The sequence below is a fragment of the Pseudopipra pipra genome, chromosome 24 (genome assembly GCF_036250125.1).
Source record: "Pseudopipra pipra isolate bDixPip1 chromosome 24, bDixPip1.hap1, whole genome shotgun sequence".
Classification (NCBI taxonomy): Eukaryota; Metazoa; Chordata; class Aves; order Passeriformes; family Pipridae; genus Pseudopipra; species Pseudopipra pipra.
Window position 1 is genome coordinate 401860 of NC_087572.1, and position 137441 is coordinate 539300.

Here is a 137441-nt window from a genome sequence, read left to right on the forward strand (position 1 = left end):
TGGGTATCTCCAGTCTGAAGTGCAGATGCAAAGTTCACATGTGGTGTGAGTACCCACCATGAGCCTCCTCAGCTCCTTCACCTGGACAGGGAAGATGTCATGGTCTCATTGTCCCCTTCCCTGATACCTGTAGGGAGCACTGGCATTGGGATTCCAGCTCCCCGTGCCGAAGGAATCTGACACATTTTTGTCCCAGCAGATCCAGGACATGGCTGTGAGCAGGTGGAAGTTGCTGTTGGTGCCAGCAGCCAGGGTAACAGAGTGCAGCAGTGCTGGGAACATCAGCCAAGACACTGATGGAAAACTGAGAGTGGAGGACACATCCACTGTGCTTTTGCTGAGCTCTGCTGCATCCCAGGCAGCTGAGAAAATACGTAATGGGAATAACCAAATGCCTTCCTGAGCAGAGAACATTTTTCCAGGCTAAAAGCTTGGAAATGAGGCTGTTTTGCTTTATCCCTTTCCTCAGAGTGAGCTGCTTATGGCATTCCTTGTCTCTCTGCAGTCACTAGTTTATCTATCCACCTCAGATGATGCTTCCTCAGCTTTACTGCACATCTTGGCCAATAGCAGTGGAGAAATGTGGCCACCACATGTTGGCAGCAATTGAATCCTGGGCACATTTTTTCTCTGTGCAGCCTTTAAGCTGTGGGAACCATTTCAAAGGAAACCATTCCCCCTATAACATGCTTGTGATCTGAAGATGTCTATTTAGATGGCAGCCCGGCATTAATTTAGCAATTCACTACAGAGTTTGGCGTGATGTTTAAAGCACTAAAATAAATTGTGGTGAAGTCGTTTCCCTCAAACCAGATTGTGTGGTTTACATTATTTGTCAACCTTAAGTACAACTGGCATGTTTGTATCACTCATGCAAAGCCCCATTGTGCCTCTCTAGAAGGGGGAAGAATCCGCACAGAAATGCATCCAAGTTCCTGCCCCGGCAGTCTCATGTCCCTGGGAGATCTGCCCCGGAGGCACGCAGCCCAACTGGCTGGAAGAGAGCCTGGGCTTTCCTCAGGATGATGGGTGTTAAGTGCAGGCTCATATAGGTTATATTACAAAGGGCCGGTTTAATCAGAGGCAGATTTGCGCTCTTTGACTGCAGTGCCTGAAATCCACCGAGCCGCGATGGCTCCGACACACACACGCGAGCGCACACACGCACAGCATCGTGAGAACGGGGCTGGGGGGGTCACCTGGGCGCTGCTCGCCCGCCGAGGAGGGTGCCCACGGCCAGCACCGGCGATAGCCTGCCCGGCTGCCGCACGCTCCGTGGCCTCTTGCTCTGCCCGATGTGCCAGGGGACGGGCAGTGGCCAGGAACTGCAGGGAGGGAAGGGACAGGTGAAGGGAGGCTGTCCCGAGCCTCTCAGGAGCCCGGCAGGGATCTGGGGCTGCCTTCTGGCAGCTCATCTCGCTCTGAGAGGGTGTTTTGGTGAGGTCCCAGCCCTGCAGACAGCCGAGGGGAGCCGGGATGGGGAGCGGGCTGCCGGCCTCACGAAGGGGACACCTGGAGAGGTGTTTGCCTCTGTCCTGGCTCAGATGCTGCCCCAGCCTGGCTGGAGCTCCAGGCACCGCTGCGGGGTCCCTGTGGCGCGGGCCATGCCGGGCTGTTCCTGCTGCCCTTGGCTGCCGGTGACCCGCGTTCCGTGGGGACGGGTGCGGGGTCAGGCGGGGACAGCACGGCGGCACTTTCTCCAGCGCCGGGAGCAGGTTGGCGGGGCGTGCTGTGGTGCTGCGCCTGCCTCCGGGCGAGCAGGCGGGATCTCGCCTGTGATCTCAGCGCCTTATCCCTTCCTTCCCTTCTTTCAGTCCCTGCAGACAGAGAAATCCCCGGATGGTTGTCACAGCTCTCCGAACACAATCTGGCTGGCAGCGCCGAGGGTGTTCCATTCCTCCACCTCCCAGCGACTCCCTAATGCCAGAAGAGCCGTCTTGCGGGAAGAGGCCGAGTTTCCGCACTGACACAATTGCACTCGCACATCTCCTCCAGCCCTCGGCAGCTGTCGCAGGCTCCCACGGAGGGTTCTCTCCACCCCGCTGAGCATCGCCCGGGGCGCCGGGACCACAGGGCAGGTCTGCTCTGCAGAGAAGCGGCGACCTCTCTGCCCTCCTCCTGGATGTTCTCATCACAAGCCCAGGGTCTGCTGTCTCCCTCTGCCCGGCCCTCCCACGTCACCTGCCCCCTCCTCTGCAGTTGTCTGGGCCCTGCTCAGAGCACGTTCCCCACCGTGCCCCCCGGAGCAGCTCCTCATGTCCTCCTCACAGCAGCTCCTCGGCTGCATTTCTTCTGAATTGTAAGAGACACCCAATTTTCTGGAAATTTAATTCAGACAACAGCTCCTGTGTGTGCTGTGGCCATGGACATGTGTGTGCTTTCATTGGGTGGTGGTAGAAACTTCTGTGCTCGAATGGGAATTCCAAGGGACGGGCAGAAGCGGAGCCAGGCTGTGCAGCCATCTGGCAGCGCCGGCTGCACCCGCGGGACAGACGCCAGTCCCCTCTTGTCCCAGGTACCCGGGCAGCGCCTGTCCACGAGACACTGCCCAGCACACACACAGCGCACCAAGGGCAGCACAAAAGCTCCCAGCCACGGCATTAAGTAATTGTCACATTTTTCTTCTGTAAGGATTAACGTTCCTGCTAACCTTGCAAACCTTCATTGAGCCATTGTCACCCCCCGAAACGCGGCACAATCGCCAAGGGATTAGGGTGTCTGCGGAGCAGCCTGTCCCCGCTATTGTGCGCTCCCGGCGGGGGGAGGAAATCCTGCGACATCAGCCGATGAGTCCCTGCGGCGGGGACGCCAAATTCACTGCCGGCCAGGCACACGGCAGCCCCGGGGGAGCCGGGGGCCTCTGCGGTTGCACCTCGGAGCTGCCCCTGCAGCAGATGGGTGGTCGGGAACACTGCTGGGCTGGTGGCACCCGCGCTCGGGGCTCCCAGCGTGGGCAGCCCCTGCCCTGGGCACCAGGGAGCCAGTCAGTCCCCAGCCCTGTCCCCTCAGGGCAGCAGGTCTTCCCTCTCAGCTTTGCCAGTGGCTGGGCTCTTGGGTCTCCTGAGCCAGGCAAGCATGTTCATAAATCTGAGTGTTGAGGAAATCCCATAAAAATTTAACAGGAAATAGCCATAAAGGGAAGCTCCTGGCATTTCTTGTTGGCTGTTGGCAATGCCCGCTGTGTGCACTGTACCCAGGCACCTGGCAGCCACAGTGGGACCGTGGCCAGGCCAAGCTGGATTAGTAGCATGTTTCCAAGGCCCTCCTTTTGGAGCACGAGTAGAGGAGCATGGCCACAGCACAGACTGGTGCTCTTGGGAGCAGGACTCCAGATTCTGCAGAGCTCAGGCTTGCAGACAGGCAGGACAGGCAGAAGCTGTGTTGTAAGGATGCAAAGTGAAAAGGAATGCTAAAGCAAACCCAAGATTTATGCATGTAGGTCCCAGAAGGGTCCTACAGAGCTTATAAATGACAATACATATTGTCGTCCCAACCCCCATGCTCAGTAGCAAAGGAAAAGGAGTGGGAAGTGTCTCCAGCACTGAGGCTGTTGCACAACAACAGAGAATGGAAAACAACCTCATCTGCTTCTCCCCAACATCTGGGCCCTGCATCAGCACCCCCCCTCCCACGGCACTTTCCCCAGAGACAGAACCATCCCCTCTAGAGAGCCGTGGGGAGGATGGGGAGAGGAGAGTCCAGAGTGAGGTGCACAGAGAGTGGAGCCCGGTGTCCTTCTGGTGTGCCCAGCCTGGACTGATCAACCAGCACACACACACCCAGCACCAGCTCCAGCCCTCTGCCCAAGGGATCTTCCAGCCAGGACAGAGTGAAGTCTCCATCATGGAGGGCTCTGAGTCCTGTGGATATTCATTTCTGGCAAAGGGCTGGAGCAGGCTCGTGGGGAGGCCGGGCTCAGGCTGGAGTCTTGCAGACCTGTATCAAGAGGATCTGCCATGGCAGAAGTGGCATCTGGATGCCTCAGCCCAGCAGGATCTGGACTTGCCAGCCCTTTGGCAGGGCACTCAGTGTTTGGAAGCCAGCACTAGCACATTGTTACTGCTGTGCAGTGGGATTTCATGGCAGTTTTTCATAAGCCTTGCACGTGTTTGATGGTACAAATAGGAACTGAACCTCCCCACAAGTGACAGCAGCCTGGCTGCCCAGGGCCCGCTGGGGCTTGAGAGCAAAGATATCCATTCTCATTCAGAAACTCTGTATTCCCTGGGCATGAGGGGACAATTTGCCTTCTTTTCTCTGGTGTCATGGCAGAGGAAGGGCTTCTCACTCTCACTTGCAGGTGATCATGCATGGGAAAAGAGCACTCCTAAAACCAGGCAGCAACCTGGAGCTCCACTGCTACATCCTGCAGCAGGAGCTTTCCCTGGACATCTCTGCCAGAGGCAATACATGGGTTTGCATTTTGATCTCTTTTGCTTCATCTGGAGAAACTTTGAGAAAAACGTCGTGCAGTCAGGCTGGCTCTTCTTGGTCTCATCTCCTGAATCTGAAATGAGCCTCCATGGATGGGAAAGGACTGTCTGGGGCACTCAGAGTCTCCCTGTGCCTCTGTGGAGTTTCTTCTCATTGAACCCTCGTCAGATCATCACTGTCTGTTCCATCACAGGGTCCACTTCCAAAAAGAAAGTGGTGGCTCTGGCGACCAGGATCCATCCTGAGACATCCGGAGGGAGGCTGATCTTCAGGAGACAGCAGCAGAAGGGCTCAGCACCTGCTGAAAATTAGGCTCTGTCTATATTGTCCTGAAATTCCTCATGGGTTTTGAAAACACAGGCAGCTGCAAAATCCTTAGTCTTCTAAGGGCAGGAGATGGTGATGTCCCCTCTTCACTGGCCTGGCTCATTCCGTGTGGGGCAGAGGGGGCCACGCATGTGCAATGGCTGCAGTGAAATTGGGAAAGTTTCACTGGATTCATTTTTCACCAGAAAAGGTCATGAGGTCTGGGAGGGGTGTCCCGCCCTGGAAGCAGAAGTCATCTGATGCCAGTGCAGCCACCATCACGGCGGTCTGAGCTGCTGCAGCCCCTGCCTCGCCGGCTCAGCGTGACCCATGGCTATTGGCTATTCCGGAGATGGTTTCCATGAGGACTTTTTATTTTGGTAAAAATGTTGAACAATTCTGGTTTCATCCCCATGTGGAGCGGGAAAAATTTTGAAATCTTGAACATTTTTGAGGGCTTAAAAACAATTTCCCACCCAGCTATAGCCACCAGTCTCATCAGGATGTGTTTGAAAACCCTCCAGCAGGAGCTGAGCAGAGCTGGTCTCAGCTGGATACCACTCTCCACGAGAAATGCCGTGGCGAGGGGTCATGTTTCTTCAGAAAAAAAGTATCTTCAATAGCTCAGGAAGTTATTAGTGTCTGCTAACAATAAGAGCTTTGGATTGATTCAATAGATGCTCATTTTAATTGTAAAATGCCAGTAATGAGAAATGTGCCATCCAATGACTCATTTTTCCCTTGTAAAAATTATTGGACATTTTTATTAGTTTTACAAATGACAGGACCTCGTATTTCTGAGAACACTTTATACAAGCCTTGCACAAGCCCACTCTCATAAAAGCGTGTCTGTGGTGACATCCAGAGCCACAAGAAGGGGAGCGGTAGAAAGGCCCAAAGTGGTGAGGACAGCCCACAAGTGGAACTGGCAGGACCGAACCCCAAGAGGGTGGGAAGGGGTGGATACAGCACCGGAGACATGAGCCCCGGCACTCCTTCCCAGCAGTGCCTTTCTGGAGAGGCGCGGGGCAGGCAGGGGGATGGGTGCCAGCCGGCGCCCGGAGGTCTGCCCGGCGCGGAGCCCCGGCGCGGGGCAGCGGCCGCGCCGCTGAGCCTGGGCGGGCGATGCGCTGGGCGCAGGGAGGGCAGGAGCCAGCCCCGGCCGAGCAGAGCTGAGCCAGGTAAGCGCCGTCCCACGGCACCGGGCAGGGCAGGACCACGGAACCTCTTCCTGCGCTCCCACGGAGGCGCAGCTTCGTGCCGCTAGCGCGGCACCCGCCGTGACCCATCCCGGCGTGATCCATCCCGGCGTGATCCATCCCGGCGTGATCCGTCCCGCCGTGATCCATCCCGGCGTGATCCATCCCGGCGTGATCCATCCCGCCGTGATCCATCCCGCCGTGATCCGTCCCGGCGTTATCGGTGCTGGAGACAGCCGGGCCCTGGCGCGCGGTGAGCGCAGAGCTCGCCTGCCCTGGCCGGGAGAAGCGCGATAAGAGGTCAAGCACGGCCGGGGAGCCGGGGGCAGGGCCGTCGGGACACCCCCGAGCAGCCCGGCTGCGGCAGCAGCGCTGCTGGACTGCGGCGGGCCGGGCTGGAGGGGAGCGCCGGCAGCGTGTTCCTCCTGCTCCAGAGAACAGCAGAGCTGCTCTGGCCAGACTGTGCTCTTTTAAAAAATTCAAACGATTTCCCATGGAGAATTAATTTGCACAAGGGTAGAAAAAATAGGTTTAGAGAATTTGTCACTTCAGCATTTTATTTCTCCTCTGCTGCTGACATTATTTGTATTTTTGTTTACATCTCCTCGTGACAAGTCATCTGTGACTCTGCGTGGTGTACCATGAGCTGGCATGATATGACATAATGCAAGAGCTGAGATAGCCCAACGCTTCTATTTTAGTTCAGAGGATATTTTAAACTTTATGTTATCCAGGAAATTTCTGACATATTTGTCTTCATTCCAAGCCAGAATGAAAACAATTTTGGAAATGTCGGAAGTTCCCATGAAATAAGTAGCGAGAGCTTCCAGCTCGCAGCCGCGCGACAGGGGAGGCCCCGGCCTCGTGCAGGAGGGTGGCAGTGGGCAGTGGGGAGCAGGGTTTGTGTGTACCAGAACATCCCAGGAGGGACCTGAGGTCACTTTACAAACCCTCTCTGGTTTGTGGGGCACCAGCCTAGGGAAGGAGAGGCTCAGTGGGGCTGCAGGCAGGAGCGGTCGGGTCCGAGCCACCAGCCCCAACACCGCATTCGCCAAGGCTGCGCTGCTGTGGGACAGACAGGGCTCTGAGGGGGCCACAGGAAGTCGGGGTCCACATGTCTGTGTGTCTGGGTGGAAAGTGCTATCAGATTCCCAAAGTCCTTGCCTTTGCCTCTGTGCTGAGACTCACAGTCCTCAGAGCTTTGTTTTGTGTACTCTGGGAACCGACAATTTGTAAAGACATGCTGCTGGGCTAATCCTCCATCAGCTCCTGGAGCAGAGACCAGCTGGGATCTGGCAGCTCCCTCCCTTCTCCCACTGCAGCCTGCTAAAGCAGTGAGTGTCTGTAACCAGTAGCTCACAGGTTTTGACTTACATGCAAAGCAGAGCAGCAGCTTTCCCAGCCGGCAGCCAGGACCGCACGGGCGCCTCGCCCTCCGCGCCAACGCTGGCCATGGCAGCGAGGTGTGTGCACCCCGTGGGTCCTGAGGGTGATGCCAGCCTCGGTGCTGAAACCATCCTGGCTCTCTGCTGGCCTCAGAGCCATTGTTATGCCCTAGAGATGCTCTCAGGGAAGGGAGCTCTTTCCACAGCAAGGTTTGCTGTTGCTCTGCTGCACAAGCTGCTGCATCAGGGAAGCAATAAAATTAGACTCAAAAAAAGACACCTTCCTCTTTGCACTCATGAAACCTCACAAAGGGGCAAAGAGTCAAGGGTCCCCTGCCCATCACCCCATTCACAGAGCTCCCCAGCAGTGCAGTGGGGTCCCCTGTGGGCGGGGGTGGCCTGGGGAACTGTGGATGTCCAGCAGGTTCATCCCTGGAAAATGAGATCACCCTGCAGCCCTCTCTGAGAAGGTACCAGTGCCATTGCTTGGCACTGAGTTTTCCCAGATTTCAGGAAAACTCATTTTGAAGCTGCTTGAGGTCTGTCAGAGCAAATCAGTTGCAGTTTCAGCAGCCACTTGTTCTTGCTTTAACCCTGGGAAAGCAACTGGGCTACAAATATTTACCTGATGAGGTAAACCATCAATATCCTTGAAACTTACATTAAAAAATACTGGACTAGAGCATCTTGTGGATTTCGGCTTTTTCCCCTGCTGATTTGTTTCACAATATGCCAGAAGCATGGCTTGAGTTAGGGCTTTGGCAGGGGCTTTCATCATGATGGATATAGTGGAGGATAGAAAAGAAATTTGGTTATCAGAGGATGCCAAAACTCTACTTCCTAGCACATACATTCAATAATGCAAAAGTTCTCCTTTAAAGATCTCCTTAGAACAAATCCCAGTCATCACAAAACCCATGGAGATAAATTAAATTACATTTTAATAGTGGAGAATTCATTCCTGGGCCGGGTGCAGCAGTGAAAGTATGTTCTCTCTTAGGCAAAAGTAGCGTCATCTCCCATCAAAATTCTGAATGTTACCATATGAAAAACTTAATTGGAACTGAAACCCCAAAGCTCCCAGGGCAGAGGCACCACAAGAGGATGTGGTAGTGCCCACTCCACCACCCCAACTCCAGCTCTGCTGCCCCACGGCTGCTCTGGCCATGGTCTCACTTGTCCTGCCCACTCTGGGTTTAGTGTGTTCTGCTCTGCCTCCTGAGAAGGCCAGGCTTGACCTGCCTCTTCCTCATGCCATTGTCCTGTAAATATTTAAAATAACACATAAATGCTTCCTGTGCAAGCAACGGTGTTTGAAGTGGCTGGTGTGCGCCCGAGTGCCGCGGTGCAGGGGGGTGCAGGGTGGTGTGCGGGGTGGTGTGCGGGGTGATGGGGGTGGTGATGAGGGGTGATGGGGGTGGTGATGAGGGGTGATGGGGGTGGTGATGGGGGTGATGGGGGTGGTGATGAGGGGTGATGGGGGTGGTGATGAGGGGTGCAGGCTGGACCAGCCTCACCCAAAGGTCGCGCATGACATACATGTCCAAAAACTGAAAGAAAGAGGAAAAAACAGAAGGAGAGAGGGAAGAGCTGCTGCAGCAGTACTGCCGGTCCCTCCCGCCGAGGGGAAGCACGGCAGCCATCCCGCCCTTCACTCCTCAGCCTCCCCATCTCAGCCTCCCCTGTCCCCTTGCCTCGGCCCCAGGAGCCCGAATGTTGCTCCCTGCCCAGCCTCCTTCATCCCGGCCTCCTCCTGCAGCAGCGGGCTGGGCCTCGCTCTTCTCCGTGTCTGTACAATGACCAAAACCCCCGGGCAGAATTAGCTGCTCGCCGAGCACTGCATCCAATTAATTATATAGTTTAACACACAATACGTAGACATTTCCCATCCACACCAGCAAAGCCCCCAGCTCTGCTGGAAACCTCTGCAGAGCCTCTGCAGGGCAGAAGGTGGCTGGGCACGGGCCGAGCCGTGCGCCCTTGGCACGGGCACGGGAGAGTCCTGGGCTCTAATTAGAGTAATTACAGGTGTCCTGCAAATGGCTCAGAACAAAGTGAGCACATCGCTACGGCTTTTGCTGCTCAAGGATCCCCTCCACGTGTTTTCACCTGATCTATTCAGCTGGTTTCAGCACCGTGATGCTCCTGGGCCGACCTGAGCAGGTCCCTGCCTGGGGGACACGTGTCTGCTGTTGGTGAGGACACACGGACAGGCACTGCTCACCCTTTGGTCTTGTGTCAGTACAACCCGGAGCACCAGCATCAGTTCTGTGGGCCAGCAAGAACCTCTAGCTCATGCCTGGGAGGCTCCCAAGCAACCCCAGGGTCCCCAAATCACCCCGGTGTCCCAAAACCACCCCAGGTCCCTCCTGCCGCAGCCTGTTCTCTGCAGGCACAGCTGGGCCAGGAAGGAGCCCTGTGTCGCTCTCAGCACCAACCTGCCGGCCAGGGCTCTGCTCCCACTGTGGCAGGTGACCCGTGGGGCACTCGGGAATCCCCAGGTCACCAGCCTGTCCCCACGCAGTGATGGGAGTCCACAACAATTACAGGCTTCCTGCGTGTCCCGCCTCTGGGGTTTTGTCACACATGATGTCCCACATCTGGGACTCACCAGTTGGGAATGGCAGTGCTATTTCCACGTCAAGCTGTAGCTTTTTTACCCCCAGCCGTTCCAGGGCTTACAGCTATTGTGTGGGGTTTTTAATGTTGCAAGAATTTATATTGGGAAAAAAGTGCCTTTTTTTTTTTCCCCTCAATGCCTTGGGAAATGTCATCCAGCAGGAATGTTCCCAAGAGCTGATCATGGCGGAGAGGAGGATGGGCTCGAGCAGGGACTGCATGCCCAGCTCCCATCCCTGTCCCCAGCCTCCCAGGACCAGCTCCTTAAGCTGTTGCTCCCATGGGTGCCCCATCCCTGCTGCCCAGACTCTGCCCCGTGCTCCTGGGGGACCTCTGTAGCAGCAACAGCAGAGGCAGGAGGGAGGAAGCAGATGCCTGGAGAGGGACAAGCTGCTCACAGAGCCACTCCTGCTGCAGAGGCTCTTAGTTTCATGTCCTCTTGGCTGTGCCAGTGGCCTCTTCCACTTCCAGCTCTGGATGGAGTTTACAAGAAACGCTGGAAGTCCCAGCCCTGTGGTGTGTCATCATTCAAACTTCTCTTTAATAGTGTCCCAAAGTAATTTATTTTTCCCAAACATCAAAGCCCCTCGAGCAATCTGGGAGAGGCAGGGCTTCCCCCCAAGCCCTGGCAGCTCCCACACACCCCTGCCCTGCTCGTGGGGGCTGGACACCCTCCTTGGCTGTCCTGGGGCGAGCGATGGTCTCAGGTGGGACTGTGGAGAAAGGGGGGGCAGAGCTGTGACACTGCACGCAGGATGAGAAGGCAGATCTTCCCCCTGAAAACACAAGGGAGATGTATATTGATTGCTCTGCTGTGAGGGTGCTGATGCCTTTTCTGGGCTCAGCATCACATCCCAGACCACTTCCACAAGACTCAGGAGAGGTACAAAGGGAAAAAGAATAATGAGGAGAAAGAAACAGCGAGGAGATGTGAGTCTGCGTCTCCTTCTCTTTTGCTGTGATCCTGGGCTGACCTCCACCCTCCAGCATGCCAGAAAATGCTGGGGATGCAGGCAGAGCATCTCCTCAGTGGGAACCTCATGCCCAGGGTGTCCCCCCCGTCCCCCCAGCACTGCTCTTCTCCCCCACTGCAGGAGTTTTGTAGAGGGAATTTGACAGAAACATTGCAGCAGCCTCTAAAAACACAGTGTGCTGCTGTCCCTGCCAGCACTCCATGCTGGTTTGCCTCAAGGAATCTGTGAGATCCGTCCTGCTGTGATCTGTAACAATATTGGGATTAAATTAGCTTCCCTGAGCTGCAGAGGGGTCAGTGTGTAAGGCCCCTGGTTAATCCAGCAGGCCAGAGAGAACAGAAGCCTCCCTGCATTGGGAAAGGAAAACAACAGGGTCTGTTTGCAATCCGTGGAGCTAATTCAAACAGCATTCCTCAAACAACAGGGGAAAAGGGCCTTCAGAGCAAATGGGAAAGGAGCGTTTCCCAACATGCGCATAACATCCCTCCTTGGGGAGAGGGGAAACGTCCAGACTGCACGGCTGAGGTGTCACAAAACCTGGCAGGCACGAGAAAGGGGTCTGAAGAGCTGGGCAGCTGGTGTGGCAGATGGGAACTACCCCCTGCTCTGGGCATGGTGAGCCCAGAGCAGGTCAGTCCTACTGGCCCTAACGAGGAGCACCTGGCTGCTGCCTGCACCACACCTAGGTGGGGTGGAGCACCTCATCCCACCCAGCTCTGTGAGTGATGGGATCTTGCTCTCCTGTCTCCCACAGAGAGTTTTGCACCGGTGTAATTACGGCTCTGCAGCTCGTGGTGCACAGCACCAAACGGGGATGACAGTCCCAGATGGAGACGCTTCCTGCCCTGGCCGCTGCCAGGCTGCCAGTGCCGCCACCTCCGAGCACAGCCAGCAAGCAGCTCTGGCTGGATGAGAGCCTGGGCTTGCTTGGGAAGCAGAGGCATGCCCGAGTGATCCTATCAGGAAGTCAGCTCCTCTGGCTCCCACTTCTCCTGCGGAAGGTGTGGTCCTGCGTGCCCCTGTGCCCACCTCAGCACGGGCTGTGCAGCCCCTGCAGGAACCCAGTCGTTGTCCTGTAGCCAGAGCGAGTGTCGGTGCAGTGAGTGGGCACTGGGAGAACAGTGTTCCTGGGACTGCAGGCTGCAGGTGTGCAGGTGTTTACAATTACAAATAATTGCCCAGGCTATCAGTCATCCTGCAGCAGAGAACCCTCGGAGCAGCAGATCACAGCAGAGCTCTCATCGAGCCTGGGAGCGTCTCAGACTCTTCAGGACGTACTTGCTTTCCTTCAGCTTTCTCTGTGAGCACTTTTTCTGCTTTTTGCTTATGCTGAGATATTATCAAAGGCTTATGAGGCACCAGGGATGAGTAATACACCCTCTGTGCCAGCGGGGAACTTGTAGGCACTGGTGGGGTTAACGTGGGTCTGACAGAAGCTGTGGTGCTCAGTGCTGGAGCTGCTGGGTGCAGACCTGGGTGCATCCCTGGGCCCACTGACCTCAGCTGCACCCCAGGCTGAAGGACACGGCTCCTGGATGTCCCTGTGGTCCATGGGCAGGGTGGGCCTTCCACGGAGAAAACCCCTGTCCCCTTGTTGAGAGAGGCAGAGGGGTACACAGGGCAGGAACTACAGAGGGATGAAACTGGACCAAAAAAATGGCAAGTTTTTAACATAAGGGAGAACAACGTGCTTAAAGGGTGGTCTGGGGGATGTGGGGGAGTTGGTGCTTCCTCTGCAGAAACTGGAAGCAAGGTTGTCCCCTCAGCTTTGTTCAGTGCCACTGTGCCCGAGTCCCAGCTGGAGGAGCCTGGGCTGCTGGGCACCTGCTGTGGGCGTGAAGGAACCCTCCAGTCAGAGCTCTGCTTTCAATCTGGAGCCACTTGGCATCTTAGCCTGCTAAAATGTGGAATTTCATGTCCTTTTGTACAAGAGAGAAACAACCTGTTTAGGATTAATTTAGGATCAGCCTGAACAGCCATTAGTTGAAGAAAACCAACTCAGTAAACAAGCTCCTGTCAGAGGGAGAAGAAATGTGGGACTTGATGCTGGATTTACTGTGGAGGGTGTTAAGGCAGGATTTAGTGTGATTTACCATCCCCTGCAATGACACCTCTAGCACCAGGGCACTGTGAGCACGTCCTTTTGCCCTCAGCCAGACCTGCTGCTCTGTTGGCTCATTCCTGCCATGATGGTAGCCCTGCTCCTGTCAGCATTGCAAGGACAGAGCTCTGTCTTCAGGGTTTATTGCTCACTTATAAACATTTGCTCCAGACTGAAACTTGATCTACAGCTGTCAACTGGGTCTACGGTGCTCCAAGATCAGAGAGGAGAAGGTTTGGCTGTTCAACAGCAGCATAAAAAAAGATCTTGGGTTCATCAGATTTTTCATTCTTACAGTCAACAGAGTGATGTTGTCCCAGAGCAACATTTGATCGTACTTGAGAATTCCCTAGAACAGAAAGTAAAAAAGGTCCAAATATAAATAGAAAAAGGTCTTCAATATGGAGACTTGTGGCAGCGACTGCTGAGCATCTGCCAACATTCAGAACACATTCACAACGCTCTTGTGAGATAACAAGGGTCTCAGTGATATCATTTACAAGTGGGAAACAAGGGACATTTAATGAGGTGTCAAGGAAAATTCAGGACGAATAAAACTTCCATGTACATGTGCATTGACACACACACAGTGCAAAGGAAAAAGCTGCAGAAAGGATGAGTTTTCCCTCCCACCTGTTTTGGGTTATTTTGCACTCTTGTGTTCCCACCTGCCCCCACACAAGTGCTGTGCAGAGCAGAGAAGATAGCAGGTGTGTGAGGAATTCAGGAGGCTCTCCAAACCCATGTGGCTGGGGGGCTGCTCGATGCAACATCTTGTACCCATATCCCTGCCCTCTTCTTCCTCTGGGCTGCCAGGTCTCTGCCAAGTCCCATGGAGCATTCCAGGGCTCATGCCAGGGGCTGTCAGGGATGCTTAGGGACCCATCTTCGTTGGGGGCTCGTGGGCAGCAGAATGTCAAAGGGGAACTGCCCTGGCCTCAGCAAGGGACCAGGAGGGATTCAGGAGCCACCGTAGGGCCTGTCACAACCTTCAAATGAGCCCATGCCCTATGGCTTCCAGCTTAGAGCTCTGCCAGCCTTGGGAGTCTCCCCCAGGAGACTGCCAGGGTCCATGGGCACGGCACACTGAGGGGCTGGCCATCGGCTTCTCACACAGCTGAGCCCTGGGACCACCTGCTGGGGCACCAGGGCCCTCAGCAGAGCTCCAGGGCCACGGCCACAGCCCTGCAAGAACCAGGGACGAGGGTCAGCCATGCCTGGCACCCACTGCCACTGGCCATGTGGCACCACTGGCCCTTGGGCGGCTGGTGGACACTGATTCTGCATGTGGCTTGTACAGGGCACCGGGTCCAGCACGGTTCCATGCCCACATGTCCTGGGGCACCAGTTCCCATCTGAGCTCCAGTGCAGGATCCTGCTCATCCCCCCTGGCACGGGGAGTCTCAGGGAAGGTGCCCAAGCCCTGACATCCCCTGTGCACCTGAGAGAAGCAGAGTCTGTCCCATAGCCCTCCTGGACACCCCAGTTCAGGCAGAGGAGGAAAGGGGAGCTGATGGCACTGGGAGCAGAACTGCCAGGCTGCTCAGGTGTGCTGGAGGGCAGGTGTCCAGGCAGCCCCACCACAGCCACACTGCTCTCCTGAGCAGGAGCATTTCCTTCTGCTGCACAGCCAGTGATGGAAAAACAAGCAGGCGGTGAGCTCTTTGACTTCGTGCCTTCCCCCCTCCAGAGGACAATAAGCTGCTTTTAATATCTGACATGTTTATTAACAGATGCAGTTGTGACAGCTGATGACTTCATATGCCACTTACCACTAAAATGTTAGTAATAACTCAGAATTAACTGTCATAAATAAAAAAGGCTACAAAGACAACTCGATGGTGTGTCACTCTGCAGTAGTTTACTGAGACCCCGTTGGCTCTGGATGTGAGGCTAGAAGGTCCTTTGTGGAGCTCCAGTCCGGGTTTTGCAACAGTCACAATATTTTGGCTGGATATTGTCTTAGGAGGTGGTACTAGTGGGGTGGAATTCCCTCATGCAGGAGTTTGCACTGGATGCCTTTACAAAGCTGGATACTCTGGTAATAATAATAATAAAAAGCCCCGACCCCGTGGATGGGGATGGAGTCTACGGATTGAGACCAGGATTTATTAATGTGCAAATTGCTCTGATATGATCACATACTTTCTGCTTTGCATACGCAGGGAGCAGCGTGGGCTGATGGAATAGGAACTAGCCTGAGCGATCTTTACGAGCTGAGATCCTGCACATCGCAGAAGGGTTTGTTTCTCCGCGCAAAAGCTGGGACCCTGTAGAAACCTGCTTTAAAAAACAAGTGACCAAAATACTCAAATGCACCAGACTTCTTCATGAACTCGCCATGAATATATTTTTCATTTTTTTTGGCAGAAACGTGCGTGTAACTTTCTCTGGAGGAACCGAGGATTTTTGTAGTTGGTCTTCTAGTATTTTAAATCTGAGAACCCAGTAGAGTCTTTTCTGCAGTGATGAGGGAGTGACAAGTTGGAGGTAAGGGCTTCAGCATGCATGTTTGTGTCGATGGAGCTTTTGCAATGTGGGCTGCTAATGAGGAACGTGAGCCGTGTCAGCATCCGACTGCGGGTTTGCCTTGTGCGACGTGGATAATGGGTTCAGACAATGAGAGCTGTGCGGAATCACAGCAGATCTGTGGGATCCACGTCCCCCCACCCGAGGGGCGCAGGGAATCTGGGCTGCTGCGTGTGTCCCCTGCCACCGTGCCGCCTCCCGGTCTGGGGAAGGGGACACGGAGAGCGGGGCTGGATGTTGATCCGCTTGCTGGAGCTCGTTGTTGATCCTGGACTGGCTGCGGGGTCTCGCGAGCCGTGGTGCGGCGGGTGGCCGTGCCCTGCTGCCTCCACTGATCCCAGAGACAGGGAAAACGGGGGGACGGGGCAGTTAAGCAGATGCTGTGTTCAGTACTGCTGTGGCTGTGCCTAACCCAGCCTCCTGCCAGGCACCCATGGGGGCACAGCAGGCACCCAGAGAGCGTGGGGTAAGTATGTGCTCCTTGGGGTTTCTGATGCGGGATCAGTGGAGAAATGGTTAACAGGGACCATGGCAATAATTAGACATGGTGTGAACACCCAGTGCTGATGTGCCTGGGAAGTGCTGCTGTGGGTCAGTGAGGGTTCCCATGGCCGGGCTGGGACGTGGGTCCCCAGTGAGGCTGCGGGTCAAGGTGACACCTCCACACTGACAGAGCTGGGGTGCTGTGAGACATGGGTGTGGGTGACCCCTGGGCTGCTGGAGTGTTTTATAGACTCGAGTGTGTATGCTCCCTTGAACAGCCCTGGGGACAGAGGAAGGGTGTTCAGGTGATTCAGTTAAGGTTTGAAAGGTGCCTTACAGTAAAAGGCATTAAAACAGGGTAATATTGGCAGAATAAAATGCTGCATGACAAGGCAGGCATGGAGCCTCCACTCTCCTGCACCAGGGTCAGCAGGTACCCACGCAAAAAATCCTGTCACCTGAGTGTCTGTGAACTTGTGGCAGTGCTATTTGGGGTGGCCAGGTCTGTGCTGAGATCCCACGGGGACCGGGACTTGCAGTGAAACATCTGCCTGCTGGAATCATTCTGTCTGAAGTCCATCCATGACCCTGGAGCAGGTGAGCTCCTGACTCCATCCTCTCATCCCCACTGTGGGGCCAGGGCAGCAGAGGCTGGGTGGGAGGATGGTGGCAGCACTGCAGGTCTGGGAATGCCAGTGCTGCGACATGCCTGGAAACCACCCTGGAAAAAGGTCTCGTTTCAGCTGGATCAGCTCCCTGGCCCTCGCAGCCGCTGCGAGAGCAGCAGCACCACCCTGAGGGATGCAGCAGGGAGGAGCTGGGGTGAGGAGCACCCGCTCTGGAGGTGCAGGGCAGTGACTCCCTGAGCACAGCCGAAATGAGCTGGCCCTGCCAGTGTGTGCAGGCAAAGCAGAGCTGAGCATGAGCCCCACGTTTCCATCACCTGAGCTAGATGTGAGCTGGCAAAGCTCTGCCTGCACTGCAGGGCCGGGACTGCAGTGAGCAATAGGGCTGGGGGCCAGGTCAGCCCCCCTGGCCTGTGGGGACAGCCCTGGAGTGGGCAAAGGGACCGTGCAGCTGAGAGAAGTGGCACTGGCAGCAGAGACCGTGCCCCAGGGCAGTGTGAGGGCAATCTGTTGTCTTGCCAAGAATGGAAGTGCTCGTCTGCCTAAGACCTGGCAAACACAGGCAGGTTTACAGTTGTATCCACCACCAACCTGCCTCCAGGAGGATCCTCTGGGATTGCAGCTTCCCCACATGCTCGTGGGCAGCAGGGTGAGAGGGGCTGGCTGCAGGATGCCCTTCACTGCAAACCACCCCGAGCACTGCCAGGCCTGCAGAGCTCAGAGCTCAGTCCCCCCATCCCAGCAGTGCAGGGTACTATCATCCAACAAAAAGGCAGAATTTGGATGTCCTCAGTCCAGGCTGGCAGCAGTGACTAGTCTGGAGGACACCCTGGCTGCCCAATTGCTCCCTCCCACCAGCCGAGTGCCCGTCCTGCCCCATGCCCAGGCCTGAGGCTGAGGGTTATTTTTCCCAGTTTGTTTTCCTCTGCTGCTGGAGTTCACACTGCCCCTGGCTCTGCAGGGCTCATGTTTCCCAGGCAGTGATGTCTCATTGGGAGAGCCAGAGCACCAGGAATCCCTGCAGGAAGGTCCACTTGGCAGATGGTTCCTGTGCACGTGGCCAAGCAGAAAGTCCCAGGTGGTGCTCAGGGCTTTGCCCTGGGCTTTGGAGAAGCAGATCAGCACAGGGCCTATGGCTCACCGGGCTCCTTCCAGCCTGCAAATTCGCATTTACAAAGCCAGCATTCAGGGTCCGTGGTGGAAGGAGCCCTAAGCACTTGACTGGACACGTTTACATTGAAATAAGAGGGGAATGGGGTATTGAGGTGAGCCTCAGCAACTGTGGCTGTGCTTCCAGGTTTGCATCAGACCCCCATGCTCCCCATCCCTGCGGGGTCTGCGAGCAGGGCTGTACCTGATGTGGTGTGTGTCCATCCTGCACATCCCAGGGCACCTGCTGAGCATGTTCCTGCTCAGCAATGGACCTTTGGGGTTCGTGGGGAGCCCTTTTGGGGGAAGAGCAAGGTTTTCAGTGCCCTGGTTTGTGCTGCCCCAAATTGTGTTGTTCTGAGCTTCCTGGTCTGAAATCTGCTTTGGTTCTGCTGTTCTAATGCCTTTTGTTGGCATTTGGGGAGTTATTGATCTGTAGGAGGCTCAAACTCACCTGAGCTGTACCTAATAGACCCAGGTTTGCTTTTCCCACGACTGTAGCCAGATGCCCAGGCAGTGTCCCAGTTGCATTACAGAGCTGTGTTTGCTGGGACAGCTCCAGTGCAATTCCAGATGCTGCTCTGGTTCTGTGGAGAAGCAGCAGTCGTGGACCCTGCAGCTTGCCTCAGGGCTCTGCCTCCTCCTCCTCCAGAGTGTGCCTCCTCAGCGCTGGCATGAAGGCCCTGGAAATCCCCCTGTAAAACATTTCCTGATGTTTTACAGCGCCATGGACAAGCACTCCTGGAGGGAGGCCTGTGGCACTATGGATCACAGGGTTACTTGGAGCAGCTACTGTGACAGGCACCGTGAAAGGCAAGCGAGGAGCCCGTGCCGAGCGGGGCCAGGGCTGGAGCTGGGGGCTGGAGAGGGGAATGGGGTGCTGCTGACCCCCGGGACAGCCCCCACTGCCAGGCCAGGGCAGAGGGGCAGCCGCGAGCAGCAGCCTCTCCTCGGTGTATTCCCCACCAGCGGGTCACAGCACGGCTCCCCAGAGCCAGGGAATGCAGTGCAGGAGCTGGTGGAAGGAGTCAGACCTCAACAATGCTGTGGAGACTCTGCTGCCAGATTGGGCTTTATTATTTTATTTTTTCAGTGAAGTTTATGGGTTGGGGATTTTGCAGAACTTGGCACTGGGATCTAATATCAAATGAAGACCTTCTGGTTCGGAAATTTGACTTAATGCAGCCGTCTTTTATTGTTTCAAGGATTAAGCAGAACAAAGTGGCTCTGCCTGTGCATGTGCAGAGACGTTTGCCAGAGGTGCGTGAGACACTCTGTGGCAGCTGTGACGAGCCAAGAGCGGTGGGACCTTCCTCCACGGAGGGTTCCAGGGTGCTGCTCCCGCAGCATCAGCCCTGCCGACAGGAAAACAGCCCTCGGGAACGCAGGGAGAGAGGGGGACTTGCACAAAGAGAACGAGGGCCCAAACCCTCTCTCTGCGGCCCTGGCTGCCTCCCTCCCGTGGCAGGGCTGGTGGAGCAGGCAGGGAGCTCTGCCACAGGGTCACCAGTGCAGGCACAGCAGGCACTGGCCTTGGGGAGCACCAGCACCGTGGGCACATCCCTGTGTGCCTGTAGAACAGGGACAGTGCTGCTGCCTCTGATACCTGGGTGCCATCATTGGTATTTGAGGGGTTTGGTATTTGAAAGTTCCACAAAGGCAGGCTGGGGAATGTGCTTGGTCATGTGAAGATGGACTCTGCCCTGGGGCTGGGCGGGCTCAGGCTGAACTGTCCTAGCTGCGGACCTGGGACCAAACCAACCCAAGTGAGATTTTGTGAAACTGTGATTCCTCCTGCAGGAAACCTATTCCTGCACATTCGCACCCCTCGCTGACTACTAAGGGGAAATTCAAATACCCTGTCCAGCCCTGGGACCTGAAAAGCCAAATTCTCCCCATCACAGCTGGTGCCCAGCTGGCCGTTGGCAGTGACCTGGCAGTTCCCAGGGGTTGGTTCCTGCTGCTGCTGTAATCAGGCTTGTCCTGCCTCCAGCATCTGGTCCTTCTCTCCCAGGCTCAGTAAACCTTTGGAGAGCCCGTTTACATTACAGATCCCTGGTACGTTCAGCAAGAGGCAATATATCAGCAATTTAGTTATTGTGGATTAGGTCTTGAATATCCTGGGGATATAATGTCGGTCTTTCTCACCTTGTGTGTAGGAGGACTAATGGCAAATTATCTGGATGGTTTATATTTTCTGGTTTGTACTGGAGCTCCCAAGGACCAATTTATCCTGATTGAATTGCAAACAAGGCTTAGTGCCATCTCAGGCTCAGGGGCCAGGCCTCTCCATAAATGAATTCAGACCAATTCAGGTCACCCCAAATTCTTCCTGTCAATGGGATAATGGCATAAATCCTGCTAATGTTTAGACTGGAAATTGTTTGCAGCAACCTGAGCTTGATTGATGGATGGAATAACAGAAAGAATCATAATTTGTGTCCTGAGGTGAGGGTGGGAAGAGCTGGCAGCCTGACCCTTCTGCTGCAGCCCCCTCCGGTGGGCTTGCCACAGACCCTGAGTGCTCAAGGAGGAGATCTGGAAACCTGTGGATCATGTGTGACCTGCTGTGGCACTGGCTCTGCAGCACCTGGATGCCAGTGGCCTTTCTGTGATAAGTGGGCAGTCGTGGTCAAACCCAGGCTCTCTTCAGGCTAGAAGGCAAGGAAATAAGGAGGAAAAAGTGTGTTGTGCTTGTCTGGTTTGTGCTGTGGCCTCAAGGTTTCCCATGGCACTTCCCTGCCCTGGCACTGCACGAGCCCTCAGGGATGGGGTACGTGGAGGTCGCACAAGCTTCACACTGGCTCTTGGCGCGCTGGGGCTGTGTTTGCTCTCTCCGGACATCCATCCCTGCTGCTGTCCTCGCGCTGGGGGACTGTGCCCAAACTGTGAGTGTTTTGTAAACACGGCGTGTGCTTCCTGCGAACGCCCTTCACCGGCAAAGCCGCCGTAATTAAAAGCCGAGGGCGGGCGGAGCAGGCGGCGGCCCCGCGCTCCCTCCGGAGCCGCTGGCGCTCGGTGCTCATTTGGGGAGTTTGGGTCGTGCTGTCCTGACGTGCCTGCTCACACCAGCTCGTGTCCCCGGGCTGCTCTGGCCGTGCCGTGCATTGCCGTACCGTGCCACACCGCCTGTCTGGAGGGTCTCTCCTGACCCCACCTCGCAGGGATGCCCCGCACCATGCCCAGGTCCCCACACAAGGTGCAGAGGGGCTGCAGGGCTAGAAGGATCCCCGGTCTGCACAGCTCTCTGCTCCCTAAATGCTCCCACAGCTCGGCTTAAGCACTTGACAGTGTTTATAAAGCAGCTTGCAGCAAACAGGCTTGGAAGTGCAGAAGAAGTTGGTGTTTACACGAGTGACTAATTATTTATTTGAAAATCCTGTGGACGAGCCGCGAGCTGTAACGACAAGCACATGGGGAGTGCTGGGCTCCTGCCCCAGCGGTCACAACAGGGATACGGTGAAAAGTTCAGAGCCACCGGGGTGGGGGGACAGTGGCAGTGCCCCACAGCACCCGATGGCCTCCAGCCTGGCCAGCACGGCTGAGCCAGCACTGCCGGGAGGTGCTTTAGCCGGGCACAGTCAGCGCTGTGGTGTGTGCTGCACAAGGCCTGGTGGTACCCGGGTCACCTCTCCCTGCAGCAGCTGCCTCAAGGTGCTGCCAGCCCACACCTGCTGCTGGAGCAGCCCCCTCCTTTCATGGTTCTTCTGCTGTAGCCATAACCCATCTCAGGGGGCTGGAGCAAGGGGGCTGCTTGGGCCAGGGGCCTTTTAGCCAATCCCCCTCCCCAGGGTGGGTAAGGGAGAAGAAGACAGGCTGCCCAGGGCCCGTGTCCATCCCAGGCTGCAGCCAGGCTCCCTTCCAGCACCATTGCCACCAGTCATTTGGGGCATCGGTGATTGCGCAGTTATTATAAAGGGATTAAAACAATTTTCTGTTTCATTTGACTTCACAGAGCGAATGTTGTTGCCTTTATTCTCACACAATGGCTGCCGTCGGCGGGGCTTTGCTCTGCCAGCTGCAGAGAGGAGCTGGTCCCTGCCTGGCTGTGCCAGAGCTCTTGGTGCAGCCTGAAGTTCACCCTTCCTGCACGCCAGGCACAGGGCACGGGGAAAACCACCTGAAAACCACATGGAAAACGCCCCTGGCCAGCAGCCTGGCAAAGCAAGGGCTTGGGCATTCCCAGGCAAGAACAGGGCATGTGGAGTCCTCGGCACCAGCAACCGCCCTCTGCCTGTGTTTCCCTTGGCTCTCCAGGAGTTCATTCAGAGCCATCGGTTTGCTGCCCACACTGTCCTGCTGGTGTTGCCGTCCTGTCCCCCTGTCCTGCCACACACTCACCGTGGTTGGCAAGGGCAGGGCAGCACTCACAGCAGGGCCATGGGACACAGCGAGCCTGGGCAGAGCAGCTCCTGCTGACCCTGCCCTGTGCTCCAGGGAATGGGAGCTGGGAGGTTTGGAAATTCCCTTGGAGCAGAAATACAGCATTTTGGGCAGCTCATGAAGGATCCCGTCCCGTCCCCAGACAGCCCCTGCCCCTGCTGGGGATTGCAGGCTCGCTCTCTCTTCAGCTCGACTACCAGCCCCAGAGGTGCCCACTTGAATGGGAAACATCTTGTGTGCTTGGCACCCGCAGCAGCAGCCATCTGCCGCTCGGGGAGGGCAGCCCAGGGGTCTGGCTCTCTTTTAAACAAGTTCCAGCTATAACTGTTTGCAGCACTGGTGGATGGCAAAGCTGCACTGAGCATTTTGACGGGTGCTCACTATTAGCAAGAGGGACCTGTGGATGAGGCTGGAGCGGTTCTCCCCACGCCGCTCGGGTGCCACCAGCACCTCCAGTTCACCCCACAGCCCCCATGCTCGCCCCCAGCCATCGTGGGAGTGGTGCTGGCTGTCGAGTTAACCTCTTGTCCTCTTCCTTTGCAGTTTCTGTCAGTGCACCTGGAAACTGTGAGCAGCTAAAGCCTGCTGCCAAGCCCCCAATGGGACCAAGGCCAAGCTCCTGCGCTCCTCACAGGGATGAAGGTAGAGCCATGTTACCTGCTACCTAAGCTCGCTGGTGCTGATGTGGTTTGTGGATATGGTCCCAGACCAGGCTCCGTGCACAGACTCTCAGCTCTGATCCCACCTGAGACGTTTTAGCAGCAGCAGAGACCCCAGCTGTGGAGTGGGCTCCCCCGACCACCCCGTGACGGAGGGCCTGCAGCGCTGGAGAGTTACTATGCAGCTTGGACTGCTTGTGGTGGTGGTTTTTCTAAGCTCGATGGATCTAACAGGCAGCAGCAAAGTGGTGAAGGGCAAGAGGCAAAGACGAAGTATGTATGAAATGCTTTTCTTCTCTCCTTCCTCTCGTGGTGCCGGGCGGGTCCCGCGGGTGCCGACTGTTCCCAGCACAGACGGGCAGGGCCTGCCGTGCCCTGCGAGCTGCCCCAGTCCCACTGCCGGGCACAGACACAGTGCCCTGTCCCTCTGGACCTGCCAAAGCCCCGAGGTCACGGAGGGGTCAGTTATCCCCCCTGCCCAGAGGGTCCCTGGCCAGGGCTCATGTGGGGCAGCCAAACAGAACTGGCACAAGAGCAGCCACAAGCATTTGCCCTCCTCTATGTAAGCTCATGTTAGAACTGTTTTACATTAAAACTGTTTTAAATTAAATTATATAACATTGATTTGATATTAAAACTGGGACTGCTGAGCCCTGGGAGAACAAGGAAAACCTGACATCATGGTTAATGCTATAAAGGGCAATTTCCAGCAAGGGCCCAGTTTATACCTTTGCCATGGATGCAGAGCTTGGGGCCACGGCTCAGCGCTGCAGGAGGGATGGGGTCACATCCCCGAGAGGTCCCTGCATACAGGGGCCAGGGCACACAGTGCCAAGTGGCATCCAGACCCAGTGAACCCTCCTGGCAGCCGGGGGGCTGGGGGCTTCGGGATCCCTGCTGGGGACCCCCCTGCTTTCTGTGTCACTTCCCCAGGCTGTGGCAGCCCCCAGACCCACAGACCCAGCAATGGGGCTGGGGCAGGCAGGGGGGCTGCTGGGCTCTCGGGTCATGGTGAGGGGACAGGGGAGTTCTCTTACCTCTCCTCCTGGCACGTGAACACTGTGCTGCTCTGCGCTCGCTTTTGAAGTGTAGTAAACAAGGTATTTAAAAGAATACATCTTTTAAATACACAGCTTTTCTATAAACAAGGACATGGCTTGCATAATAAACTAATAAAAATAACCTGCATTCTAGCCCATAAAGAATGCGATTGGTTTCAAAACAACCAGCATTTTACATGATAATTAAAAGCAGAAAACTCTCAAGACATGGGATTGAGTATTTTTCTTGGACTGAACATAGGAGCTGAGAACACATCTCTATTTTGGGGGCAGTGACATCTCCCGACTGCCAGAGAGAGTTTAACATAGGCAGGGTCAGAGTGAGCTCCAGCCTGGGATGCAGCTTGGGTGGAATTAGTCAAATGGTTTCACTCCAGGGCCATGTGCTCTGGTCCCCACCGCTCCTCGAGGTGGAGGCACCGCCAGCTCCGAGCAGGGAGGCTGCAGGAGGTGCTGGAGCCCTGGGCACGTGCCCACTGTGAGTGTCTGCCCCACACGTGTGTCAGGACTGACAGGCAGGGCTGGGAGCAGTAAGAGAGGCAGTGCTGGGGCTCTGGGTACAGCTGGTGGCTGCTTCTGGATCCTGCTCCTCACCACTGCCACTGTGATGACTCTGTGCTCCAGGCAGCACTGGTGCCTCTGGGCACTGGGCACGGGGCTGTGGTGCCCAGCCAGAGCGGGCTGGGAGCGTGTCAGTGCTGCAGGACCCCAGCCCTCACTCTGCCTCAGTTCTTCCCCTTCCTGCCCATGGTGCTGGTGGTTTGGGGTCACAGCTGGTGCCTGCAGAGCCTGGCACTAACCACCACCTCTCTCCTGCTCTTCCAGTCAGCACCGAGCTGAGTCAGGGCTGTGCCAGAGGCTGCGACCTGTGCTCTGAGTTCAATGGGTGCCTGAGGTGTTCCCCCAAACTCTTCATCCTTCTGGAGAGGAACGATATCCGACAAATTGGGATCTGCCTGCCTTCTTGTCCACTGGGATACTTTGGCCTTCGCAATACAGACATGAACAAGTGCATCAGTGAGTGTGGGGATGGGAGGGAACGGGCACGGGTGGGTGGCAGAGCTCTGCAGGGCATCGTGTGCCTTCGCTGTGGCTGTATGGAAGGGGAGAGCATTGCTGAGCAGAGCAGTCGCCTGCCCTGGCAATAACCCTCACTCAGCACCACATAGGCATGCTGTGGGCACGGGATCTTGCAGGATGTTTGGGCAGCTCTCTTTGGGCTGCCAGACTGGCACCATTTTCCTCTGGGAGGAGGGGGATCCTTTCAGCCATTTAGGTACTGCTCAGACAAGTGCCTTTTCTCCTCCCCTCCTGCTCACCATAGCCAGGCAGCTCTGAGGGAGATCATTGGCCTGTGGCTACCTCCTGCAACCAGAGCACCAGAAAGAGCTGGACATGGAAACGTGATCACTCCTCTGGCAGTTCCATGCACAGCACCTTCCTGGCAAGGCTTCCACATAACTCCCTTTCCATGCAGACCGTCCTGTAGCTGCAGTTGTTGATCCAGGACTTTGCACTGTCCCCTTCAGCTGACTGATGATCAGCTGCATATCAGCCCAAAACTTTCCCACCCTGTCTGATTCTGTCCTGGCAGCAGCTGCTGTGGGCCATGAGAGCTGCAGCACAGGTCTGTCTTGTACAGGGAATGGTGCAAAGAAAACTGACTTCTGAGCGGCACAGTCAGGCCTGGCAGGACACTTAGAGACATCTCAGAGATGTGCCCTGCTGCTGGAAAATCCCTGGGAGCCAAGACTGAGCTCCAGTTGGCAGTGTGGATCTTCTTGTGTCTTTTGCTCACATCAGATTACATGATGGCTTTGGTGTTTTTTTCCTCAGAATGCAAAATTGAGAACTGTGAGTCCTGTTTCAGTCGAAACTTTTGCACAAAATGTAAGGAAGGTTTGTATTTGCACAAAGGGAGATGTTACGTCACGTGCCCCGAAGGCTACGCTGCTGCCAACGGCACCATGGAGTGCAGCAGTCCTGGTAAGTGGCCTCAGCAGTCCTGGCAAGTGGCCTCAGCAGTCCTGGCAAGTGGCCTTGGGCCCAGTGGTGGGTGGGGGTGACAGCACAGCCAGACCCAGCTGGGGCAGAGCTCTCTGGGAACCAGCCTGGATGGAGAGCAGCCCCCAGGGTTTGTGAAGTGCGACCCAGAGCTGGTGTGGTGCAGTAAGGAAGGAGGTGCTTGGGAATTTAGGAAGCTGCTGGGGAAACACACATTCCCTTCCAGCCTAAGGTGGGGGAGAGATGCGATGTTGTGCAGGGGCTCTGGGAAGGCCTGAGGTAGCAATCCAGGAATGGGAGTTACTGCTGAGCTCTCTTCTTTTCTGGCAGCACAATGTGAAATGAGTGAGTGGGGGCCCTGGGGGCCCTGCTCCAAGAAGAGGAAGCTCTGTGGCTTCAAGAAGGGCAATGAAGACCGAAGCCGGCGGATTCTGCAGGCTCCCTCTGGAGACGTGTCCCTGTGCCCACCCACCACAGAGGTGCGCAGATGCACTGTGCAGAAGAGCCAGTGCCCTGAAGGTGAGCAGAGGGGGAGTCTCTGGCTGTCCCTCCCCACACCCTGTATTGCTCCGTCAGACACAAATATTCAGCCGGTTGTCCAGTGTCACAAATGCTCAGCACAGCTCCCTAACCCTTTATGGAGCAGGGTACACAATGTGATGGCAGCTAGGAAGAGCCCTGGGTGTAAGAGGCATGGCCCCCAGGGTGAAAGGGGCATAGCTTCCAGGGGGGGTGATGCTCAGCACAGCTTGCTGCATGTCCCACAGGCTTTCAGCTATTTTAGCTTCTTCCCTGGCCGAGAGCAGCTGAGGGTGCATGCCTGTGTGCTGCCACCATGGGGTTTGTCCTCCCTACCAGAATGCTCAGGTCTATTTTTCACAGGAATTAGAGTGTCCTCAGGATGAACTGTGGTTTGGTTATCCTGTTATAGGATGGACAAGGATTGCAGCTGGGTTGAGTGTTCTGAGGTAAAACAGTTCTGAGCAGTCACTAACAGCACAGGGATGAACCAGCGGGGCAGGGGGAGGTGGGCACAGCCAATCCATCCCCTCATGGCTCGTTCCACCAGAGAGCCTCACACTGCCTCTTTGCTTTACTGCAGGGAAAAGGAAGAAAAAGGAAGAGCAAGGAAAGCAAGATAATGGAAATAGAAATCGAAAAGACACCAAAGACACTAAGTCTGGCACGAAGAAGAGGAAGAGCAAACAGAGAGGGGCCGCGGTGCCCATGACGCCCGCCAGCCCTGCCCAGTAGCTGGCCCTGCGCGTCACCCGATGGCAAGACTCCATTGCTGCTATGTATATGAAAGCTTTATTGGACAGAGCACTGCTCCACACACCTACACGTGTCCAGACAGACATATACTCCAGACTGATCCAGAGACCAACAGAGGCCTTGCACACAATACTTCAGGAGGCTGCACACACCCCGGGCCCGGGAAGGACAGAAGGACACTGCCAAGGAGAGGAAGCTGCCGAGGAGAGGAAGCGCACACAGAGAGGGGAAGCCCAAGGGTCCAGGGCTCTGCGGGGACACTGCGGGGAGGAGAGGTGGAGCATGAGCCAGCAAAGGACACAGATGAGAGATTTCATGACCAAAGGCCTCAACTGGAGCCTGAGTGCGTGGCCCCACACGGCCCCAGTGCAGCCCCACAGAGCCAGGGGATGAGACTGGACTTGCACGGCTGCTCACCCCAACCCGGGACCCAGACACACATGGCAGTGGCCTCTTTCTCTTTCCCATACCCTTTATTTTGTGTTTTAAGCTGTATGACTTTATCGTTGCAAATACATGTTAAAAGTTTGTGGTAAGAAGTCAGTGGTATCTGCCCTGAATCTGCTTCAAAGAATTATTTCAAATTAAAAAAAAAAAAAAAAAAAAAAACCAACCAAAAAAAAAACCCAAAAAACAAAATGACAACCAGCTTCCTGAGTGTGTGGTTCATACCTTGGCCCCTATGGAGGCTGGTGTCCCACAGGACAGAGACTCACTTGTGGAAGGGAAACTCACCAAAGCTTTAAGAAAATCCCAGAGAATGCTGCCAGCTGCACTGCAGCCACAAACCAGCTGCCCTGCACACAGGACCCCGGCTGTGCCCCGCCGAGCCCCGAGGAATTCCCTTCTGAAGGATCCAGTTAACACACAGCAAATTGAGAAAATGAGAGGTTACAACGAACCACAGGTTGCCAAAACATTGTGACTCCGCTTGGACAGTCACAGCTGTGGGACTATGGTGGGCTGGGGACACACTGGTCCAGCTACTGGACACCACCCCAGCACGTGGCAGGAGGGAGGCAGGCAGGAGGGGAAGGCACAGCTCAGGTTCTGCAGAAGAGAAATAAATTTTTAAGTTGGGTAGAAACTACTTGTCTGCATGCCACCATCTGGAATTCCCTGGAATTCTCCTGCTCTGCATGAGCCGACATCTGGACAGAGGAATCAGGACAAGGATTGTGCAGAACAGACCTAGCAAGGCCCATGCAGGGTGCGTGGGAATGCTGTCAGCTCTGCACGGGGAGTTCTACCTTTGGTGGTGTCACAAAGTGCCACATCACTCACTGCCCTCGCATTTTAAAATGTGCTTCCTCTGTAGAATTGTGTGGAGACACATTTAATTCCTCCAGAGATCACCAAAAGCCCTCTGGTCCTGAGGGATGGAGCTGGGGAGATGCTTGGCTCCCAGAGATGTGCCCCGGGTGGATCAGGGACATGCTGCTGGAGCTCCAGCTCCCCTGGGAGGGTGATGGGCAGGGGAAAGCTCACCCCAAACTAAACCTGGCGAGTCCAATCACCACTGCGCTCACGTTGTACGTCCCTCTGCTCTGTGGTTTTGGAGGGCAGAGCGAGCCAGCGGGTGTGAGGGGACACCTGTGGGAGAGCCCCCATCTCTCTAAGGGGTCACCTGCCCACACCTGCAGCCCTGGGTCTCTCCTGCAGCTCACGGCGCCCGCTGAGGACTCGGCTCTGGCACAGGACACCCCGACTCCCCTCCCCGCCGCCCCGGGGCTGGCTCGGCTCGCTGCAGGACGTGGGGGCTGCACAGTTGTTTCAGCTCCGGAGCTGTACCAAGCCCTCCGTGACTGCTCTGCTGGCAGAAAACCTTTCAGCCCATCATCCACTTTGTGTTTAAGTAAACAAGAAGCTGTTACATCTTTGAAAGGGGATTCCATTTCAGCACAATGATAAACGACCAGCATACCAAGCAGGGAGAGAAAGAGGTTCTTAAAAGTCATGCTTTGAGTTGTTTATGGATCATGTTCAGACGATTCCTGAAAGCCTCCTAGCTGAAAGATCCGATCTCATTCTATTTTCTAGCCTGTGAGAGAAGTATTTTGTTTGTGCCACAGTGTTGCATGTGAGGAGAACCATTTTCCCTTCCGCTTTCAGCAGCACCCACCAGTGACCTGCTGATGAAGCTGAGCTCACTCCCTCGCTGTGCCTCCCTCCTGCTGCCCTATCCCCATCCAGTCCTCAGCAAGGATTAGGGAAAACAGAGAGTGCACAAGGAAGGTTTTCTACACGAGGCTCTGTTAATGACTCGATTCCCTGCAGTGACTCCTGGCACTATTAGCACAACTATTTCAAAACTAAACTGCATATAATAAATGAACAGAACCTATTTTAGAGAACTCTAGAGATTTTTAGAAAAACTGTCAAACTTCTTTTGCTTGTAGCCTCTTCCCTTCTTTCTTCTTTTTCATAGCAAAATGGGAAGAAAAAGGGACAAAGGCAACAGGAAGTTTAAAATGCATATTAAGAATATCCAAGATTTTTCAGTATGGTAATTTTAAAATTAAATTGGTTTAGAACAATTAGGAGAAAAACCATAAGAAATAAATCAATTTTTTTTAATTATTTTTTGAATCAGCTCAAGAACTGTGCTTATTCCCACTCCCAGAGAGCAGGTTTAGTTATGAATTTAGGAACATTATGCCTTTGACCAACGTGAACTGCATGCTGAGCTCCCCAGTCCAAGCTGAGATGTCCTTAGCAAGGTGATGTCACCTCAACTCACACGCACATGAAACGTTCTCTTTCCGCCCACCAAATAACCCTGTTGTGGTGTTCTCTCCATGGCATCACTGTAAAATACACATGTTTAAACAAATAAATCAATAAATGGGTTTGCTGAAGCAGCTTAATTTGTTTATTCATCAAAATTGGAGTCAAATCCCAAATAACCAAAAATGTCCCCAGACAGAGCCAGCCTCTCCTGAGAGCCGTCTGTCTACATCCAGGAGCCAAAGGAATCGACACAGATCACGATGGGAACATCACTGCTCCGACTCCTGGGCGTGTTCCCACCCTGTGCCTTGACCAGCTCGATGCTGAACTGGAGAAGCAGCTGTTGGATGGACAATCAGACAGACAGATCCTTTGTCAGGAACTCTGCTGCGCAGAAAACACCCTTATTTTCCCTGCTGAACAACCTGGTATTATTCACTGGACAGAATTCCACTCAGAATCCGCAGGACAGTTTCTAGGCAGCTTCCTCAGCTTTTGGGCAACCCCTTCCATGCCATGGGGGACAAAGGGCCAGGAATAATGAACAGCTTACAGTCATGGGTTTGAAACAGTTCAATTTCACTCTCATTTGCTGAGATTCAGAAGCTAAAGCAGATGAATGTCACCAAACACAGGTCAGTTCTATCCTGTTCTTACCCTCTGTGGGTAATATAAATCTGTATTTTTTGTCAGATACAGTCAATGAACTGTGTGCACACACTCCTCATGCAGTAATTCACTGGATTTCTGCCCCAGAGAGGTAGGGGCAATGTATATACTGCTTAGCCCGTGTTTATGTTAAAATGGTTTCTCACTCAGAAGAAATCTTACCTTTGATTAAAGGAAACAGAGTAGAATAGTGAAACAGGTTATCTCCAACACTATTGTTTGGATTACATTTTCTGAGAACACTAAAAGGGATAGCTCAGATATATATTTACAGATTTTATTAAGTCAATAGCCTTCACAGAGAGAGTGAGAGAGAGATGTTAGGCACCATGCTTTAAAAAATCTCTATTAAAATTACAGAAATACCAGTGTATTTAACCAGTCACCATAAATAAATCACCCTGATCGCCTTTATGTACACAGTAATACATCACACCCAACTGAATGCCAAACCATAGTTTAGATGGAGCTTCTTGCTGGAATCTCCATGATTTTTGAAGAGCAGCAGGATCTTAGTAAGAAAAAAAGAGGCAGCCAGGTAGGTTGTGTTGTTATTTACAGCCCGAGGTGAAGTGCCAGGTTAGAGGCACTGACAGGGCTGCTCAAGGCCATGGCCCCTCTTGTGCCCCATGGGAACCCAGCCGGACAGGGAAGTTACTTTTCATCACTGTTAAAATCAAACACCACAGGAGAACATTTACATGTAACTGCTTTAGCCCTCAGGGTGCTGGTGAACTCCAGGTCTCTGTGCCCAGAGTGAAGCCGAGGGCTCTGCAGAGCGGGCACAGCTCCGAGGGCTCGACCCTGCTGGGCACAGCTCAGCCTGGGCTCTCCAAGTCCTCTTACACCTTTTGGCCTTTTTTCTTGACTTGGGTTTTCTCCTCCCTCCCGACTTCCAGTCCCCATTTTGGGAACAGTCTGGGATCACTTTGGTTTTTCTGTTCAGGAGCCATCAAACCTGGAGCCTTTTTGCCAGGGAGCCTCTTGCTCCTGTCAGCTGTATCCCTGGAAAGCTATTCCTCAGGAACTGAGCTGGGAAAGCTGCTGTGCTGATAAACCACCTATGGTGTCTTCTGGTTGTGATTTTGAAGATGAGCTACAAAGGCCACTTGAGTCCCTGTGCTCTGCAGGGAATCGCTGCAATAGAGTGAGATGGCTGATGCTGCTTTATCCTGTTAAATAAAACAGGAGCTCGATACCACACTGAAAAAGGGCTCTGAGTGCAAGTCCAGTCTTGTTCTGAACTCTTGGAAATCTACTTTTCCTTCATTTAATTGACAAAATGTGTAGATCACACAAGGAAGACAGCCCCTGCCAAAAATCCAACATCACTAGTTTTTAATAATACAATGGGAATAACCCCTCAGAACATATGTAATTATGGGAATGAGTCATTCCAATGGCATCATGTAACCCTGTTCCATGGGATTTGACAAGGATGAGGCCACATAAAACTCGAAATTATTTCATTTCAGCCCCGGTCAGGGCAGGAGCTGAGGCTGTGTGGCAGAGCTGATGGACACCGAGCTCCAACCCCGCTGTCCCGCCGGTCCCACTGCACCCAATGGACACAGGGCAAGAGAAAGTTAAAGATCCAGAGGGGAGGGATGCATCAATAGCAAAGGAAAAGCTGTGAGTCATAGAGTAACAAAAGATCAGTTTAGAGGAACAATACTTATCAGATACACAACAAACAGCTGCAGGGACACTGCCAGTTAAACACCAACTGTTGGCCCCAGTGATGGAATTTGGGTCAGGGAACATGTGAGAACAAGGAGAGTGCAGCAGAAAGGATGAGTTGGTGCCAGTCTGAATGCAGGTCCCACACGTGATCAGCAGGATCTTAGGACAGAAAATCCCACCCATAGCCCACTCCAACGGGGACACGCTGTGAGCACAGCCAGGGACAGGGGCTGAGCCCTCACTGCCAAAGCTTCCAGCCTGGGAATTCAGCACCCAGCTCTGAGGCATCCCCAAGACAAGTTCTCCACACCACAACCTCCTGCCCAAAGCTGGCTGGGTTTATTCTCTCACAGAAAGAGACAGGGACCTTCTGGCTGCACCCCAAGATCTCTTGCTAACAATAAAGGAGTTTTCTTAAGGGAAAGGAAGAAAGAGTGGGGAAGAGCAGAGCAAGTATTACTCAACTATTTAGTCTAAAATTTTGAAAATCAAAAGGATCTTCTGACAGATTGATATCGACTCTAATAGAAAACACACTTGTCCTGGGAAAACTCTCCTACATGAGCCTCGAGTCTGATAGCTTAGACAATTATCTACAATTTGGAATTGATTTTTATGCCCACATCAGTGTGTACTTTTTCAATGCCCAAGGCACAGATAATTCTATTAAGAGAAAAACCAGAACTTGTAGGCTTAAGCCAAACAGCCTCCAAACTCCAGACTCCATCTTACAAAACATCTCCCAGGCCTGACTCATCAGGGCTCCCTTGCACAGCAGGGACTCTGCACCTCACAGCAAAACGCTGAAAATCATTAAAAGAACAAAACCCCAGCAGCTCTGTTATTGTTCTGGGTTTAGAGGAGCATTAGCAGCACCAGAAGGATGTTGCACTGGCCAGGAATGCTCTGCTGCTAATAAGTGTTTAGGAAGGATGGGCCAGGGCTGTGTTTTGGGGAAGGATTTCCCAAGGTGCTGAGCTTGGCCCCGGCCCAGGCTCTGGTATCAATTAACACCATTTCAGTGCAGCTTTGTTCATTTCCCCTAGGTGAGGAGCTTTCAGACTGCTATTAAAATCTGGCAGTAACACAAACGTAGGCTTAGGCTTTAGACATAGAATTTGCCTAAATTTGATTTGTTACTGCACTGTCCATGCAATTCTTTACACGCACATAAAAACACCAATGTTGTTATTTCTAATGTTTAAAATTCTTTGCCAGTAACCCAGAAGGAACAGCCCCGTGTGCCTGTAAACACCCACCAGTACTGCCCTGTGCATGTCTCTGCTACGCCAGTGGCCCACCAGCTGCCCCAGTGCCCTCCAGCAGTCCCAGTGCCCCTCCAACTGCCCCAGTTCCCCACCAGCAGCCCCAGTTGCTCTCCAGCTGCCCCCATTCATCAGCAGACGGCGAGGAGCGCTACTGCCGCGCTCCCAAACGATTCCCATTATGTGTCTATGAACAAACACTCCCAAACAATGGGGGCTCCCCGTGCCAGCGGCCCCGCCGGGCCTCAGAACCGCCTCGCGGCCCCGGGAGGGACCCGGCCAGACCGCAGCGCCCCAGGCCGGGCACAGGCGCGTCCCGCCGCCCTCTGCGGGCCGGAGCCCTCCTGGAGACGGGGGGGACACGGGAGGGACAAAGTGACACGGGAGAGACAGAGGGACACGGGGGCCGGGGGGGCCGGGGGGGCACGCGTTGCCATGGCGACCGGGCGCGCACGTGGCTGCCCGGAGACGCCGCTGCGCCTGCGCCGCCTCGCGGCGGCTCCCGGAAGTGGGTCAGGCGCGCCGGAAGTGCCGCGCGCGTGTCCGCGGCCCGCCCGAGCGCTCCGGGACCGGCGGAGACACGGACGGGACACCGGCACCGACAGGGACACCGACAGGGACACCGGCACCGACAGGGACACCGACAGGGACACCGGCACCGACAGGGTCACCGGCACCGACAGGGTCACCGGCACCGACAGGGACACCGACAGGGACACCGGCACCGACAGGGACACCGGCACCGCCGCGATGGTGAAGCCGCGGTACAAGGGCCGCTGCTCCATCAACCCCTCCCGCGCCAGCACCAACCCCGGTACGGGCCAGGTGGGCCGGGACGGGCGGAACGGGACGGGCAGGGCCGGGACTGACCCTCTCTTGTCTCTGCAGATCGAATCGGGGGCGCGGGGGGGAACAACATGCGGGACCGAGCGACCATCCGGCGCCTCAACATGTACCGGCAGAAGGAGCGCAGGTGGGGACGGGCGGCAGAACGGCTCGGTATTGGAGCGGGCCTGTGTCAGTGCTCTGTGACCCCGGGAGCTGGGGAGCCTCACCCTGAGCCTGCCCCAAGCCTGGCCCACAGCTCCAAGCAGCCCAGCCATGTCCCAGAGGTGCAGCTGGAAAAGGCGCTGCAGAACAGCTGAACGTGTCCCTGAAATGTCATGAGTCCCGAAACCACCCAGAATTCCCAGATTTCCCACAGCAGCATAGCTCAAAAGCTGCTTCCCAAATGCCTGAAGAGCCTGACTCCCCCTGGCTCCTGCATGGAGGGATCCCCTGAGGGGATTCCCCCTGTGCCCCACTCAGGGATCAGGCTGGGGAGCAGCTCCCACCGTGTCTGTGCCGTGGGGGCTCTGGGAGTCCTGCTTCACATCAGCAGTTCTGGTTTGTTTTACCCCATTTCCTGCTGTCTGGGCAGCAGATGAGGAGGAGGGATTTTGAAATGTTGCTGAACTTAAAGCAGGTCTGAGCTTGGGAACACTGTGCTGATGAGTGCCCTGCAGAGCTGGTTAAAAAGCTCCAGAGAGAACTGAGTGGGGTTTGCTAGAAAATGGTCCTTGATTCCTTTTGCAACCCCAGGAGCCCTCCCTGGGCTGACCCAGACAGCTGGAGGGAGGGTCTGGCCAGGCTGGAGGGAGAGCCAGGGCTGTGAGTGCCACTGCTGCTGTCAGAGCTGGATTGACTCCCCTGCACAGGCCAGGGAACACTCTGGAGCACTGGCTGTGGGTGAAGGGTCTCCCTGGATTTCATGGATGTGCTCCTGGCCTGGCACACACAGGTGCTGAAGGGGTGAGTGCACTGACATGTCCTTGTTTGTCCCTTAGGAACAAACATGGCAAAGTGATCAAACCCCTGCAGTTTCAGTCCACCGTGGCACCAGGCACAGTGGCAAGGGTGGAGCCAAATATCAAATGGTTTGGTGAGTTTTGTTCAGCTTCCAGACTCATCAAGCTGAAAAACTGTTGAGCTTTGTGTGTTGGAGGGTGTTTGTTTCACAGTTGTGGTCTGAGGGCCGTGTGGGGCAGGGATTGAGCTGAGGGACCCCTCACCTCTGGCTGTGCTCTGGGCATTTGGTTTCCCTAAGGGTGGTTATTCTGGTTCCTGTGGTCAGTCCCTGGTGTTTGCCCATGTACATGGATTTTAAGTGTCCTAGAGATAGTTTTAAAATTTCCTTTAAATGGTGGGAAAGAGAGGGATTGGCCTGTTTGTGCATATTTGGAATCCCAAAGTCTCAAGTAAAATCCTCTGGTTTCATCCCCTGGTGTTTTTGATCCCAGACAGAGAGTTCCTGTTTTATTGGTGTTCCTGGGGTCTGTGGAGCAGTTAAGTGAGGAATGGCCAGGTGCAGTGTTTGTTTTTACATGCAGGGAATACTCGAGTGATCAAGCAGTCGTCCCTCCAGAAGTTCCAGGAGGAGATGGAGACGGTGATGAAGGATCCTTACAGGGTGGTCATGAAGCAAAGGAAGCTGCCCATGTCCCTGTTCCATGATCGGATCAAGCCACACGTGGGTGTCACTCCCTGGGCAGGGGGGGCTGTCGGGAGAGGCATTTACCTGTGGACATGTCTCTGCTCAGTCTGGGGAAATGTTGGTTCTGGAAGCTTTGGGAGAGGCAGCTGTAGTGGATTCCTTGGGGAAGGATGGTTCTGATTCCCTGTCACTGCAGGCATTGAGTGTTAGGGCAAAGAAACAGTGAGAAGATACCTTATTTAATAGGAATTTTCATTTTGCATTGGGAAATTACCCAAAAATCCTTCCCTGTGAGGGTGGGGAGGCCCTGGCACAGGTTTCTCAGAGAAGCTGTGGCTGCCCCATCCCTGGAAGTGTCCAAAGCAGGTTGGACAGGGCTTGGAGCAACCTGGGATAGTGGAAGGTGTCCCTGCCCAGGGCAGGGGTGGGACTGGATGGGCTTCAACATCCCTTCCAACACAACCATTGTGGGATTCTGTGATAGGTTATGATATTACCATATTGCAATATATTCTCTGATAGGTTTGTGTGCCTGCTGATGTTCTGAATGTTCTAATGCCTCTAACAGCTCCTGGACCTTTTCTGAGCCTGTTTCACACTGCAGACACACTGAACGTGTGTTTTATCCTGTATCACAAATCCTTGTGCATGCAGACTTCATTTCTAGTACATCAAGTTTTAGTTATTGCCAGTTTTTTTCATGGTGTCTGAACTATTATTCTGGACTCTTGGTAGCTATTTTGTCATATGGAAACTTTTTAAGTTTTATGTAATAAAAATGTTACTTAAATTAAGAAAAGGTTATGTCAAAATGTGCATTACAAAAACAAATTGCTGCTTTCAGCAATGAATTGTTTGCTGTTCCAAGAAAAGTTGGCTTTCATTGCAAACTTTAAAAATCTACAATTTTGATGGTAATTGTCCCTGACAAAAATCTGAGAATTTGGCGAGATTTATGCTCTTGTTAGAAAAATAAGAAATGATCAAAGATAGCAGCTGAATTTTCATCATTGTGGCTGTAATTGCATTTGACACCATTTATGGTGGAAGAACTGAAGCATAGTTCTTTGGCAAGTGCACAGTGTTTCGTTGCTTATTAAATATCCACTCTTATGTTTCCCAAAGCTTAAGCCGGAAAACTCAAACATTGTTATGGACATGCCTGTCACTTGTCACAGGCTCCAGGGCTGTGTTCAACTCCAGGCTTCTTCAGTATATGTCACGAGATGGAAAAAGTGGTGCTTGGGGTTTTTTTTTACCAACCTGTTTTTCCTCAGACCTCCAGGGTTCACATTCTTGACACGGAAACATTTGAAACAACGTTTGGTCCCAAAGCACAGAGGAAAAGACCAACGCTGTCTGCAAGTGATGTGCAGGCTCTGGTGGAGAATGCTGAGGCCTCCTCAGAGTCCTATGACCAGGACAAGGACCGAGACCTGGTGACAGAGGACACTGGTGTAAGGTGAATGGAAAGGAAAAATGATTCATTGTTTACTTGTCTGAAAAGCCAGCCTTGTTTTTAAAGAAGTATCTGGTACATCTATCAATGCTGTTACTGTGTGAGGACTAAGGAAAGTGAGATTAGCTGAATTTGGAATTTTGGCTAAATCCCAGCTGTTACTTGGGCCTCATCTCTTTTGTCTGTAAAGGGCTTTAGAGAAGAGAAGACAACACAACACTGTGACCCTGTTTTTGTGGTTGCTGATGTCTCTGGTGATGTCTTCCAGGGATGAAGCACAAGAGGAAATCTTTAAGAAAGGACAGTCCAGAAGAATCTGGGGTGAGCTCTACAAGGTAAGTGGCATTTGGAATTCGCAGCAGAGTCACGTCTGTGGCACAGGCAGGGGCTGCAGCACAGCACTGAAATCCTGTACAGCAACAGTGAGAGAAGCTCTAGGAGAAAACAGAGTTTCATTTCCAAATCTCTGCGTGACTGAGCTTGATTCTTGAGCTCTTGTCCTACTGGAACAAACATCATTAAAATACATTATCTAGAGAAGGACTGGCAAAGCAAAGATAACAGTTTCTCTTGGATTCCTGGGGCTTCACCACAAGTAAACCAGTCATGTTCCCTGAAGTTTCTTTTGGCTAAAAACATCTGGTGTGTGGATGGGTTCGTCTTGGGAGAGCTCTGACCCTTAATTCCCTGTGAGCCACCTTGGCTGCTAGAAAAATGGGGACTGAGAGTTTATGCTCTCTCTCTGACTGTTAGGTGTGAAATTGCTTGACTTTTTGCTCTGAATTTCTGAATCTAGCTTAAAACCTTTTCATTTGGATCTAAAAGCACTGGGAATAATCGAGCAAAACAGATTTCAGTAAGAGGCTGCCAAAACTGCAGGAAAAAGCTGTGAAACAAATTCACTTGGCTTGAAGGAAGTCATAAAATGACAGCTCCCTGCTGTAGATGCTTAGTGGACTAACAGCAGGTTCCTGCTTGGTTGTGTGTTTCATATTGATCCAGAAAACATCCTTTATACCCTGATCCATTATGAAATGGCAGAAGGGAATTGCTGCTGAATGGATGACGAACACTGGGGGGTTGTGTACTGAAGCAATTGGTTTTTTCACATTTGGGTGCACTGTTTTCTTTCCCTGGTGCGTAAGAACAGGTAAAAGCTATTCAGCTGTCCAGTCTAAATTTGGAGGGGATTTAGGAGAGGGGAGAGTGGAGCATCAGTGGGTGTTAGTCTGAGCTTCACAGGTCTGAGGGGAAGTAGCAGTTGTTTGTGAAGGATACGAGATTTTTAAACTAATGCTGTAGTTTCAAAACTGACTAGTTTTCACTTGGGAGGTACAGATGTCTTGCTTTCTGTAAAATCCTTTCCTTCTGTGTGATTTTTTTATTTTTCAGGTGATCGACTCGTCAGATGTTGTTGTTCAGGTTCTTGATGCCAGGGATCCCATGGGCACTCGCTCCCCTCATGTGGAATCTTATCTGAAAAAGGAGAAACACTGGAAACATCTCATTTTTGTCCTGAACAAATGTGATCTCGTTCCTACCTGGGCTACTGTAAGCACAGTCCTGCCTGTTATTCCTTGGACCCTCTTTGTTCCTGTTGCAGCTTGGCTGTAGCTCCATGCCAGTCCCCATGCTGGTCTGGAAGGGTGTACTGCAACTGGGGCACTGGGAGCTCTCTGCTTGCCTGCTGTAAAAGTAACAATTACCATGTAGATCTGTCCAAGTTTGGCCGAGTTGAGCAACACTCACCAGCCACAAATTCCCTACTTCCTCTGTCTGGATTTAACAGTTCAGCTGTTGTCTCCAGAGTATGCTAAATGTTAGTCTGCCTAGGATCCATATCCACCCCAGCTGGTTTGCTTTATGTCGTTAAACTAATGAGTTTTAGCTAGCAGTGAAGGCGTTTTTGGGAAATTGTTTGTCTTTTATACAAACAATACTCAGTGCTTTTAGCTGTTGGGTTGGGGAAATGCTTCAAAGGTTCTTCCCTAGCGATGTTCATGGCCATTGCAGCTGTAAGCCCAGTGCAGACACTGTACCCCCCTCTCTGAGCAGATGGTGTCACCCCCTCCAGCCCCAGGTCCCTAACCCAGCCTGTTTGCCTCTCCAGAAGCGTTGGGTTGCTGTCCTTTCCCAGGAGTATCCAACACTGGCTTTCCACGCCAGCCTCACAAACCCTTTTGGCAAAGGTGCTTTCATACAGCTTCTAAGGCAGTTTGGAAAGGTACAGAACAATTCTGGGGATCTGTATGGTTGGGGTGGGAGAGTTAGTGTGTGGTGTTTTGCTTTGTTAGGGTTTGGGGCTCAGAGCTGCAGTGGTGTACAAGGATGTGTTATTTCTCACCAGTTACACTCTGACAAGAAGCAGATCAGCGTGGGGTTCATTGGTTACCCCAATGTTGGCAAGAGCTCAGTGATCAATACCCTACGATCCAAGAAGGTCTGCAATGTGGCCCCCATTGCAGGGGAGACAAAGGTAAGAACATCCCTGTGTTACAGATACAAATAAGCTCGTGCTCAAAGGCAGAACTGGTGTGAAATCAGCCCCATGACGTTGGCAAGTCCAGCACTGAGCTGCACAGGCTGTGTGGCCCAAGGAGTGGCTGATGGGCAGTCCCTTCTCTGAGGCACTGCTCTGGCAGCATTCCCAGGTTCCCACTGTGCCACTCTGCAGTCGTGGGAGTGCTCCATGTCTGTGCTCTCCTGAACCAGGCGCTGGCTCAGGCTCTGTCAGTGCCGGTTCTGGGACTCGTCCTCACAAACAGGGCAGTAACCCAGCACTGAAGAGCAGCTGCTGCTCTGTTCAGGTGTGGCAATGCTCTGTCCCAGGTGTGGCAATGCTCTGTTCCAGGTGTGGCAGTACATCACCCTGATGCGGCGCATCTTCCTCATCGACTGCCCCGGGGTGGTTTATCCGTCGGGAGACACGGAGACGGACATCGTGCTGAAGGGAGTGGTTCGTGTCTGCACGGGGGCTGGGGAGCTTTGCTGCTGTCTGTGGGGTGGGCTCAGAGGGATGAATACACACTTCCAAAGGGCTGATCCTCTACCATGTGTTTTCAGGTTCAAGTTGAAAAGATTAAGAGCCCCGAAGACCATATTAGTGCTGTGCTGGAAAGGGCCAAAGCAGAGTACATCAGGAAGACATACAAAATTGATTCCTGGAAGGATACAGAAGACTTCCTTGAGAAACTTGCTGCTAGGACTGGAAAACTGCTAAAGGTGTGACAGCTTCCTGCATTTGCAGGCTGGAGAGCATGGGGCCTGTTACTGAACATGGGAGATGGGAACGTTTCTGTTGCTTACAAGGCTTAGGAAGGTGCTGTGCCCTGCAAATGTGGGCAGAGATTGTTCCTGGTTCTTTTAGGGTGGTGAGCCTGACTTGCAGACTGTGAGCAAGATGGTTCTCAATGACTGGCAGAGGGGCAGAATCCCATTCTTTGTGAAGCCACCAAATGCAGAACCAGGTGAACCAGGTTCCCAGGTGAGAATGTGAAGCTCATGCCTTCTCTTCTACATATTATTTGATTTTCTTAATAGCATTCACTGCTGCTTTTCCCAGAATGCCATGAGACTTGGGCAGTGACTGGGCTCTGCCCAACCCTGGTCACTCAGGTGACACTTGAAGTCAGTGAGGACCAGGTTTGTGCTGTGCTCTTTACAGAGATATCTGAGCCACTGCTGACTACCAGAAATGTCAGTGATTATCACATTGTCATCGAGGCTTTTTCCAAAGAGAAAAAATAGAAGTTGGAGATGATGGGACAGACTTTGTGGATAATATATCCATGACACTCTTCCTTGCAGCCTCCTGCATTGGAAGCAGCTGTGACCTCAAGCCAAGATAATACTGAGGAGAAAGCCTCTGAGTCGATGGCATCAGGTGTGGAGCCAGAAGAGAGGAACAACCCAGACACTGAAATCAGGCAGCTCATGTCCCACGTTCGGCAGAACTTCGGCAGGATTAATGTGGCACCTCAGTTCTCGGAAGAAGACCTGGTTCCTGTGGATGTGCCAGGCTTTGATGAGACAGACAGTGATTCCTGTGGAGAGGAAGAGCAGGAGGAGGAGAAGGAGGAGAATGAGCAACAGCAGGATGCAGGAGAGGAGGAATCGCAGGTGGCTGCACCGGGTGCCAGGGAGAGTTCTAAAGCAGTTCTTAAGGCCCTGGAGGACAAGATTGCAAAATACAAAAAATTCCTGGATAAAGCCAAAGCCAAGAGGTTCTCAGCAATAAGGTACCTGAATCTGTCCAATGTTTTTCAGGGGAGGAAAGGGTTGATGTGACTCTGCTGTAGTTCCATTCCATGCCTGACTTGCTTGACAGTTCCCCTGTGCTGCCTCACATAAGCCGCAGTTTGTCTGGTTTAGCCATAAGGGTTGGAAATTTGGCCAAGCAGCAGTTTGTTTTTGAAAGGTTATTCCAAGAAGTGCTATTTACCAGCATAATTAAAAATGTTCTCACTTTTGAAAGTTGCCTCTTAAGCTATGGGTTAGAAATCTCTTGGTATTCTGAGCAGCAAAATTGTATCCTTGGATCTCTCCTCGATGTTGGGTTATACCAAAGCTGATTCCTACCTCGATATGCCAGGTGGGTCCCTGTGCACATGCAGAGTATCCTGGCCCATAGAGCAAGCCCAGTTTTAGCAAAGCTCACTCACCAGCCTTGTGAGGACGGAGATTTCAAGGTTAAGGGTTATATTTTGTCTCTTGTGCAGCACACAAGCCCAGTAACTCCAGAGACAAGAGTACTGCAATGTGTTTTTTAGGTGCAAAAACTGTGGCTTTGGTGCTGACGGGGGACTGGGGTCTGCTGGAGACCGGTGGCTTCTTGGTTTGTGTTACAACAACCTTTTATTGCTGATTTTATCTTCTGTAGAATCCCTAAGGGACTGAGTGACAAAGTGTTTGCAAAATCCATGCAGAAGGCTGAAGAATCCAAAGAAACTGAAGACAGAGGTAAAACAAGATTAGTTAATGTTCTTAATCTGTGTTGGGAAATCCTGTGAACCAGAGAAGAAAGGGAGTTAGGGGGAGAAGCATCCACTGGCTCCTGCATCCAAGTTCTTTTCCCCTGAAGCTGCTTAAATGTCCCTTTAGCTGACCCCAGAGCTGCTGCTGACCTGCTATAGCCTCAGTGTAGAACACCTGTCTGTGTGATGGGAGATGTCCCTGTGAGTGAGGGAAGGTCCAGAGAAGGCAAATGTTGTGCTCCCAGCAGCCTGGGCCCCAGGCTGCAGCCAGAGCAGCTCCCTCTCCCTGGGGTGTTACACAAGAGGGAGTGAGGGGGGTAGGGACGTTATAAAAGCACAGAGATACTTCAGTCTGTAGGTTTTACTGTGGCTTCAGTTGCCATAGGCAATTTGATTAAGGCACAGTCAGTGGGAGAGCCCCATTCTGAAAGGACTGTGGCAGTCTCCTGGGCTTACTTGAGGCTGGAAGCAATCTACTTCTTGAGAGCAGCTTTCATAGTAATAGCTACTGATTCTCTGGTGAGGAGCATGCACGTTGTTTGGGTAGAAGCTGTTAAATAAGGCCAAAGGAATGCATTGCTCAAGGAGTTGGGATGGTGACCCCAGTCTGAAGTTCTGCAAACAAATGGGTGTTCTGGAAGATACCCAACTGTGTGATTTCTGCTGGTTGCAGGCAGCACAGAGAAGAAAAGAAAGAGGAAAGCAGAAGAGGGAGGTGATGATGATGACCAGTTGGGTAAACAGCCTTGCAAGAAACTCACATCCAAAGAAGTAAGTGTGATTTCTTGTAGTACAGCTGAGCAGGGAAATAGAGTGGCTTTTTATCCGTGGATTGCCCGTTACCACTGAAGAGCTTTGAGATTTAGCCTGAGCAGGAGGGGAGTGAAGACTGAATTCTGTTATGAATGTCCTGTCACAACGTATGTCACAGCCCTCTTACCTGACTCTGCACTCTAGGTTGCTTCTTTTATCTTGTTGACTACTCATGTAAAGATTGAAGCATAGCTTTCTTTTTTAAGAGCATAGGTGCGTGGGTTCCCTATAGGTTCTCATCAGTAACATTTTGTTGGAAATTATTTATTTTACTTAAGGCGTGTGGAATGTGAACACCATGGAGAGTGGCAGACATTGAGGCTATGGATGCTGGGATTTGCTAATGTGTTTTGTCTGTGTTTGCAGAGGAGACGAGCCGAGAGGCAGCAGCGCTCCAAGAAAGTTGGAGTCCGGTATTATGAAACTCACAACGTGAAAAATAAGAATAAGAACAAGAAAAAAACTGGCTTGGAGGAACAAAGATCAAAGCACAAAAAATACAAACATAAGCAATAGCTGCTTATTCTATTAAATTTTACATAAAACAGTTCTAGTATGCGGTGGCTTTTTTTACTATAAAACTTGCAGTTCCCGTTCAAAGCCCAGTGTGACCGGTCTGTCCTGGCCCCAGGAGCAGCATCTCCCTCTTTGTTTCTGCATCATCTGAAAGTTCTTTGTGCAGTTGGAGCTGATGGTATTTCCACATCTCCATCCCAGGCCAGCAAATCCTGCACTGGCCAAACAGCTCCTCCAGTGTTGCTCAGTGGTGGGTTTTGGGTGGGTTTTTTTCTGGAAACCTGCTTTCTGGGGGTTTTCACATGACTGCAGGGAATTCTCTTTCCCATGTCTGCTTGCTGTGGAACCAGCTGCTTACACAGGTACCTCAAGTAAAGATTTCATTTGCTTCCACTGAAAAGTGAATCCATGACTGGCAAGGGTTCCCTTTGTGCTTCACTTACCACTGACGGATTTCCAGGTACAATCGACACCAATTTGCAGGTACTCAAGGAAATACCCCAGACACCTAAGAATCATCTGCTATTCGCTTCTTGGTGCATGGGACTTGGAATTCTTGTAGACACCTTTATATTGTTTCTGAATTTTCTACAACATTTTCAAATTAATAATATCAGAGAGATGTTTGCATTTAAAAATGTTTATTAGTTATTGCTTTGAAGGTCATTAGCACATTACCAACAGGCAAGTCCCAGACAGAGCTGACTGCTGAGATGGCACTGAAAGAGGGAGCAGTAATTAATGAAGCTCTTGAATTTCAACTCTTCAAGAGAGAAAGAAAGAAAGAAAGAACACAGTAATGCTGCCTTCAGTTACTGGTAAGTGAAAACTCAAGATCGTTGTAGGAAGACAATTCTTTGTCACTAATTGCAAGCTTCTTGCTCTGACAGCTTTTCTGAGCCTGCCTCGAGGACAACAAAACAATTAGTTCTTTGCTGCAATGATGCTTTCAAGTTGTGTCTGAAAAACAAATGAGACAGTGAGGCAAATTAGATTCAACCTAAGAAATAAACCTGCAGTGCTGAGGGACTAAACTGTTGGATGTTCACATTGAGGAACTGAGGGATCCTGCACTGCTGCCAGGAGAGCCAGGCCAGGTTTGTTCCCCAGCCATTCCATTCCTTACTACATGTTTTATAAATTAGCTTGTCGTTCCTGGCATGCCCAGTTGTTGCATTCTGAGGAGAACAGAGCTGGCCTTGGCTCTGTGCACTGAGACACTCAGCTTAGAATGTAAAGCATCAAGGGGGAAATTAAATAAAAGCTGTTGAAACAGTGGTCTGAATTCTCTGATTTCAGGCTGGACTATGTGAGCTAAATTAAATATTTGGCTCTCTAGCATTTGGAACACAAACTGACTCTGAGACTAAAGGAGCTGGGAACAGCAAGTTTTGTGATTACTGAGACAACTTGACGCCCAGTTAGTGGATTGATGGGAGCTGCCCCCAAAATAACCCCCAGCAGTGGCACACACAGCTGCTGGAGTACAGGCACTTCAAGGAAAAAGCCATGGATTCAGGGGCAACGCACGTTTGATCTAACAGTTACTCCATTTTGTGCCCTAAAACATTCCAAGACAGCCTGAAAATGTGGGTTGGCAAGTAGGTCCTGCAGGAGAAGTGAAGGTAAGGAAAGCAGCTTGCTCCAAGGGAAATGTTTTTACCTGCAGCCAACATTTGCTGTTGTGCAGGGTGACATTCTTTCCTTACTCGAAAGATGTGGGATTTTTCCTTTCAAAACCAGAATATGGAGCAGAAGTTCTTCTCACCAAAGCCACATGCACAAATAATTACCCAGTCCCTGCTGCAGGAGTATGCAGTTTTCTTGGGTAATATTTAATGTTCAATGGTGTGTTGTGTTCCCAGAGGGGCAGCTTTAGTGGCTTTAATGAGAATGTTACCATTAGTATTTGGAGTTGTGGTTTTTTACTGACCTTCAGCTGCTGGTTTGTCCGTTTGAGGAACAGAACCTCCTCGTTGTGTTTCTTCTCCTCTATCTCTCGCCGTTCTACTTCTTGTTGTTCAATAGCCTCACATTTGGCTTTCTCCTCACTCACTTGCTTTTCCAGCTCCCTCCTTTCCTCCTCCAGCTCTGCAATCTTGGGAAAGAGCACGGATCTCTCAAGTTTTGTTGATGAATAGTCAATTTTCAGTTAAAAGTGGTGTGTGGTACAGTCTCTAAAGCATTTCAGATACAACAGAACCAGGCTTCAGGAGCGCAGCAGAGCCCGAGGACTGCGAGCCGAGCGTTTTGATGGTCTTTGCTGCCATCCCGCGGCAGCGCCCCCGACTCACCCGTTTCTCCATGAGGGCCTTGCCCTGCTCTGCCTGCAGCGCCTTGCGCACGCCGAAGGCCACGCTGCTCTCGTACAGCGCCTGGTAGGCGGCCAGGGTGAGCTGCAGCTCGTCCCGCACCCGCAGCAGCAGCAGCCCCCGCTCCGCGCAGCTCACCGTCGTCTGCCGGATCAGCTCGTCTGCAAGGGAGGCACAGCACCTGCAGCGCGATCTCTGGGAGTGCTGCACACACACAGGGCCCCTCTGACCGTTCTCTGCTCCACGGGAACAGGGATTTACCAGAGCAGCAGGTAAAAGAGTGATGGTGCAGCCCCTCAAGGAACAGCAGTGGTGCTGATCCCCTAAAGCTGTAACAGGGAACACCTAAGAACGTGTAATGACTTTTTGCAGTTACAGAGGAGCCTCTAGGGGATCCTGCTCCAACCCATGGCCACCCCTTGCATTTGGAAGACCAGCGTCGTGTGCTGGCAGTGTGTGAGTTAGACAGGCTTCTGAGCTATTTTAAATGAACTGTTGGGTAAGTGCAACTAAAAGGATTTTGCCAGCCCTGTCCTTTGCGTGTCAGCGGTGGGAGGAGCACTGACCGAAGCACTGTGTGTAGAGCTCCCTGCGCACGGGGCACAGCCCGGTCTCCCGCGCCTGCCGCTGCTGCAGCTGCCGGTCCAGCTGCTCCTGCAGCTGCACGACGTCCCGGCGGGTGCTGGGCGCGGTGGACACCTCCTGTACCCAGAGCTTCTGCGCCTCCTCCCACTCCCTGCCAGAGAAGCAGCAGCGTTATCGGGCGCCCCGGGGCCCGCCGGGCGCTGCCGGCCCCGGCCCGGCCCCGCTCACCGCGGCGGCAGGATGGCGTTCAGGAGCTCCTGCGGGTGCTTCGGGGAGGGGCTGACGGCGCCGGGTGTCCGGGGCGGCGGCGAGGGGGTCGTCTTCGCCGAGCGGGCCTGCGGGGGCCGGAGAGGAGAGCGCGGTAGGAGCGGGCGGGGGAGCGCGGCGCCCTCGGCCCGCTCGCCCCCGGCAGAGCGCGGTGCTCCTCGGTGCCCCTGTCCCCGCTCACCCCCGAGGAGGCCCTGTCGCCCCGCCGGCTGATCAGTTGTGGTGGGCAGTAGCGCAGCAGCGACTCCGGCGGGGCCGCCATGGCGGCCAAGGGCGCTGTTGCCGTGGCGACCGCGACGCCGCGGCCCCGCGCAGGCGCAGCAGCGCTCAGGCGGGCGGAAGTGACGCGAGGCCGGAAGTGGCTGCACTTCCGTCGGCACGGCCGCCATGGAGGCGGGGGGGGAGCGGCGGCGGGAGCGGCGGCGAAGGGACGCGGCCGTGAAGGCCGAGCGGCGCAGCCCCCGGCGCAGCCCGTCGCCGCCGAGCGAGGAGCGGCGGGGCAGCCGCGGCAGCAGGTAGGGAGGTCCGGCTGCTCGGGCCCCGCTCACTGCTCGGGCCCCCGCCGCTCACCCCCCCTCCCGTTGTTTTCCAGGTCGCCCCGGCGGAGGAGCCGGTCCGGGCGGAGGAGCCGCTCGCCCCGCGGCAGGAGGAGCCGCAGCCGCAGCCCGTACCACGGCACCGTGAGGGTGAAGCAGGTAAAGGGTGCTGTCGGTGCGGCGTGGCCCCGGTGGCTGTTCCCGGAGACTCGACCGTGCCGGCAGTTCGGTTCTGCGGCCCCTGCAGCCCGTCCCTGAGCGGAGGGAGGGTCTGGACGGGTCTGCCCACCCCAGGCCGTGCTAGCGGTGACCGGAGCACCCGTGCGAGCTCAGCCTGTGCCGCGGCACGGACGTCCCTGGCAGCTGCACTCTGAGCCCAGAGCTGGCGATACCGCCTGTTTCTTGTGCTTCAGTCGGTGCAAATTGTGGGAACGGGAGTCATTTGGGCAGGAGATCCGTTTGTCTGGCGCTGTGTCAGACCTGGACACGCCTGCCCCAGAGCGTGCTGTTGGTGTGCGGGGTTGGGGTTTCGCTGGGACCCAGAGCCTGTCCCTGTGCCCTGCAGGAGCGGGACGAGCACGGCCGCAGGGGCAACGAGGAGCGCAAGCCCAGGCACTCGTCAGAGCAGGAGCAGCGGCGGGACCGGAGCGGGGACCGGGACCGGCACAGGGACCACTCGGAGCGCAGGAAGAACCCGGGGGCTCGAGGCCACGAGCGGGACGCGCAGACCCTGCGGGAGCAGCAGGCGGAGAGGGAGATCTACAACGAGAGGCGGCGGGAGCACCGGCAGGGCAGCGCCGAGCACAACCCCGAGCTGCGGCCGCCCGAGGGCAAACCCAAGGAGAAGGCGGCCGCCAACAAGGAGAAGCCGAGCTTCGAGCTGTCGGGGGCGCTGCTGGAGGACACCAACACGTTCCGGGGGGTGGTGATCAAGTACAGCGAGCCCCCCGAGGCGCGCGTGCCCAAGACGCGCTGGCGCCTGTACCCCTTCAAGAACGACGAGTTCCTGCCCGTGATGTACATCCACCGGCAGAGCGCATACCTGCTGGGCCGGCACCGCCGCATCGCCGACATCCCCATCGACCACCCCTCCTGCTCCAAGCAGCACGCCGTCTTCCAGTACCGGTGAGCCCTGGGAGGGATGGAGCACAGACCAAACCCCTGCAGTGCACGGCTGTCGGTGTGTGTGAGGGCCAGGCAGTGGAAGGGTTTAGGGGAATTTGTTTTCCAAACTTGGGGACGCTCAACATACCAACACAAGTCTGCACTGGGCCTGAGAAAGAGACACACTCTCTGTTCTTCTCAGGGCTTTTGTCACCCCTGGCCCCCCCACTCCCCTCAGACATGTCTTCAAGAGCTCATCTTCTCTCATACCCGGGAGTCAGCTCCTCTGGAATGCAGGAGGAGAAAACATTTAAAACTGTCTCTGGGAAAGATGCCTTTTTCCAGGCAGGAAAGCTTCCTTAAGCGAAAAACCCAAATCTCCTCATAGTAAAATTTCCAGAAGGGTCTTCTACATTTACATTACGTTAGAAATGGAATTTCTGTGTGACTGCCATCGGTTCTCCCAGCAGTGACCCAGAGATACCTTTAATTCCTCTTATTTAGCCACAAGTAGAAAAATGACACAGTGGGGTTAGACACAGGGTAGGGTGTGAACCTGGGTTGGAATCACACTAGGTGTGATTGGCAGTGAAAGCATTTCAGGGAGAGGTTTGTTGCTTTGCTCTCTCGCTCTGACTCAGCAGGGGGGTGCTGCTGCTGCTGCCAGCAGCGGTGCTCTCTTGGGGAACATTATCTCTCCCAGTGCAAGAGTTGCTGTGTGTAATCACCAGAGGCTTAGGGGATGCTGCAGCCTCTCAGAACCTGCTCTGCCACACACAGTTTCTCATTGCTCTCCTCGGCCTGTTCTGCTCTCTGCAGAAACCCACTCGCTTGTGGAGCATGATTTCTGTCTCACCTGCCTTTGGGGCATGTTCTCTGTGCCTCTCTTGTGACTCAGTGTTTGTGTTTTGCAGGCTGGTGGAGTACACCCGAGCTGATGGCACCGTGGGCCGCAGGGTGAGGCCCTACATCATCGACCTGGGCTCGGGGAACGGCACCTTCCTCAACAACCAGCGCATCGAGCCCCAGCGCTACTACGAACTGAAGGAGAAGGACGTGCTCAAGTTCGGGTTCAGCAGCAGGGAGTACGTCCTGCTCCATGAATCCTCAGATAAATCTGAGGCCAATGCAAAGGACGATGATGAGGATGAGGAAAAGGAAGAAGAGTCTGACAGTTAACAGATGAGGAGGAAGTTGGAGAGGGGCAGAGGAGAGAAACTCTTTGCAGTTGAACGGGATGACCACGGAGCATCACAGCACTGATGCCTCTTGTTGCCTTAAAGTCCTTTTTCTGTTGCTGGTCTGTTCTCACAGTCTGTTTTGGGGGACTTTGCTGATTATTCATCTTTTATAGGTTTTGCATATCAGGAAATACAGCTTTACTTTTATTTTATTTTTCTCCCAACAAGCAGAAGAGCACCTGGACATGAAAGCTCTGGTGCTGGAAACCCTGCACACACAGTGCCAGCAAACCATGTCAAACACAGATGACATCTGGAAAATTATTTTTATGACCTGTTTTGTTATAGCCCTTTGAAAATACTACAGACTGAAATGTTAGAGAGTCCCTGATGCACGTCCCGTTCAGTAGTTTGCCAAATTCTTCTGCCTGTTGGAAGTTCTGACAGGAGAATTTATCCAGGTCACTGCTGAAAGGGCAGAAATGTGACAAAGCCCCTCCTGTATTTGTATGTTTTGGGTATTTAATTTGCCTCATGGTGACTGAGGGAGGGCATTTCACTGTGTGGATTTTTGCCTGGAAATCACAAGGGAACGTGAAACAGAATTTAAACACTTCCTGGGATTTCAGGTGACTAGGCTGTGATGGGGGCTGAGGGCAGGGTCTGCCCACATGTTCCCACATTCGATGCTGACACTGTCCTTGAATGTGGAGTGTCTGGGTCAAAAGCTGGAGCTGTTATTTCTGATCCCACCCTGCCACAGTGTTTGTTTGTCACACGGAAACTCCTTCAATATGGTGACACGTTTGAACCAGAGTTTGCACTATTTAAGTTCTCTTTTTATAAAAACTTACCTTAGTTCCTTGTTTAACTCAGTCTCCCCCTGTAAAGAAATCGCGTTTAGGAAGAGAAGCACCAATCCCACTCACTGGGGGTTGCACAGTCTTTGCTGTCTCCTCCCCGTCGCTTTATGTGAAATGTGTATTTCCCACTTCGCGGGGTGTTTGTGGCCGCAGCTGTTTGTTCGTCCCTGCCGGGTACAGACTGTCCGCCGGCCGTTCTCGTTGTACACGCGGCTGGAAACACTGACGGTGTAAATACGGGGCATTGCCCTGGGATTTCGGACGGGGGTTTGAGCAGGAGGAGCTCCTTTATATCTACTCCAGGAGGTTTTTAAATAAAGGCTTTGTAAATCCCCCGGGTGTCCCTGTGCCGGTGGTGTCCCCGTGTCGCGGTGTCCCGGTGCCGCTGTCCCGGTGCCGCTGTCCCGGTGCCGCTGTCCCGGTGCCGGGTGGGCTGGGCTGCCTCGGGGGTCCCGCCCCGCCGGTGCCGGTGGTGTCCCCGTGCCGCTGTCCCGGTGCCGGTGCCGCTGTCCCGGTGCCGCTGTCCCGGTGCCGGTGGTGTCCCGGTGCCGGTGGTGTCCCGGTGCCGCTGTCCCGGTGCCGCTGTCCCGGTGCCGGGTGGGCTGGGCCGCCTCGGGGGTCCCGCCCCGCCGGTGCCGCCGCCGCCCCCTCGCGGCCGCCGCCGGTAGCGCGCGCCCCGCCCCGCGCAGGCCGCGCCGCCATGGCCGCGCTGCACGCCAAGGCCGGCGGGCCCCCGCAGATCCCCGACACCCGCCGGGAGCTCGCCGAGCTGGTGAAGCGCAAGCAGGAGCTGGCGGTGAGCGCCGGGAGGGGCTCGGTGCGGTCCGGGGGGCGGCCGGGGCGGGGGGGCGGCGGCGGCGCGGCCGGGCCTGCTCCATGCGCCGCGGTGTTCCCGGCAGGAGACGCTGGCAAACCTGGAGCGGCAGATCTACGCCTTCGAGGGCAGCTACCTGGAGGACACGCAGATGTACGGGAACATCATCCGCGGCTGGGATCGGTACCTCACCAACCAGAAGTGAGTGGCGGAGGCTCTGCCCGCCCGCCCGGGCCCCCCCGCCGGCCCGGCCCCGCCATCGCGCCTGTCTCTGTTTCAGGAACTCCAACAGCAAAAACGACCGGAGGAACCGCAAGTTCAAGGAGGCCGAGAGGCTCTTCAGCAAGTCCTCGGTCACCTCGGCAGCGGTGAGTGCCGGGATGGGCACCGGCAGGACGAGCAGATGCTCCTGACCCCATGACCGTCCCTGTCCCCATCCCCGCCCCCATCCTTATCCCCATTTATGTCCTAATCCCCATCTTCATCCCCTTTCCTGTTTTAATCCCTGTTTCCTTCCCCATCCCCATCTCTGTCCCCATCCCTGTCCTGCCATGCTCCCCTGCGCTGCTGCAGAGCCACTTTTCCATTGGAACTCTTGCACCTGCCCTGTCTCCCTGACCTGAGCACCTCCATCCCACCCCACAGCCTCTTCCAGAGTCCCTTTCCCGGATGTCCAGGGAGTGGGAGGGCAGTCAGAACCCCGGGCTCCTGTCTCTGGTGTCACTGCTGTCCCCTGGCTGTCCCTGCTCCACACCCTCTGGGCCATGGGCACTTCTGAGGGACGTGTCTGTGTGAGCTGAGCTCTGTGCTCTGAGCATTGGGAAATGAATCTCTGCTTGCCTTGACATCCCTTTTGGTTTTCCAGGCTGTCAGTGCTTTAGCTGGAGTCCAGGACCAGCTCATTGAGAAGCGTAAGTCACTTTGTCATTTCTCTGGGAATTTGGGAAGAATTTCACTCTCCCCACCATTCAGCCCTGTTTCAGCTCTCCAGATCTGGGCTGGACTCGGGGCTCCTGTCCCAGGCCCTGTGGATGCTGCCCTTGGGCTGCTCCCGGCCACTCCAGTGGGTGCTGTGAGGAACAACTGGAGTTGAACCTCCTGAGTACCTTCCACGCTCAGCAGGGGTTTGTTGTGCAGAAAATGAATTGAAGTGGGTTTTTGCTTTTTGGAGGAAGAGGCTGGAAGAGCTGGAGCGCCTCATCACTGTAGGTGTGTCAGTCCTGAGGGACGTGGAGAGGGGCCACTTACCTCCAGGATATTTAAAAACATTTCTGTGATCAGCACCAAATGGGATGTGGTTCCAGAGAGCCTCAGTGCTGAGGAGCAGCTTCCTCTGTCCTGCAGAGATGTTTCCCAGGTTGTGTGATTCACCTCCCAGTGCTGCAGGGCTCAGGTGTCTCTGCTGCTGTTCTGGGGTTGTTTGTCCCACTCAGGGCTGTGCCAGGGCAGCCGGGAGCTCACCTGGGTTTGTCCTGCTCTAGGGGAGCCAGGCAGTGGCACAGAGAGTGACACTTCTCCAGACTTCCACAACCAGGAGAATGAGCCCAATCAGGAGGATGCTGAAGAGCTGGATGGCTCCGTGCAGGGGGTGAAGCCCCAGAAAGCTGCTTCCTCCACTTCCTCTGGGAGCCACCACAGCAGCCACAAAAAGCGGAAGAACAAAAACAGACACAGGTCAGTGGGAGCAGCAGCCTCCTGGACACCTGAACAGGTGGCTGGGGCTGGATTGAATTTATTGTAACCTTTGCAATAACGGGCAGCTGGGGGCAGTTGTTGGGGAGGTTTTCCTGGTTTGTAGCTGTGCATCCCATGGCATTTGGCAGGACCCCGGGGCCCTTGTACTGAGCTGGGGAAAGTGCTGGGGAAGTTAAAGCAGCAGCACAGGGTGCTCCCTCCAGCTGTGGCACAGCTGTGCTGGGCAGCTTCTCCAGCTCTGCTTTCTCTCCAGGAGGATAAAGCTGTTTCCTTCCAGCAGGTCCTGACCTCCTGTTCTTGCTGCTTGGTTTCTGCAGATCCCAGTAAGACAGGAATGTCAGTGCTTTCTTTGGAGGAGGGGGGAAAGCAAATGGGAATGTTTTGGGGGTTGTGGGCACTCCTAGTGTCTGGATTTCCACTCCAATGCCTTCCAACTCTCATATCCCAACCATATCTCCATGCTGGCAAAGAGGAGTTGCTGTGTCACCTTCACCTCAGAGTGTTTGTTATTAAACTGACCCGAAATTCACTTGAAACACTTTCCCAGAACTCTTTCTGGTTGGATTTATCTGTCCAGCTCTGCCTCTAAGGTGTGATGAGGGTGATGGGCTGGTGGCTCAGACCCTGCAGTGACAGGGCCTGTGAGTCAGGCCCTGAACAGGGAAAAACATGGAAATCCATGGAGAGGAGACACTGCAGAGCTGCACCTTCCTGGAAAGATTTCTGGAGCTGGGACCTAAGGATTAATAGAAGTAATGGAGCTTTTAAAACTCCAGAGTGCCCATGCTGACTCTGAACTGTTGGCTCTGGGAAGAGATGGGCTTCCTCTTTAAGGGACTTGCCCATGCAGTTAAAGAGAGAAGTGGTTTAAAGTGGTAAAAGTTTACAAGGGGGGCTGGGGGCATTTGGGGTGGGGACATGAGGTAGGTACACTGCTTGAAACATGCTTAACTCTTTTTTCTCCTTCATTAGGTGTTGAGTCATTAGCGTGTCTTTAATTCTTAGGTTAGAATTTCCTTCCTACAGCAGCCTGAATTGGGCAAACACCCAAAAGGACTGGATGTCCCTTTGGTTCCTCACGAGCTGGGAATCCAAAGAAGTTCAAATCTCTTTTTTTGCCTGTAGATATTTGGAAGAAGTTCAGGAATAACACAAGAAACTACATCCGTGAACAAGTCCAGAGAAACAACCTATAAAACTGAAGTACAGCTTAAGAAAATTGTCATTTCAAACAAATTATAAAATACTCTCCCAAGCACTTCCCTGGACAAACCATGGCCAGCAACATGGTGGGGTGCAGGGCAGGTGCTGTAAATGATGTAAATCCCTTTGCTCCATTCCATAAACCCGGATTTTAGCGACAGGAGCTGGGGGAAGCTGCCCCTCGACAGGTTGTGTGGCTCTGGGTTCCTTCCTGTTCCTCCCCTCTGCAGCTGTGGCTGCTGCTGTCAGGTCGGGCTGTTGGACAGAGGAGCCCTGCTCTGCTCAGCTGGGGCAGCTCCATGTCCCCAGGACCTGTCAGACACACCTGCAGTGCTGAGGGGCTCAGGGAGGCAGGAATGGACTGTTTGTAATGCTTAACGGGGCCAGATAATTAAAACAAGACAATTAAATTTTTCTGTAATAAAAGCTCTGTTAAAATTGTGATTGCTGTTACTGACTATCCCCTAAATTTTGGCAGACAAGACCAAACAATTTTCAAGTATATTTAGGTTAAAAAAACCCAGCAACAACCCCATCCCAGTGACCTGAGTGTGCAGCAAGAGCGTTAACAGGCCCCACTCCAGCCAGACCTATGGGTCTGTGTCCTGGGTGTCCTGGCATGAAAAAGAGAAAAATAAAACGAAATGTTGGCGTTTCTCTTTGTTCAGAAGCTCTTCCATTCAGCAGCACACCTCTGGGTTCCACTCCCCCATTCCTGGGGAGCCGGGAGGTGCTGGGAACAGGCCCCAGAGGGAGCACTGGGGTTCCTTGTGGGGCACTGGGGCAGACTGGGCAGCACGGGGTGAACGGGACACAGCTTCAGCTACACACAGGGTGGAGGTTACAGAGCCTGTGCTGGCACCCTCTGCTCCCTCCAGCACCACAGGAAGGCCAGGATGGGTATTTTCTGTGTGCTCAGCCATTTCCATGGCTAACGAGTGTTTGAGGGAACGTGGAGCTGTTTGGTCTTAGCAAAGCAGGGCTGAGATGGGGTTCCTCAGTCAGGCCTTCCCAGGCAGTGTCAGCTGTGGGCAGAGCTGAGTCTGAAGGCTGTGCTGTGGCACCTGTGGAAGGGGTGGGACTGTCACCAAACTAATCAGCTCTGGCCAAATAACTCTGGTCCCTCGTTGGCTGGGGGGTGGTGGTGGGGGGGGTGTGGGGAGGAACAGCCTGGTGCTGAGTTGGGCACCAGGTTCTGTCACCTCTGCCTGAACCACCTTTGCCTTGCCCTGGCAGCCCAGCCCAGCCCTGCTCCCTGACCCCCCTCTTTGGTTTTCCAAGCCCATGGGTTCCTCTCCCAGCCCTGAGCTCTGCACTCTCAGGGTCTGGCAGCTGCCCCTCTCAGCTCCTAAAATCCCCTCTAAACCAACCCCACCTCTGTGCTAGCCTCTTGCTCCCAGAGATCCGGTGGGGAGGGGGACTCTGGATTGCCATTCCAGAGTGCTTTTTGTGCCCAGTCCTGGTTAAGATACCTGAAGAACTTGATGGTGTTTGAACACTGGCTTTATTATTTATTTTATTTTTTAGCAATCTTGCTAGGGTGGCTAATCAACTAATTGATTTAATTCATTAGTATATTAATTTCTATTGCTTTCTTCCTTTCAAATGCTGCCCCTCAGCCCGTCTGGCATGTTTGATTATGACTTTGAGTAAGTTTGACTTGAATTAGTACTTGTGCTGTGTTGTTAGTGTGTAGACACCAATGTGCCTTTTGAGACCTCGCTAACCCCTAGTTTATCTGTTTAATTGTAGGTATGTATATTAGGTTAGGCTGGGAAGTTTTTTTTAAAAACAGAAAAGCGTGATGGAGGTAACATTTTATTTAATAACTTCAGCAAAAATTAAATTAACTTCACTCTTCTTTACCTTTCTGTTTCATATTTAAATAGATAAAACTTTTTAACTTTAAAACTTAGTTTAAAAACTGATTCTTCTGGCTTTGCTGCTTAAGGAGATTAGTATAGACTTCGATATTTCCTTCTGGAAAAATGTACTAAGCTCAATACCTTTGGCTCATATAATCCCTGTCACCCTAACTCCTCTCTCTACCCAAGTAAATAACCCTCCCACTATGTCTGGATAATTACCTGTGGCATAGTTACACCCCTGACAGATTAAATTAACATAGAGCATGCGTAGTCCCCCCTTCACCTGCCTAACTGCCCTGTGGTTGATTGTGCCCCTTGATTAACTCTGTCTGGGAGTGGATGGAATCTGCTTTTTGGCAAATAATAACGGCTCCACTCTCCTGCTGCTCTCATTCCCAGTAATCCTGGGACAGCGCCCTGGCTCAGCCAGTTGGGAATGGATGGATTAACCGTAGTCTCTGTCGTAGCTGTGCCCTGTGCAGTAGCTCTGGTGTCGGGTCAGGTATTGACATGGACGTTTCTCTTGTCTCTCCAACCACAGGATTGATCTCAAGTTAAACAAAAAGCCAAGAGCCGTAAGTATCTGTGCTCTGTCCGTGTTTTCATTGCTCACTCTACACCCGAGGGGCTGCCTGACTCCTAAGCTTAAAAAACCCTCCCTGTGCTGTCATTGAAGTTCTTGTTTTCGTGGTTGAGGAGTGTCACAGTGTGAGATCAGCACTGTCCTGTGGCTGTAACAGCAGCTGAGCCCAGCTGGGCTGTTCTGAGACAGGGTCACAGGTAACTCCTGTGCACTTCTGGAAAAAGCTGATTTGCACCCTGTTACCTTGTCATTACCTGGAGCATCGAGAGCATCTGGTTTGAGTTGATGCTTGGGGTTGGAAGGCTCCATCCTTTTCAATGTTTAGCTACAAGAAAAAAAAATCTGGTTTGCCTGCAACTAATGGTGTGTGAGACGAGAGAGGACTGAGCTCCCCCAACTCCATGAGCAGAATCAGAGGTGGGAAGGTGTTAACGTGCCTGTGCTGTCCTTTCTCTGCAGGACTACTAGAGCCATGAGTGCTGATGCTCCTAGGATTTTGGTCTGTGACTCCCCACTGAGAAGCCCTGAAGCAGGATGGCAGCTGCAGCTGGAGTGACTCACTCTGAGGGACTTGGATGGGGGGAGGAAATCCTGGACCGTGTACTTTGCGTCATTTTTAAATCACCTGAGTTGCAGGAAGACTGAGGTGGTGTAGGTAGTAGTAGTAGTCCTGAATTCCTGACTGTTCTGTGCTTCCACCTGGGTCGGGAACTGCTGAAATGGCTGATGCTGCTGCCCCCCTGCCACCTGCAGACCCACAGAGAGGCATTTCCTTTGCCACTGGAACTGGGGTAGAATTCAGTGTGTCCCATCCATGTTGTGAGACTTAGATTACTTTTGTTGCTGATATTTAGCTTTGTAGGTTTGGTTTGGTTTTTTGTTGGTTTTATTGTGTTTTTTTTAAAGCCAAAGTGTATAGTTAAAAGTCGACTTTGAGTTTCTTTGTTTAATCCTTGTAGTGGAAGGTTCTTCATTTTGTGGAGCAGCTTGTTTGATTCTTACTCAAGCAGAGAAGGTGGTTTAACCCTTTTCTCTTTCATTTTAAACACCATCTCCCAAGATTCCACAGTGATTTAGGTGCAGGAAGGGCCAGAGCTCAGAGCCAACTTGCTCTTTGCTGTCGCTGACTTTGGGTGGATTCTCTTTTTAATACAAACTTCTGTCATTTGTACATAAACAATAAAAGTTCCATGTTTGTCTCTTCCCATGGTTCGTTCAGTCCAAACTTTGACTCCTGGTGCTTTTTACTGTCCACCTGCTTTATGAGGACTTTGCTGGAATTCTTCCCCGTTGGCACGGGAGCAGTTCCTTGTCCCGTGGCCCCCGGGAGGTTCCCTTGGTGCTTTCTCTCCTCGGGTGGCTGTGACTGAGGAGTGGCTGTGGCTGCAGGGAGTGCCAGGCTCCAATCCCCAGCTGTGCAAGGCAGGACTGGGATGTCCCTGGGTTCTGCTGCTGCTGGCAGATTGCCCGTGGATCAGGTATGAGCTGGTGGGATTGTCCCTGGAGCAGTGCAGAGGGGTGAGGGCCAGGTGCTGCTCACAGCCCCCGGGTCAGGGCCTCGGTGCTGCTGTGGAACTGAGCTTTGCTTTGCTCAGGGTGGGGAGTTGCTGTTGGAAGTGGTGCTGCTATGTATTTGTGTAACCCCTGCTGATGGGGAGAGCCTTGGGAAAGGGGCCTTGGGACAGGGGTGTCACTGAGCCCTCAGAGTGTGTGTGGCCCTTGAAACATCCAAGGGTTCATCTGTTCTGCTGCACCTCTGATCCCCTGGGGTTGTTCTCAGGTCCCTCCAGGCACCCCAGTCCATGCAGGGCAGGACCTGAGTGAAGGTGGAGGCACAGGAGCAGAGTTCTCCCTCGAGCTGGGTCTGGTCCAGGATCAAGACAGCTCTGTGTCCCTGGATGGAGCTGGTTTATCCCTCGGGGAGCCGTGTCTGCTCAGGGACTGGCTTACGCCACAGGGAGTGTGTCTCTGCTCAGGAGGGGCTTATCCCACAGGGAGTGTGTCTCTGCTCAGGGACTGGTTTATCCCACAGGGAGTGTGTCTGGTCAGGGGCTGGTTTATCCCACAGGGACCTGCTCTCTGTGCTCGGGGCTGGTGGCTGCTTCTCCACAGCGGGGAGTGGGGGGGGTTGGGGTGGAGCAGCTTAAAGGCCAAGCTGCAAAGCTGGCCTACTTCTGTGTGTTTTAAATTACAGAGGTTAAACACAGGGGGCTGGAAGATCTAGGAAACAGGCCTTGCTGCTCTACAGTTTTGGAAAAGAGAACTCTCAGCTGATGGTTTTGATTCCCTGCCCTCAGTACAAAAGCAGGGATGGCTGAAGTCTCTGCTGCACCTCTGACCTTGAGGAAAGCTGACAGGCTTTTTTGGGCAGAACATTTTTGAGCAGCAGCAAAGGGCTGGTGTAGCTGGGAGCCCTGTGTGCTGTGTGACAGGGTCAGACAGCTCCACATTCCCTGTGACACGTGGGGGTGCTGCAGGGACAAGGGGGAAACGCAGCCAGTCCCGCCTCTGGCAGTGTTTGTCACCGAAGGAGGGGACAGCCTGTTCTGCCCCTGTCTGATGGCAGCAGCCTGGGGGGAGCACATTGATTAGAGAGCAAAATGGCAAATGCTTGGTTCAGTTAAAGGCACAGCCGTTCCCTGCCAGGTCCTGCCACTCAGCGGCCGCCCGCTGACTCTGACACTTGTGCCTAAAACCTCCATTTGATTTCTGAAGATTTCTATTTTCCTTCCTAAAGAGCCTGAGCGACTAAAGACCCCCAGGATGGCCAGTGCCTGGGCACAGGATTCAGAGCTGCACAGGCTTTACCCAAATGCTCACGAAAGCCAAAAGTAGAGGTTAGAAATAAATTCCAAGTCCTTTGCTTGTGAAAGATGGATCCTGAGCACAGAAAACAAGGATTGCAGAGCAGCCACTGTCCTTATGGCCCCCAAAGGTGGAGCAGGGAATGCTAATCCCTGCGCAGCCTCGTCACCAAGAGGATTAGGCAGGAGTTCATCTGGGCCAGGGTTGTCAGCGGGCAGGACAGGAGGCAGCGCATGGCTGGGTAAGGGGGCAGAGGGGAGGGGGCCGGGGGGTCCCTGCCGAGCGCGTGTCCCACATGAGGGGATCTGGCCCCACAAACGCTCAGGCTCCCTCTCGTTGTCCTGGCAGGTGGCGAGCTGGGACAGGCTCTGGCGTGTGGTGGCACCGGGCGGCTGCCACACAACCCTCCACTGCACAGAGCGAGGCGTCGGCTCCGGGCCTGCAGGGCCTCCGTGTCCCGGGGGTGCCATGGGCCGGCAGCGCAGCCCCCCGGGGCCGTGGTGGGGGCGGCCCCTGCGCGCCGGGTGCTGGTGGCTGCTGTGGCTCTGCGGGACGGCGCTGCGGGGGCTGCGCTGGCTCTGGAGCCTCACCTGGGTCGGTACCGCGGGGCCCTTCCCAGGGACCCCCCGTGCCTCTGTCAGCTCTAACCTGGTGTGTTTGGGGGGCCGGAGGCCTGCTGGGCTGCAACCTCTGTACCAGTGGTGCTGGGGACTGTGGTTTGGTGCGACTGGGGCAGCTGGGGGTGTCACCGTGTCACCTCACCATCTGGTAGCAGCTGCGGGACTGGGGCCCTTGTCCTGCGGGGGCTGGCTCTTGGCTCAAGGCACTGTATGGTTCTGCCCACCAACAGCCCTGGGGACATGGGGACATCACTCCAGGCTCTGCACTCCGCAGAGCAGATGTGAGCCGTTCTCTTCCCCAGGTCCTGCTGATCTGCTACAAGAGCTGCTGGGACAGTGCCTTCCAGGTCACAGAGGAGGTAAATCCCCCAACGTGCCCCCACACCACAGGGACTGTGCCGTTTGCCAACTCTTGGGACATGGCCGAGCCCGGTGACACAGTTCACTGAGTGGCACCAGGGGAGTTCCCCTGGCAGGGTCAGTGCCAGAGGCCATCCAGGCTTGGCTGCCCATGGATGTGTCAGTCCCCACTGTCCGTGTTGACTTCAGCTCGGAACATCGCTGCAGCTGAGGCTGGAGGGGAGCGAGGAGGAGGAGGAGGAGAATGGGAGCTCCGATTCTGCGCTGGAGCCTGGGCAGCCAGGTGAGTCCCCAGCCTGGGGATGTGCCTGGGGCAGAGGCTGGGGCTGGCAGGTGTCAGAGGGTGCTGGTGGCAGCTGAGCTGTGGTGCCGGGGCAGTGGCGCAGTGGCAGGGGCACGGGGATGCCGGAGAGGCCGTGCTGGAGAGGCTGGAGGGGCTGGAGGCCGACGTCCGCTTCCTCTGCACGGAGCTGGGGGCAGAGAAGCTGCTGTGGAGCAGCCGGTTCCTGGAGCTGCTGCGGGAACAACAGAGCCTTCGCCAGCGGGTGAGTGCCCCGTGGGGTCCCAGCCCCCCCAGCCCCCTCTGGCACCCCAGCCCGTCACACCCTGTCCCAGCTGCAGGAGCTGCCATGGCAATGGAACCGCAGCGACAGCCCCGAGCTGCTGGGGGAAGTGGAGGATCAAAGTGCCAGTGGGAGCGAGGGAGAGAGCCCAGAAGGTACAGCTGGGGACTGGAGGGGGCACAGGGAGCAGGGACCTGCCACCAGAGCTGGGGATGGGGCAATATGGGGAGCATGGGGAGCCCACTAGTTCCCCACCTGGGCATTGGGTGGCACTGGGGTGCCCTGGGGGGTATTTGGGAGCAGGGGGCCAGGAAAAGCTCCCAGTTCTCTGCATGACTTCCCACCAGGAGCCTGGCTGGGTGCTCCCACACTCGGCAGAGCTCTGGCCATCACCTCCCCTCTCGCCCCTGTGCTCTGTCCCAGGACGCCAGTGGACAGAGCCACTGTGGCAACCACGTGGCACCACCCAGCCTGATGGCAGGAAACGTAAGTGAAGGTGTGAGCAGGGCATCAGCGAGTCACCAAGGAGCCACACGTCCCTCCCTGCCCAGGCTGCTCAGGACACAGGCCAGGATGGTGCAGTCCCAGCTGTGTCGCCGTGTCCCTGTATGTGCCTCCAGCCGTCGGTGCCAGCCAGGCCTGGCCCCATCCAGCAGAACTGCAGCCATTCCTTAGGAGCAGGAACCAGCCGAGGGGCAGGTCAGGGTGAGCTGCTGGCCCTGGGGCTGCCCCAGGAGGAGTCACAGCCACCCCCCTGCCCAGGGCCACCCCAGGGCTGACTGTGCCCTGGTGGGGCTGGCTTTGGTGGAGCCCACTGAAGAGCATCCTCCTGATCTACTGCACCTTGTTGGGAGGTTCTGGGAACAAGGAGTCTGCTCACCAGTGGCCACAGACACTTTGCACAAGCTGGAGCTGCTGGAGCAATGGATTGCAAAACTCACCCCTTGACTTCCTCGTGGGCCAGACCCGGCCCCTCCGTCAGCAGCTCTGCCCGTGCTGCAGGGCTGGGCCAGCTCTCGTGACAGCAGCTCCCCCTCATCCCCCAGATGATGAGCCCTGGGAGCTCTGGTCCCGTTGGGAGCAGGGCTGAGGGGCCTCCCCGTGCTCAGGAGTGGCCGAGCACAGAGGGGCTGTGTCCTGCCCCCACCCCGGGGTCCCCAGGGCCCACTGTGCTGGGGCTGTTCAATACAGGCGGCTGCTTCCCATCGGTTGTGTCCACCTGGTCTTTCCCCGGCAGAGCTGGGACAGCGGCACCCCCAGGTCCCAGCTCTTTGGGGAGGGGGACAGGATGAGCTCTCACTGAAGCAGAGCAGGGACCAGCACTCACCCGTGGCAAGGGCTGGGGACAGGCTCCTGCAGCAGGCAGGGATCGGCAGGATCCGTCCGACGTGTCCGTGCAGCTCCCACACCAGGGAACTGATGCAACACAAATAGCAGCGGCCTGACTCACCCACCCCCACCTGGCTGAGGGGGGACAGCCCCACGCTGCTCAGGAACACCAAAATGAACCAGGTCCTGCAAATGAACTGCTCTGGGGACAGCACTGCAGCCTCAAACATCCCTTTCCTGCAGGGATCAGCAGCATCCACACACACAGTGGGAGCACTGGCCATGTCCCACAGCAGCTCTGCAGTGTCGGGATGAGGTCCTGTCCCCACTGCAGCCACTGTTCACCTCTCTCGTGGCAATCCTTGGGCTGGAAATCCCCAGCCAGCCCCACAGGGACAGGGACACGGCTCAGGAGGTGGAGGGTGACATCAAACAGCATCAGCTGCAGCCACCAGCTCTCCCTGCCCCGACCACCCTGTCCCCAGAGAGGGAAGAGCTGCCTCACAGGCCACGGAACATTTCCCAGGCCACGGAAACCTTTCCCAGGCCACCACACCATGCAAATCCTCCTGACCTATTGCTCAACCCGAGGCTGTGTTTACTCCAATGTATTTGTGCAATATTGTTCCCTGCTCCCAGCCTGTGGCTTCCTCAGAAGGGCTGAGCTGGCAGCTGCTCTGGCAGCAGGGCTTTGGCTCCAAGGGGCAGCCCCTGGCCTTGGGGAGCGTGGGGGTACAAGGGATATAATCCCCAGGGCCTAATCCCTGAGGAAAGCAGGTGACAGGACTGAAAAAACACATGGCTGGAGGGCGAGTGCTGACAGCACCTGCACAGGTAGCAGCCATCCAGCACCAGCCTCCCCTCCCACCACGCTGGGACAGCACCCAGCTCCTCCCCAGCACCTTTCTGTTCTCTTGGTTCAACATTTATTTTGCAGTTACTCGCTTCCTGCAGTTCTGTCTTACAGCAAGGCTGTGTTGCAAAAGAAGTTTGAGGTACAGAGTGCAAAGCTGCTGCTGTATTTGGGACACCTCTTCCTCTCTGCTGCAAGAGCAGCAGCCTCAGCACTGGGGAAACACAGTGGGTTGATGCTGAACCTGCTCCCGTGTATGGGAGCCCCAGGTGGTGACATCAGCATATCCCCCGTGAGGGCACACACACATGTGCTCCTGTTACACACCAGCCTCTTTCCCATGGCCTGCACAGGAACCTTGGGTCAGATTCCTGCCTCTGGAAACGCCTTAAAAAGTTAGAACTGAGCTAGCCACATCCTGGAAATCCCCTGATGGGAGGAACCAGTTGGGTTCAGGTGGAAGTGCAGTGAGCAAGGGTGGCACAGGCCGTGGTGCCAGGGAGAGGAGAGTGAGCCCCAGAGGAGCTGCCTCCCCCCGAGCTCAACAGCACACAGCCCACAGGATGAGGGCTGGGAACCCCCTGAGCACAGGAAACCTTCAACAGGCCCATGTGTGACCTCCTTCCCCCCAGCAGCCCATGAGCTGACAAGCAGATCTGACCCATTTTGGTTGGCCCAGCACACAAAGCAAACACCCACCAGTCATGGCAGGCTCTCCCCAAAACATGAGAGGAAATCCTGCACTGACAGCCCAGTGAGGCTGCCCATGTGTGCAACTCCACCAACTCACTGCAGACTGTGCAAGGTGGGGAAAATGTGCAGCAGCAGCAGTTCCAATTAGCATTCCAATTTCCCCAGCTCCTGGTGAGCAGGCCCCTGGGGAGGCAATGCTTACCCAGAACACATGGGATGCTCTGGGGGCAGGTTTGCCCCTACAGAACCTTGTGTGACAGGAGAGAATTCCGAGACCAGCAGTGGGATGGCAGGTGGGTGGGCCAGCTGCCCCAGCACAGGCTTGTGGGAACAGCTTTGACCAGATCTGACCCTCCCAAACTGCTCCAACAATGAACCTCTGCACTGATTCCTTTAATTGTGTCAGATCAGCTTTGAGGGAAGCAAAAATAAACATCCCCCTACCCCTGCACATCCTGCAAAACTAGAATTACCTATTAAGGTCTTTTACAAGAAAAGCAGCCTTAACACCCTGCAGCATTTTTCAGCTACAGACCCCACCAAGGACAGGAGCAAACTGCACACCTGGTTAAAGGTGTGCTCAGATCTGCAGCACTCCATCCCCACCACACACGCCCAGAGCCACGTGAGCTGTCACTGCAGTGACGTCCCCAGGGAGTTCCTCTGCCACAGCCAGTAACAGACCTCAGGCTGTGAAGGTCCAGGTTTGTTTTGAAACAGCTGTCCCTGGGAGCACTTGCCTCCCTCGTTTCTGATTAACTACAGAGTCATGGCCCTGTGGTAAAGGAAGAGCCCAAGTTTGAATACAGACCATAAAGTTATTTAACTGGTGAGATAAGAATGTGCTGTGCTGCACTGGAGCAGGTGGGAGGGGAAGATCCTTACACAGCAACATGAGCACTGATATTCCTGCTGCACTTCCAGTCCATAACAAACCTTCGGAGCAAAGTCTGGACAGTTTGCATATTCCACACTCAACAGCTGGCATGCATGTGCCATACCTGAATAAAATATGTATTTGTTCCATACTGTACTGTGGAATTGTCCCTTAAAACCGAACACAGCTCATGCTGATTTCAAAAGTCCCACGAGTGTTCTGTGCTTTAGCACTCGAGACACCCACAACTCCTCTGGTTCCACCTTCCCCTGCCAGTGCCTGCCCCAGGCACTGAGAAACCCCAGTGCTGCCAAACAAACAGCAAACACTGCTCCTGCTCTTATCTGCCACAGCACTTGGATGTTTTGGTCTCGCTGTATCAATTGACAGCCTGTCAATAACAAGCCCTCAGACTGCATATGGAGATCGAAGCCTGACAGGGGAACCCAGGGGAGGAAGGATAATTTATGGAATTTCATGGAATGCCAGCCAAAATGTTGAATGTTCCTCCAAAAAGCCACCAGAGACCAAATATGCCAACTCAGCAGTTTTTATTTATATAAGACAGTTCCTCCTTTGCTGTGGCTGTCACATGGCCACTCGGTAGGTGACTATACTGCATAGTGATACAGAAAATTCAGCAAGTGTCAGCTGGGGAGTACAAAATGTTAATCTTCTGATTGCAGGAGAAGCAGCAGATACCAGCATTCCACCAGAAACGCAAACCCACCTCGCCCAGTAACACATGGCTGAGGCAAGAACAGCACTGAGTAAAACTGCAAGCAGCAAAGTGCTGGACAATAACATTAAAAACCATTTTTCCTGTAATTTACAAATATGCAAAGTATCAGGTTACTTAAAATTAAGAAGCATTTTGCTTACTAACATGAAACATTACCAATTTGTAATGTATCATTATTAACCAGGTATACAGGTCTCTGTGTCCCTGTGGTCTCATGGCACATGGTGCCAGTCTGGGCAGGTCACTCCTCGGACAGAAGAGGGAAGAGCAGGAATGGACAACACTGTTCCCAGGAGGGTTCCAGGACCAGCTGCATTCCACTCTCCACTTCCTAATTTGCCACTCAACGACCTTGGTTTAACCACAGAAGGGCGTATTGTATTTAGAAAACAACAACACACACAGATACAATGTGTATCAACAAATCAACTGCTTCTGGCCTGCAAGTGCCAGGAACATCTCTGCATCCCAAGCACAGTGAAATTCCAGGACCAGAACCAATTACTACAGCAACTGGTTTTGCATATTTAAAATCTCTTACAGTATCTACAGTAGAAAACATCTTACAGAGTAAGAGGAAATGAAACAGGAACAGTCTTGCCAAATAACTCTTATTCTACAATTCTGGATGCTGCTCTAGCTGGGCACAGCCAAAGGGGATGGGGGAACATTGGTGAGGAAGAAGATGAAGCAACAGCTTTACAGAGAGAAATATTAAGGACTCCTCAGGAAGGGCCCTGGCAGCAGTCCAGATGTGACTACAGCTGTTCTATTGCTGTCTGAAGGCAAAAGGCACATCATAAACCCTCATCAGCACTGCACAGAGCCAGCCTGGGCCAGGGACCAGCAAGGTGACTGTCCCAGGGCAGCACCCACAGGGTGCTCAGGTCACCCCCCTGCTCTGACACTGCAGCTGCCAGCACATGCAGCTCTGGAGCAGTGTCTGCCACTCCTCCTGAGTAAGGACTGAGCTCCTGGCTCCTGGTCTCCAGGAGCTGAGCAGCTCTCTAAGCACTTGTGGGAGAATTACCTCACCTCAGGAAGGAAAGCTGAGGTGGGAGGGTTGTGGAAAGCATCATTAAAGAAGTGCACCAGTAAGACCAAATTAAAGTCAGCTAAACCCATCTTCAGACTGGATTTACAACCCAACATTTGCCACAGATCCACATGGTGGGATTTAGGAAAGAGGCTTAGTGAGGAGCTAAGAACAGTTTTGACAATGCATTTGGGTCTTTACAAACCAGCCACAGGCCACTGCAAAGGTAGCATCCCCTTCTCTCTTAGAGCCTCCCCGAGTTTTCCCTCTTAGCTCCATAGTGCACAAAGCCATCTCAAAACTGAAGGTAATGGGAGGGGCAAGAACACATCCAGTTCTGAACAACTGCAGTAATTCAGAGTGTGCCAGATTCTCAAGAACCCCAAATGAACAGTCCTGCTCTGCAGCTGCAGCCTCTGCTCCCACTCAGCAGCCCCTGGGGAAGATGGGCCCCCAGGTGCTCTCACCTCTCCAAAGGGCACACGGTCACAGCTAGAGCAGAACTGGCTGTGAGCACCCCACATCTGGCACCCAGCACCCAGCACTCTGGTACTTCCAAGGAATAAGGAGAGCACTCGGAAGGCCCCTGTGGCAGCTGCAGAGGCAAACACAGCCCCCTCAAGCTCTCCCCACGGCCGGCTGCCCTCACAAGCCCGGGTTCTGAGCCTTGTAGGTGAGGATCTCGGCAGCCAGGCGCTGGGGGTCCAGCAGCCGCGGGAAGCGGCTCATCACGGCGTCCACCAGGTGCGGGTGGAAGATGCCGCACAGCTTGATGTGCACGCTGGCCCTCTCCTCTGCAAACTGCTCCGAGCCAGCCCAGGGCCCCGAGTCCCCGTAGGCCGGGCCCAGGCCCCGCTGCAGTGCCCGGGGGTCGCGGGCCCCGGGGGATCGCACCGGGAACGGCTCCGACCAGAATTCCCGCGAGGGGGCCGGGGGGGCACTGAACTCGCTGGGCAGGCTGAACTGCCCCGCACTGCCCGGGTGCACGGGCACCCCATAGCCCGAGAAAGAGTGGGCTGCTCCTGAGTGAGAGACCTCGGGGCTGTACTGCAAGAAGCTAGCACCAGAGGAGGAAGATTTATGGGAGCCGGGCTTGTAAGAGACCAGATCGCTGTTCTGCTCTAAGCTGGGAGAATGTGGGTACACGGGTCTCTGCCTACCACAGCTGCAGACAGACACCTGCTCAGCATGGGAATGATCACAGTGACTGGTACATCTGTGAGGCCACATGTCAGACAGCTGGTTCTCCAGAGACCCGATGCCTGAGTCGAGACGCTCCTGAGAGATATAAGACAGAGAGTCCATGTGAGGCTGTTGGTACCTGTCAGAGGACCTGTGGCTCCCACTGCTCAGGGGGACACCCCCTGACACACAGCCTTTGGCCTGAAGGGGAACGTCGCTGGGCTTGGCTTTGTGGGCCAAGCTCTTCCTGTCTGCAGAGACCTTCTGCAAAGAGCTTTTGTCACTCTCCGTGGGCACAGAGCACAAGAGCTCTGCCTGGGAGACTCTTTTGCCCTTTTTCTCCTCCTTGGCACTGGTGCTCCTGGTTGGAGACAGCCGTGCGTTGGCACGGAGTTCGTCAGCCAGCGAGCGCTGGGGCTGGTTGATCCTCTCAGGGTGGTAGAACTTGCACTTAATTCCATAAGTGCATTTCTTCCCTGCGAGGAAAGGCAGAGCATGGAATGAGCAGCTGGATTTGGCTAAATTATGAATGACACTTGCACAGACACCTCATCCTTCACATGTAGGAGGCATCTTACCATAAGGGCACTGCTGTTTCTTGTGTTCTGGCACCACAGGTTTCTTCCTGAGGAAGTTGTCCAGGCTGGGGCCATGACGCCCTAGGGGATCATCTGGAGGCATAAACCTAAAGAAAAACAAACTTCAGTCAGGAACAGTTCACTTTCCTGGGTCAGGATTTCACTTCTTCTCAAAGTCCCCAAATTCACTGAATATTAAAAGCTATCTGAGCCCCACAAAGCTCTCCCATTTTCTGCAGAGATAACCCTCCTGTCACTCAGTCCACACCAGCACAAAATGCTTCCCTTCAAGCACAGAAGAGGTTTAGTGCTCAGTTGTTGACCAGAATTAGCACCTGCTGCTGGGCCTGCTAACAATTGTTCTGTGAGGAAATCAAGCCCTGGAGCTCTCCTGGGAATTTCACTACAACAGAGCTCCTGGCTCCACACCACGAGCAGCTGAGACGCCTCCAACTCCTTCTGCCTTTGTATCCCTCCAGCTTTTTTTAATTCTGTACCAGCATTCGCTCTTTTCACGCATCGCTTGCTGCTGCTTCATTAAAACAAGCCAGCAGGCTCACAGGGCCCTCTCTCCCAAGCCCGGGAGGACGGGGCCTACTTGTCATTGACGAAGGAATACATCAGCAGCCGCTCCTCGATGAACTTCTTCCACTCGGGCCGCTCGCTCTGCAGGTCGCGGTAGGTGTCGTTGGACACGACGACGCCGTCGGACTCGTGGGCCAGCTTGACGATGAACCGGTCGTCGTAGCACACCACGCGCTTGCCCCCGACCCGCCGGGACGGCGTGAACACCAGGATCTTCTTCTTCTCCAGGTCACGGAGGATGTACTGGTCTGGAACACACACAGCTGTGAGCACACCCGCACAGCCCAGAGGCCCTCACGCACAGAGTGTCACTGGAAGTGAACAACAAAATCCAGGCCAAGTCATCCCATCCCTGCACAACCCAGACTGTACTCGACCTCGATCACCTCTGTTCCGAGTCACTCAGAAACCTCAGATGTTTACAAGTTCAGAGAAAACTCCCCTCAATTTGAATAATTCTGACTAAACATGCTTCAGTCAAATACAGCACAAAGTATATCCCTCGGGGGGGGGGCAGAAATCAAGAAATGAGACAAAAAGTTATGAAGCAGAGCAGTATTACATTTGGTTCTCAGAATTACTCCAGCTGATTCAGGCAAAAGCTTGCTTAGGAGAGAAGTTAATGACTAATTCTCCCTGGTCAGCTCGGCTCGCTGTATCTCCTACTACTCAGACCTTCCATTCTGAAGTTAATTACTGACTTAGGCAGAACTCTGCAAGCTCATTAAGTGACAGAGAGTCAGCCTGAAAAGCTACTTTTGGTTTTCATATTTCCACACCTGTTATGAGTACATCTGGTCGGGGTTGCTCCTTCCTCCATGACGGCACAAAGACTGTGATATCCTTGTGTCCCCTGTCCCAGAACCACTGGACAGCCAAAAGGATACCTCGGCAGGAGAACACTTCTTTATTCCCATGGCTGCAGCAAAGGAGAAAATTAAGGATTTCATTAACTTCCTTATTCAGTACAGACCAGTCAGGCAATGCACCAAGCAAAGGGAGCCAGCAAGTTGGACAAGCTTCAGTAAAGTGCTGAGGAGCACAGGCAGCATTGGGTGCTTGTCTCGTGTAAACACCCTCACCCAGACCTGCCCAACCTCACTGTTCCTTTCAGCACCTCAGGATACCAGTAAACACCCAAATCCTCACTGGGAAGGAGCAGCTGGAACTGCTGCAGCTGCTCTGAAACAGCCTCTGCTTCAACCCTGGACTCCCAATGGTTATTTTTAGCCCCAAGCACAATGTGATCCCAAACCCCCTTAGTTCTACACTGCCAGCTGATGCCAGTGGCTGTCCCCTGCCAGGGTGCACTGGTCCCTCACTGGCAGTTTGCTTGCAAAGTTGTTATGATCACTTCAGGAAAACAAGATATTTTATGCAGTCTTTATGCTTCTTCATTACATTCTGGCTCAAAAATTCAGCTACAAATGCACTATTTGCACAAAATGGAAGCATCTCCTGTGAACATGATCAGTGCTGGATGAATGAACAGCTCATGGCAGTTGAAGAACAGAGTTTGACAACCATGTCAGAAGCCACGTACCAACGCAAAAATGCTTCTTAATTATTCACTAGGTCATATCAATAAGTTTCCAGAACTTCTAAGAGGAAACTACCTCTCCTGTTTTACAAGCAGTAGTATTTACAGTGCAATCAGCTCTTATGCTGATAATGGTTCTGGCAAACTTTCAACTTCTCTGTATTCCAGCCCGGTCTGTGGCTCTGGGGATCCAGCAGCCTGCGTTCCCTGAGGGCATTCTAGGAACATGCACTACACTGAAGGCAGCTGCTTTTAGAATTCAGGAATTTTCTCCACCTCCTCACTACCTCTCCCAAATCTTACTCTTCCCATCTGAATGACATTTCAGCTCCCCCCAGCCTTCAGCAGCCCAGTGGGCTCCTCCCCAGAGCCATTCCTGCAGAGGCACCACAACAGAGAAACTTCACTTCCCCTCCTGGCCTCACCCTCTTGCTGAAACTACAAAGGAAGTTGAAGAGCTGTACAAAGATACTTATTCTAAAAGAACTAAAACACTTGGCAACACAACTAACATAGAAAAAGATGCCTAACATATCTCCAATAAAAATCTCAAGTTACAGAAGGCTCACAGTCACCATCAGAAGGTGCTCTAAAAATTTTCTCTAACATCAGAGGAGTATAGCTATAAATATCCAGGCATGTAATCTTTTAGTGGGATACGTAAAAACCCAATGTTTTTTGGTGGGTTGTAAGTTTTAGTTCGGGTTTTGAGTCCCTGCTACCAACCTCAAACCTCCAGAAAGCAGCTAATTGGGCTGATCTGATTTGGCAGCAGCCAAAGAAAAATTCCCTTAGAAGGAAGTAAAAACTAATTTCCACTGTGATTTGCATAAGTTTGTCAAGAGCTGTTGAGGGAGGCCGCGGTACACACTGCAAATGAATCAGCAGGGAACATCACACCATCAATACAGGAAGTTTCAGAATGGAATTCCCCTTCTAGCAAATTGCTTAAAGAAAGCCATACTGCTTCTCTCCTGTGAGACTCTGGGCTCTGGCCTGCCCTGACTCACAGTTGCTGTGAGTTCCCCTCTGCATTTTGGGATAACTTTGACGGGTAAGAGGCTCCTCATTCACAAACACACCCAATCCTGCTGTTAAAGCTCGAGCACTTATCCAAGGTAAAGTCACTTATCAGCCCAAGCTCACAATGGGCCATTTTCCATAGTGCCTGAAAAACTGTGGAGAGGGCTGGAATAGGAACAGGCTCTCCTGCAGGGACCCTGGGCATGGCTTTCACACTCCACTGCCATCCCCATTTCCTCGTTTGCCCTGAGCTCTGCCCCAGCTCTGCCCCAGCCAACTGTGCCCCATCTTTTCTCAGTCCTGTTCTCAGAACTGTCAACCAGGGCTTGGAGAAAAACCACACCTGCAAACCAACCTCCGTGCAGCACTTTCACCTCAGACAAACCTACCACAACACATGTAGAGGCTCTGCCTGCACCCAGGATTATTTTTTATAAAATCTGCACACAAACATACACAGCAAAGGAAGTGGCCTCTGCAACAGCTGCAACAGAAGGAGCTTTCATAGCCCAATTCTGAACCTGGTGCATTAAAGAGAGCCCAGGACTACCCCAAATAGAGGGTTAGGGAGCAGCTGGGGTTGGGGTGGGGGCAGGCAATGCTCACCATCATGGGAGCAAAACCCAAGGTGAAAGTTGGGACACCACACCAATAAATATCCAGCCCTGAGATTCTGGGTGCTCTGGTCACAGTGTCTGACAGGACCTGTGCCAGCAGCACCAGGATACTCAAAATGCTGAGGATGAGCCACAGCCCTGCTTTGGTGACACCTTCAACACTTCATTCTCTACATTGTACAGAAATTCACCAAACTACAAGAGTCACAATTTGGAGACTGGGCTCCAACGCAGGAGACAGCTCTGTATTACAAAGTCTTCTCTAATTAACCCTATAATTATTTATTGAGCAACTTCCTGACACGGAAACTTACACAAAGACACTGATTAAGAGGACAGTGTACCTTCAGTTATCCCCTCAGCGCTGGAGCACAAGAGGAAACGTGTGTTTCGCAGGAAGCTCGCTGCCCTCGTCACTGCCCCGTGACCGCTGGCTCTGGGCGGGCAGAGCCGTGCCAGGACCAGCCCGCACTGGCAAACGTGGTGCTCGTCCGCGTGAGAGCCGAGGTGCTGGCGAGGCACCTCGGAAAGTATTCCAGCCCCCGCCCGGGCACCCAGCGGTGCCTGCTCGGAGCCAGGAACGGGAGCTCTCCCCGTGCGCCTGGCACAGCTCAGACCCAGCGGGCACACAGACCCGGCCCCGCACGCACCTCATGGCCACGTTGCTGCCATCGATGACGATGGGCTTCAGGTTGTCGCTCTCGGTCTCCTCGGGGCCGGGCGCGGGGGACTTGTTACCGGCGCCCCCCCGGGGGACCAGCGGGGCCTCGCCGGGCTCGGGCGGGGCTTCGGGGCCGTCCCGCTCGGCCGGGCCGTGCTTCACCAGCTCCCCCAGCACCGTGTTGGTGTCGGCGCCCAGGCCCAGCTTCTGCAGCACGACGCGGATCTCCTCCGAGGAGTAGCCGAGCTTGCGGAAGAAATCCACCTTCAGCTGCAGCTCGGGGCCGTCCCCGGGCCCCTCGGGGCTCTCCCTGCCGCTCATCGCCGCCGCGGGCCGGGCCGCGCCCGGCAGCGCCTCAGGCCAGCCCGGGGCGACGCTGCCCGCGCTCATGGCTCCCGGCGGGGCACCCGCGGCCTCCGCTCGCCGTCCGGACCTGCGGGGCGACAGCGGCGTCAGCAGCGGCCCCGCCACCTCCGCTCCCCTCCCGGCCCGGCCGAGCCCCCGCCCCGGAGCCGCCCGCCGCGCTCACCGGGCCGCTGCCGCCGCCGCCGCCGCATCTCCGTGGGGCCGGAGCGGGGCGGGCGCGGCCGCCGCTTTATACCCGGCCCGGGAGCGCCGCGCGGGGCGGAAAGGGCAGAGCGGGGGGGGCGGAGCGGCCGCCGCTTCCCTTCTCTTCTCTTCTCTTCCCTTCCCTTCCCTTCCCGGCCCGCCCCGCCCGGCCCGGCCCCGCCGCCGCTGCTGCTGCGGGCCCCGCCGGAGCCTCCTGGGGCAGCCGGGAACGGGGCAGGGACACGGACAGGGACAGGGCCAGGGACACGGACACGGACACGGACACGGACACGGACAGGGACAGGGACAGGGACACGGACAGGGACACGGACACGGACAGGGACAGGGACACGGACAGGGACAGGGACACGGACACGGACAGGGACACGGACACGGACAGGGACACGGACAGGGACACGGACAGGGACAGAGACAGGGACAGGGACAGGGACAGGGCCAGGGACACGGACAGGGCCAGGGACACGGACAGGGACACGGACACGGACAGGGACAGGGACAGGGACACGGACAGGGACACGGACAGGGACACGGACAGGGACGCGTCCCGGTTGCGGCCCCGGCTGCGAACACCTGGGGCCTGTGCAACCCGTGTCGCAGCGTGGCCGACCTGCCCCGACAGGGCCGCCCCGTAGGGAAATGTGCCCTTCTGCTCCCCGGGCCGCCCGTGCCCCCCTGAGGGACCCGCAGGGCCCCGAGCCAGCCCAGGTGGTCCTGCGGCACAGGGGCACACGAGCTGGTCCCCCAGAGGATTTCCCAGCTCTTGGTTACAAACGTTAAAACATGGAAATTCCGTTTCTGGCCCTTTCTCAGTCCCACCGTCCCTGCCGGGGGTGGGTGTCACACGTTAACACAGTCCCGGAGCTCTGAACACACTTGTGGTGCTTCCCAAGGGAGGGTTCCCTGCCCCTGTGGGGTGCGTGGGGCAGGCGGGGCTGCCCCTCACTGGGGTGGGTGTCTGGAGCTGTCAGGAGAACAAGGCCCTGGGCCACGAGCTGACCCTGGAGGGGGAGCTGGGACAGGGGCTGGGACAGGGGCTGGGACAGCGGGTGGGATCGGGTGCAAGGACAGTCCCGCAGCCCTGAGGGCCCCTGGGGACACACTGCTGCTGTTTGAGCACAGCCTGAGCTGCAGGCAGCGTTCGGGCACGTGTGACACAGCCAGGAGCTTCGGCCATGTCGGCAATGGGGCTTTGTGGGTTTTAATGTTCTGTGTGAGCTGCAGTTCCAGCCACCGGTGTGTGGACACAGCACATGGTGACAGTGGAGAGCCAGTGACCTGATGATGGACATGCAGAGCACGGCCGGGGTGGTGGCAGCATCTCTGCCCTGAGGGTGCCTGCACTGGCCACACCCGGCCGTGCACTTCGAGGGGACCGAGTCTCTGCCACATGTCCCTTGCACCACTTGGATCCCGATGGTGCAGGTGGCCGTGATTCAGCCAGTAGCAGCTTATCAGCCCGGGCGTGTGGAGGAGATAAGCGCTGGCAGGAAGCGTCTGTCACCTGCCGGTACCTGTCCCCTGCCAGGCGCTAAACCACCCCTGCAGACTGCGTGGAGCTGCAGGGATTGAACCAACATTGCACAACGGGCAAAAATTTCACATCTCTGACTTCTGATTAATCATCCCTAAATAATTTAATGAAGGTAGTTGCAAATTTGCTTCCCTAAGGCCATTTACCAGAGCCCAACTCGGGAGCGAGGAACTCTCCCAGTTACAGGAATACATTTGCATTCATCTTCCTTGTGGTTACCCCGAAACAATCATTTTTCCTTGTCTCTGGCCGTGTCTGAAACCGCACTGTGTACTCAACAGTAACACACACAGAGTGAGATTCAGATCAGCGATAATATCCTTACTCAGTTCTTAAGTAGGTGCTTTCCCAACTCTTCTTTCCCTTGGAATCTACTCCAGTCAGCATGAATTTAGCATTGTTTGTGTGCTTTTGCTTCCAGGCTGAAGTCTATTGCACCAGAAAGCATGGCCACAGATGTGCTTCTTGTAGGAAATACCCCAAAGCTGGATCTCCTGATTTATGCAAAGCAGTGACAGCAGGCACATGAGTCTGTTTGCAAACTACCTTGAACAGAAAGTGCTGCTCTTTTTGTCACTGCAAGGGCAGTGGTGGAGGCTGCAGCTTCTGAGGACATGGAGATTCCCAGGACAAAGCCTCTGCTGGAATCACAGAGGTGCCAATGCCATTCACCACCATGTGCAAGGCACGAGACTCTCTCCTTCCAGCCAGTGCTGTGCCCGTTGTTGGGCAGCTGCACTGCCCCTTTCTGTGGCAGGATGGACCATCAGCTGGCACTGCCAGGCTGCTGAGCAGGGCTTGTGCCTCCGAGGCCTCTGGGGCCACAGGAAAAGAGGTGGAAATCCCCAGCACAGCCCAGGAGAACACAGGGCTGTTCCAGGGAGGAGCCTGTGAGACCCAGGCTGGATGCCCTCAGGGTGGGCATCAAGGGCAGCAGCATCTCATCCTGCTGAGCTGAGAATTCTGGTAAGCAAAAAATGAACCAAAGCATCCAGAGGCAGTGGGGACAGCGAGGTGGTCTGTGACAGGAGGAGCCCTGTCCCAGGGACGGGCTCAGTCCCTCCCAGTCCTCCATCTCCATCCACTTCTCTGCTGACTCAGTGTCAGCTTTTCTCCAGCCTGGTTCCTTGCTCCTGAACAAGTCTCATAAAATCCTGACATCACATTTTTCTAGGGATTTTTCTAAGGATTACCACTCCCATGTCCCAGATTTTAAAGGAAGAGCTCGTCCCCTGGCAAAGCCTTTCATCTCTCACTCGTACATTTAACACAGTCAAAATAGGTGATATTCAAGAATCTTATTATCTGCTGGCGGGGAGGAAGCTGACCTTGTGCCAGTTCCTTGGGAAGACATGCCAGTGCTGTGAAACTCCTGCTAACCAGCCTCAACCAGGAGCCCCGTCAGCAAAGTGGCCCTGGCTGCATTCCTGTGGAAGCTCAAGGCAGCTAACTAGCTTCTAAAAATGGGCTAATTAAACCTCATTTATAATGGCCTATGTGGGACCATTATGTTAATTAAAGATAATTTAAATGGCCTTATATAGTAACATTTGGGACTAAACTAAACTGAATTAAGGCCACTTTAATTCTGAATGAGTTTTATACAGAATTTTAATGCTCTACTTTAGATTTAGTTGCTTCAATTTAACTTTTTTAAGAATCCTGTGTACACAAGCCCTGAGCAGTGAGGTACCTACTCAAGTACCTGCTCCAAGCTGAGCTCGTGCCTCAGCCTCTCTGGGAGGGGACAGGGCTGGGATGGCTGCCTTGGGATCCATGTGTTCCCAACAGCTCTGGTGTCCTAAATGCCTTGCTCATCTGTGGAGCAACCTGATGGCTCATCTCACTGCATTAACCAGCATGTGTTCCTGGGGATGAACTGAATCCTCCCGTCACCTACAACTCAGGGATTCAAGAGGCTGGCAGAGCTGCCTCTGGATTTTCTTTTACAGTGAGCAATATAATTTATTTCACAGGACTCAGCATATCCAGGAGTTAAAGGAAAAACCAAGTGATGATTTATGCCCTTTCTTTGGAAGAGGGTCACCTTTCCTCATGAGGAGAGCCAAGCAGCAATGCCGGAAGCAAAGCTGGGCAACATCCGCTTATGGCAGTTTGTTTTCACAGCACAACCACTCAGGCTCATGGAGATGCTGCTTGAGAGACCATCTGCTGCTCTGGCTGGCCTCGACAGAGACATCTCTGATGGCAGCCTCGTGGCGAGCTGCCCAAGGCAGATCCCATCAGCCGAGCATCGCCCCAGGTTGGACAGTGCCCGGCGGAGGCACCGGTGGGAAGGTCACTCCTGCACACACGTCAGGCAGGAGCTCCCAACCTCCCCAGTGCTACCTGCCAGAGTGATGCCAGAGGAGAAAAGGGAGCTGAGGCCTCCTCAGAAAGAAGGAAAATGTAGCAAGCGAGGACTAGAGGAGAAGCTCACCGATGATGCAGAGCTCGTGTTTTGAGCCCACGTGCCCGCAGTCCCCATCACATGCTCATGGTCCTGCCAGCACGGCCTTCACCCACCAGTCTGGGATTCCTGTGCAGCTGCAGACAAGTAGATGGGTTTTTCTCTGAAACATTCTATCTTGAACTTGTTCCCTGGCTTTTAAGGAGATCCTTGTAAGTGCTCTGCAGAGTAACACACTCCCTACGTAGCCCGAGGGCTCCTTGCAGAGCAGGCATGTTTCTGAGCTCTGGAGGAGTGCACAGGCTCTTGAGGGACCACACCAGGGAAATTTATTTGGCTGTCACTGTTCCTCACTAGACACGGCCTTAGGTACTCCTCCAAGTAAGCAGCCTTGATCTCTACCTTTGGTCTTAGTGATTGATGGCATTAAGTTATAGGACGGGCTTATTTCCTCAGTGACAGATGGATTGGGCACACCCTGACAATTTTTTTCTGTTGTGCTTTTGTCAAGGAAAAGAGCCAACCTCCTGGGGGGTTTTGGGCTATAAACCTGTTATTGTTGAGGGCTGAAGTGACAGAGGCAGCAGAAGCCTCACCATCATCCAGGGTGTCCCGAGGGCTGCGCGGGGTCTCGACTGGGCCTGGGAAAGCGGTTCCCCCAGACCCCTGCACCAAAGTCCCCCTGTCACTGCCCAGGATGAATCAGGGATTCACTACCTGGTGATTCCTCTGTGCTCACCTCATTCTAACAGCAGCACTCAGAGCATCCGCACTCTGGCAACCCCTTCTCTGTTCCAAAGCTGTGCTCCTGGCTCACCGGGCAACCTCGGGTTTCCCACAGCTGGATCAAGAGGAGAGAGAAGCAACAGACTGAAGTAATAAACGATGGTGGGGAAAACCGAGCAGTTGCGCAAGGGTCTGTGGCAACAACATTTACAGTTTTGCTGAGCCCTTCCCAGCCACAGCCTCTCTGCTGGAAAATGTCAGCGGTCCCCTCATCCAAAAACATCCCTGCCTGCTCAGCCCCAGTTTAGTTTGGATGCAGTGTCTGCAGCCATGGATTTGCTGTACTCTGACATGCCTGGGAGCATTTGCTACTTCAGAGCTAAAAGAATAATGGAAGTTGAACAAACACTTCATGGTATTAACGTAAGATGTTTAAATAGACAGTCACAGAATATTTTATCCCACCCAGAGCAATGTGAAGAGCAGAAGATTTATGCCTATTGCTAAGCAAATACCTCTTGAGAAGTCACATCCATCTGGGAAGCAGTTTTTGTTCTAAGGAACTGAAAGCAGAGCAGGAGTGTTTGCTCTGGACACCCAGGAGGTTAGGGAAGGACATCTCCAGTCTTTCCCTCATGGGCCCTGCTGAAGTTCCAAACCCAAGGGTTAAGTCCTGGAAAGCTTCCCAAAGCTAAGTGGGCTCATCATGAATCCCTGGGGATACAGGCTGGTTTTCCCCAATGCTTCTGTTAGGAAAGGGAGGTCCTGGCTCTGAGCACACACTGCCGGTCAGGAAACTCATTTCCTCCTCCTCCCGGGAGGGCGCGGGGTCAGCGCGGACCCGGCCCGGGGCTGTGTGGGGTGGGGGCCGTGCCGGCCCTGCCACCCCCGCCTGCTGCGCAATGTGGGGCAGCGCCGGCCCCCCGGGACGGATGTGTGTCAGCGGGGCAGAAAGACAAACAGCCACAGCTCCGCTCGTGCTCCCGTGATGTCACAGGAGTCTGATATGACTCAGGAGGTGTCAGGAGGTGTCAGTGTGGTGGCAGGCAGGGGCCAGGTGTTCCTACCTGCTCAGGCTATAGCTGGACAAGGTGTTCACTGGCCCACACCTCAGGGGAAAGGTCGTTCCCCAGTGCCTGGAGGATGCCCACGAGCATGGCCAAGCACTGAGCAGTCAGGGACCGAGGGCGGCACACCGTGCAGCAGTTGTGCAACGCACAGGATGCAGCAGAGCAACCAGGCCCGGCCTCTCCCTCTGCCCCACTGCTATCAGAGCAGCCCAGCAGAGTGAGGCAAGACCATGCTTTCGCTCCCTCTGGCTGGGGATTTCCCTGGCACCAGGCGTGGGGCTGGAGCAGGGCCGGGCTCTGCCTGCTCCTGGGGACTCGTGTGGTGTCCGGGCCACAGGGAGCTCCCCTGGCACAGCACCACGCTCAGGGTGCTCCAGCTGCCACTTGGTCCCTGCCACCCCCAGCCCCAATCCCAGTCCTGCTGCTGTGGCACGGTGGGAGAGCCCAGCCCGGCCCCAGCCTGTCTTTCCACTTTTACTCAACTGTGCGCAGGAGTGATGCATTTATTGCAAAACAGCTTCTGGAGCGGAGACTCATGAGACACAATATTTAGCGTGTGGGATCTGAGGTCTGTTTGTCAGATGGTTTCAGTCAAGACCTTGCCAGCTTTTAACATCCTCCCAGCCCACACACCTGATTCACAGCTGACACCAAGGAAAGGGGGCAAAGGAGTGATTGCATTTTAGTTTTGCTCTTTGGGAGTTTTCCCCCTCTTCTAAGAATCAGATCTGCTTTCTCAGCCTTCCACCTAGAGGCGTGAGTGAGGGTTTACAGTTTAATCCAATGTTCCCACTAATTGTCTCTTGTCTCAGCTTTGCAGAATGAGCATTTGGGATGAGAAGGATGATGTGATGCAGAGAGCAGGTGAATGAGAGGCCAAGGCTGGGTAATGCCACTTCAGTCCTGCTGACAAACTTGTGTTCATTGCTGGGCTTGTCTGTCCAATCTGATGTGCAGAAATGGGAACTTGTCTTTTGGTTTATAATTTACAGTAAATACCAAGAGGTTCCGATTGCTCAGAGCAGGAGGTGGATCTGGTCTGCCTCACCCCCATCCCTGTTTGTGATCCTGCTTGTTTGCAGCACATCCTACTCTTCCTTCTTGATCCATGCAGTGTTTCTGGGAAGGTGGAATGTTGCCTCTTTACCAGCAGTAGCTGCATTTTGGTAGGAAAGGTGTTCTCATGAAAACAGGAGGCTGGATTTTGGTTCCCACTTAGGTTTGCCTTAGCAGAGACTCTCATTAACGTGCTGATGAAATGAAGGGAAAACAGCTCCTGGAGACCCACAAAGAGCAGTGACCCAGCAGCCTGTTCTGAGTGCTCAGGAGGGGCTGTGCCTCGCCAGCAGCCTCTGGAGGTTTCTGTCATCACACCCCCAGGCTGCTCCCCACAGCCCCGATCCCTGTGGTCCTGTGGCAGAGTCTGCAGAGCCATCCCGGCACTCCCTGCAGGGGGATGCTGTGGGAATCGGGGTCTGAAATTCCCAAAGAAACGTCTTTTCCTGCTCTTGGAGGGAGCAGTGGAGCAGCTCCTGCCACAGCACTGCCGGGCTGGCCCCGCTCCCTGAGCCTCACCGGGTGACACAGCACAATGCAAAGGCTCCCGAGCTGTAAATACTGATCCATTTAACATGACTAGAAAAAATCCATGCTAATAACCTGTTGCAGCTTAAGGCATTTAAACAATTTGCTATCTTTTTGTAATTCTTTGTAATAATAATTAAATGACCTTTAAAACTGCAGTGGGTGGAAAAATTGTGTAAAACTGAATAGCAATTCAGCAACTGCTGAGGAATATTGAAAATCAAGTAGAAAGAACTCACTTTGATGTTAAGGGATGAGGAAAAAAATAGAAGCGAAGCAATCAAGTCTGAAGCTGGAAGTTTGTTCTTCATTTGTGCTGATTTACAGATCCCATTGAGCAGAATAAATACAGGAACACTGAGCACCCAAGGGATCAGTGAACATCTCCCAATGCACAGGAGCCTCAACTGGCCTCAGCCCCCTTTGTGTGGGTCTCTGTGCCCAGTGGTCACATCTGCTACAGAGCGAGGGAAGACACAAAGTTTGCTTAACAATGAGCTTTGCCATGACCAGCAGCTGTTGGAGAGTGGTTGGGGCTGCTGAGGGCTTTGGTCCTTCTGAGGGTCCCTCCCGAGAAGCTGCTTCAATCCCCCATGTGTACTCACACACCAGGTCTGAAAGCTGGGGCTGGAGAGGAGGGAGCTGGTCCCTCTGCCCCTGCACCCACCCGCCAGCAGCAAATGGCCTCTCTGCCCTTCTCACTTTGGCACTGATCCCCTCTCACCTGTGCAGTGCCAGGGCAGCTTCAGGACTGACCTGGGGACACGGTGATGGGTTCACTGTGCCGGCCATCGGCAGGGCTGGGGACACCAGGGCTGGAGGGATCCACGGCTGGAGACACAGACACAGACACAGGCAGCTGGAGGCCTCCCGGGTGCTCTGCTGCAGGTCCCTGATGGAAGCAGTGGTGGGTGACAGAGGGATGGCAGCAGCAGTGGGTGACAGAGGGATGGCAGCAGCAGTGGGTGACAGAGGCCAGGCCAGGCAGAGCCCACAGTGCCCTGGGAGAGGAGCTATTGCTGCACTGCCGCCAGCGCAGCCTCCGCGCCGGTATCGCCGCTTCGCAGCCTTGTGCTGGATTTGATCCCTACAATACATGGCATTTATCTCTCTCACTTTCATGTGCCTTTAAGGAAACACCACTTTTTATCTCATTTCTGCTGCTTTTTATCATCACAAAGAGTTTTTAATGAAATGAGAAAGCGTCTGTTTCTGCGGCCGGCACGGCGTGGGTAATTTGAATATAAAACAAACAAGGCGGCTTTCAAAATTAAAATTTTATGTGTGGCATTTTCTCATTTAATGGAATGCACAAAGGCGGGCAAAAGCAATTAATGGGAGGTTGAGACTCAGCAATCAGCAAAATTAAACAACAGGACTCTGCAAACGGACTGATTTGTTCAAAGGGATCTGGAGAAGGGGATGGAGAGGAGGGAGGAAGCAAGGCTGCGCTCAAAAATCCACTCGTCTTAAAAACAAATGCAAACAAACCTGCTTCTTACCTCACGTTCCTCAGATGGGCCCCAGAGCCCCAAAGGCCAGTGGAAACACTGGGGAATGGCAAAGACAGTCTGGGAATGGCAGCTTCAGGGGACAGCTGGGGAAGCCCCAGCTGTGAGCAGCAGGAGAGGTCCCAAAACCTGCCCTGGAGCAGCAGCTCACCCAGGGTGGAGGGCTCATCTGGGACCCTTCAGGAGAGGGCTGCTTCCTACCCCAGATTTCCTCCTGCTTCAAAATCCCCTCCTACCAAGAACAAATCAGCTCCAGCAGAAGTTAAGTTGGAGACAAGAAGGAAAGCAAGGAGGGGGCCGGAGGGGGCTGATGCGGGAGGGCAGGGCTGCTGCTCCAGTGCAGGGCCACGATCAGCAGAGCTGGGAGGAACACCATGGGGGCTCCAGATGAACTGTCTTAAAGAGAGGAAGAGGTGGAATTAAAGCTAATCACTCACTATCAACCGGGGCTGTGCCTGCAGAGTTCAGGATTTACAGTCCCTGGGAACCAGCCTGAGCTGGGCTCTGATTGCAGCAATCACTGCAGAACCAGGATGGGGCTTATTTGCCTGTTTAGCTCATAATTTGTGGAGTGAAGTGCTGAATTCTTTAAGGTGGGAAGGTGTCGGGACCTTATTTAACCGAGGATTTAGGCTGCTTGGCCAGAGCAGGGCTGAGTCCTGCCTTGCAGCATCACACAAGCGAGTTGAGCATTTCTCTTTGGTGCACTGCCCCTTGCTGGAGCCACAAAGATCACAGTGGGAGAGAGTCCCTCTGCCTGGTGAATAAAATGTGAAGCAGCATCATTCCTTGTGCTTTCAGCTCTGCTTTCCACAGGGTGACTGATGGAGGAGGCAAAAGCCACTTGCCAACAAGGGGCAGTAGCCATCCAGCCCTGGCAGGAGCTTGCTCCTTGCACGTGGCTGCTCTCAGCTCTGTTTCTTAAGAGATGATTCCTGGGGGGAAGAAGTTCGAAAGGGATGTGCTGAACAGCAGGGCAGCCTGGGCAGAAAGAGGTCAGAAGCACTTTGCAGCTGCTTACGTGGGAGTCAGAACTAATGTAACACTATTTCAGCCCAAAGCTATTTGTGGCTGACAGTCTGGAGATGCCAGATAAAAGCAGGGCGCCCTAGGCCTTCGTCTGGAGGGGCACAGCAGCTCCCAGCCAGTGGGAATCACCCAGGGGAATCACTCTGGCAGCTGCTGGTCCAGCCTGGCCATGGAAGCACTCGGAAGAGTGGCATGAGGCCTCCTGGGGCACAGGCTTGGAGCAGGAACCTCCTGTGTCTGGGAAATGAAACTTCACTGAAAGGAGAAAAGCGTGGCTGAGGAAAGAGAGGAACAAGCTGCCAAAGCAGGTAATCCATCTCCGGAGCGTCTGCGTCAAGATGATTCATGTCTTCCAATTTACTCCCAGCTCAAATCTAAAGTAAATCAGCCCAGACTGTTCCCGCCCCGTGCTGGGACACGATGTCGGTGTGGAGAACATCCCCCCTGCCCATCCATCTCGCTGGGCCCTCAGCTCCCCACTTCAGCACTTGTCCTTCGCAATTAGAGCCAAACTGTTTGTTTGTTGATAGGTGATGGGAGGAGAGGAGGCGCCCTGGAGGGAGATGGGATGTGAAAAGGGATGATGAGAATGGATTTTTTTTAATATGCTTGCTCAGTTGCTTTCCTGCAGAAAATCTGTCCACAGGAGAATAGCCAGGAAGAACGTTATCAATATTAGTTCTCACCTATAATGAGAAAGTTGTCCAAAGTCTTAATTACCTTTTAAAACTATTTACAATTCTCATGCCTCCATCCCTGGCCTTCCTGCCAGCCCTGATGGCCTCCACCAGCAGCCCAGTGCCCACCCCAGTGCCACAGAGGGACGTGACCCAGCAGGGTGGGACAGAACACAGGAGGAGCTCGGGACACCCCTCTGCAGAGCCACTGGTGGGGAGTGGGCTGGCCCCAGCACAGCCCCCAGGACTGAAGAAGAAGCTTCAGGAAGGGATCCAGCTGTTCCCTTCTTTTGGCATCCCACCCTTCATTACAGCTGATTCCAGCCACAGGCCCCAGGTGGGGAGGGGAGGCAGGCCAGGAGGTGCCCCAGTCCCCCCCTGCTCCTGCTCCCCATGGCCCATGGAGTTGGCTGTGGCTCCACTGCCACCCTGCCCTGTCCTGCAGCACGGGGGGCCCGAGGGATGTGGGTGATGAACAGCCCTGGCTGTGGCCCTGGGAGCAGGGACACAGCTCCCAGTCTGCTAACGAGCCAGAGACACTTTAGGCACTAATTCACTTTATGATGAGAGCGCTGCTGCTGTTCAGATTAAGTATTTATCTACTTGTTCCATGCAAATCAATAACGGAATAACTGTTCGGGGGGGGACACATTTGTGGAACTCTGCAGTCATTTGTAACTTGAGTTTTAATGCCTTTCCAATGAGCAGTCCCAGCTCTTCACCACTCAGACCATGCACCGAGAACAATGAACCTGAGAACACCATTTCCCCTGGCATTCCAGCCCTGCCTTCCAGTCCCCTCCTTTCCTCCTGTCAGAGCAGCTGAGGGGCTGCTCAGAGCGTGCAGCCAGAGCAGGAGGCAAAGCCAAGCCCTGGGGTGGTCTCAGCCCGGTGTTGACGTGGGCTGGGAACCACTTTGACTTGTCCTTTACCAGCTCTGTTTTTTGCAGGAGCTGGAAAAGTTCTCCCTTACAATCTTATTTTCATTTTGCTTCTATTATTTTGAGCCGATGGGTTTGGAAATTCTTGGAAAATGAGATCTGCTTGCCTGGGTGAGGCAGGACTCTGCAGAGCTCAGTTGTGTGTTGTAGGCAAGGCCAGCATCTGGGTGGGAAAAGGCAGCAAAGACTCAGGGAGTTTCAAATCCAGGGAAGAGAAGAACCCCAGGGTGCCATCTCACCCCTCTCCCTGCTCCAGGTCCTGCCCACCTGGCTCTGATGGATGTTTTTTGGGCACTTCCTAAAAGAATCCATGAGGGAGACTGCTCTCAGGCAGCTCCTGTCACTCGCCATCCTGCTGACACAGTTCTGGAGCTGTGTCTCCAAAGTGTCCTAGAAAGGGTTCCCAGAAGAAATAATTTCCAGCAGGGCTGGCCTTTATGTATCCCAGCCATGTTTAATTTGCTGAATATTTCATGTTGCTGTGTTTGGGAGCTCTTCAAGCTCCTCAAAAGTGAGAAGACAAACTTTTCCATCTATTATCTTGGGCCATTTTGCATCTGTTACCCCATGGCTGCAGTCCCAGTGCTGGAGGCACCATATGGCTCGCATTGTTATTAGACACAGCACACACGAGGAGCAGCAGAGCTGAAAAAATGGTCTGGAATTAAAATTCACCTTGTTGCTAACTGCAGAGTAAATGACTAAGCCAGAGGGACCAAGTATCACTGCAGTGGGCAGAGGGTGTTTGTTTCTCTGCTGAAGGAGCCCTGAAGTATTTTGATACTGTGTCTGATTTAAAAACACAGGAGTCGCTTCCACTCCTGGTGCAGCACAACACTCCCTCCTACGGCTAATGAGAGTGGCACAAATACCAGAGTGCTGAAACAGGCCCTAAACACCAGTTACATTTTTCATGATATGGGAAATAAGAGTGTCCCCGAAGGGAGCTGCTTCTGGGAAGTACTGGCACCATGGAAATAATCCACTCATGCAGCAAACCTGCAATTAGAGAGGTACCTGGGTGAGCTGCCTGTCATCCTCAGCAGAACATGCTGGGGGAGCTGCCCCTCATCCTCAGCAGAACATTTCTCAGCCCGGTGTAATGGGGCTGAAACAGGGCCCTCCTGTGCTCCACCTCTGATTCCATGAACAGCTGCTCTGCAGAGGGTTTGGATGGGTGTTCTTCCATCTCTGCAGCGGGGAAGGGGCAGTGGGCTGTGACACAGCTCAGTGCATGCTCAGGTCCAACCTGCACCCAGAGCTCTCGGGTCGAGGTGACCGTCTGTCCCCAGCCCACGGTTCTCTGCGGTGCCCGAGCCCCGGGCTTTGACAACCATGGCAGCAGTTGGAGGATGCTTCCTGCTAATGAGATCTCTGAGGGTTTCTGCCTTCACCTTTCTCTGCTCTCCTGCGTGTTTGCAGCAGCAGCCGGGCTGGCACTGCCACCAGCATCTCCTGCCACCAGGCAGCCCCAGCCGCTCGCAGGGGAACTCGCTCTGCTCTTCCAGAGCTGCGGAACTCGCTCTGGAGGCTGAAATCTGGCATTGAAAGGTCTGCCTCCCTCTGAAGCTGGAGCTAAGAGCAGGTTAGAAACATGGTGGTTTGGGACAAGAAACTCCTGAGGTGTGCTATCACTCTCCACACTGGGCCAAGGGGATCCCAGGATCCCATGGGTCCCTTCCTGCACCCCCTGGCCCCCAGCACCCCCAGGCTGAGACATCCTGAATCTAAAGCCAGAAACCCTGGAGGTGATCCCAGGCCCCACCAGCCCAGGGGAAGGACAGAACTCTGTGACAGCAGCACCAGAACCTGCCATAGGTGTGTCCTCACTCTGTGACAGATGGTGGAAGGCTGCTGGCCCCTTGGCCCCTCGGGGCAGGGGCATTTGCTCAGCTCAGTGATACAGCTGCCAACACCAACCAGAAAGAGAAGCTGTTTCCTCCAGGAGCTGGGCTGGCAATGTTATCTGCTCCTTCTGAAGAAAGAAAATCCTGCTGCCTCCCCTGTGTCCTTTTGATGGTACCCATGTCCCCGTGGTTCCCACGGCGCTGAGGGACCTCCTCACATCCTGCCCTGCCTGGCTCTGTCTGGACAGGGCTTGACTTGGATTTCAGCTCTGGCTTCCTCCACTCCATTTTATCCCTCTGCACGTAGTTTTTTTCCAAGACTCGAAGCCGTCTTTGATCTCAGAATATTGATGTAAATATTGCATGATCCTGCCTCAGCCTCCAGGAAACCCAGATGTTCAATTGATCAGATCTTAGCATCGTGTTCAGGAACCCTGAAAAGCACATGAAATAATAAACTTCTTCCAGCGTGACGTTTCTCTGTTCAGGATCAAATTCAGGGTTAATTCATTATTCCTGACAACTATTGCAGGAGGCAGAGCAGGTAAGTAAAGTAATTGTGGGCTGGATCTGCATGAGAGGAATGCATCAGGTCACACACAATTAATATTCAAATCAGTCAGACACAGAGGCATAAAACCCCCGTCCGGCCACATCGCTGGGTGGAAAGCTGAGTAAGACTGAGCCCAAGTTTTCCTAGAGTTCCTCATGCTGTTGTTTAGATAAGTTTAAATGAGCTGTGATTAAGCTAATTTCAAGCTAATTAACTCAGAAAGATATTCTCCACTTTTTAAAATTCTAAGTGGTTGTTCATTAGGAGGGAGCGAACGGGCGGCGGCTGCGTCACTGCAGCGCGAGGAGCTAAATGCAGCACGAGCAGAGTCATTACTGAAATAGGAATATTTGTCATCTAATTAAATGGCATAATTAATGGACTGTTACTGTACTGCTGCCGTGGGGACGTGTGCCCTCGTGCAGGCAGGTGGGGGGCACGGGGGATTCGGGTCCTGATCCCTCATTGCCCTCCCAGCTGCACCTGGGCTTGGCCTCCCTGCAATGGGTGCAAGGTCTGGGGCATGAGGTGGCACCTGGGGACCAGCCCTTGGTCCTCTTGCACAGGACACATCCCCGGAGCCTGCCTGGAAACATCCCTGCTGGCCTGTGCCCAGGGCTGGAGGCCATGCACTCCCTCCCCATGTCAGTCTGCTCCAAACCCGAGGTGGAACAGCCCAGCCCAGCCCTGCTCCAGGGACACTGCGCCGTGGCTGCAGCCCAGCACTGCCAGGGTGATGAAAAATGGATGAGAACAGGATTGGGTCGGTCCAGGGAGACAGCTCTGTCTGTGGTGTGAGCAGGAGTCTGCCCCTGTCTTTGCTGGATCTAATGGGTTTTGCAGTTCAGTTTCTGGCTCACTGGAGCATCACCTGATTGAAGGCACAGAGGAAGGGCTGGGCCTTCCCCACACTGCCATGGCCTCTGATTCAGGCTGAGCGCTCTGCAGGGAGCGGTTCCATGGCTGCCTCCCTGCCTGCAGCAGCTGCTTTGGAAAAGCCTTTCAGGGAATGTGGTCTGGAGGGACCAGGATCTCTCACCCAGCCCCCTGCACCCTCATGGTGCCCCTCTGCCATTGCCAAACCCCCTCTGGGGGGCCTGGCCAGCCCCACTCCCCTCACACAGAGGCTGAAGCGCGGGGGTGTGTCAGCGGGAGCATTTCATGAGCAGCAGCAGATGTGTGTGACCAGAAGTGGGGCTTTACTTCCAGAAGAAGTACGTGTGACCCTTACACTAAAACTCCAGAAAGCATCAGGAGTGCAGCACAGCTCTAAACTGTGTGTCATCATAACTCATGAGTTTTCTTCCCTGCCTGGGTCATTCTGCTCACAGAGCTGCAGGGACACAGCTCCCATGCCCAGGCTGGCAGCTCCAGCTCCACGCAGCAAAACCTCTCCAAAGGGAATGATAAATCAATTCTAAAATCTATTTTGCCTAATAACACAATGATCTGCTCTAGCAGGAGAGAAGACACTGTTTGGAATGTGCTCCAACATGAACTGCTCCTCTCCAGCCCTGCTCTCCTCAAACCTGCTCTGCCTCCCCAGACCAGAGGCACAGGGGCTGTGCCATGAGCTCTGCTTACAGGGCTGTGCAGTTTGATGCTAATTTGAGGTAATGAATTGAACTTAAAAGTCATAATCTCCAGTTCTACGATCTCTCATCTGTGGCTTTGGAGATTTGCAAAAGGTTTAGTGCAAACTAATTCTTTGTGAGAGCTTGCTCTTGTGATTAGTAGCGATGAAGGGAAATGCCACCTGATTATTTCATAACTCTCAGAAATGGCAAAGGGATTTTTTCCCTTCTGTATCCTCGCCTGCTTTAAAGGGAAGCAGCAGCAAAACTGTGGGGGGAAGAGCAGGAAAACCATGCCAGTTTTGGGCCTGGCATTGAGCTCCAGCTTCCCCTGCCTGAGCACAGTGCTGTTCCATGCTGGTGCTCCCGTGCTGCTGCCTTGGGCTGAGGGGGTGGCTCTGCTGGTGTTATCCGGCCCCCAGCCCGGGATCCCAGTGCTACTGGAGATGAACATCCCTGCTCAGCCCTGCCACGGCCCCGGTGAGTCCAAGGCCTCAGCTCAGAGGGGACCAACTCAGACGCTCGCAATGAATCAAGTGCCTGGCTGGGCACAGGTGAGGTTTATTTATTGCTGCCATTTAATGGCACTAATAATGCCATTTAATTTTTGGCATCCCGTGAAGTGCAAAGGTCTGGCGCTGCAGACCTGGGAGAAGCTGCTCTTCATCTGAATGTAATTCATAATAATCATGGCAACATATGGCAAGTGACATTTCAAAGCATGTAAATCTCACCAAGGCACAGGTACGCTCCCTAAATGTAAAATATTCAGGTGCCATAGAAAATGTGACATAGACAGAAAACCCAGCAGTGACAAAGCTGGGAGTTAGGAGAGAGTCCCTGGAAAATGCCTCAGTTGATGATATCAAAGTTCACAAATTTAAGTGTCTGAGAGCACACTTTCCTGACAGCCCAACATTCCCTCTAAGTCTCATCATCTTGTAACAAATTAAAGGCAAACAGGAATTCATCAAAGGGAACATTCTCAACTGTTACAGCAAATTGACTTTAGATTATTGCAGGAGATGGAGCGAGGAGGGGGCCCCAGGCCACAGGTCCCTGAGCAGGGCACGAGCACAAGCAGGGGGACACTCACTGCAGGAGGGACAGCTCCAAACATCAGAGGCTGAACTGAACCTCCTCTGTGACACCCCCTGTCACTCACCAGCCCCCCACACCCCCATTCTCCGTGGGAGAACTGTGACCCTTCCCCCTGAGAGTGGGGACTCCAAGAGAGCCGTGCCCCATCCTAGGACACGTGGCAGAGGCAGAGACACAACCACCAGCAACAAACCTGCCTCAGCAGAGCCTGATTCCTCCTTCAGGTGCCTCCCCAGCACACTCCTCCTCACAGCTCTGTCCCCCAGCATGTCACCCCTGCGTGGGCCAACACCTCCCAGGGTGACAGAGCTGCTGCCAGAGCCCCTCTCCTGCTCTGGGGACCCCTGCAAGGTGTCTGTCTGGGTGTCTGTCTGTCTGCCCATGCAGCTCGGGGGGGTTCTCCCTGTCTCCACTCCTTGTCAGCTTCTGTTTGTTAATGTGGTTCAATAAATAAATAGTGATTGTGGTTTTTTACCATTATAAACCAGCCGAGATACGAGTGGGTGAAAAATGACAGATGAGCGGAAACAAATCCTCCAGAATCATAAAAAGATACCAGAGGGGAAAAAAAGGCTTTTTACTGTGATTGTGCAGAAAATCAATAAAGCCCCACTACAAGGCAGTGCTGCAGATAACAAGCAGATTATATCAGTTTTCATGGAACATATTGTTTGGCAGGCGGAACGCTCTCAGAGGCTGTAATGGTGCATCATAAAGTTTAAGTTAGTGTTGTTGGTGAGGAGATTTAAATAAAACCTAAATGCTGACATTTTGATGGTTATTATTTATTCAATAGCCTGAGATGTCAAACCTTGTCATCTTCAGCTTTCCAAGGAAGAGAAGCTCCAGGCAGAGCAGGCCCGGAGTGATGGATAGCCATTTCATCCCACGCCTCAGCACAGTCCCAGGTGGATATTCTCCCAGAAATGGGCTTGAGGGCAGCCACAGAGACACTCTGCCTTTGACAGAGAATCCCCGTGTCACAAACATCTCCCTGTGCTCTGGGATGTGCAGCTGCCTGGACACACGGCCACCGGAGCCCCCCAGGAGCATCCCTGGGGTAGGCACGGTACCACTGGTGGGTTCTCCATCCCTGCCCCACAGTGGCCACTCCTGCCAGCCCAGCCCTGCCCCACACCCATCCTGCCCCTGCCGTGGGAGGCCCTGGGCTGGGCAGGGAGGGATGAGATGATGGCTCTGTGGTTCACCCCGAAATCACAGCGATCGATGCCATGCCAGGGACAGAGGAGGAATAAGTGACCCTGAGCAGCTGAGCTTCACCCCCACCCCTCGATCCCTGGGGACGTCAGAGCAAGAGGAGGAATGTTAGTGGTGCCCAAAGTCCAGCAGTCTCCCGTGCCCATGGCAATGCTCTGTTCCCTCCCCGTGCTCCTGGCGGCCCCGCGCCAAGTGCAGGCGGTTGCAGAGCTCTCACTCTTGTGCTAATTGCAAAGCTAATTGTTCTTACTGCAGAACCCATTACAGAGCATCGTTATACTGCGGTTAACGAGATGTTTGGATTAAATGGCTCACTAAAAGTCAATAAAAAGAAATTTGCTCGACTATTCCTTTAATTTTTCAGATGCGGCGTTAATACACTGTTAATTCTCCCTAAAGGCCTGGATTCATTAAACTGCTCAACACAGGGCTAATAAATACATACACTGCACAAAGAGTAGTGAACACAGGGGATCAGAACCCCAGAACAAGGGGTCAGAACCCCAGGGCAGTGAATACAGGGGATCAGAACCCCAGGGCAGTGAGCACAAGACATTGGTGGGACATTGCACAACACAGATGCCAAATGGACACACGGCTGCCCCTCAGAGTGACCCCCACGATGGCATCAGACAGCTCCTGTCACACACTGTGTTGCAGTTGAGGAACTGGCTGAAAACACCCTTGAAGAGCAGGAGAGATTGCAGCAGGAGAGGGTGAGCCAGCCCCGCTGAGATTCACTGCACAGGGGTGAGTGGGGGACGTGGTGCTGGGAGGACACAGTGAAGGGGGACATGACGAGGTGTGGACACAGTGCAGTGGGAACCTCCATCCCTGGGCTGACCTGGCTCTCAGTTTGGTGCCACAGGACAGGTTAGAGACTGCTCACCTGCCCTGGGTCTGTGACAAACGCTGCCTCACCATAACCACCATTTATCTGGGTTTACTTGCATTTTCCTGCGGTTTCTGCCAGCAGATTGTCAGCCTTTTGGGACACAACAAAGCGCAGCAGGAGCAATGTGAATATATCTGTTCCAAAATTAGATGGAAGAGAGCTCATAGCACTTTTAGAAAGGATTCCAAGCATCTGATTTCTGAGTAGAAAAGCCTCGTTTCAGCTGTAATGAACTATAAAGAAGGAATAAATGCCTTTTATACTGACTTGTCTTGCAAAAAACCCTTCCTTCTTCATTTGTCTGCTTGTTGTGTGCACTCCATGGGATGCTGCCCTCGGGTTCCCACCTGCTACTGGAACGGAGCTGGAGGCACTCAGGGAACAGCCAGACCTTAGTCCAGTCTTGGGGAGGTTCAGGCCAGGTGAGCAGGGGTGGGTGAGAGTTTTCTGCACGAGGAGCATTTTCAAGGGCAAATGCAAACCAATCTGGTGAACACCGAGAATATTTTGCATTGAGTGAATGTGTAAAGGAAATCCTTTAGTCTCACTTCCCACTTTGCCTGGCACAGGCTCCTGACATGCTGCCAAGCCAGATATGACAGAGAATTATGCCTTTAACTATGAACAGAGAAGGGAGAAGCTGAAAAGCAGAATAAAGGGGCAACCACACTCCTATTGCCTGACACGGGGCTAGTCCTGGCTCAGTCAGCTACCCAAGCACAGGGGGAGACAGGAGGAGTGAAGGGTGTCACTGATTCTGGTTCTAGAAAGGTGTTATTGCTGTTCTGAAGCCCAGTTGCACTGCCCTTCCCTCACTGAGCCAGCCAGGCTGCAGGAGCACTGCGGGCTGTGAGTGTCCCCTGCGCTGGCACTGTCACAGTGGGGCTGGTGCTGAGGGTCCACTGCCCCCCTGGATCCCACCCCTGCCCTGGCACTTTGTGTCTGGGGCTCCTTTGTCCTCGGGCAGAGCTGCTGCCTGTCATCCTGCAAAGGTGCTCTCAGGAAATAATGACACTGCTCCCCCGGCCCCAGCCCAGCCGTGGCTACTTCAAAGAGAGCAGCAGAATAAAGAAGATGACAGGAACCATGAAAGGCTCAGCACAAAATGGGATCTAACAAGAGTTCAGAGTCATTACCTAGATCAAAGTCAGACAGGACACAGCAACTGCAGCAGAGGGTGACCCATCCTGGGTGTGCCAGGCGTGGGTGCCCTGCCAGGCACCAGCATCCCTGCCCTGAGCAGGAATCACCTTATGGAGAGACCCACACAGCTCTGACAGGTGAGGAAGCTCCACAGCCCCAGAGCCCCTCCAGCAGGACCCTGAGGTGCAGTTTGCATTCCCTGTGGTCACATCACCTGTCCTGCCAAGGAACACGTTCCTGTTCCCCACGGCTCATCCTCAGTCTCATTAAGAGCAGGGCTTGATTACTAAATTTTTAACCAGGGGAAGCTCCCTGGTCCATTACTGCCTCCCTCTCGTGTTTATTAAAGCAATAACTTTGTTTTTAAAAGGGACATGTTTCCCTTGAGCTCTCTCACATTTGGTGCCCTGATTAAAACACGTAAATTAGAGATTGAGCAGGTCCCCTGCTCCAGAGGAACATAAATTGGGCAGCTTGAAATCCTGGGGAAAGTCAGAGCACGACACACTCCGAGGTGGCTCTGCAGATGATGGTGCCTGAGATGAGAGGAGGAGGAAGATGGAGGTGAGCAGCACACTGGGGCCCTTATTCACAATTCTGCACACTTTGGGCAAGTTCTGATTAAAATTTCATCGCCTTTCTTCTGCAGAGCAGAGGGGCCCTGCAGGCTGCTCTGTCAGCTGGCACCATCCCTGCCTCCAGAGCCTTGGAGGAGCAGCTGCTCCCACATCCCCAGCCCTGCATCCCTCCACACTCTGTTCCACATCCCTGCCTTGGAGTTTTTCAGCCCAAATCTGAGGGAAAAGAAAAAACTTGAGGTGCAGATGGGGCAGGGGCTAACAGGGTGACCTTCCCTTGTGCTCTCATGGCTTTCCTACTCTGGGCTTTTTTGTGTGATTCCATCTTACACCTTCTATGAGTCCAGAAAAATGGAATTCAGTGTTTGGCCACAAATGGAGAGTTCTGGTGGTTTGATACAAAGCTGTATTTTTTCCTAAGGTCCTGGTACATCTTTATATATGTACTCATACACACACATACATACATGGCCACATGAACCCCCACCTCCTGGCCCCTGACAGTGCCACTCAGGCCAGCAGCTCATCCATAAACATCACACAGCTGGACTTTACTCTGTTATCTCTCCGTTTCCATGGCAATAAAAGTAGCTTCTGATAATGGCTATTTCCTAAGTACAGTGGGGTTTGGTAATTTTAGCAGCATTACAGCACAGACTTCAAATGGTTGGAGCTGCTCAGGATCACTCTGGCTCAGGCTTTGAATTGTGGGTGGATGTGAGCAGGTCCTGGAGTCCAGGGGAGGTTTCTCTGGTTATCCTTAGTTTATTCCTAGTAAGCCTGTCCCAGGCAGGTTTTGGGATCAGCACCATTCATGGTGTTGGTGTGACCCTGTGAGAAGCCATCAGCTCACCTGGCACCTGAACCAGCCTCACAACCAGCAGCTGAATTAATTGTTAGCATAAAAAAGAAATAATGCCTCCTATTCCCCAAAGCCTGTGATCCAGCTGGGCACAAGTGATGCCCAGTTAATGTCCCAGAGGATGAGCTCCAGCTCTGCCTGGATCATACAAATGACTGTTGATTTCCATGCCCACTCCTCCAGTGCCAGGGCTCCCCGTGGGCTGCTGAGCAGGGGCCTGTGCAGGCACCTGACCCCTTATTTTGGCTGTGCTGCCACAGGAGCCCTTTGCCAGCCCCGGGATTCTCGGGGGAAACACAGGACCAGGATTCTGCTCCTTCCCTCAGCTCTGCAGGGGCTGCAGCTCATCCACCCTGTCTTGAGGCTTCACTGCACAGACCCCCAGTCCCCAAGGGAACAACCCTGGCAGAAGGGAATATCCCATTTTTCCCACATTTTCAGTGCCTGGTTAGCAGATTCAGGGGTGGTTCCACTCCTGGAGCAGGCGGGTGCCCTGCACGGCCTCGCTCTTCCCACACTGTCCCTGGGGACAGCTCGGGGACCTCGCCCAGGCAGCACCTTCCCACCCACGGGGCAGTAATTTCATCTCCAGATCTGCTGAGCATCGGCCTGACCTGCAGAATCACATTCCTCCTGCCCTCAATAAGCCAATCTTTAATAGGAAGTGTGAAACTTCTAATTTAGTGTCATATCAAATAATAACTGTCATGTTTAAACTGTTGCTCATATTAGTCAAACAATCACAGATCAGAGCCAGAGGCTCCTTGTCTCTCTCGTTACCTCAGACTTGCAATTAACATTTATAAAGCAGGAGGGACTTTTCTTTGAAAGGGAATTTTCAGATTCTCAGACACAGGCTGCAAAATTTATAGGCTCTCCTTCACCTTCACTCTAAGAGAACGAAGCTTTTCATCTGACATATTTATAATTTTAGTCTGTAGGGAGAGAAATGAAGCAAACCATGGTGAGGGATGGCAGAGAGCTGAGGAGGAGAGGGTGGAAGAGAGTGGGCAGCAATGGGCACCTGCAGCAATGGGCCAGTGAATACCAGCAATCCTGGGCTCAGTTCCACAAAGGGAGCTGGAAATGCCCCTGGATTTGAGGAGGGGAAGATAAACTTTTGTAGCACTTGTTTAAAAAAATAAAACAACAAAAATTTCACCCTTTGGTGAAAATTTTCATATGTTCCCACAGTAGAATCATTCCAACGATTTATTCACAATATTCCTGAATATCTCATTGTGAAACTGAAATTAAAATATCCCAATAGACTGTGGCAGAAACCTTTGCATAAACCTGATAGGATTTTCCTATCAGTAATAAGTCCCCAAGGTAAAATGTATTACAGAAGAAAATGTTTCAAAATAACTGCTCCCAATTAAAACTTCACCAGGGTTTACACTCCCCAAGTTCTCTTTTCTTCACTATGATGAGCATAAAAATGACACACACCCAGTCCAACACCAATTGCTCCCAACAACAGGAGCCACACACCACACTCTGCATCAGCCACCGAGCTGGACTGCCCAGACTCCCTCCTGTCAATCCTCACTTCAGCATTCCCTTGCATTTTAAAATTAATATCAATAGAAGATACATTAGAATTGCAGAAATCATGGAAATGTCAAACATCTCTCACTCGCTTTGGTGAGAACTTTGTTAAGTACCAAATGCAAATGTGCAGCTGGTGCCTCTGACATTTTGGTTCCTTTGCTGGCACGGGCTAATCAATTCAGTTTCTAATTTTAATTTTATCAGCAGCAAATCTGTTGGATTTTTCAGGCTCTGATGTAGGCCAATTAATTTCTAATCAAATTACCTGTGTCCTGATAGGTTTTGCCTGAATTGCAGTCCCAGGTCTGCACCCGCTTCCCCTGGCAGGTGGGAGTGAGAGGGCCTGGTCCTGGTGAGGACATGGTCCTTAACCCTTTGGAGTGGAAAGAGGGCAGAGGAGTTTCCTCCTCACCTGCTGCACATGCTCAGCCCCAAAAATGTGCAGCCCCAGCCCTTGCTTTCAACGACACTGTGAGCTCAGTCCTTTTGAGATCTGCCAAGGTCCACCTCGGGGAGAGCTGCTCGTGCCCCACTGCCCCTGGGGAAGGGCCCTGGGCATGTTCCTTCCCTGGCCCCTTCCCTGGTCCCTTCTCTGGTCCCTTCCCTGGTCCCTTCCCTGGTCCCTTCTCTGGTCCCTTCTCTGGTCCCTTCCCTGGTCCCTTCCCTGGTCCCTTCTCTGGTCCCTTCCCTGGTCCCTTCCCTGGTCCCTTCTCTGGTCCCTTCCCTGGTCCCTTCTCTGGTCCCTTCTCTGGTCCCTTCCCTGGTCCCTTCCCTGGTCCCTTCCCACCTATGACCCACAGCAGCAAAAATAAAGCCCCATTTTCTGCTGAAAAGAGCCCTCTGAGCCACGGAGGGCGTGAGCACACGGGTGTAAAAATGACTGAGTTTTGACGCCCGCTCGAATAGAGAACAGAACTGGAAACAGGGCTCCTCTCAGTGTCTGCTCCTCTGCTGTTCAGCTGCTGCTTTTAAAAACGGCCCCGTGATGTCCAAGCAGAGTTTGTATTTATTGCCATTTTAATTTGTTAAGCTTCTTCAATTTTCACCTGCCAGTCCCTGACACAGGGTGTCATTAGTGCAGCAATTAACCAACCTGGCCACCAAATGTGTGTGATGAGCAGGCTCTACACCCCAGGGTTGTTTTCCACCCCATGGCCATGGCTGGGTTTGTCCATCAGAGATCTCTGTGCCCCTGTGTGTGCCTGTGTTGGTAAGTTGGGGATGAATTGCAGCTAAAGCTCCATTTGGCTTAAAGAGCCCTTTAAAAAGAAATGCTCTTAAATATCAACATCAGCACTAGAAGTATTTCCTAGAAAAGCACATGACACATTCTGAGCAGGAAGGACAGGCAGGACAGACGGACAGGTCAGGGCTCTGCCCATGGGGACCCTGCCCCAGACAAGGATTGTTCCATCCCTGAGGGAAGCAGCCCAGAGCACAGCCTTCCACTGCTGCGGGGTTGTAGCTGCTCCACCGTTATCTGCAGCCTGTAGTAATCTCCAGTCTTTATGCTTTAATTTGTAAGACAGACAAAGAGCTTTTTCAGCCTTTCATGTGCTGAATGACAGGCCCCACTCCCTCCCCAGCAATTCCTCTGACTCACTCATTACAAGCTATTTTAGAATGTGCTAATGATAAAAAATACGTTTTCATCTTTACTCTTATGAGTAAACAAAGAAACTCCCCTTTGGGTATTTGAAAAGGTTTTTGTCCCTTCCCATCCCCTGCCCAAGGGGCCCCCATGCTGTGAGCTGAAGCCTGGACAGGATGCATTGGGGTGGGACTGACGTGGCTCTGCTCTGCAGAAGTTTCCACAGCACAAGCAGGACTCACCTAAGCTGTTCATGCAACAAAGTTTTCACTCCAACCAGGGTCAGGGACACAAGCAGGAGAACCAAATAACTGATTTTATCACCACACAAAGAATTTTTGCCCCTTTTGTGAGCTGTCCTGCTGGGAGACTTTGCCCTCCTCCCTTTGCCTGCAGCCACAGAGGAGGTGGAATCAGAGGGAAACCTGTCTCCATCTTCCCAGCTCCCAGGGTAAGGGGAAGCACGGGAGCCAAGATGCTGAAATCTGAACTCCTGCATCCTAATGCGATGTTGCTGCGCAACCAGAGCAGAGCAGGAGCTGCTGCAAGGGGCAGCCCTGGGGAGCAGAACCTGCACAGCACAACTTCCTCTATCCAGGCTGGTTTCTGCTCCCCATGTGGATCCCTCCAGGTCAGCAGCTGCTGCTCAGACGAGCCCGGGGCTTTTTTTGCCTCATCCATCTCTCCTGGTGGGCCTCCCGTTCATTCCTCATTATTCTGGCCAACATCTGTTCACAATTTGTTTCTAATTCCTCTCTCTGCTCCTCCTTGGCTGATTCTGGACGTGGAGTTGTGGTAAGTTCTTGCACAACCCTGGGGCATGAGGAGCTGGAGAATACTCCCACTGCACAAAGGAGGTGGATTCCTTTGGAAGGTGATCCCACAGCACAGACCCTGTGTGAGGCCAGGGCAGTGGGATGGGTGACAGCAGGTCACAGCCCAACACTCACCACCTACCCTGGGCCACTGGGGTGGCAGCTGCTGTGTGGCTCCCCAGGGACAGCTCATATCAGTGGGCAGCTAAATAACCTTAATATCAGCTTCTCAAAGGACAAAGTCAGCTCTGAGTTGTTCTGCACATCCACAGGGGCAAGTGAGAGCCAAACACTGCCTGGAGTTTGCAGGATGCTTTGGATCCTCCGAAGTGAAAGGGAGATATAAACTCCTGGGTGGATGCCAGCTGGTAATGGTAAGCAGATGGTAGGAAGACTGCTGAGAGAGGACGGGTTTATTTACTTGCTTATTCATTTATAGACCATATTTTGGGTAAAGAAAATTAACCTGACTTTGTACCATCCACCTGCAGGAGGAGGGAACAGGCACGGGCACAGACCACAGCTACCTGCACCTCTCCCACCTTCCTGCTCCTGCAGCAGGTCCCTGTTCTCTGTGTTTATCTGCTGGTGGAGGGGGATCAGGTCCTTCCAGTCTCCTGCACAGTTCTGCAAAGCTGGGCCTGATCTCACTGCGGAGCTGGGATGTGAAAACTAATAATGAGCACACCAGAACTACAGCAACACACACTGCGAGGGGCCACTTGCCTGCCTCAGGCAGGAGCAGCTCCACTGCTGGTCCCAGAGATGCTCGTTGCCCCTGTGAGAAATCAGGAAGGCCATGTCCACCCTCTCCACAGCCTGTTCTCCACTCTCTGTCCCTAATGCTGACAATCTCCTTCAATACAAACACTCACAGTGAGGACCCTGCTCCCTCCCAGCTCTGCATCCCTCCCCACTCGAGCCCTCACGTGAGAGCCTGCAGCCTCATTCTGCAATAACTCCTCTATGCCTCAAAAACGTCCCCAGAGACTGGAAACTCTGCCCCAGCCCCAAGTGCTTTAAACCTCACCTCCAGCACTGGAGTGTTTCTAAACCAGCAGGGAGCCAGGCACACCAGATCCTGTACAAAGCTCAGGGAGACCCAGGGGCTCCCAGGGCATTTGACCCTGACAGTGACACTGAAATGGCTCACAGAGGGTGTCAAAGGGACCTGCCCATATGAGGGGCCTCACAGGGGTAAAACCTTCACAACACAGAGCTGATGCTGGAGAGAAGCTCCCCGAGCACCTGCCCTCACTCCAGCTCACTCCCCCAGAGCTGCTGGCTGCAGCACAAACACTTTTGCCTTTCAACTTGAACTGAATTGCAAAATAATGAACTCAACAAAAGCTCAGGAGTCATTTGGCACATGTGCCTGTCTCATGCACTACTGCCAGTGTCCTTTTGTCACTCCACTGGCTTTTGCTGGCCGTGCTGAGACATCGAGGGAGCCCCACATCCCTTCCCTTTCTCCCTCCACTGCATGACATTTCTCAGATCAGAGGGTAAAACCACCTCGAGCCTGATCTCAGGCTCAGCCATCTTCATTCTCAGTGACCTGTCACCTTTAATAACTGGGTTAATGGGGGGAGATGGCAGAAGGGATGGATCAAACGCCCCAGGCTTCACCGGGTGGTGGGAATCCACCTCCTCCTGCCTCACCTCCCTGCAGGTGGGCAGGAAAGCCATGGAGGCAGAGCCTTTTCACCCAGAAACCACAGAAAAAGATTTTGGGAGCCAGGGGAGGAGGAACTGGGGTGGGAGGAAGCACAGAGCCTGGGGAGCCCTGGGGAATCCAACCCAGGCCCCGCTGCAGTGTGTGAGCTGCCCTCAGCCCTGAGCCATACCTGGCTCCCACCCTGCTCCCTCTGTACATTTTTCCCCTTCTTGATGAAAAGAAGATCTTTTCTGATTGAACTAATTACGCTGATTGAATTTCCTCCCTCTCTGTGTCTCTGAGTGTGAAAGGTTTCCTTAATTTGATGGGGGTAATTGTTATGCACACACTGTCAGATGTTAATGCAATTCTGTGATTGACAGGTAATCAGTACATCAGCTGTACAAAAAGAGTGAATAAGTCTGTAATTTTATTTCCCCTGATTCCACTGTGTGGGATGGCAGGAAAATCTAAATTAGCAATCAGGGAAGGCAACCCTGCTCCAGTGCAAGCTGCTCACAGCCTGGGGGATGGCTGGGGCTGGGATTGCAAGGGCTCCCTTGGACTCTGAGGGACTTACCTGTGAACTCCTGGCTCACTGCTGGGCCTCCTGGGGCTGCTTTCCAGGGGAACTCGTTTGGGGTCCAAATCTTCTCCCCCCCGCCTGCAGCGATGCTCCCAGGGCAGGATCCTGCACAGCTCCAGCCAGAGCAGGAACCTTCCTGCAGAGAGAGGCAGAATTTCCTTAGAAACCTCAACAGTCAATACCCCAAGTCCCCCCAGGAAACCTGTGAGCCATGTAAAGCCCCTGGGCTTTGCTGTGGCTCTGGGGACATCCCAGGGCAAGAGCTCACTCTGCCAACAGCTGCCTCCAGAGAGAGCGAGGCACGAGGAGATAATTGCTGTCCAGGTGCTCCCCTGGGCCCCCCTACAGCAGTGGGGAGGGAAGGAAAGGGAGCAGCTTCACGATTTTCACTTTTCAGCTTCCATCAGCCTGGCAGAGCTGAGTGACAGAGGGAGAAGGAACCTGGAGCTCCTGCCAGCACCTGACAGCGGTGCCCGATCCATTTACTGCTCATCAGCTGCTGCTGAGCCTCAGACAGGCAGGAGGGAGGAATGCCAAAACAGAAATTCCTCCAGAACATTTTCCGAGGCTTCTTATATTCCTCCTTTTCTTTCTTTAGTAAGACCTTGATGTAATTTTTTGCTCATCTCCAAGCTTGGATCCCAGGAAATCACAACAGCTCTGACTCGAACTGCGGAGCAGACACGTGGACCCACAGCGATTTGCTGCCCAGGCTGAGGTGTGTGTGTGTCTGCACACGCTGCAGGGACAGCCTCCTGGGTGCCAGCCTGGCATCAGCTGCCCTGGGCTGCCCAGTGAGCCTGGGGACCCAGCACAGCTGGGCAAGAGAAAGGCAGGGCACGGAAATCAGCGGCCATTCCCAAAGGAACTAATTCCTCCCTGCTGCCTCCTTAAGCAGAATTGATCCATGGTGGGTCAAACAAAACCTGTGCCTCCAGAGTGGTGCTGCTGGTACCTCCTGCCCTGGGCTGGGAGTCACAGCCTGGCTCCCCCTGGCACTCACCACCTCCAGGAGATCCCAGAGGCAAAGGTCCCCCCAGCCACCCCTCCCCAATATAAGGGGGCGATCCCTCAGCCACAGGCAGGGCTGGGGGACCTGCAGCTCAGGGGCTGGGGTTGGTTGATGGCACAGCAGGGAAAGGGAGAGGCAGGGGACCGTGAGCAGCATCCTCCGAGCGCCAGCATTAACATAAAAAAGGGTCAAATCCTCCTATGAAGAGCTGGGAGTGAATAGCTACATTTACCATTAGTAAGATTTATCTGAAATACTTAAATCCCTTTTGGAAGGATTTTAGTCTTTAGGAGGCTGGTTCTCTCCCCCAGAGCGTGCATAAACCAGGCTATTCAAGGCAAAAAAATCCGAGCTGATTGGGATGCTGAGCGCTGCCCTGCACTTCAATGGGATTGAGCAGGGGATGAGCAGCCAGGAGCTCTGCCCATCACCGAGATGATACCGGAGACTCAAGGAGCTTAGTGGTTCTTAGGGAAAGAAACAGGGTGTGAGAGGAGAAGATTAGAGCAGGACCTCGCTGTAGTCAATAAATCCCAAGGCAAAGCAGAGCTCCCCTCCTGCTGCAGAACACAGAAAGCACCGTCCCCAGTTCAAAGGGGGTTTGACATCGGAGAAAATTAGGCAGATATTTTTTATCCGGCGTAAGTCACACGCAAAATAAATTGCAAAGGGCAGCAGCAGGAGCAGCTGGTAAAGAGAGATTAAAAATCAGATTTAGACAAGCATTTCCAGACAAAAAGGATATTTAGGATTAGGCTGCTAATTTGTAATCACAGATGGGGATGGGGCTGTGCTGGAGGAGGAGCACAGGCGCTGCATGTGGAGCCAGGAGGAAAACACCCATGTCCAGGAGGAGGGGGGTCCTCTGAGGGGAGCCCCAAAGTGCTGCAGCAGAGCAGGAGCATGAGGTGCCCAGGCCAGCGGGACCTGCCGGAGCTGCCGGAGCTGCCGGAGCTGCCGGTGCCGCCTGCGCCAGCAGAACTGCGGGAGCGGGACTGTAGGTGGCAATCGCATCTTGCAATGGGAGGGAGGAGAGAGCTCTGCCCGAGGGCAGCGAACTGGGAAAGGGGATCCACAGCCGGGGACCCAGGGGCTGCGATGGCTCCGTGTGTGCCCAGAGATGGCTCCGTGTGCCCAGAGACAGCTCCGTGTGTGCCCAGAGACAGCTCCGTGTGCCCAGAGACAGCTCCGTGTGTGCCCAGAGACAGCTCCGTGTGCCCAGAGACAGCTCCGTGTGTGCCCAGAGACAGCTCCGTGTGCCCAGCGCCTCCTCCCTGGGACAATCCCCCCCTGCAGCCACGGCAGCCACACACTTGGCTGGTACAGCAAGGCAAGGAGGACCACTGGTGATGATTTCTCCCTGCTCTCACACCTCTGTGCTTTCTCTCCTGTGCACATGTGGCATCTGTGGTGCTGCTCTGCTCTGGCTCAGACACACGTGTGCTGCCCCTGGCACACACACAGACACTGCAGGGCAACCCTTGGGGTTCGACTCCTTTCCCACCCCTTCCAGCTCCTGTTCCTTCCCCTCCCTGCACAGTTCATCACCTACACCTTTAATTTAAAGATGGAAACCCCAGATGTTTCTGAGCGTGGCTTACACTGAGTTATCCCACCGCTGGAGCGGCACACACGGCCCTGGGCAGCGATGAAAACCAGCCCCAGGAACCATAAATCACACGCTTTGTCAGGCTCCCCAAGCATGAAATAACCTCACAGCGGCTCCAGGGGCTGCCAGACCCAGCACCGTGGGATGTGGCACTGCCTTTGTCAGCAGCCAAGGGCACCTCCTGCCCACAGCCAGACCTGGCTCCGCCTTGGACCCGCCTGGGCAGGAGCCCATCCCTGGGCAGGAGCCCATCCCTGGGCAGGAGCCCATCCCTGTGCCAGGGTGACGCCTTCCCGCAGGGATCCAGTGCAGCCACTGCCCACACCGGGTGAGCCTCTGGGTAAGCAGCCAAGAGCTTTGGTTCTGATCCCGTTCCCATGCCTAACAGGAGAAAGGATTTCCTCCAATATTTTGTGGAGTGATAGGCCAAAGACCCCAAATTCTTCATCCCCCTTCCCTTATCCTGAGGAACACCTGACATCAAACCCCAAGGGAACAGCAGACACCCAAGCCTGTATCTCCGAGCTGAGGAGCTGTGAAGGAAAATATTGGCTTGAAAAAGCTCCAAGGGAGAACGTTCCACAAGCACCAGCAGTGCAGTGCTCAGGTGGGAGGAGAGGCAGGAATGCTGGAGGGAGTGGGAGCGGCAGCAGCTGCTGGACGGCCTCGAACTGCAGAGGCATTTGGGCAGTAAAAACCCGTGTTCTGGGGTGGCTTCTTAAGTCCCTGGTGAGGAGCAAAGAGCTGAGGCAGAGCTGGGGAGGCCTGAGGGCAGTGACAGCTCCTGCCAGGGCCAGCAGGGCCGTGGGACACCCACACCCCTCCGTGGGGCTGTGCCATCGAGCTGGGCTGGTCCTTGCTCCAGATGAAGATCTTATCACACAACAGGCTGCCACAGCTCCACAGGCTCAGCGTGAGCAGCAAAGGCAGGCAAGAGCGTTAAGTCCTTTCCTGGGATTTTAATGGCATCACAGCACTCCAGCACATGGATAAGAGCCTGGGGTGAGAGTCAAGTGTCATCCAGGTGGTTTTCTCTGCCCTGCAGCACCTCATGTCCTTTCGCTGCCTCGCCCCCAGCCCTCTCCAAGCTGACTGCCTCGGGCTGATGGTTTCACTGCAGGCAGCTGCTTTTTGCTTTCCATTTCCACAGCAGGAACCCATCTGCCTCCCCCTGACCTCTCCTCCCTGCCCAGGAGCGAGGGGCCGGCATGGCTGATGCTGGGTACAGCTCTGAGCATCCTTCTGGGGCAGGGCATTGTCATACCAATAAAAACCCAGGAACAGAAGCAGGACTGAAAGCCTTCCTCTCTAATCCCCCACCTGACCTGTCCCTTCTCAGGGAGGGTCCTGGGACAGTGAGGAGCCACTGAGCTCCACTGACACCATGAAGGATCTTCTCTCACATGCTGGTCTGGGTGCTGGTGCTGCAGCAGGTCAGGGGCACCACTGCAGCCCCCAGCAGGGAATTCCGGGTCAGAACCCACAGAATATGGAGCTGCTGAAAACAAAAATTACTGGAAGCTGTCCCCTTTCTTCAAAATATTTAGAATTTTTGTCAAAAAAAGGCTGACAACACCCAAACTGACTCTTTTGGACTGGCTTCTTGTGCTCTGCAGTTTTCAGCCAACATTTTTCAGTGGGTTTTGGCAGAAAATCTTTGGGTTTTGACAGTTGTTCTTTTCTCAACGACAAGCTGACATCTTCCACTATGTTTCTTTTAGAATAGTGAAGTTTTGGTTGTTGGAATGTGACTCAAGGAAAAAAGAAACCGATTTTCAAAAGCTCTCCAATAAAAAGAAGTGAAATTATCAGTAGGTCAGGATGATCCAATGCACTGGGTCGCAGGAGCCGCTGGCAGAGCTGGCGCAGGGGGTGAGGAACAGGGGACAGAGCACAACATTCCTGTTCCTCAGAGCTCAGCCAGGAGCACCAGATTTCCTCATGGCATTTCCAACACTTGTGTCACTGTCACCTTCTGCTTCCAGGGCTGTGAATTCACTGACTGCTGCCAAGGCCTGCAATGAAGCAGCAGCTCAGGGTTCTCAGTTGCTGCCCCAGCTTCAGGGTCTCCTCTGGTCCAGACGGAGCTTTTCCTCACACTGACCTCCCTCCACAGATCCAGAAAGCAAGGGACAACTCCATTTGATAAAACCAAGAACTTATCCCCCAGAGCACTCCTGGGAAAAGCCCTAAATGCCCCTTCTCTGGACATGACCAAAGTGCCCAGTTTGTCCCTGTCACTCCCAGGACTCCAGAGCTCCAGCTCTGGCCTGACCACGTGCCCTCAGCAGGGGGAAGAGGATGAGCCCAGCTCAGAAGGACTCGACTGTCACCCGTGCAGATCACAGTGTTGGTGTCGCCCTGACATGGTTCTTTACAATTTACTACATGGGCTGGACTCGGGAATGTCGCTGTTTTAATTACACTGAGACGCCAGGCAAGACTGGGTATGCAAGTCAATAAATCACTCGGCTGCACTGATTAAACAGGAGTAATATTTTGAATAAGTGACTGTCTCAGGAATGATCATTACTGTATTACATTATCATTCTCCTCTGCATGTATATTGCAAACAAAATTAAATGGAGATGTCAAGTTGCACAGAGACTAGACCCTAATTAAGACAAAAGCTGTGAGGTCCTTTTCCCCTTTCTCCAAAGGTGTGACTCTGGAGCAATGACCACCATGAGCACTGGCCCCTGAGGGGCTCTTCCCACCTGTTCCCTGGCTTTGACACTCACCTGTGGATGCAGCTGGAGGCTCCACTCTGCTCCTGGGCAGCGCCTGCAAAACAAGGGGACAGATGGAAGGAGGATTAGAGGCAATGTTCACATCAGGCAGAAGAGAGACGGATGTCCTTACACCAGATGAAGGTTCTCCCAGGGGTGGGGTGTGCTCTCCGTGGCTGGGAGAGGAGCCCAAACCAACCCCAGCCCAGTTGGCTTTAGTGCCCTCCTCACAGACACACTGCTGGGTGTGATGGCCCACATTAAATGGGGTGAGAGCAGACCATCCAGTGATCCTCCCTAGTCTTAAACCCTGAAATGATGAATTATATCAGATATTCCAGGAGAACATTATTTATTTGATCTGATTTTCACAGATAATTAATTTCTCTGAAAGTACCTACTGGTACCTTTAGGAAGCATTGGCATGTTCATTAGATTTATAGTTCCTTCCTGGGTAATGACTAATACATGAAGAGTCTGAGTCTGGTCCCTGTGAGGAAGGCAGAGTCTCGTGGGAGGGATACACCAAGTGAGAGAAAAGCCTGTGTTAAACTGACTTCTCAAAATAACCATAATGGTGTGTCTTAGCTGGTTGCCAGAAAAGAGACAAGAGAATATCATCAAGGTGAAATACTGTCTGATGAGCATCTTTCATGCCTGGAGCCTCAGCCAGGTGCAGGAAAGCTTCCAGCTGACCTGAGGTTAAATCTCACATCAAAGAGTGGGTTTTGTTCCAGAGCTCATCAGCCTGTTTCTGCTCTCCCAAAGTACCTGGAACAAGCCATGGGGCTGGCCTGACTCTACCAGCTTGGCAGCTCCTCCCACTCTGAGACCCTGCTGTGCCCCTGGAGCTGGCAGTGCTCCCCTGGACCGTGGTGTCCCGGCGGGACTGATCCATGAGCCAGGGATGGCTCCTCCTGCCACCAGCAGCTCCAGACTCATCTCCTGTCACCACCTGCTTGAAATTGGTTGTTTAGCACCAGGCAGATGGGTGTTAAAAATCAGGAGTGCAATTCAGGGGGTTTGCAGCAGCCTGGAATGGTTCCTTTATTTTTTATGCTCCAGCTTTTCTTGTCCCAGCTGACCCGTATGATGGTCAGGGCTGTTACTGGTGGCTGCTGCCTCTTCCCTGTACCCCAAACCTTTATGTGGGAATCAGGAACACACAAGTGGGTCTGCTCTGCCTTGGCTCACCTCTGCTGTCATCTTCACCATCATCAACAACCACATGCACAAACCTCCTGGCACCTCCCCCAGCAACCCAGGGATCTCCCTCCTGTCCTCAGCCTGACTCCCTCCCCTCTCTGCAGGGCCAGACCTGTGTCCAGGGATGTGCTCCCTAAACACTGCCCTTCCACATGCCCACACTGCAGGAATGGGGCTTGTTTCACATAGGGGGAACCCCAGCTGAGCTGGAGCAGAACACTTCTGCATAGCATCAAATGGCATTATCAATGAAAAGAGAGTTTTGACTAATAATTTCCCCCAAAGTTGCTCTCTGGAATGACCAATACCTCCTGGACTGCCAGTAGCAGAAGGGGCTGCTCCTACAGAGCAGGGTGGTAATGGCAAGTTAAAAGGTGAAAAACAGTCATTAAAATATGGTGAATTTTTAAGGTAATTCCAATGTCATTCATGCTGACTTCAGACCACATCTCATTTTCCTTGCAGCAGTATTCAGACAAGATCTCCAGTGTACTACATGCTGAGATTTTTAACATTCATTTCTATCCATTTCTCTGCCTTTTCTTTTGCCTTCTGGGGCTTAGAAAGAGCCAGGAATGTCTGCTCTGTGTCACAGGCTGGGCTGCACTCCCCCAGTGCAAACACTCCAATTCCAGCTTGGAAAAAGCAGACATGGGTCAGGCTGGTGCTGCCATCAGTGCCAGGGGAGGCAACACCACTGCTCTGGCACTGTAATCTGTCCCCAAATTTAGTCCCTGCCTGTGTGGTACTGCCACAGGGTCACCCCAGTGAGGGACATTCTCAGCAAGGAGCCTGACACGTGCTGCTGACGTGGGGATATGTGGGTACAGGCAGATAAAACATTTGGTGTCAGTCAGATCCGTCGGGGTGATGGAGAATGTGACGCCACAGGACAGCAGAGGGGAGGGTTAAACTGATCTGACAGTCAGGCCTGGCTCTGCAGAGGCATTTATCCTTGGGAGAGGCTCGTTTAAGCTCAGCTCCTGCGGGATGCAGCAGCTTTAAAAACCCAAGTGGGATATTAAATAACTCACGGAGCACCCGCCCGCCTGGTGAGACCCCTCGAAGGGCACTGGGAAACGAGGCCATTCATAAAAGCACTTCCAGCCCTTCAGCAGCCAGGCAGGGATCCAGGAGCAGCCACAGCCCGGCAGGGGTGGAATGCAGGGAGCCCTGTCCCCACATGGCTCGGGCCAGACACAGCACTGAACCCCCCAAGGTCTGCCCTGGGCAGGGCCCACGGGGCAGAGACCACCCCACTGCCCCCTCCCACCCGGGGGATGCTGCCCTGTGCCTTTGGTCCTGCCTCCTGTCTCACAGGTCTTACAGACCCTTGTTCTTGTCTTAATTAGCTTCCAGGGTTTATTCCCTATTATGTTAATCTCCTCAGGAAAAGCTGTTTTCCAGCCCATTTCTGCATTTGCACCTAAGCAGCATTTGGCAAAGGGAGAGTCGCTGAGTGTCAGCGCAGGTGGGGGGTGTGGGGTGTCCTGGCACACAACCCCGAGGAGTTTTCTGGCCCAGAAAGGGTTGAGAGAACCTGCAGAGCCGGGCCCTGCCTGGGGAGAGCTGCTGGAGCCTTTGGTAGCTGGGCTTCAGCCTCTGCAGGGAGGAGGTTGTGCCAGCACCGAAGGCTGGAACAGGCTGAGCAGCCTCGGTCCTTGCAGCCAAACAGGGGGGTTCCAGGGGCTGTGTGACCCCACTCAGGGCCTGAGCCCCCCTGGGCACAGAGGGTGTGTGGCAGCCAGGACCGGGAGTCCCGCGGGTGCTGGGGCAGGAGCGCAGCCTGGGGGTCTGTGATGCCCAGGGATCACCCCTGGATGCCCAGGGATCATCCTTGGATGCCCAGGGATCATCCCTGCCTGGCCAGGGACCATCCCTGGATGCCCAGGGATCATCCCTGGATGCCCAGGGATCATCCCTGCCTGGCCAGGGACGGAGTGTGAAACCCCATCAAGGTGGGAGCAAAGTCCTGGTGGGGCCAGGAGAGGGGGTGAGCTGTGGGCTGTGCTGCAGGGATGCAGGTCACCACTGGCACAGGACAAGGTGCACAGCCTGGGCAGGTCTCAAAACACAGCAGCACCTTCACCGTGCTGGGAGGGAGCTCAGACCCTCTCCTCCTTCCTCTCCTCTCCTTCTGTCCCCAGCCCCAGCTCTGCGAGGGTTAAAACGCAGATATTGCCTTTCTGCTCAGTGAACCAAGTGATAGGATTGCAGTTAATGGTAATTTGAACATGTTTGGTCAACTAGAAATACATAACTAGATTGAAACATGAAAATGCCCTACGAATTTATACAACTGATGCATTTGAACGCAGTCAGCTGTTAACTTCATTGCAAGAAGGATGGGAGAAATAATTTGCAACAACCCACACATTTTTTATTGAACCTTTGCAAATAGGAATAATGTATCAAAGGTACCTCTGTGTCTGCCTCACACCTACAGACAGCAGCACTGCTCACGTATGACTCAGCCGCAGTGTTGGGGATCTGACAGAGGAGGTTTTCAGCCACAAAAGATCTCTCTCATCTGACCTTGCTCCTTTGATAGCCGGAGCTCTCCCCGCAGCTGCGGGCACACAGACTCCGTCTGCTTCCCCTCCCTCCCGCCCAAGTCAGGTACCTCACTCTCAAGTTTAACTTTGAGCTGCACAATGACCATCAGGCCACCCTGCTCAGCCATTCTGGCGCTCGGAGAAGACTCTGCTGGTGTCGTGGCCACCCGCAGAACAAAGGACCTCAAACCTCCTCCCCACTTGCAGCTGCCTGCAGTCCTGCCTGGAGACTGTCGCTTTTTTCCAAGAAATACATCCGAGAAATGTAAGCCATGGCTGCCTATTCCTCCCCAGAAGGAGGTGGGAACAGATCCAGCTGGGATCCCACAAGGAAATCCATTCCTGTGCAGAGACACAGGGGGCAGCTGGAATGTTCCCACCGGAACTATTCCTGGTAGGGGTATCCAGACCTCCCAGTCTCTTTTGTTCCCTGCTGGGCCTTTTCCCTACCTCTCATTCCCTGAGAGGGAGGTGGAGCTCTTGGACAGTCCCCTGGAACAGCCCTCACCAGTGTGTCCAAGGGAGACAGAGCAGGATGGAGCTGGGGCACACGGCGGGGCTGAGGCTCAGCATCCCTTGCTCATCAGCTTGAGAGGCTGGGACTCAACGAGTTGCCAATAAATGCTCCAGCTTTCCTTATTTAGACTTCCCCATTTTCTCCTCTCATCTTGTTAGAGGGCGTAATTTATGTTTTGTGTGTCCATTTACCAGCCATTATATCCTAAATGAAAGAAGAGACGAAACATATTCTCTATTTAAAGCTTCCAAAATAGGCCTGATTAATATATCCAATTGATTGTTCAGCTGTTCTACTTGCTAATCTGCAAAAACTAATTAGGCAAGTGGGAAACCAAAATACTGGGTCATTTCCATCGTGTGCTAATGAATGTTCTTCAGTTTAGCAAACGTTTTGTTTCTACCATGGAAAAAGAATAACACTGGAGATAGATCTGGCTGCCATGGCAGGAAAGCTGCACTACCAGTCAGATCCATAATTGATAAGTCTGGGTAGACTGGCCTGTGAAAAAATAAGTATTGACCCACTAGGAAGCCTGTGTTTTGGGCCAGACTGAAAACAAGCTTTCTGGGTTGAATACACTCAAAAAAGGTGGTACTGTAACCAGATTCCCAAGCTCACAGCCCTTCTTCCCCTCTCACATCCCCACCCCAGCTAATAAACCCTTTTTGCCCCAAGAATGCCTTTCTGAAAGAGTCCTAGAGGGACTTCAGATATTCTGGAAAGATCTTCTCCTTCCCTCTAGAATTATCTCAGAGATTGCTGCCTTCAACTCCCATTTGCAATCTGCTGCTGAATAAGTGAATTTGCTCTTGGTGCTGCAATTTGGAGTGCCTGCACATCACATCCCTAATTGTCCCAATTACTAACGAGGCTGCTGGGAGCCCAGGAGCTCAGGCCTCTCCTGCCTTAAAACGGGCACCTAAAAACGCAGACACTAAAAATGGATGATCCAGGTCAGAATGAGAAGCAGAGAAAGCTGTGCAGGATGCAGGGAGGAATTTGCCTGCAACCCAGCAGCCAGGAGAAGCCAAGACCTCATCTCCAGGTTTCAGTAAGCCAAGGAGAGGTAGTTGAGATGCAAATGTATGCACTTTGTAAATAACCCTTTTACTGCAGGTTAAAAGCCAGTTTCTGGAATCACATACAGAGGAGACAATTAGAGCAACTCCCAGCCTGTGACTCCTCAGATCAGCACGTGTGGCTCGGCTCGGCAGAGTAAAGAGCCCTGATCAGCTTGATCCTCTCCTGTTTGATCTGGAACTTACACAATGAATATCTAATGCCGGCGTGCTCGGTACCCGGGACTCCTTAAACTGAATAACTGATTCCATTAAAAGGGCATTAGCTCTGTACGCTCATAATTAATCTCCTCAAGAGAACTAATAGTTCAAAAGACTCGCATGGAGCAAGGACATTTTACATCACACAGCTCGTTTTTCCTAATTGATTAATTTAAAGCAATCTCTAGAGCCGAGTTCTGCAGGAGAGAATCTCTTCACCCTGCACACAGGGAAAATAAATAGCCAGCAGCTACACCACGTTCCTGGGCTCCTGGCACAGCAGAGCAGGAGCACAGCCTGTGTGGAGCCAGGGAAAGGCTTTTGGGAGCTGAGCCTGTGGCACTCAGGCACAGCTCAGAGCAGCAGCCCCTCCTTTCATCCCGCGGCTCTGCTCCATCCCCGGGCACTTCAAAGCTGAGAGAGCACTTTAAACACCCTCCCTGCCGACCTCTGCCCTTCCCCAGGCATGTTCTGGAGAGGAAGGGCCCTTTGCCTCAGACGTGGCCCAGCCGAGGCTGCGGCAAGGAGAAGGCAAAGGTGACAGCTCTGCCTGCGTCAGCTCTGCAGCACCTGCCTGCAGTGCCTCCTCCCTCCTGCCTCCCTCCAGGATGCTCTCAGTGAACACCTTGTTCTGCCACACCCTGCAGGGCCCCTGGGAGCCCCGTGGCCCCAGGGCTGGACATGCCAGGACACCAGACACTGCTGAGGTGCTGGACACTGCTGGGGTGCTGGACATTGCTGAGGTGCTGGACACTGCTGAGGTGCTGGACAGCACTGATGTTACCAGGAGATGCTGGAGAAAAGAACACCTGCAGGAAAAGGCAGTGGAGAGGGAATTCCTGCTGACACTGCCCTGCTCAGGGCTAAACTCCCGCTCACCAAACATCCTCTCACTGCACTTCCTTACCGAGAACACTCCTGTCACAAACACTGAGCTCTGTGCAGCTGATGGTATCAATTACTTCTCAGAACATGGTTTTGATCCCAATCTGCTCCACTGGATCAGTAAATAGAAAGTGCTCTCTGAGAAAAAACGGCCTTTTTTCAGAGCTGGCAGAAGGCTGTGGCTGCTGCTGAGAGCAGCAGACACGACACATCACCACGAGAACCATCAGCTCAGTCCAAAACCAGAAGGTTTGCTGCTGCAACTGAACATTGCCCAGCTATTCCTGCTCTCAGCAGGGCTGTTCCTGCTCCAGAGCAAGGCTGACCATCGATGGCTGTTCCTGCCAGCCACCCTCTCTGTGTGCCGAGTCCTGTGTCTCCATTGCACTCAAAACAGTCCCAGGGGGACAGGTCCCCCCAGCACCAACACTGCAGGGAGGCAGAGGCACAAAAAACCACCTTTGTCACAAATAAAGGGTGTTTCAAGTGAAAGCAAATCACTGGTTCTGCTCAGAACCATGTGCTGGCTGACCATGGTTACAAACACCCCAAACTTCCAGCAGTGCCCAAAGAACAGAGTCTCCAATAGCTGCTGCAAATGCTACATAATGACTTCCCGTTATTTAATTCTCCACGAGCTTTGATAGCTCTCCATAAGTCAAGGTTTATTTGCCTTCTCTTGAAAGTCACACATAATTCTTGTGGAAATGTTTATTTGCCTAATGCAACTTTTAGTGTCCAGGTTATTTATTCCTTCAATTTGTCAGCTAAAAGAAAGCCCCCTTAGCCTCCAGCCTGATTACTTACAGTAATGCAGTGGCTCAGGCTCTTTCATCTTCTCAGTGTGACTGAAATGCATTTACAGTTGAATGGATTATCACCAAAAAAAATCTAATTTTAAGAAGTATACTACATTTTAATACACTTTGCATTGCACATAAGTAATCTGCAAGCTAAAACCTAATCAGAAACTTCTATTTCGTTAACTGTGAGGATTAAGCAATAAAGGGGACGTATATGAGGAGATAAAGAACGAGGGAACGACCAGGTTTTCATCACCATTATATATGTGACAAGTCCCAGGACGGTTAAAGCCCCTCCAGCTCCAGCCAAAGCCCAGGCTCACTGGGGGAGCCCGAGGGTGGCACTGGGCTCTGCAGGCACCCTTCTGCCATGGGCACACACAGCCCACCGTGCCCAGGAGCCCACTTGCTCATCGGCCTCCAGAACACAGAGATGGTAAGAAAAAATTAAAAATAATCCTGCTAGAAGAAATTACTGTATGTCAAGAATAATACCTTGCCCCCGGACTTTCTGCTCCCACTGCCAATGAATCATCCCTCGGCATTAAGCAGCCACAGCTTTGTTATTAACAATCAATACCATTACAATACACCCAGAACTTGACTAAATGCAATTATGGCACATCAAAGAATATTAAAGCTTTAAGGGGCTTCAAAGACTTCTCAGCAAGGATCCTGAATCCCAGGCCTTGGCTCCCTGCACCCAGATGGAGGGAGAAGTCACCTTCACCAGTGGGACCAGTGAGCTGGTGCTTGATGATGCCCAGTGACAGTGTCCAGGGGCACCAGAGGGATGGACGGGTCACAGGAGCCAGAGAACAATCCCACTGCATCCCCAGCACTGCCCAGCACAAGCACTGGGTGCCTCATGGCCTGGGGAGCTTCATTTACAGTCCAACACTGTGGAATTAACTCGGTGTAAAACAGCAATTAGCATAACGAGGCTTCCTGGGATTCAGGAAAATGGAGCTTGTCCAAGAGGAAACTACAGAGCGAGGCCTCACAGTGCCTGTCCTGCTACTGGACATGGAGGGGGTGATTTGGGATTGGGAATGATCCTTCTGTCTGTAGGATTATTTTGATGTGGTATTTGTGATGCATTAAAACCTCAGCTTTGTGCTCAGTGTGAGAATGAATCTGAGCTGTCACCTGCGCCAGGAGGTGTGAAAAAAATATGAGCTGCATTGTCTGGAAACTACAAATAGTGCTTACTGCCAGGAATAAACACAGACATTTAGGATGGGAAGTTGAAATTAGGTTGTATACAAAACGCAGATTTATTTGGTGGGCTCGGGAGGAACTGGCAGGTTGTACAGTGTCACCCATGGAAATCGAGGCTCCTGCCCATCACTCAGGAAAATAATCACATCTGTTACCTGTCTCTCCCACAGCTCCAGCTATTTGTACGTCCAACCCCATCCACCCCTTCCATAACTGGATTTAAAAGCCCAGAGGGCAAAGCCAGCACAGGGGCTCTGGGACCACTGGCCCCTTCTTCCGTGAGACTTTGGGGCCACCACCTCAAGGTGCTGCCCCAAAGCACTTTCACTGGGCTGGGGGTGCCTCTGCTGAGCACCCACCTCGGCCCCTCCAGCCCAGGGAGAGGAACAGCCCTGGCTCCTTCCCCTTCCTCCTGCTGCCCTGTCACCTGCAGCCACCAACTGAGCAGTTTATGCCTCGTTTGCTGTCTGTGCTCTTAATGCAATGGCACAGATGGAGAGAGGTTTCCTATTTTTAGCCTTGCACTGTATGGAGTGTTTTCCCCTGGATGAGGCTGCCACAACACCTCCTGCTCCCTGTGCCAGGCCTGCTCACACCGGGGGCACCCGGGCACACGCAGAGCTCCTGGAGGAACATCTCTGCCGAGGTGTTCAGCTGGGACAACAAACCCTCTGCCAGGGAAGGGGCAGCTCAGCTGTGTGAGGCCATTCCCACTGCTGGGATGAGCTATTTCTGCAGGGAAACAAAAGGCAGAAGCAAGGTGTGAAACCTCTGAAGACTGACTGGAGTTTCTGCAGAAGACCACAACCCCTCCTTCCAGCTGCCTGCTTTTCTCCAGAACGAAGGGGAACATTTTTCCCCTGAAAACTGTTTTCATGTCCAGGCTCAGCCTCAGACTGCACCCTCTAGGAGCCTGTCACCCCTTGCCAGGGCTGCACCAGCATCACCACAACATCTCTCTGCCTGCCCCCGGGCCCTCTGGCACTCTCAATGATGCCATCCCGATGATGCCATCCCAAGGATGCCATCCCAATGATGCCATCCCAATGATGCCATCCCAAGGATGCCATCCCAGTGATGCCATCCCAATGACACCCCACTGATGCCATCCCAATGACACCCCACTGATGCCATCCCAATGATGCCATCCCAATGATGCCATCCCAATGATGCCATCCCAAGGATGCCATCCCAATGACACCCCACTGATGCCATCCCAGTGATGCCATCCCAATGATGCCATCCCAAGGATGCCATCCCAATGACACCCCACTGATGCCATCCCACTGATGCCATCCCAATGACATCCCGATGCTCTGCAGAGGGAAACCCAACAGATCCTGTTGGTACCACCCTGCACTGTGTCACTGCCCCCCCTCACCCCGGGGGTGGCCATGGCAGCTTCTGGGAGCCCTGGGGGCTGCCTGGGCTTAGGGATCTGATCCCTTGGAGTGTGGTGGAAAATTCAGTCCTTTCCAGTCAGCTTCAGACCTGAGAGCAATTATCTGCTGTGACTCACAGCACCGGCGGGGGCTCCCCCTCTCCCTTCCCAATGACTGTTATTAGGACCAGCAAAATGGTCCTTCAGAAGGATCTGCCACTTCTAACAGACAGTTAATTGCTCTTACAGCTGGAGGAGGAAGGTCACAGTGCTGAGGGTTTCCAGGATCTGTTCCTCCTAACAACTCATTACCGTAGGTGGGAGGGCTCTCAGTTTGCTCCAGAAAATCCCACTCACATCTCTGCACCAGCTGTGGCTCCCAGAAAATCCCACTCAGGCCCCTGCACCAGCCAGGGCCCCCAGGGCCACCCACACTGCTGGGGGATCTGCTGCTGAGTCCCTTCACGTTTCCATGCAGCTGAAATTCTGGGAGAGAGGGCAGCGAGGACAGGACCCCAGAGCTGCTGGGGCAGAGCAGCACCAACAGTGGGCTCAGCTGTTCCTCACTGAAGGCACAGGGAAGAGAACCCACTTGTAGAAGCCTCATTATTTTGATTTAAAATGTTCCTTTGCAGCTAGTTGGTCATGAAGGAACGCTTAAAATAATTTTTAAAATCCGAGTTGCTTTTTTTCATGCCACAAACACGCAGGGAATACGAACGTCCCGGGTTTGCTGTAACAGGGAAATTGCTGAAATCAATCAACCAGTGGGAAATGTGAGATCCAGGAGGGATCTGAAGGTTGCCAAACGCAAAGCATTAGTATTTTAAAAATAACTGTTAAAAATGCACCGACTTAAGCATTAAAATTGCTGCTGTTAACACACATCGTGCTGGCACGTTTCAACATGGATTGTGTGCCTTGTGAGCCCAGAGCTCACACTGCTGGCTCTGCCCTGCACCCAGGGAAGAGCTGGGGAGGAGGTGTGGGTGTTCAGATGGTTTGAAAGGCACAGGATTCCCAGGGCCCTGGGAGCTGCCTGCCCACAGAAGAACCTGTCCAGAAAGGCTGTGCCAGGGTGTCCCCAGGTCACCCGGGTGTCCCCAGGGCTGGGGAGGGGCCCCGAGGACACACCAGGGACAGGAACCAGCTCAGCCCCCCTCGGCTGCTTCAGAGCACCGACCTGCAAACAGGGGGAAGGAGGAGCTGCAGAGGGGCTACTGTGTAATTAAACTTTAAACACGCAAAACTAAAATTACATCTTCCTTATTGGAAACAGGCATTTAAGAGCTCACAGTCCTGGAAGCATTGCAAGGGTAATGGCAGCCACTCATTAGAGCAGACAAAGGAAGCACGGGCTCTAATTTGTCTGTAGTCAACTGTCTTGGGCTTGAAGGCCGTGGGGCTGGGGAGAAATGCTACTGAAGTAATGAAGAAATTAAGGGGCTTCTAAAATTAAGCAAAATGATTTCACCTCTGATGCAGGAGGTTGATCTAAATATAAACAGAAAGAAAGAAAACTCTCTGCTACTTATGTAAAGCATTAGAAAAAATCTTAAGAACTGATCCTTGCACTGTATTTTCTAATTTTTATTAAATAATTCTATCAAAATGACCAAATTGATGAAAACTTTCTTTCTCTTCCTTGGCCCTCTATTAATTTGCCATAAGTATTTTATTAAAGTAGAGACCTTGACCATTTCACCTGTTACCTAAACAGCCCAGTGGTGGTGTCACTTAGCAGCTTCTTTTAATAATTCAATTTTCCTAAGAGCATTCATGTTGTAGTTTTTGATTGGTTCTAGAGGTAAGACAGAAGTTTCCATCCCATTCTATCCGATCCCAGTTATCAAAGCATTCAGCTTTTAGGACTTAATGTTGGGCTTCAAGAAAGGCCATTGAAATACAAGGATCGTTTCAAAGGATTCTGGATTACTCTCAAAGACCCCCAGAGCCTGCAAAATGCTTTGGGGGAGGAGACCCCATGAGATGGTCCAAGACAAGCTCCAGGGTCTCCTCATTGCACCAGAGGAAAACCAGATCCTTCCAACAGCTCCCCTGCTCACTTCTGCCATTGCCAGCACTGACTGTTCCCATCAGTGACCTCTTCCTTCTCCTGGAGCTTTCTCCTTGCCAGCACCCCCCTCCCAGCACATCCCCTCCCAGCACATCCCCTCCCAGCACCCCCCTCCCAGCACATCCCTCCCAGCACCCCCATCCCAGCACATCCCTCCCAGCACATCCCCTCCCAGCACATCCCCTCCACACTCCTGTCAGCAGGGGAACAGCATTTACTCTGCACCCCTGGGGAAGGAACCCTAGGGATGGAAAGGCCTGTATGGATCTTCCCTCTCCTCTGCACAGGACAGGAGATTACCCCTCGGCGCTCAGGAGCTGCACACAAAAGCCTTAACAAGGCCCATTGTCGGGGAGGAAACAGCCCCCATCCAGCTCCAATCAGCTGCATCCAAGCCCTTTGAAACCGTGATTGTGCTCCAGCACAATGAGAGACCATGATGATGGGACTACATTAGAACCGAGGTGAGCATTTCATCAGCATGGAAATAGAGGATTATTTGCCTGTCAAAGCAGGGAGCTGCTCCTGCTCTGTGGGCAGTTTCCAGGGTGCAAATACCCAGGTCCAGAAGCAATTTCTTCTCCAGTTCCCCTTCACTCCAGTTATGAGGATGAAGAGAACACAAGAATGTGTCTGAAATCCCCAAACGTTGGCTTTTGGGGCTCTGGGAAACCTTTGCACTGAGTGTCTTCTCAGTTGCCCTAAAGTATTCCCTGTTTCGGGTGCACCAATATCCAGCTCTTTCCTCCCAGTACAGCCTCTACACCCATCTCTCATTATTTAGTGACTTAATTCCTACTTCTCTACCCGCACTAATGGCACATTGCATTCCCATTAATGCCGAGTTAATTCCTCACGATTGGTATCCAGAGATTTAATGACTGGTTTCTTGCTTTAAAATAATTATTTTTATTGTCACTCAAATGGATAACGAGAGATTCAATGGCATTACTCCTGTACCTCACAGGCTGGCTGTGAGGTGCTCACCCCTCCATCACCTCCCTGTTAAGCTTGGCTGTGCCAAGGTGTCAGAGCTGGGCAGCTCCCAGAGGAACCCTGAGCAGAGCCAGCTCTGCTTCCTCTGCCCCACAAGGTTTGTGCTTTCTTTCAAGAACGTTCATGATCTTGGTAAATGACCAGACAACATAAAGTGCCCACAAAACCAAACCAGCAGGTCCACGTGTTCCCAAATACCCACTCCAGTCCCCTGGGCCCCGAGGTGACAGCTCTCTGTGGTTGGAACACGAGTGAGAACAAAGCAGCTGAGGCTGGAGCTCAGTGAACACCCAGCACTGTGTTAGGATCGTTCCCTGACTGTTCAGCTCAACCTGCACTCTGGGAAATTAGCCACAGAATTCATTTGCTCAGGGAATGTCAGTTCAGATCTTGTGCCTGTTTCTGAGAAACAGTTTTATCTCCCACAATGCCACTTAGAAGAAGCAGGAGAACATTATTGCTTGAAAGCAAGATGACAGGTCTTTCCGTGGCTCCTGTTAACAGCACCTGCTGTAACCAGGGGAGGGGCTGCAAGGAACTGCTCAGGGAATGTGTCCCAGCCCCGCTGGGGAGCTGTGACAGGGCTGCTGCCCTGGCCCTGCACACCCTGTCCCCCCTCCCTCACACCCCTCAGCACAGCCAGGGACCCCCCATGTCCAGCTTCTCACCATTAAACTGTTCCATCCTGTTCTGACCCTGACTCCTTAACCCCCTCTCCCATTTCATGTAAGACTTTGGCACAAGAAGGCTGACAGCTCCTTCCTCCCAGCCTGAAGGGGTGAGGAACTGCTGACCCCGGAGTAAAGTGCTTAAAGTCATTAGTGACTGTCTGGCAGCAGCCGATTACACGCAGATTTCTGCTCGGTGATTAATTTAATCACAGTAAATGGTTTCACTGTTCACTTTGGGGGAGTTGATGAAACAAGAGAATTTGGTTCGTCTCTGAGTTACATTCTTGAAAAGCAAATTTTTGTCTCAAAGTGAAAAGTTTAATTTAATTACAGGATTAAACTCCCTTGTACTGGAAGAAGCAGGGCTTCCTTAAAAGTGTCAAGAGAGCAGCCAAGGCAGAGAAACAGCCCAGTCCCAGAACCCAGCCCCGAATAAAATGAAAACTCTGCAGCCTGCTCCTGCTCCTTCCTCATCAGCTTAATGGGACTGAACAAAGGAGCAAATAATCTGCTCCTCCATAGAAATCTCTGCAGAGGAAGACTCCAATTTCCTGGCTAAACTACACCTTACAAATTGCTGCTCTTTGAAATAAGGGTTTGGATGCTCCTCTGGCATTTCTGAGGTTGGAGAGAGCACATCAACGTGGAGCCCTGGCAGAAACCAGGAGAGGACACCAGACTCAGCAGTCTCTTGGCCACAGGATCCAACCTGTGCCTCCCATCACTCCTGCCCTCTGTGGCCAGTTAGAGATTTGCTCTCCTTTGAAGCACCCAGGCTCCTCCTTTTCATATCAACCAACCTGATGACCTGAAAGCTTTCACTGCTCCCCAGGCCCAGAAATCTGTGCTCCTTCTGAAAACGCCTCAGTGCTGCACAAAACCATCATCGGAAAAGGTGAAAAAAGTCGCCAACAATTATTTATTGACTCATAGTTTAAGAAAATGTTGTTTCCTCTCACTAACAGAATAAAGGAGATCCAGGCTTTAATGCTATTGCTCCCACTCTTCAATCAATAACTTCCACAATAACTCAGCCTCGCTCACCCCAGCCCACATTTCCAGCCTCGTTTCTCAGCGCTTTTGACGAGCCCTGGAGAATAAAAGGATGTGGAATTACACCAACCATTTATACACAAGTGATGTGAAAAATGCCTCAGCCCCAGGCACCCAGCTGCTCACTCAGTCAATAACTTCAGCAGTGCTTTCTGCTTCACGTCAGGGCCACACCACCCCTGGAAAATGCCACCTCCTTCCTCAGAGCAGGTGTGATGGAAGCGATGGCTCTGCTGGGACAGGCCAGGCACAAACTGCTGGGCCGTGTCCTCTGCCCCACCGTGGTTTCAGCCACCCAGGTCCCAGCAGGGCCTGGAGCCAGCACAGTTCCTGGGCTCAGCCTGAGCCCAGTTCTGATGGACAGAATCCCCACCCAGGTGAGGCAGCGATTTCTGACTCACCTGTCTGCACACCAGCCCTGCAGGGCTGTGGGGAGAGCCTGGCATGGCAGGGCTGGTGATGAGGCTCATCACCACTAAATGCCAACCCTGCTCCCAATTTCCTCCTCAATCTCATTTTCGAGTCCTTCACATTATGGCAGGTCCTTGACTCACAGTGACATTTACAGTTCCTCAGTGTTCCATCCCATCACACCTGCACTTATTTTGGTGGTCTCAGGTGATCAGTGCTGGGATTCACCAGTTTCTCTGACAACCAAGGGAATGGTGGGGAGAACTCCCCTCCTTCCCCACTGCAAAGCCCATCTTTGGAGCTCTCTCAGGGAGCTCACCAGGGAAAACGTGGAAGCCAATAATGAATAAGTTACTCCAGTGATTGAGATTTTCTAAAGCACTGAACTCTGATTCTGGAAGGTCTCGACCAGCTCCCAGGCCCTGTCATGGTCAGACCTCACTGCACCTTTTGATCAAAGTCCATCATCACCTGAGCATCACTGCTGTGGTTTTGTCTTAGCAAAAGCCACATCCCCTCCATCCTTATTAATATGATTAATAATTAGGGAAAAAATGCACCTTAGCTTGGGATAAAATAAATATGTGAATAAAAGACAGATCTAATAAACCTGGGCAGAATTTATGATTTTCTCAGCCATCGCTTTGCCAGAGATAATGTTGCGCAGTAAAGCTGATTTGCTGGATGAGAACCATATAATTTATCCTGTCAGGGAACATAAGAAATCTTGTCTGTGCAGGGGATGACTGATGGGCTCATGGAAACTGGCAGGGAAGCAAATAAAATAATTTTGTCTGTTAAAAATATCTAATTATCATGTCCTTGTTTATGACAACGCACACGGGTGAGGACTGTGTCAATACCTACAACACAGAGCTCTGGTTTATGCTGAAACTTTCTTTTCATCTCCAAGTTTGAGAATTTTTAAAGCTAGTAATTACAGCTGTTAGCTCTTTGCTCTGATGTAAGAGCTGCTCCCCCAGAACAGCTCCAGTACCTGAGCTGACACCGCTTCCCTCAGCCAGGTCCTGCTGGGGAGTTACTGTGGGAAAGCTCTGCTGAGCTCAGTGTTACCAAGCCCCACGAGTGTCCTGCCCGTGGCTCTGCTGGGTGGGCACGTGGGTGCTGGGGCTGGATTGTCATGTGCCTGTACAGGCACTTGCACGGACAGACGTGGGTGTTTGGCTGCTCCCATCCCATCTCACCAGCCCCCAGAAGGCCCTGGCACACTGCCCTGCTTGGCACACCTGACTGCCCGTGTCCGTCTGTCTGTCCTGCTCCCCCAGCAGGAGCCACGGTGCTGTCAGGAGTCCAAGCTCCCCTGGGCAGGTGAGGATGTGACCTCTCCCAAGGACACGGGATCCCCGAGCTTCGGGGTGTCCCCCTCCCAGTCCCCTCCCCACTGCCCTTGCCCTCCCTCGGGCTGGGGGCAAAGGCATCATTGTCCCATTTCAGGATGTGGCTCTGGCTGATCCACAGCCAACAGGACAGTTACTGGGATGGGGGGTCACTGGCACTGGCTCTGAGGGGTGGGAATTTACACTATCAGATGGTCCTCAGGCTGGTCCCAGAATAGCTGTGAGGAAGAGGGACAGGAGAAGCAAACAGAGAGGTGGAGAAGTGATGAGCTGACAAGAAGAGCTGTAAAAATCAGTTTGCTGGAATTCTGGGAAGAGAAATACAAAATATGTCTTAAAGCCACTGCAGCTGAGAGCTGGAAAGGTCACAGGTTTGCATTTCCCTGAGCTGGAAGCTGTGCTAATCGCTCTTTAACAGGGTTCACTGGTGAGGAATGGTTTCAGTGGCAGAGCTCGTTCCTCGCCGGGAAGTGCAGACCTGGGTTAATAACACCTCATTCTGCACAAAATTCCACTTCACTGGAGCATGTGCAAAAGGGGCTTTGATTTCAACGAGGATTGATACCAGTCCTGCAAGGCAGGGCTCCTAACCAGCCACAAAGGCAGGCGTTTGTGCCCAGACCCCCAGCTGTGTGCTACACTGCAGTGTCTCACCAGGCTGATTAATCTGCAATAACGGGAGGAAAAGGGCTGAGCTCCCCTGCCCCGCAGAGATTCACTGCCAGGTCACAAAGCCTGCCTGGAGCTGCATGTATGGCTAATTGGTATCCTGGTGTCTGATGAACTGACCCCTGACAGCCCCAGAGCTGCCTCTGCCCTGCAGGGACCACCCCGAGCATCCTCCCCCCGGGAAGGGACGGCTGGATGAGCCCCCCGATATCCCCCGAGGCCGGGGGGCTGTGGGGGGACAGCCCAGCCAGCCCTGGCACAGCCAAGCACTCTGCCCCCAGTGCCCTGTGACTGGGGCTGGACCAGAGCGGGACCAGCCGGGGGGTTTTGTCCCAGCAGGGCTGGGGGGATCCTGCTGGCACAGCCCTGCCCGGGGAGCAGCTCCCCTGCCCTGGCACACACAGGAGGGAGGGGAGCCCACAGTGGCACTGCACCCCTGCCCTGGTGCTGGTGCCCTGCTCTGCCCCAGGGCCTCCCTGCCCGCGCCAGGAGGAGCTGCAGTGCTGGTTTGAGAACACGTGCAGGTTTTTTGGCATCTATTTTCTCTGTGTTCCCCCTCTCACAGCAAAGCACAGAATGACACGGAGGGGCTGTGCTGTCCTCGCCCAGAGGTCCTGATGCAGGATCAGGGGCTGTGAGGTAAAATGCCAGAAGAGAAATTGAAAATAATAAACAGGTACAACAGGGCAATAAATAAAGGAGATTAAAGCTGAGCAAAATCAGGTGACATTTATCTAGAGCATCTTCTTTGCAGATTACTCATGTAGAAAACGTGCCCACATCAGCACAGAGCTTGGTTTAGCTCCAGGATTAGATAATACTCAGGCAAGTGATGCTCATAACTCTGTGTTATGTGCTCCGGAGTGAATCCTGTTGGCTCCCAGAGACACTTCTGCACACAGCTGCGTGCAAGGACACAGCAATGCCTGTGTCCCTGCAGCTGGCCAGGGCCAGTGGGTGCCTGGGGTGGGCAGGAGAGGGCACAGGATGGGTGTGGGCACAGCCCAGAGTCACCCATGTGCTTATTCCAGTGAACACTCCTTAGGGTTCAGCCTGTGCTGATTCCTGAAGCATCACTTTCTGCTTGGTAATGTCCCCTCCCATGGCATCAGCACCCATCCCATCAGTGCCACCACTGCCACCAGCTCCCTGGGCACATCCCAGCTCAGAGCAGACCTGCTCCCCTCGAGACCAGGGTATGGCCTTGCCCAGGAGAGCACCTTTCATTACACTGCTGCAGAGTTCAACGAGGCCAGAGCCCACCAATGCCTTCAACCACCAGTGTTCTGCTGAAAATCCGGACACTGCCTGAGCAGTAACATCCCCCTGTCACTGCAGTCTGGCTCACAGCAAGGCATTCCTGGCTCCTCTGCTTGGGAATCTCTTTGCAAAGTGTACTTTGTAGTGACAAGGGCCATAACTGCTTTATTTCCCCTCTCCCCATGCTGGTTTTGGCTCTCACCCTGTGTGGTCTTTGTGTCATTTTTACAGTGGCTTGTAACAGCCTCGGTGGAGGGGGATTTACTGCGAGAGACAGCCTGGCTTTTGTCAGAGCTGAAGTGGAAACGTTCCTATTGTTGAGACTTGTATGGCACTTGGCTAAATAAAATCAGGTGGAAAACGAGGAAAACACAGATATTCGCTTTGTATTAAATAATTGTTTCTTCCTCAGAAAATGTTACTACTCAGCATTTATATCCTCCTGTGGTGGCTGTTGTGTGAGGACTTCAAACGCTGCTGCACGTTCAGAGCCTCTGCTGAGGACACACCACCCTCCCTGAACAACAAACATGCTCTCCTGGACATCCCTGTGTGTCCCACAGCTCTCCTGGACATCCCTGTGTGCTCCCACAGCTCTGCCTGGACATCCCTGTGTGTCCCACAGCTCTCCTGGACATCCCTGTGTGTCCCACAGCTCTCCTGGACATCCCTGTGTGTCCCACAGCTCTGCCTGGACATCCCTGTGTGCTCCCACAGCTCTCCTGGACATCCCTGTGTGCTCCCACAGCTCTCCTGGACATCCCTGTGTGCTCCCACAGCTCTGCCTGGACATCCCTGTGTGTCCCACAGCTCTGCCTGGACATCCCTGTGTGCTCCCACAGCTCTCCTGGACATCCCTGTGTGCTCCCACAGCTCTCCTGGACATCCCTGTGTGCTCCCACAGCTCTCCTGGACATCCCTGTGTGTCCCACAGCTCTGCCTGGACATCCCTGTGTGTCCCACAGCTCTCCTGGACATCCCTGTGTGTCCCACCCAAATCCTGGTGACCCAGCAGTGTCCCAGCCTCCCCTGTCACAGGGGTCCTGCCCTGCCCGGGGTCCCCTGGAGCTCAGTGGCACACAGGACTGTGGCCAGGCTCCATCCTGCCCTTTGCCTCGGCCCTGTGGGAGCAGGAGGAGCTGTGGGGGTGCCTCTGTCCCCCCTCCTGCAGTTCCACAGCCCAGGATGCTCCAGTCAGGCTCCCCTGGGACCCACCGACCCGTCCCCTGGCAGCACCAGCGTGGCTGGAGTCAACACACCCAGAACAAGGAGAAAGAAAATCCAATTATCCATTTGCAGACAGACACTGAATCAGAGTTTCACAAATAAAATCTCCGTTTCCTCCTCCTGACCTGGCCATGGGCCCAAGCTTAGCCGTGACCCCCGAGGCAAAGGCACATCTTCCTTTTACCTTTCCTGGGCTGTCAATCTCCCCCTCATTAAAGCTGGAGCCGTGTGTCAAAGGTGGCAGCTCCCTGCTACTGAATTCCACCCCTCAGAGCACACGTTGCCCACGCCGGCGCTTCACGTTCGTTAAGGTTCGTTTTCAAAGCGCTGCAGCCCCTGCTCTCAGTGAGAGCAAATGCCAAGCTTTGCAAAAGGTGGGGGAGACACCACCATCATACCCTCTTTAAAAATTGATAAAAATAAGATTAACAGATGCCTCTGGCTGTGAGACTCCATCGCTGGAGCGTCGTGCCCGCGCTCAGCACATCTCCATGGCAACTCACCCATGTGGCCTGAAGAGATGCGTCAGGAAATTTGGGCTTTGCCTGGACTTCTGGAGTGTTTGGTCTGCTCAGACCTCGTCCCCACAGCCGTGGCTGTAGAGAGGTGGGCAGGGGAAGTGTCTGTGCAGCCTTGGGGAGCAGCCTTGGGACCAGCAGCTCTCAAACACCACCACTCCTGCTGGAATTACCCAAGTGAATCAGATTTGCAGGGAGGTGTCTCGGGGAGAAGGTCGGCTTTGTGGGTGGGACGGGGCAGGGATGAGCAGCATCTTGGCAAATCCTAGATGGAGGCTCCAATTCAAGGCTGGATAAGTGGGGCAGGGTGGTCAAAAGGAGCCAGGGAGTCCAGTCCCCCCGGGCTCCACTGCAGTGCCAGGAGCTCACAGGGGTGTGGGTTCACTGAGGGCCCTCCTCCATCCCACCTTCATCCTCCAACACATCCCACCAGAGCCGGGCTGACCCCTTTCTCTCCACCTGCACACAGCACAACATGGATCCAAATATTCCATTTGATGCTCCACATCCCCTTTTCAACGTTTCATCTCCCTCCCTCCTGCTGCTCCCTGCAGATCCCTCCTCTCACCCAGGAGAGCTCAGTCACCGACAGTGACCAAAGAGCAAAGCTGGAGCTGAACGAGTCACGTTAATTCTGTTACACAGAACAACATTGATTTGTTGTCACCAAGCATTTGTTACCCAAGCGGCGTTTCCAGCTGAAAGGGGAGGATGGAAAAACCCTGCTGAAGCTTAAAGTTCCTGCAAATTAGCCAAACTTTGGTTTACAACCCAGTACATGTTCTCCAGCAGGGAGAGAGAGGGAGGCTGCTGATGGCAGCACATTTTCCCCCATAATGATGCATCTTTGGTGAAGATGAGCACAACAAAGTGAGTGTTCTCACTCCAGGTGGTGTTTCCTCTTCCCTCTTTGCAAAGCCCAGCAGCAGTGGCTACCTGGGCATGTGATGGCTCTGGCCACCCCAGCAGCACTGCCCATGCAGTGGGAAGGATCCCCTGAATGCCCTCTCCCCTTCCAGCAATGCCCACAGGGACTGACAGCAGAGCAAACTGAGCCCAGAACTGAGGGGATGGTCCCATGGGCCAGGCTGGGCTGGGCAGGGCACAGAGAGAGGGAAGTGCTTCCTCCCTCCTGGCCCTGCAATCCCCTGTGCTCTGCAGAGAAGTTACTTTTGCTTTCAAGTTACGTTTATTTAAATGTAAAATCCTCAGCTTAAATTGCAGGAGGTTTTGTGATATTTAATATCCAAAGCTAGGAAAGGTCATGTCTGTCTGAAAATAAAACGAGGTTTAATCTGGGGACTGTGTGTGGCAAGTTTTTTTATGAAAATTTGGGTTAGAAATAGATCTTAAATCCATAAGGTCACCAAGAAGAAGGTTTTTCTTTCTCAGAGACTTATCACTCCTGTATCTCAGAGGAGCAAAGGATAATTCAAAGAGGAAAACAAAATCCTGTGCCTTCCCTTCTCTTTACTTCTGCACCTGCACCCAGAAAGCTTCCTTTTACATCCATTTGTCACACTTCTCCTCTCCTGTTTATTTGAATATCTGTGTTTAAGGTGTACCAAATACGATACTTTTCCTGCATTCCTCCAGGATTTTAACCTATTTGTCAGTACTTGCACAGTGAGTTCATCACAGCACGTACCACAGAGCAATCTTAAGAGTATCCAAACAGACTTTTTCTAAAACCCCAATTGCTAAACTTCATTCTTTGTCCTCAGAGCACCCTCAGTCCTCCTGTCCCTCTCCAGAGGATCCGTGTCCAGCAATACCATGCTCTGGACACGTGAAGTCTCTGACCCATTAAAAAGCACTTGGAAAAGAAACCCTGCTCTGCCCAAATCCGGGTGTCGGCAGCAGTTTCTGGGGTTTCTCTGTCTCCTTTCCCACAGAATCCCCCCCAGCCACTGCCCCTTTCGGCTGTGAAGGCAGGTACACACCTGCTCCAGCAGCTGAGCAGTTACCAAACCTCTTACTGGTGTTTCTGTCATTCTCTTTGATCTTGTTAAGAATCAAAGAAAGCAATTACAGCCCTAATCTTGTTCTGTGAAACTGTAGCTACAGATAAAACCGCGGGTAACACATACCAGAGCACGAACACAAACAAGAGAGGAAAAATGACAAGAGATCTTTGATGCCTGACTAGAGACACCTAGAAAGGAGCTTCAGAACTCCCAGGAATTTCAGATCCCTCTAAGACAGCTCGAGTGCGAGCTGCAAACTCACGGGCTTTTTTCTGGCACTTGTGTACTAAGAACAGAAAGTATCAGCAAGGCCTGAAGAGAAGGTTTCCTTCTAATTCTGGATACACTTACTGATACAACTGCAGATCTGTGAGATTTCAGGACCCAAAGGGAAAGGAAAACAGAAGAAAAGGAAAAGCTAAGAAAGGAATTTCTGCTTCATAAGTACAGGGAGGTGATGAAGCTCAAGGAGTTGGTGTGCACAGCATTTAATTTACTGAAAAAACACTGTCCTCACTCTGGGAGAAATCCAGCACAGTGGAAGCACTGTCTACCACTTAAAAATCTCATTTTAACATGACAAGGCCTATTCTAGTCCCACAGCAGAACTTGTTTGGTGTCTATACCTTGTGTGTTGTGTTGTGCTTGGGTGAAGTTGCTCCTGACAGCCCTGGTGGGAAGTCAGGTGAGCAGCACCAATGATATTTACTTTTCACTAAGCACCTGAATCCTTGCAAAAATATCTGCTCTAAAACAAGAATTACTGCAAAATAGGAATTCATTGTTCCAGGTGATTCCAGTTACCCAGTGCCCTGGAACTGTGCTGGGAAGGGCAGCAGTACATGGGGAGGCACTAAACCAACCCCAGGCAGCCCTTTGGGGGCCTTGGATGCTGTGTCACCATCCCTGTGGGGGTTACAGAGGGGCAGAAAGCCCCAGTTTGACTGTTACAGGGCAGGAAGGGCAGGGACAGGTGTCCCCCTTAAAGAACAACCAATACAGGCAGTTCAAACCCATTCCTGTTGGGAAAGGGATCATCCATAAATCAGGGAGGCTACACAGAGACCTTAAACCCCACCGTGCTCAGCCCTTAAACCTCAGAAATAACCCAGGGGCTGCTCTTTCAAGAGCCTCCACCTGGAAAGCCTTTGCTGGGGGGAGCTGAGGCCATCGGGGACCAAGTCCAGGGAATGCCCTGGAAACCTGAGGGACTCCAGCACGTCCCCATCAGCTCCCTGGGACTGTGGGGACTCGGCTCTGCCAGTGTCCTGTCCAGCTCAGCCACTGCCATTCCATCCCCAGCCCTGGAGCACCTGGCTGAGCACCCACTGTCCCCCTCCAGCCCCACAGCCCAGTCCCCTCTCCCCTGGCCACCCCTGGGTCCCCGGGGCAGAGGATGGACAGCAGGAGGACACTGTCACACGGCTGAGCCCAGCAGGCCAGAAAAGCATTAAAATCAGCATTTGGAGAGGAAATGTGACACCTGGTTATTACACGACGTAATGGAATCAGCCAAGTGGTAAATGTAGCTTTTAAATAGGTTTTGTGTTCCCCATTAGCTCGTCTGATGCTGATTAGTTCTGACGGGGACAGGGCTGGGCTGCAGCTTTCCCGGTGAGGCTGCTCCTGCTCCTGGCTCTGGGAAAGCTCTGGGACACTGGGGAGCCCAGTGGGATCCTCCTGCTCCCACTGCAGCTTCCTGCACCCATCCCTGGGACCCACAGCAGCACCCCAGCTTTAGCCAGAGGCTGTGGTGCCCTTGGGAACAGCCAGTCCTAAACTCAGGGCTCTGCAATTCAGGGAGAGAAGAGGCCACCGAGGTCTCCTCCGTTGACTCTGCCATCAGCACACACATGAGCCTTGTCACAGGCTCATCTACTGCTGTTACTCTGCATTTTTTTTCAGCCAGACATGGCTTGTGAAAGGTTGTATCTCCATTCACAGTTTCTAATAAGAACAGAGCTCAGATTTCCTCACTCCTTTGCTCTGCCCCCCGAGCTTGCCAGCACTTCTCATATTTTCAGAGCGACGCAGCAACTGCTTTTATTCTTTTCACTTGCAGTCAGCACTCTCATGTTTTCCCAGGATAAAGCTTATTAAAGATGCATAGAGAATAGAGGCTTATGGAGAAAAAAAACGCAAAGAAAAAATTCTAGTTAATTGGAATTTGGAAAGAGTTGTACTATCACATGTTTAAAATCCAAACCAGATTTCCAAACCCAAGCTGATTTCATTTGCTTTGGCCCAAAACCTGTTTTTAAGAAAAGTGTTTAATGAAAGTGTTAAAGGAAACACCAAGTCTGAATTTCTTAAAATTCTGCAGTAAAGATGTTTGAAATGAAAAAGCCATTTTGATGCAAGTTGTCTGACTTCCAGTCTCAATGGTCTTGGGATTAACCTTTACTTTCCATTTCCAGTGCAGGGGCAGGTTTGTTCCTTCCTCAGAAAAGAGAATCCCCAAATGACAACATTACTCCATAAACAGCCCGTTGTTTCTCAGTCAGATTAAGCAAAAGCCAATATTTTAACTGTGCTATAAGATCTTTCATAAGTAACTACAAAAATTCCCAAATTTATTTCCTTTTAAAATGAGAACAGTTATTCAGCACAGGTAAAAGCCCCCTTTGCTTGGCAGGGGGCTGAGGACAGAAATTGTCTTTTTTGGAGAGTAACTCCTGCTCTTTATGCAAACACTGATTTATGGCTGAGGCACCAGAATTTCCACTGTCTGTGAACTCACAAGCCTGAAGTCTTCCCTAAGGGTGGGAACTGCATTCTTAACCAGTTACTGCAACAGCAGCTCAGAGAAGCAGTTTGAGCCATCACTGGGCACTGCACAGCTCAGCCCTCGATGCCAGCTGGGCACACACCAGCCCTGGCCCCAGATGTGCACACACCAGCCCTGGCCCCAGATGTGCACACACCAGCCCTGGCCCCAGATGTGCACACACCAGCCCTGGCCCCAGCTGGGCACACACCAGCCCTGGCCCCAGCTGGGCACACACCAGCCCTGGCCCCAGATGTGCACACACCAGCCCTGGCCCCAGATGTGCACACACCAGCCCTGGCCCCAGATGTGCACACACCAGCCCTGGCCCCAGATGTGCACACACCAGCCCTGGCCCCAGATGTGCACACACCAGCCCTGGCCCCAGATGTGCACACACCAGCCCTGGCCCCAGATGTGCACACACCAGGCACCCCAAGCAGCAGACCCGTGTTCCCTGGGAAGCCTCTGGCTGTAACAAAGCCATTTGCCAGACCTGCACTTGAGAGACTTGAAAAGAATAGAAAAAAATATCAAATAGTCCATCAGTTTTAGTTCCACTGTCTCTATAAACCATCTCTATCAAAGCTCTGCAAACAATAAAAACCAAATTTAAGAGATGTGCTGCACTTTTTAACTCTTGCTTACACAGAACAGGAAAGAACACACACTATTTATTACTTCCAATTTTACTCCTGAACATCAAGACTGTCTCTGTGCTGACACAGGACCCTCTTTACCTCTACTTTAAATGTCACTTATTTTCCTTATTTTCTGTGTTGAAGTTTGAAGTGTCCCCTCTAATTCACCCCATTTGTGCACAACAATTCCTGTTCCAGAAGCAGGAATGAGAGAATGAGGAAGCACAAACCCCCGTGTGCTCTCTGGAGTGAGTTTTTACACAGGAATGTTTGGGTCTCTGAAGTGCCAGTTGGTAAAACCCAGCCCAAATGTGCCACCCCAGCAGCTCCTGGGCAGTGCTCCCAGCACAGGGAAATGCCACGTTGCTGCAGGAACTCTGGCTGGAGCTGGATGGCTCTGTTCCTCCTGGCTGCTTCTAGAAACCCACATTTTAAAGTGATTATTCCAGCAGCCTGTAGCCCTGCACAAAAGAAATCAGGAGGACTATTCCAGGCAGCATGGGAGCCAGGGAACAGTGACATCCTGGGGAACAAACCCAAATCCTCCTTCACCAGTGCAGGCAGCACTGCCTGAAGGGTCTCATGCAATCAATAAAACATCACTGCAGATGGATCCGAGCCTTTCCTCAGCTCCTTCCCTCAGCTCAGTTAGGTGACATGTCTGAGAGGCTCTCACAGTCCTGAGCTGTGCAGCCCAGCTGGATCCCAGCTGCTGCCCGATCCTCCCGCACTCCCCCTGCCTTGGCTGGGTTTTGGGGTGGGTTTTACATGGGCTCTTTTAAGCATCCCTTGAAAAGCAAACCTGCCCAGGCAGTGCCAGTGGAGGTGTGTTTGTGGTGGCTCTGCCCCAGAGCCCCACTCCAGCTGCCAACAGCTCTGCTCCCTCCTCCGGGGCAGGAAAGGCAGCCTGGGGTCAGACAGCTCTGCCTTTGAATAAAGCCCCTGGCTCCATCCAGCTGCCAAATCCCAGGCTTCCTCCAATGAAAAACCACCGACTGAGTCTCTGCTGTGACAAAATCCTCCCTTCCCAACGTGTTTGTGCCAACCACACACTGGCCCATTTCCTGCAGTGTGGCAGCACTCACACTGATGTGGCACATTTGGCTGAGATTTCATGCTCTTAAAATCTGGAATTGAAAAGTTCTGGTTCCCACAGCAACCACAGGTAGCAATTATCCCGATTCTGGAAATTTCTAGAATAGAAGGAATATTTGCTTTCTGCAGCCCACTGCTAAGTGCACAGCAAAGGATCTGTCTCTGGGCATCAAAAAATTTATTTTTCCATTGCTGTGTTTGTAGCTCTGTTTACACCTTAGAAATCTTTTCTATATCAACATTTTTGGGCAATTTTTTTATACCTGCTACAGAATACAGAACCTCCTAAAACACATCACGCTTAATTTATTTCCACTTAGCTCTAGTCATTGCAACAAATGCAATTCATTGCACTTGCTGCATCACGTTTTCCCTCTGTATATCACATATAATGAATATCACCACAATAAAATTCATAGTTTGTGACACTCCTGATTAATACCAGCTTCTCCCAGAGAAGAAAGATTACTGCAGCCATTATGACTTTATACAGATCCTGCTTTTCCTATTAGAAGACACGCAGTGATGCAGCCTGCTTCCAAAAAGTGAGAACCCTTTCCTGCCTGCTGATGGAATGAGGAGGGAAACCCAGAGCACAAGCTCATGTTTGCCCCTTCCTGTGCAGTTGGACAAGTGGCCATTGGTATTTTTAGCAGATTAACACACTTTAAATGCCATGACCTCAACAAAGAAGGGGAGGAGGAGCAGTGAAGTGTTTCTATTGGGATTTTTAAGGACCTGCACGGCTCCCTGAATTCCCCCCAGAATATTCCTGTGATTAACAGACTGCTGGCTTGCCAGGAGTTTAGTGGTTTATTTTTCCTTTAATTAGCCAACCTCTCCTAATTAGCTGTCCTTTATCTCCAGGATCTCCTGAATGCAGAGCAGGAAGTGCAGCAGAGGCCGTGCTGCTCTCTGGCCCCGTTTGGGAGCTGCTCTTTCACTGCACAAGTTCAGTGATGCTGCAGCTGCCCAGAAAACTCTCCTGTCACCCCCAGTTCCACCCTCACTCTGGCTGCAAACTGCCTTTGGTTCCTCCCTCCCGGCCTGAGCACTGTCCAGGTGACAAAGAAAACTACCAGAAAGCCTCATTTCTGAACTACTTTTGCTCTGTGTTTGCTGTGGGACCCCAGCACACAGGTGCTGTGTCTGGACACGGCGCCTCAGCCCTGAACAGCCCTGATTCTGACTCCAGCCCCCAACCCCAGAGCCTGGAGCAGCTCTTGCTGCTGGGGGGGAGAGAAGGGATAATTTCTGCCTCCTCCCCAGCAGCCAAGCCCACGTGTAGGGAGTATCAGTGCTGCAAACTGTCCTGATCCTTCCCTGCGTTCACCATGGACTCGCTCCTCTCGGAGCCAAGATGCAGCACTTGATTTAAATTTTTGCTGTCAGATCTGATTAAAAATTAAGCTGAACACAGTTGTATGAAAACTAAATTAACATTCTTTTTGAGTAGCACCATGTAATTTAATGCAACAACTCATACAATTGAGTCATGCAACTACTAATACACGTCTAGAGGAGCCGAGGGTTGGGAGCAGGCAGGGACACGGTGCTGGTTTTGCTCTCTGAAGGAGCTCAGGAGGAATGGGCACAACCAAGGGAGCCCACTAGCATTTCAGTACCCTAAATGGAGGAAAATAAACAGGATACTGGAGTTGCACAGGGTGGAGTTTAAGGAGGCAGTTCTCATTGGGTGCTTCCTCCTTGAAAGATGGGTGGAAATTTCCATCCTCACTCTTAATTTAGAATTTTTGGAGAACACTCAGAGTCAGCTTTGGAATGAGTGTGGGACTTTGCTGTTTGTTTTTAGCTCACCACAGCTCAGCTCTGTGGTGTCTGGTCACCCCTACCCCCTGACCCTCCCTGTGGCCACTGCCAGAGCCAGGGGAACACACTGCACACACCCCAGGACAGCAATAATTTTAACAACTCATTCCCTGACTGGTGCTTTAATCTTCTCAGCTCCCATATCCAAGAGGATCCATGATCCAAGAGAGTAGAGAGGAGAAACAGCCTGTTTTTTGCCTGGTGCTGTGCAGCTGCAGGGGCTGTGCTTGCCCACCCCCAGGCAGGTCCCTGGTGTGCAGCCAGGGGAGCAGACACCGACCCTGCTGGGGCTGCAGGTCACACTGACAGTGCCCAGGGCCACAGAGAGTCAGTGATGGAGCCAGGACAGGCTCAACACCCTTCATCCCAACCTCACAACCACAAAATCATCACAGCTCCATGGCAAGACAGAGTTACAGACACCCACTGAGAAACACATCCCCTCTCCAGAAGCTGAGCAGTTCAGGACAGTTTCCATTTCTTTGCAGCTTTCACACTGAATGGAGACAGCTCAGACACTGGGATTTCAATTCAAGGGCCATTTAGGATTGAAAAATAGAGACAGGTTTATATACAGAATGGAAGCATTTCACAAAAACTCTGTCTCCCACTCCCTCTCTGAGAATTATTGTCCCTCATTATCCAGCAACAAAGGGAGGATTCACTGCCTTGCCAAGGTGAGCACGATCAGTCCTCCTGTCATTCTGCAAAATGGAAAAGGAAAATAACATTGACCTGAAACCTGAGCTGCGAGGCCGAGGGTGCCATGAAAGGCTGGAACCCTTCTGTGTGCCAATCCCATCCCTCCTGCAGCAGCAGGAGGAGCAGGGAATGCACAGGGAATGCAGGGAATGCGCAGTGTGGGGCCGGTATGAGAGTCACCCGGGCAGGACGGGATGAGTCACAGAGTGACTCTGACGGGGACTCTGCTCAACGTGGCAGCAATTTTTTGCCATTAGCAGCGTTCTGCAAATGTCATTCCAACTGCCCATCATTTCTGCAGGTATTTCTGGCTCTGAGACCGCAGAGCTTCATTGTACAACCCGCTCACCCTCCCAGCTCTGCAGCTATTTATACCCACACCCACACAGGCAGGGAGAGCTGGCTCTGCAGCCAGCCAAGGGCCCAGCAGCTGCTGGTCAGCAGGATGCCCCTTGCCGCCTTCTTCTAACTTTCATAGACTTGCTATGTCAGAGATCCAGAGGATAGTCTGGGCCAGGCAGCCTTGCTTTGATCCAGCCAGATGAGACGGAGGTTCAGGGATGGATTTGGGAGTGCTTGATCTCACCATGCTGTTCCCCCTGCAGTGCAGCTCCAAGGGCAGCCAGGCAGGAGCTGTCTGTCCAGCCAGCCCATCTCCTCCCCCTGCCAGCTGGAAACAGGAAGGAGATGCTTCCCATTGGGAAGTCCCAGGTCATGCCCTGCTGCCCCATCCCTTTCTGCCCCCAGAAGGGAGCTGGGTCCTGCCCCAGCAAATGCAACCTTGCAGGGCTGTGAGAGCAAGTCCAAAATGCTCCTGGGCACAGACAGATCTGAGGTCAGCGTGAGGGTCACACCTGCAGACTCTGCTACGAGCCCCAGGAAGTGTCACTGGTTTCTCCACAGCCACAGAGGTGGAAGAGGATCACCCTTGGAGACTGAGGGCTGTGCACGGCCCCTCTCCCTCCTGGGCTCCCTGAGCAGCCCCCACACAGCACACAGACCCCTGGGGAGGAAACCACAGCACAGGCACTGCCTGGGAGCAGCTGCTCCCTGCTCAAGTGCCTGTCTGGCCCGTCAGAGATCACAGTTACCACACAGGTAAATTATTACAGGTGCCAGCAATGTCTTCCTGCCTCTGCTGAAGGGCACTGCAAGATCCTACAGCACTAATGCACCCCAGAGACAAAGCAGAAGTGAGCCACTTCTGGAACCATGACCAAAAGCCTCAGCACAACGTTCAGCACCATCACAGGATCACTGAACAGGGGAACAGGCACAGGGATGGAAAATCTGCAAAATCCTTCCCATGCAGCAGCCACACAGGGTGTTTAGGTCTAACTTCCACTAACAAACACAGCTGGGGCTCACCAGCAAACGCTGCTGTGGCTGCTCCTGCCCCAGCCCTGCTCCCAGCACGGCTCCAGAAGTGCCATGGCCAGAGGAGCAGCTCCAGCTTGGAGCTGGGAGCCCTTGGAGGAGCAGGGGCTGGATGTGCTGCTGCCTCACCCTCGGTGTGCAGCCAGCCAGTGCAGCTGCACAACTAAGTGCCTTATTAGGTTTTATTAATTCTTTTCTAGAAAGTGCTGCCAAAATAGGTGTTGGGCAATTACCTGCAGACAGAGCTGCCACCAGGAATCAACATCTGCAGAAAGACCTATCGAAGGATCCCTCCTCCCTCTGGGAACATTCAGTCAGGAGAACTTAGAGCAAACGAAGGGAAACTGGAGAGGACTGCAGCAGGAGGGGCAGAGCCAGGGCTCTGTGCTCACAGCAAACTGGCTTATCTGGAGCAGGGAGGGGGTTTCATGACACCCCCCCTCCATCAACAGCCCCCAGGAACTGCACCCCTGTGCACTGGAGCAGAACACAAGGTGGGAATTACGGTGCTTCACCCCCAAACCTGCAAAAGCAAACTTACTGTCTCTTCTCACTTTGCAGCTGGGGTTTCATTGGGCATTTCTGCAAAGCAAGGCTGAGATGGGACACGGGCCTGCTGGCTGGTCATCTGCTAAAGCAAATACTTCACCCTGGCTGCTGTCTACCTGTCAGCTCCAATCTGAGCCAGCTCTTCCCCATCCACAGGCTGCGAGGTTTTCGGATGAGAGGTGGCAGATTCTGTCTCCAGGAGCACG

The 137441-nt window shown here is 53.3% G+C and overlaps 7 protein-coding genes across 17 annotated transcripts; 5 read left to right on the forward strand and 2 right to left on the reverse strand.

The window, feature by feature from the left end:
- Nucleotides 1–14990: 14990 nt before the first annotated feature.
- On the forward strand, nucleotides 14991–30045 carry RSPO1 (R-spondin 1). The gene is made up of 7 exons (XM_064635522.1): nucleotides 14991–15059; nucleotides 15184–15508; nucleotides 22732–23120; nucleotides 24734–24925; nucleotides 25745–25894; nucleotides 26243–26431; nucleotides 27015–30045. Exons 3-7 carry the CDS (start codon nucleotides 23027–23029, stop codon nucleotides 27164–27166), a joined length of 777 nt encoding a protein of 258 aa, XP_064491592.1. The 5' UTR covers nucleotides 14991–15059; nucleotides 15184–15508; nucleotides 22732–23026; the 3' UTR covers nucleotides 27167–30045.
- Nucleotides 30046–34036: 3991 nt separating this feature from the next.
- GNL2 (G protein nucleolar 2) lies at nucleotides 34037–43799 on the forward strand. Of its 2 annotated transcripts, XM_064635503.1 has the most exons (16): nucleotides 34037–34348; nucleotides 34423–34507; nucleotides 35361–35455; nucleotides 35904–36043; nucleotides 37285–37469; nucleotides 37735–37801; nucleotides 38859–39017; nucleotides 39577–39690; nucleotides 39814–39942; nucleotides 40318–40422; nucleotides 40530–40688; nucleotides 40834–40950; nucleotides 41274–41704; nucleotides 42346–42425; nucleotides 43113–43210; nucleotides 43619–43799. In XM_064635503.1, exons 1-16 carry the CDS (start codon nucleotides 34285–34287, stop codon nucleotides 43766–43768), a joined length of 2178 nt encoding a protein of 725 aa, XP_064491573.1. In that variant the 5' UTR covers nucleotides 34037–34284; the 3' UTR covers nucleotides 43769–43799. The 2 variants fall into 2 exon arrangements, with proteins under 2 accessions (XP_064491573.1, XP_064491572.1); XM_064635502.1 differs by having other exon boundaries at nucleotides 34052–34348; nucleotides 39577–39942.
- Nucleotides 43800–44392: 593 nt separating this feature from the next.
- Nucleotides 44393–47209, reverse strand: DNALI1 (dynein axonemal light intermediate chain 1). Its single transcript, XM_064635518.1, has 6 exons — nucleotides 47114–47209; nucleotides 46894–47000; nucleotides 46647–46816; nucleotides 46063–46241; nucleotides 45702–45866; nucleotides 44393–44728 (listed from the first exon to the last, which is right to left on the reverse strand). The coding sequence occupies exons 1-6, from the start codon at nucleotides 47192–47194 to the stop codon at nucleotides 44693–44695; spliced, it is 738 nt and encodes a 245-aa protein (XP_064491588.1). The 5' UTR covers nucleotides 47195–47209; the 3' UTR covers nucleotides 44393–44692.
- Nucleotides 47210–47289: 80 nt separating this feature from the next.
- Nucleotides 47290–50949, forward strand: SNIP1 (Smad nuclear interacting protein 1). The gene is made up of 4 exons (XM_064635514.1): nucleotides 47290–47447; nucleotides 47525–47627; nucleotides 48034–48593; nucleotides 49487–50949. The coding sequence occupies exons 1-4, from the start codon at nucleotides 47320–47322 to the stop codon at nucleotides 49749–49751; spliced, it is 1056 nt and encodes a 351-aa protein (XP_064491584.1). The 5' UTR covers nucleotides 47290–47319; the 3' UTR covers nucleotides 49752–50949.
- A 299-nt stretch (nucleotides 50950–51248) lies between these two features.
- Nucleotides 51249–58004, forward strand: MEAF6 (MYST/Esa1 associated factor 6). 5 transcript variants are annotated; one of them, XR_010425106.1, is made up of 9 exons: nucleotides 51249–51412; nucleotides 51516–51631; nucleotides 51711–51798; nucleotides 52296–52341; nucleotides 52912–53104; nucleotides 55948–55977; nucleotides 56081–56138; nucleotides 56738–56771; nucleotides 57239–58004. XR_010425106.1 is itself a non-coding variant. In XM_064635523.1 (8 exons), exons 1-8 carry the CDS (start codon nucleotides 51317–51319, stop codon nucleotides 57245–57247), a joined length of 612 nt encoding a protein of 203 aa, XP_064491593.1. In that variant the 5' UTR covers nucleotides 51260–51316; the 3' UTR covers nucleotides 57248–58004. The 5 variants fall into 5 exon arrangements, 3 of the variants coding, with proteins under 3 accessions (XP_064491593.1, XP_064491594.1, XP_064491595.1); XR_010425107.1 differs by lacking the exon at nucleotides 55948–55977; XM_064635523.1 differs by lacking the exon at nucleotides 56081–56138 and having other exon boundaries at nucleotides 51260–51412.
- Nucleotides 58005–58107: 103 nt separating this feature from the next.
- Nucleotides 58108–65019, forward strand: LOC135402392 (uncharacterized). Of its 3 annotated transcripts, XM_064635516.1 has the most exons (6): nucleotides 58108–60178; nucleotides 60507–60563; nucleotides 60754–60847; nucleotides 60943–61109; nucleotides 61180–61282; nucleotides 61551–65019. In XM_064635516.1, the coding sequence occupies exons 1-6, from the start codon at nucleotides 59702–59704 to the stop codon at nucleotides 61619–61621; spliced, it is 969 nt and encodes a 322-aa protein (XP_064491586.1). In that variant the 5' UTR covers nucleotides 58108–59701; the 3' UTR covers nucleotides 61622–65019. The 3 variants fall into 3 exon arrangements, with proteins under 3 accessions (XP_064491586.1, XP_064491585.1, XP_064491587.1); XM_064635515.1 differs by having other exon boundaries at nucleotides 60943–61282; XM_064635517.1 differs by lacking the exon at nucleotides 60943–61109.
- Nucleotides 65020–65411: 392 nt separating this feature from the next.
- On the reverse strand, nucleotides 65412–106271 carry ZC3H12A (zinc finger CCCH-type containing 12A). Of its 4 annotated transcripts, XM_064635510.1 has the most exons (8): nucleotides 106229–106271; nucleotides 100861–101002; nucleotides 78094–78195; nucleotides 72833–73276; nucleotides 69782–69921; nucleotides 69016–69250; nucleotides 68418–68524; nucleotides 65412–68315 (listed from the first exon to the last, which is right to left on the reverse strand). In XM_064635510.1, exons 3-8 carry the CDS (start codon nucleotides 78096–78098, stop codon nucleotides 67303–67305), a joined length of 1944 nt encoding a protein of 647 aa, XP_064491580.1. In that variant the 5' UTR covers nucleotides 78099–78195; nucleotides 100861–101002; nucleotides 106229–106271; the 3' UTR covers nucleotides 65412–67302. The 4 variants fall into 4 exon arrangements, with proteins under 4 accessions (XP_064491580.1, XP_064491581.1, XP_064491582.1 ...); XM_064635511.1 differs by lacking the exons at nucleotides 100861–101002; nucleotides 106229–106271 and adding an exon at nucleotides 78596–78912; XM_064635512.1 differs by lacking the exons at nucleotides 100861–101002; nucleotides 106229–106271 and having other exon boundaries at nucleotides 78094–78439.
- Between the last annotated feature and the right edge of the window lie 31170 nt (nucleotides 106272–137441).

Coding starts and splice junctions, on each gene's coding strand:
- MEAF6 (XM_064635523.1), top strand. CDS start 51,317: ATGGCCGCGCTGCACGCCAAGGCCGGCGGGCCCCCGCAGATCCCCGAC. Junction 51,413..51,515: donor AGCGCAAGCAGGAGCTGGCG/GTGAGCGCCGGG, acceptor TGTTCCCGGCAG/GAGACGCTGGCAAACCTGGA. Junction 53,105..55,947: donor AAGAACAAAAACAGACACAG/GTCAGTGGGAGC, acceptor GCTGCCCCTCAG/CCCGTCTGGCATGTTTGATT.
- GNL2 (XM_064635502.1), top strand. CDS start 34,285: ATGGTGAAGCCGCGGTACAAGGGCCGCTGCTCCATCAACCCCTCCCGC. Junction 35,456..35,903: donor GCCAAATATCAAATGGTTTG/GTGAGTTTTGTT, acceptor TTTTACATGCAG/GGAATACTCGAGTGATCAAG. Junction 40,689..40,833: donor GGACTGGAAAACTGCTAAAG/GTGTGACAGCTT, acceptor TGGTTCTTTTAG/GGTGGTGAGCCTGACTTGCA.
- ZC3H12A (XM_064635510.1), bottom strand. Junction 69,922..72,832: donor GGCAGCAACGTGGCCATGAG/GTGCGTGCGGGG, acceptor CCTTTGCTGCAG/CCATGGGAATAAAGAAGTGT. Junction 68,525..69,015: donor TATTCCTTCGTCAATGACAA/GTAGGCCCCGTC, acceptor GTTTTTCTTTAG/GTTTATGCCTCCAGATGATC.
- RSPO1 (XM_064635522.1), top strand. CDS start 23,027: ATGCAGCTTGGACTGCTTGTGGTGGTGGTTTTTCTAAGCTCGATGGAT. Junction 23,121..24,733: donor GGGCAAGAGGCAAAGACGAA/GTATGTATGAAA, acceptor CTGCTCTTCCAG/TCAGCACCGAGCTGAGTCAG. Junction 25,895..26,242: donor CATGGAGTGCAGCAGTCCTG/GTAAGTGGCCTC, acceptor CTTTTCTGGCAG/CACAATGTGAAATGAGTGAG.
- DNALI1 (XM_064635518.1), bottom strand. CDS start 47,194: ATGGCGGCCCCGCCGGAGTCGCTGCTGCGCTACTGCCCACCACAACTG. Junction 46,817..46,893: donor AACGCCATCCTGCCGCCGCG/GTGAGCGGGGCC, acceptor CTTCTCTGGCAG/GGAGTGGGAGGAGGCGCAGA. Junction 46,242..46,646: donor GCTCTACACACAGTGCTTCG/GTCAGTGCTCCT, acceptor CCTCCCTTGCAG/ACGAGCTGATCCGGCAGACG.
- LOC135402392 (XM_064635515.1), top strand. CDS start 59,702: ATGGCCCCCAAAGGTGGAGCAGGGAATGCTAATCCCTGCGCAGCCTCG. Junction 60,564..60,753: donor CCTTCCAGGTCACAGAGGAG/GTAAATCCCCCA, acceptor TGTTGACTTCAG/CTCGGAACATCGCTGCAGCT. Junction 61,283..61,550: donor CGAGGGAGAGAGCCCAGAAG/GTACAGCTGGGG, acceptor GCTCTGTCCCAG/GACGCCAGTGGACAGAGCCA.
- SNIP1 (XM_064635514.1), top strand. CDS start 47,320: ATGGAGGCGGGGGGGGAGCGGCGGCGGGAGCGGCGGCGAAGGGACGCG. Junction 47,448..47,524: donor CGGGGCAGCCGCGGCAGCAG/GTAGGGAGGTCC, acceptor GTTGTTTTCCAG/GTCGCCCCGGCGGAGGAGCC. Junction 48,594..49,486: donor CACGCCGTCTTCCAGTACCG/GTGAGCCCTGGG, acceptor TGTGTTTTGCAG/GCTGGTGGAGTACACCCGAG.